The following is a 140099-nucleotide window of genomic DNA, read 5'->3' on the forward strand; positions in this document are numbered from 1 at the left end:
CCATGTTGTCAGTAATTTCGTCTAATTCATGTGTATTTTTGGGTACAAATAGCAGTTGAGATAGATCAGGCAGGTTATTTGCGAATCTGTCTTTGGTGGCTGGAACAATAGTTCTGCCCAGACGGTAACGCTGAGACATATAGTTAATATCAGTTATGCACGATACAAGGAAATGGTCTGTAATATCATCACTTTGAGGTACAATATCTATAGCAGTAAGATTGATTCCATGCGATATAATTAAATCTAGTGTATGATTAAAACGATGAGTGGGCCCGGTGACATTTTGCTTGACTCCAAAGGAGTTTATTAGGTCAGTAAACGCAAGTCCTAATGTATCATTTGCATTATCAACGTGAATATTAAAATCTCCCATGATTAGCGCCTTATCAACTGTAACTAGAAGGTCTGAGAGGAAATCTGCAAATTCTTTTAGGAATTCTGTATACGGCCCTGGTGGTCTATACACAGTAGCCAGAGCAAGAGATACATTAGATTTCTTTTGCATGTCTGACAGTGTAACATTTAGCAGAAGTATTTCAAAAGAGTTAAACCTGTATCCTGTTTTCTGGGTAACATTGAGAATATCACTATATATTGTTGCAACACCTCCGCCATGACCAGTCTGACGGGGCTCATGCTTATAACAATAGTTTGGTGGAGTAGACTCATTTAGAAGGTAGGGTTAGGTTTTGGGGTAGGGATTGGATTAAGTCTGTATTTTGGGACAGTAATGTTGATCCAGGATCAACAAAAGATGTTGATCCAGTAACATGTCTTACTTGGCAAAATCACAGCTACTTTGCAGCTCTGTTCCCCTAAATTCTCTCATCTCAACAGCGCCAACTGCCTCTGAAGCTACCTCAATCTTTGAAAACTCCCTCCAGCAGAGCTGCAAAGATTTTTGCCATGCTGAACTTGGAAAAGTCTAGGTAGTGAGAGGATTAAATAAAATAAAGTAGAAGTAAGGGATAAGCATTGTGGTTTTCAGAATCAGAAAGATTCATTACACTTTATGAGCAACCATTTTCAACTATGATAATGATAAGAAAGGTTTCTTGAGCATAGCTATCAGCATATGTAAATGATTTCTGAAGGATGTGACACTGAAGACTGGTGTAACAGCTACTGAAAATTCTGCTTATCACAGGAGTAATTAGATTTTAAAATATATTCTAGTGTGCCAAACCTCAGAGCTTTGCGCCGGACAGCCCTAACTTCAGATCCTTCTCTCCAACATCGCCCACTAGTCATCCTCAGGCTCAGATATCTCCCTGACCATTATCTTTGCCACTGGAGGCCATTAAACCAAGTAAAGCCAATAAATAAATGTGAATGCTGCTGGTAAAAGGTTCCTTTTGTTCTCATATTAGATAACTATATCAGTTATTCCAGGTTAATTACTTGCCTGTAAGGCTTAGTATTATGTTTTGTTAAATTTTATCTTTTCACAGGAAAGGAGTGTCAATTGACAGCCAATGATAAGGACGGCGTTTGCGTGTTTTTGCATTTTGCTACTGACCACCCGCCTGGTCACCCTGATGTTCTGGGGATGGTGTCAGTGCTGAATACAGGACCTCTGTTGGTGAAGAACATAGTGCTTCAGGCTGCTGTGCCAAAGGTGAGAGGAACATAATGTATTTTTTAATGTTCTGATGATTTTTAGATTTACATTTTCATACATTTACATGTATTATTGAAACGGATCCTAACAGTACACCGTTACTGTTCTGTAATAAACAACTATTTTCACTCTATTTATTTTGCAGTTCTGATTAGCTTTTGTTTTCACATGTTTGCAGTTGTTTTGATTCATTAATTTAATTATTTAAGATATTTTGGATGAAAACCTGGAGGCTTGAGACTGTCCCATAGACTGCCAAGTAAATAACAGTGTCAAGGTCCATAAAAGGTATGAAAAGTCGTCGTCAGAATACTCCATCTACACCAAGAATTGGTCTTTTTTTATTGCTTTTCTGATATAGCAAAGTTCAGTTTTAATGGCTTATTCATTTCTAACACTTATTATATTATCATACAGGGCCATACTTGCCAACCTTGAGACCTCAGAATTAGGGAGATATTAAAAAGGACCCGGGGGGAGGGGGGGGGGGGGTGTCGTCATATATATCACATACACAAATGATGTGTCGCCATATATAATATCACATAAACAAACGCAAAGAAAAATGTAATTCATTTATTTGACAAATTCAATTCCTTAAGGCCTCTCCTCAGGACGTTAGACCCTAATTTGTTAGCTACTGTAAATGAAGAGATATGAAATAGCTAGATCTTATCAATAAACATTTATCAATTCATAGCCTAATGCAACAATTACATAAGTAAACTCTCAAAACATTATAATTATGACATTTCATTTTTAAATTTTCATGTAACAGTCTAAAGCTAAATAAATAGCTGTTCTTGCCTTTCATTTCAGACGTCTGCTTCTAGGGGCCGTTCACATATCGCATCTTTTTCGCTCTCAAGTTCGTTATTTCAAGTTACCGTTATGCCGCGGTGAGCACGCTCATAATGGAAGCAACGTGGTGCGCTACTTTTTCCAGGCGGGTTTTTCCTTCTCATCTCCAGAAATATATCTAGTAGTAAAGCTAATGCGAGCCGAGGTGAGGCTAGAAATCAATTAATCCTTTGCTGATACTTCTTCGTCGTCATCATGGAGAGCGCAGTTTGGTTGCATAGCAACGACAGACGCCATGGGAGCGCAAGCGTTAGGTCTAAAACGGCGCCCAGTGACGGATGGTGTAGCAATATTGTTGTCCGGGTGGAAATCGGGAGAAAGGTCGGTCCGGGAGATTTTCGGGAGGGTCTTTGAAATTCGGGAGTCTCCCGGAAAATTAGGGAGGGTTGTGTACAGGGCTCCAGACTGCAACCAAATTGCAGTTTGATGTTTCTCATATGCAACAGAAATGTCAGCATGAATTTCCATTAATAATTTATATTATTAATTATATTTTTTTCTCTTCTGCCAACTTGTTAGACCTTACACTAATGTCTAACCTATAAGAAAACATAATGAATCAAATGAGGACAAGGGTTTTTAGAACTCAGCAATATTTGGCACGAGTTAGATGAACTTTTGCTTGTTATATATCAAGCAATTGCTTCTGTGCTTACGTGATACAATTTATATACTAAACTAAATGATTGTTAAATTGTCTAAAGTCACAGAGTCTGGAGACTGGAGGTCCGTCCAGTGGAAAGATTGGGTCATTTCTAGCTGTTTAAGCATTTTATACTCATAAAGACAAGTAAAAAACAGTGTGTACGTGCATGGAGTGTCACAAAGAGATTTTATTACCAGGACATTACCTTTGACATTCTGGGTGATAAATTTATGAATCTCAATCTCTGAGTAATACCCCAAATGTCTTGATGTATTGGTCTTGGTCATTAGGTATTGTCATTATTAGACAAGTTGCCTATAAGTGTTTGAGTCATAATTTAATTAATAGCCACCATTAAACTATTTAACTCGTACCTCACCCTGAATGCAGAGGAGGGTTAATGTGATAGCACTGGAAATCTTTTCTTTCAATCTATTTCCCATGATGTGATGCATCAGTTGTGTTTTTGTGCTTTATTAATTCTATGGATGTTCTTTCTGAGTTTTACATATTTATGCCATTACTATTTTACAGATTTGTGGTGTTTGACATGGCCTGCCTCAATGGTTTAAAGCCCAGTTTAATTTGTTTTACATCATATAACATTTACATTTATGCATTTAGTAGACACTTTTATCCAAAGTGACTTACAGTGCATTCAGACTGTAAATTCTTTTACCAGTATGTGTGTTCCCTGGGAATTGAACCCATGACCTTTTGTGCTGCTAATGCAATGATCTACAACAGGTTTCACTTTATTTCCTTTTTTACACATCTGGAGGGAGTGTTTTTTCTGTCTTTTTGTATACTATTGGATAGGAAGTTGTTTTGATGTTTTAAAAAGACAAACTTTGCATTTTGGGATTACTGAAGATGCAATTATTTATATTATAAACTGACTGTTAAAAGTTGTGTTTGCAGTGTGTTGTTATGGAAGGAATGAAAGCCTTTTTCTCTTTATTTTTTAATAAAGAGACTTTTTTTGTTTTGTTTTACGGCAGGCTGGATGTGTCTATTAGTGTGTTTTACTGAATGATTTTCTGTGTGCATGTGTGTTTGAGAGATGGGGGAAAATCATCTAAATAAAATAGACATTCTAAATTATTTAAAAGCATTTCAAAGAAGAGCTTTATAAATTTTCCAATGATTCCTGTTCTTGTTAGATTTTAAAGGGAAATCTACAATTAAATGCAACGTATACTGTTTTAAAGACAAATAAATATATTGTTTTGATCAAAATATGAATTTTACAGTGGCATAACGTGTAAGGTGTTTTTTTTTTTTTTTTTTTTTTTTAATTACGCACACTTAACTTAGCTGCTAAAATGCATCTGGTGACATTCCTCCCTGATTTAGTTTATCTATAAAGGCAACATTGAGGATAGGTGTCAGTAACATAGGTCTCCGGAAATGTACCCTTTTAAATGTCTTCACTTCCGGTGGCATTACGCGCGTCTCCTGTATTTGAGGCAGAGCAGAGGCAGTCATGGCAGACGAGAAATCAAAGGTGCGTGAAAAAGTGCATGCCATATTTAATGCACATCTTGTCAGTAAAGCTGGTTTTGTAATCCGTGTTAAATCAATATGACCTGCGCGCTTTCACATGGAGCAGCATTTACTACACAGAGCTGTTGTTCACTGACAAGTTGCAAAACCAAGATCATATTTTATCGCATTGGATTTATCGTGCAGTACTTGTTTATTATTTTATTTTATAAATGTTCGAATAAGCGCGATAATTTTTTTTGGTATTATTAAGCTACCATTTATAAGGATATTTTCCCCCTTTCATTTATTGTTAATTGTCTCTTATTTATTAAATATATTATCTTTCATAAAGCTGACGCTCTAATTATCTAGTTCACTAACGTGACTCGCACATCATACAAACGGCAAGTGATAATACAAAACTTACAGTGAATGAAGCACTGTGCCAACGGGGACCACTGCCCGATTGCTCACGCGCAGAACGCTTTCGGTGCATTGTAGTGATGGGTCGTTCTTAAATGGTTCGTTTATTTTGAACGAATCTTTAATATGACTCGGAACGAACGAGTCGTCTCGGGGAGTGATTCGTTCAGTCGCGCATGCGCAATATCCTATGGGTTCTGTTCTGAAATTAGTTCACCTCTTTTGAGTCTTTGGGTTTTTGGAGTCGTTCGTTCATCACGTGACAGCCCCTATAGCTTAACAAATGCAGTTTGAGTTGGAAAGAGATTTGAATAGTTCACTATCAGTATTCGGGGTTTTCAAGTCGTTTGTTCATCACCTGACAACCCTGTCTGGGCCGGAAAGAGACTTAATAATAATAACCAACTCTTTATTACGTTTGTCGCCACATTCAGTGTTATGGAAAAGAACCATCATGACAGAAATTCACACATTTATATACCGTAAGAAATATAAAGCTAAAATTTGATAATGATGATGATAATAATAATAACAATAACTATGCACCCATTTGTAAGATTTCTCTATCCAATGCTGTCACATCATGTGACAAAAGAACAACTTAAAAGATGAATAAATCAATTATCTTTCTGTCTCAGACGGTTTAGTTTATGGGTCTGTCACGTCATGAACGAACGACTGGAAAGGTGAACTAATCAGTTCTCTTTCCGGTGTTGTGCCCAATTTCGACCCCCTGCCGAATTATTACCCCCCTTGTTCAAGTCGCTACCTGATTGCCTAATCCTAACCCCACCCCTAATCCTAACCCCTCCCCCACCCCTAAACCTACCAATACTATGGGAGTAATAATCTGGCGGGGGTCAGAATTCGTCACTACACCGGCAGTTAGCATATGTATATGCTTTGTACAAATACCCACACTTTCAGTCTTTGCACTTGATCACTTGACTACTTAAATGACGTATTTCCTGTACTTACAACTTTTCATTACATGATCGGACACAAAGTGTTTTTAAGAGTTTTCATTTTATATTTTCAATAATTTGCATTTTTAAAATAAACTTTTAAATGTCTGTTCAGTAATCCCTATAACAGATGACACAATTACATTTCTGGTGCTTCTAATTAAGTGATCAAATGCAGTTCCAAATGATGCACATTATAAATATAGGCTACTCACTTTTGTACCATTAAAACGTGTAGTACTTTGTTTAACTATCAAATTATATGTAATATCTAATTAGGATTAATATTTAATTTACATTGGAAAAAGGTTTCCGTGATCTCTCTCGATCTTGGCAAGAAGTCTCGTGATTTATTTCAACAACATGCATTATGGGATACACTAAGCATTAAATACCGCTCCGGAGCGGTGTTCGAGATGGTGTGGATTTAGTGTGCATTAAGAGCACTGCGCTTGTGTGTTTTTAATATCTGGACAGTCTTGCGTATGCACTTCTTGTCATACGCATGTGCTCTCAAGTGGCCAAGACTGCAAGTGTGGGTATTTGGACAAGGCATTATTTTATGGGGCTGTCACATGATGAAGGAACGACTCAAACCCGAAGACTTGTCAGATAAGAGGTGTGGTGAGCTAATCATAGGCTAAAGACCCAGGTAAATAATGAATTCATCTTTTCTGTTTATTATAGCATTATAGTTTTGCATTTGTTTGTAGTGTGATCAACGTTTGTGTAAGTACTAGACGTGTTAGGGAAGTGACACGTAACGTTTTAATTCAATTAAATTTAAAGTTTATTTCTATAGCGCTTTTTACAATACAAATCATTACAAAGCAACTTTACAGAAAATTACGTTTCTACAATATTTAGTAGTAGCCTATAAGTGGTGGCTGTAAGTTTGTGCGCATATGACAGGATTTTTCAGAAAAATTAATACAAGACGTAGTCAACCAGACGATGAACATTATTGACATCAATTATTATATGATGCAGTCACACTTGTAGCAATATTTGTTAGTTCTGTTTATTGATTCAGGGTTAGCATCATCTGGGGTCCTCTGAGGGTCAGCATCATCTCTTCTCAGGTGTTCTGGATCCAGACTGGATCTTGTGTAAATCCTAGTTACCAATGGGATATAATCCCATGGCAAAACAGAGAAACAAAAAGAAATATAATTAGCATAGCTGCTGTTCCAACAAAGTAAAATTAATTAGTTTAACCCAAGCTAAAGAATAAGAAAGCGCATTTGATCAGATACAACTGCAGTCACAATTTAAGAGATGCATTAATCGAATGCTTGGTGAAAGAGATGCATTTTTAATCTAGATTTAAACAGAGAGAGTGTGTCTGAACTCCGAACATTATCAGGAAGGCTTTTCCAGAGTTTGGGAGCCAAATGTGAAAAAGCTCATCCTCCTTTAGTGGACTTTGCTCTCCTAGGAACTACCAAACGTCCAGCGTTTTGTGACCTTAGGGAGCGTGATGGGTTGTAATGTGGTGTAATGCTAGGTACGCAGGAGCTAAACCATTTAGGACCTTATAGGTAAGTAATGATAATTTATAACAGAACTTATTGGTAGCCAGTGCAGAGACGGTAAAATTTGTGTAATATGATCATATTTTCTTGACATGGTAAGGACTCAAGCTGCTGCATTTTGGACTACCTGTAGCTTGTTTATTGAAGAAGCAGGACAACCACCTAGAAGTGCATTACAATAGTCCAGTCTAGAGGTCATGAATGCACAAACTAACTTTTCTGCATCAGAAACGGGTAACATGTTTCGTAGCTTGGCAATGTTTCTAAGATGGAAGAATGCAGTGTTTTTTTATTTTTATTAAATGAATTAAATTAACAAAATGACAACAAAAAAGATTTGTTCATTTTGCTGAATGAGACTCAAAGGACAGAATCAGTAAAATGATCTGAACTTCCCATCACTAGTGCATCAATTAACTTTTTGTTTTGGAGTGTATGATAAGGTGTGTTCCGAGTTACATCGAGTTTCTTTGTGTTTTAACTGCATCATAGCCATTTTTATTTCATTTTATTTGTTTTGTTTTTAGACTTCAATATTTGAAAAAAGTCGTGTAGTAGAGTTGTGTAGCAAAAGAAGAGAGGGTCTGTATTACTTACTATTGGAGAGACGTCATTGAATTTCAGTCAGGGTTTTGTGACACTCAATCTCTGGTTATGGAGACCATAGGAATAAATGAAAAGTGCTGTAAGTTAAATCCCACCTGTCACAAGAAGTCAGTGAAAAAAAACAGTTTTTTCAGTGTAAACTCTATAAACAGTTCAGTCCAAAAGTATTGTAAAACATGTTGAAGATTAGTGGATTCATTAAATAAGTTGTTTCCTCATAAAAACGTAAAAATAAAAAGTTTATTCAGCGTAGTTAAAGCCTCTCCTCTGTTGACATCCATTAAAAAAAAAGCCCTCTTGGTCTCCTTTCCCACGTCCTGCCGAAGCGGTAGCATTTGCTCTTATGTTTATTTGGCTAAAGGTTGACGCATGCTAAAAGCTTCCTGGCAGGTGTGTTGAGGAAAGTTGGAGTTAAATTCAACAGGATTCGGGATCCTGCCAGGATCATGTTTGGACACCTCTGATTTAGACTTTGGAGGACCAATGTTATTTTAAGTGGGTGAAAGCACACTTGTTTTGCCACTTGTTCGCTTTATAAAAATGCTTTTATTGAACTAAACGTGTTTATGATTGTTTGGGTGCCTTTCTTTGAATCACATCTCTAATAGGGCTGAAACGATTAGTCGACATTATCGACAATAATACGATCAAATAATCGACAAATATTTTTGTTGTAGAGTAGTCGTTTGATTTTAATTTGACCTAATTTAGAGTGTAATAATGCGGTTTGACCAGTGTGGCGCCGAAGCGCAAGACTGTAATTCAGCCTTCCTCGATGCAATTCAAGAGAAGAAGAGACACCGCGCTCAGCACTGTTCAGAGAAACCATAGACAGTAAAAGAAATGGACACAGCGACCCCATTGGATTCAACGGAGACAAGTGAAGTCAATTAGAAGCACGCACTTCCTGGGGGTCGAGTGTACTGCGCAGACTCAAACTGAGCTTGATGACGTAAATGTCACGTGAGCAACCTGTAAGTCTTCTAATCGCTGTGCCAAGAGAAATCTGAATCACCCACCGAATCTTGCAGATCCTGTTGAATAATTTTGTCCCGTTGCTTGTATGGACCCTCTATGGGCTACTCCCTTGACTTTATGCCTCCACGTCCCCCCGATTGCCTCATAGACAGTAAAGGATTGCCTGCGAGCTTCTCCTCCTGTCCATACGGTAATTTCTCTACTGTGCGACAGGGAGTCGCAGGTTATGACGCAATCGTAAGCCTATTTTTTTTACAAAAACTGCTTCTACGGGGCCACAACATAAGATACAAGGTAATGGGGCTTTTTATACATTTTCGTGTTTCTTTAGAGATAATGAATGGATAAATTGAGTCTTTAAACGCCTCCAATGTAAAGTTATTCGCTGTCAAAGTGACGCCAAAATGAATGGGAGTCAATGGAATGCTAACAGCAGGTGGGGGTCCGCTAGCCAATGGCGGCGCCCAGGGATGCTTCAAAAAAATATGAAACCCTGCCCCCCTGAGAGAAACGCACCTGAGCCGAACTGAATGCCATTTGGATATGAAAATATATTACGCGCGCTGTCCTCTCAATAACGAAAAAAACAATCACAGCAGTGTGTAAGCAGCAGTTAAAAATGCATCTTATTACCGATGTGGATGTTTGCACGAGCTCAGTTAAGCATTCACGTCATGTCTATAGTATTTTATGCAATACTTAAATCAAGCAGCTTTACAGTATTAAACATTATTATTATTAAATATTTGATTAATGTGATAGTTTGGTTTGCAGAGATCAAAGCTTAATCTAGCTCAGGACTGTTTTGATGATCATAACCCAGTAAGGTATTTTAAGAGAGATTACCAGTCAAAAGTTTTTGAATGGTAACGTTAAGATTTTTAATGTTTTTTTAAGAAGTCTCTTCTGCTCACCAAGCCTGAATTTATTTGATTCAAAATACAGCAAAAGCAGTAATATTGTGCAATATTTTTACGATTTAAAATAACTGCTTTCTATTTGAATATATTTTCAAATGTAATTTATTCTTGTGATCAAAGCTGAATTTTCTCCAGTCTTCAGTGTCACATGATCTTCAGAAATTCTAATATGCTGATTTGCTGCTCAAAAAACATTTATTATTATTATTATCAATATTCAAAACAGTTGAGGACATTTTTTTCAGGATTCTTTGATGAATATAAAGATCCAGAGATCAGAATTTATCTGAAATAAAAAGCTTTTGTAACATTATATGCAATACCATTCAAAAGCTTGGAGTCAATATCATTTTTTTTTTTTTATTGGGGGGGGGTTATTGTAGAAATTAATACTTCTATTTAGCAAGGATGCTTTAATTTGACTAAGACATTTACAATGTTATAAAATATTTATATTTCAGATACATGCTGATCTTCTGAACTTTCTATTCATCAAAGACACCTGAAAAAATTATATTCAGCTGTTTCAGAAATAATAATGATAATGATAATAATTATGTATCAAATACATGCAGGCTTGATGAGCAGAAGATATTTCTTTTTCAAAACAATGTTACTTTTCAAAAATGTTTGACTGTTAGTGTATATTGTGAATAAAATGGTTTATCCAAAAATAAAACATCTAATCAATTACCTTTATTTTGTTTCTTATCCATATTATATATACTTACGAAAGGAGATGTTCAGTGTTGGGAAGGTTACTTTGGAAATGTAATAGGTTACAGATTACAAGTTACACTGTTTAAAATGTAATAGTAGTGTAACTTTTTCAATTACTTTATTAAAGTAATGTAACTAATTACTTTTGAGTACTTTTTGATTACTTTTCTAATTTTGTGAAAATTAAAGAATAATAAATAAAAGCATATACATCAACTTAAATACAGTTATCTAATAAGCATGTGATGTATTCTGTGTAATAAACTCCTGAAACATTGGTGTTTTTTTGAAACTGCTGTCTCTGTATATGATGATAGTTTTCTCAAAATAAGTAAAATGCACATGAAGTGACACAGAGCAGTTCTAGAAATTATGTTTATGTGCTCGTGTACTCCTATATTGAGGCAGCAGAGGTTGAAAACACTGCGAGCTTCAGTAGGCCTATGTGTAGTAAATGAAACCATGTCTTTGACATTAATTTACAGGAGGGGCGGACTGGGAAAAAAATTCAGACTGGAAAATTCAAACTCATACAAACAAATTCATGGACAAAACTATTTTTTGTATGGACCTGACATAAAAAAGGTTTAAATATTTAATTTGGGGACATGCAAAATAATTAAAAGTTCTCTCCTGAACTGCACCTTCACTTCCACAGTCTCTTTATTTTGCCCTGTTATCCATCTCTCTCATGACTTTAATACTCAAGATTGAACAAAACTATACTTTACAATACAATACTCTACAATACTACAATATCTTTATAGAAAAATCCTAATACTGTACACGAGTTATGTTTTTCCCTTACAAAAAATTACCATGCTTTTATTAGCCTATATAAAAGTAAAATAACCTTGTTTTGTTTTTGTTTTTTTGCAAATTGATTTGTATTTATTTTTAAATAAATACATTTGCAAAATAATTTTACATTTTTGGTTATCACAGTTAAACAATAGTAACCATTTTCTCTGGATTTATAGTTAAATATTAAAATGTTAATTTTCATAAGGGTTGCGTTGTTGTCTGTCGTAGCTCCCCCTAAACCTATAAAAAAAAAATCTGAATTTTTTTTCAGCTAAATTACTACTGTAAGATTACAACTGATAATAATGATGTCCTTTATATAGTATTTTGAGTGATGACTGATGAGCAACGTGCTGCTGCTTGATTAAATAAATAAAAAAACAAAGACATAAAAGCATCTTTACAGATGAAACTGACCTGAAACCCTGAACAGTAGTTCTGCTTCTCTGCTCCAGCTGTGCGCTTCCACAGTCCACTCTATCTCTCTCTGAGTCTGATCCAAACCGTTTGGCGGAGGCGCGGAGAGCGCGCGAGTCATGACTAACACTTCATGACTTATTAGAGATTCAATTATCAAATGGCGGATTCGCAAATGATCGCTTTAGTAGGCTACATTCGGCAGGCAATTATACAATAATGATATTAAATAGTGGGGCAAAATCGGCTGCCAGGCCACCGGGAATTGTCCCGGTTCTCCCGGTGTGCAGTCCGCGCCTGACCACAGACACGCAGAATGTGCAAGTCATATATTGCATTTTTGGGGCTTTATATTCACAGACACTAGTCGATGTCATGTTTTGATTCAAGTGTACTGACTTACTTTTGATTTAGTCATCCAAAATGTGGCATGTTCCGTCCGCGTTAGGCATTTCGTTTTTATGACTGGATTCTATGAACCAGACTGTATTTCCGCATCCCGGAAATTATTAGGGCGGTATTTCTCAGAATAGTCAGCGTAATTTGGGAAAGAAATCAGTTAAATCTGTATGTGGATGTGTGTTAATATTCAAATGTAATCCCCTTTGTAATCGTAAAAAATTTCATAAGTAACTGTAATTTAATTACTCATTTTTTCGTAGTAACTGTAACTAATTACAGTTACAACAATTTTGTAATTAAATTACGTAACGCCGTTACATGTAACTAGTTACTCCCCAACACTGGAGATGTTAGACAGAATGATGTGTCCTTCAGTTAATTTTCATATAGTAATTAAATGGTAAATAATAAGGTTTCTCTGTCTTTTTTTTTTGTCAAATATAATTATTTGTATAAATTAATTGTATAATAATTGTAATTACATAATATTATTTCCCAAAGCTGAAGTGATTAGACTCTTTTATTTATTTGTTATGTAAAACAGTATTTTAACTAATTGCTAGAGCTGAATAATCGATCAAATTCTATTGATTAATCAGTTAAATAATCGACGATTAGTCGATTAATCGTTCTAATAATTGTTAGACTAATCGACTATCAAAATAATCATTTGTTGCAGCCCTAAACTCTAATATGCTTTGATGCACTAAATCAATCAATAACTTTTTGTTTGTTCTGCTCTCTCTCTCTCTCTCTCTCTCTCTCTCTCTCTCTCTCTCTCTCTCTCTATATATATATATATATATATATATATATATATATATATATATATATATATATATATATATATATATATATATATATATATAATATAATATAATTTTTATTTTTTTCATTGGACAATAATTATTTTTGGTGGCTTTATTTCACATCTGTTTCAGGAGGGTGTGAAAACCGATAATGCCCACATAAATCTGAAAGTAACAGACCAGGATGGCTCAGTGATTCAATTCAAAATCAAGAGGCACACTCCCCTCAAAAAACTGATGAAAGTATATTGTGAGAGACAGGTAAGTACTTTATGCACCTGCAGCGTTTACCTTCCCCAAAATAATAATAATCCACACCTGTTAAAGCAGGCTCCAGTTGTGGCAGCATGAGAAAATGATTAAAAAATTATCTAAAAAGCTGTTGGTTTTTTGGATTGAAGTGTCATTAATGACTGTCATGTTATTCTAAAAATTTCCTCCACTCGTCACCTGTGAAATGGAGCAGAACAACATCATAATCAGTCCTCACTTTAATAGTCCCATCCACAGATGGCTTGTTTTGGCCACAGGAATGGCTGATTTTTCGTCTTGATAAATAAAAGCAGCACAGTATCCAACCTACGGTCCTGCAGATTTGAACCCCAATTAAACACACCAGAACAAGCTAATCAGTGTGTTCAGGGTTACTTCACTTAACTCTCAGGTCCACATTTGATCTGTTTTGAACAGGGGCTAACAATGCGGTATATTCGGTTCAAGTTAGATGGGGACACAATTAATGAGACTGACACACCAGCTCAGGTACAGTTCACTGATATGACCAATCTGCATGTCACAGTGCTTTTAGTATGCTATAAAGTCCGATTAATTGTTATTTATTTATTATTTCTAGTTGGAAATGGAGGATCAGGATTCAATTGAAGTATTTCAGGAACAGACAGCGGGCCTGATGTAAATAACAACTTAACAACCTTCCATCTCCACAATCCTCCCTGTTTGCCGGGTTTTATTTATTTATTTATTTATTTTTATTTTTTTTTTATAAATTTTGGTTGACCTCTCTTCACTTCATCAAAAACTTGTGTGAAATGCCCTGAGATGTTGTAAACCTATATTTATTTAATCAGATGTGGACCTAAGGGTGTTAAGTCTAAAATGCTTCTGATCAGTCAGTGATCAGATCTTTTTTTGGGAGGGTTGGTAGATAGAATTTCAGTGTCAGTATTGAAGTACTGTTTTGTTTGCTCTGAAGCCATTGGGCTTTTTATATGTTTAACATATGTTTATGTATTTCTCTTTTGTACTCAGATACTGAACTAGTTTTATTCGGTATCTTGTGTTGTGAATTTAAATGTTTAAGTTTTTGTTGGAATAAAACCGTTTTATAAAACCACTTGAGGCAGATCTTTTGTTGCTTTTGGGTCATTGTTTTTATAACTCGTTATATAATAATAATCACTAGTTAAATAGTGATTCAGTATTGCAATAGATAAATAAAATGTTTACATTTAGTCCCAAAAGTAATTGCTTGAAAAATATTTGCATGTTTTCTCAAGCAGTAATTTTGATTCGTTATATAGAATAAATGCAATTTACCTTGATCGTCGTGTTCATGAACATTCACTAATGTTTGCTTATTTTGTATAGATGTGTAAGTTGTGGACAGGCTTTATTCTACACTAAATTACGACCGCAGGTGTATTTTCCCAAAAACACTTTGCTGTCTGGCGCCGCTCTAGTGGCGAATCTGCGAAAGTGCAGCACTAATCGCGTCTAATGGGCGTGTACGACCAGGATTCAGCACCAAGAGACTGATGACCTGAGCAGGAGAGGCTCTTTGTGGCTTGATGAAAGTAGTCCGTAGAATATAGTTTAGGAAAAGCCGTGAACAGAAAACTTGGGTGTTCAAGATGACGACCACCACCATTTTTCAATGCATGGACCCGACCGGGAGGAGCAGCTCCAGGTGCTGATAGATGTCTGAAGGAATCTAACAATGCTCAGTCGCTTTAGGTTGCAGTAAACAACAAATTAGTTAATCGTTGTAATGTCCAAAGACGTTATTTGAGATGTAATATCACCGACAAAATTACTCTCCAGCTGAACGATAGCTACTAGTGTAAAATCGGGTGGAGATGCTAATGAGAAATAATGGGCACTATCATGAACAAATGCGTTTTGGAGATGAAATGACATGAGATTACATGTAAAGTTTATTGGATTTTTTTTAAATCCCCGTTTTATTTTACCAGTATGTGCATCCTCCGGCAGTGTCTGAAAATCTTGTCTGTCTGAAAAGCTGCTGATCTAGACGTCTTTTGGGGGATAAATCGCGTGCTGCATTTGAAGCACGGTCGCTTTTATTATAATGATGTCTAATCTCGCTAGGCTTTGTGACTCGGCCTTTGACTGCAGCGTTTCCAAAAGGACATAATTATTGAAATGATTGATGAGGAATTAATACAGCTTCTTTAATGCATTACATAAGTCGTTTTTTGAAACCGGTCCCTCTCCAGGCTTTCAGAGTACGGGAGGATGCTTGAGAGCATGACTATTTAAATTTGGGTGCGGTTCAGTTGGTGTAGTAGAGGTTTTCATTAAGCTCCCTGTTGTATCCGTCATATCTTTTCATTAACTTAATGCACTAATGACGTGCATATTAGTGAATTCGCCGTCGTTTCTTCAATAGACTGGTGGAGCGAGATCTATAGCATGCTGTTTCAGCTCAGTTCATTGAAGCTTTATTGGCACGAAGTATGATAATTATTTTGATTTACAGAATATGATTAAGCTAATTAAAACAAACAATACATGTACATTAGGATTTAGTATATATTTACATTACATATAGGCCTGTTTGTATCTATTGCTTAACCCCCTTACCCAAACTAATCTCATTTTCTCTCTACTAAAGCTATTTTTTTTTTTTTTTTAAGATGCACTAAGCAATTTTACTCAACATTCATAAGGGCCTTTAAGAATTATATGGTCATTAATTAAGGTAAAGTAATATGGTGCTCACAAGAGATGGAAACTCAAATTTATTTAAGAAAAAGCCGTGTCATTCTTTTTGATTGATATTGCCCAAAAAACAATGTGATATATCTCTATGGCTACGTTCACACTGCAAGGCTTAATGCTCAATTCCGATTTTTTGAAAAAAAATCGATTTTTTTTTTTGCAAGGCCGTTCACATTTCCAATTAAATGCGACCTTTTGTGATCTCCTTTGTGAACGTGAAATGACCCAGAAGTGACCCGCATGCGCAGAAGAGTACTCAACGCTCAACGACGTCACTCGTTTGCGGAAGTAGCTAACGTTAAACATGGATGTCAACAACAGTGTAGTCAACAGCGGAGCTCTTTTTGCAATATTAAAGTTATTTTCCCAACGGAGCCAGCACAATTACAATCTTCTCATTTTAAGAAGAAAATTAAAAAAGAACGAGGAGAGAGGTTTTTGGCCATGGTGTTTTGTGGAGCAGTGTTAGCAACGTCGGTACAGAGAAACGTGTGGGTGCGGAGTCGCAGCCAGGAGTGGTGGGATACTGATGTGAGTGGCTTCACTAATACAGAATTCATCAGTTTATCTTCTCGTTCCCGCCTACTTCAATGCAGAATTATGACGTTTGTAGCGTATCAATGACGTACGGGTCGGATACATGTGGCCTGGCCGTTCAGACGGAGGTCGCATTTCAAAAGATCGGATACGTATCGGATTCAGGACCACGTATCCAAGTGGCCTGGGTCGCATTTGAAAAGATCGGATCTGTGTCGTTCAGACTGTCATGAAAAGATCAGATACAGGTCGCATAGGGGCAAAAAAATCGGAATTGGGTCGTTTCAGCCTGCAGTGTGAACGTAGCCATATGTTAGGGAATGTGTGCTTTATATTCAAGTATTGGAGTACTGGCTTAAATTACACTACACTAAAAATGTGTATTTATTTAGTCCTTAGAAGCCAAACATAAAAGATTACAGGAAATGAACAGAGAACCATCCCCCAAAGCAATGAACTTTTAAAATAAAACTAAACAAGGTGTATATCTAAAAATTGTTTTAAAGTTTTACTACATATTTTGTTGTATCTTAAGGTGTCTTTGTTTACCACCACAGAGTGCTGCGTCCACCAGGTGGAGATTCAAACATCTGTTTTGGGACAGATGTAGAGAAACCTATAAAGAAAAACAAAATGGCATCTAGTATATTTGCCGAACCTGAGGACCCTCATGCCCATCGAAGGAACAATCCACCAGGTGCTGTTATGTAAATTTTGTTACATGGATTTACAGGCTGCAATGTGAGATAAGAAATGAAGGTCTTTTCATAAGCTTTTCTAAAAACACTTCCTGACAATAATGTTTGTTATTTGAAACTAAGTATAGCTGTCCTGTAATTTTTACCAAAGTGTAATAGTGTATTTTATGCTAAAATACAACTTATAGTCTGAACATTTGGGCTGTAGGTATTCACTATTGTCTATAACCTCAATACACAGGAACATTTATTTGTTTTTAAGGTGGGAAGCCTACAGGTGTGTTGTGTGGAGAGCCATCTGCCCCTCTCAGAAGATGTACTGCTCAACCCGCCAATCAAAGTAACACCACAGACGAAAATAATGTAGCTGTGGTATGGAGACATTTTCATTACTGAGTGAAAACAAACTTGACCTTGGATAGACTTTTTGTAAAAAATATTCCTGAGAATGTGCTTTATTTTTGCACAGAATGTTGAGGAAAACTCGATCACTGTTGGTGAGTGTTCTGACTCTATATATTTGCATCAAAGACAAGACACTTTTTGATTGGATCTGTTCATTTATTAAAAAATTATTTGAATGCACATCTAGAGTATGTTTATATTTCATTTCATATAATTTTTTGAGGGCATGAAGAAAAAAAATCATGTGGGTAAGATAACATGCATGCATGCAGACCCTCTTCTCTTAAAATATCCATTAATTTGATCTTTTTATGACAAAGCACGGTTAGTTCAGTTTTTTTTTTTATGTCACTCCCCAAGAATAATAATATGAATATAATAATATTATTTATAAATAAATATTTAATGATATATGCAAAAACACATTATATTCTAAAAAATATATAAAATGTAGGCCTATTATTGAAAATAATAATAAAGATGTGTACACATATGTATTCAACATGAATATAATGAGTACATACAGTTTGGGACATTGATTGCACAGATAGTATTTATACTGAACTGAGCTGGATGATGACATCACTGAATACAGTGATGAACTGCCTTTAACTGTCATTTTGCATTATTGACACACTGTTTTCCTAATTAATGTTGTTCAGTTACTTTGACACAATCTGTTTTGTTTAAAGCGCTATATAAATAAAGGTGACTTTACATGTGCTAGATGTTTCCAATACTTTTTTAGGCTGGAATATACTACACAACCTTTCCCCTGATTTTCCCCTATTTAGATTTTGGGTAAGAGCCTGTCTGCAGATTTGATCTTATAGAAAATCATGTAGTGTATGATGGTCACAGAATTATAATAATAATAAAAAAAATTCCGTTAGACTATGATTCCATCCAGTCGGAGGATATCAGTTTGATATTTTCAAACTTGAGACAAATGGATCATAGACAAACAGTAGTAGAAAAAAAATATTTTCATATATTTTAAATGAAATGTTATTAAATGATCTGATAATTAATTGATATTTCTTTTCATTTTTATGTTCACAGATAGCACAGAAGAACCTGAACCTGTTCAGGAGCAGGATGACACACCAGCTCCAGCTTGCCTCTCTGCAAGAGAGCAGCCTACAGCCGAGGTTCCTTCTGGTCATAGAAACCCACCAGGGGGTAAATCCTCTCTCATCTTAGGCTAAGGATTTGCCTCACTTAAGGATAAGATCTGGGCCTATGTGAGATGAGCATCTCAGAGTAAATGTGCTGTTCTGTGGTCAGTGCCCATCCTCTGCATAACTGTATTCATACAATGATATAAGCCACAAAGAACAGATTAAGATCAGGACAGTTTAGACCGAGAAGAGTGCCACAGATCTTTGAGCTGTGATTTGTTCAAAGAATGTCTTAGAAGGTGTTAAGTGTTGGTCTCTCAGTCTTGTCTTGACTAAGATCAGACCCTTAAGAGTGCACTGCTACTCTCAGATCCTGCAAATCATAGGCCAAAATATGCCAACAAAGTTCTCCCAGTCAGGGTTTTTTTTTTATATTCATGTAAACCTGTGAAATGTCTCCCTGACAATGTTTGTCTTTCTCTTTTTTGTGTTATATTTTTGTCAGCACTTTATGAACTGTGGTGCCGCAGGCTTGCTGGTTAAGACAGAAGGTTTGAATTATTCCATGTCACATCCATCATTAAATAAAATAAAAATCTGAAATGTTTGTAGATGTTAAGGAAATAGTATAAACCTTGACTTACAGATCGCTGAAAGGATATTTAGTACAAAAGAACAAAAAACAATACGATCAATAAATAAAATAAATTTATATAATTTATATAACTGCACACTCCTCATCTGCTTTCTCTTACATCTTAAAAAAAATAATAATAATAAATTATAAAACATGCACAAAAATAAATTCAACAGCCACAGTGTACAGTCATTGCATCTAATCTGTCATCAAGTAGTCCATGTTCAACAAAAAATTCTTATTGCCTTGTTACGTTTGACCTATGCCAAAACGGTGCTCTGTGTTACTCTTTGACTCCTTGGAGGAAGTGTGTAACAGAGTCTGTACATTTTTTTTTATGTATATGAGCTTTTCTCAAATAATAAAATAAATAAAAATTTCCAGTGTTTCTTCTGATTGTCCATATCTATAATATTGTATCATAAGCTATAGTTAGGTGTACTATGAAGAGGTGTGTTAGCTATTAAGTCAAAGTGAAAGCAGCTCTTAGTCACACTACTTTACACAAAGCCCTCACATCTACAGGTGGCAGCAGTGTCCTGTCATAGGTCATTTGATTGAAAGCAGTTTTGCTTTTGCTCAGTACATACTTTCACATTACAGTCTGTAAGTGTGAACAGTTTATGAAACAAATGGTCGTCTGTACTGTGGAAACTTAAACAGTTAACTTTTGCCTAACAATGTTTCTTTTAGTTCACATTAATATCAGTCTCTAGATGTGACTATTTGTTGTAGACTTGGCTGGTTATATTAGTCCATGTTTTTATAAATACATAGATCTGAGCTAGATAGAGATTATTTTGGCAGGTGTATGAAATGAATAAATAAAATATATGTTATTGGCTCTCTTGCATTGCAAATAGCTATCCCTTGTGAAAAAGGAGTATGCATGCCTTACAAAAAGAGCACTTATTATGCAAATAATACAAATAAATTTGAATGCAAATCTAATTTAATATTTTTGAACACAGTTATTTGCAATTAAATGAAAATGTATTATAGTTTAAATGGTAACACTTTAGATAAGGGAACACACATTCACTATTAACTTTTTAGTATTCCCTCAAACTCCTAATTAGCAGTTTATTAAAAGTTAGTAAGGCAGTTGTCACGTTTAGTTATGGGGTAGAATTAAGGGATCTAGAATGTGGTCATGTAAATCAAGGCATTAATATGTGCTATAAGTACTAATATGAAGTACTATAAGTAATTAATAAGTACTAATAGACAGCCAATGTGAATGCTCCTTAAAGTGTTACAGTTTACATTTATATTAAATGCACTTAGTGTTTTTTTTTTTTTTTGTTTTTTTTTTACATGCATCATTGTATGAATGGCATTTTATATTACAGTCCTGTTCCGCATGTATATACTATATACTTGTTATAGTAATTAGGACATACTGGGAGAACAGATCAGCTGAGAATACTATTTTCTTACTGTGCTTCACTTACTTCTGGAACACCTGGAGCACAAAAACACCAATGCAAGGCTGCTCTTCATTGACTTTAGTTAGGCTTTTAATTACAATCAGGCTGAACACACTCCTGCAGAAATTGCACAACCTTGGATTGAACAACTCGTTATGTAACTGGATACTTTTTAACAAACCGCTCTCAGTGTGTGAAAACAGGCAAGCACATTATACAACAACACCGGTGGCCCTCAGGATTGTGCGCACAGTCCACTATTCTACACACTTTACACACATGATTGTTCTACCTCCTTCCCTGCAAATCACATCGTTAAAATTACAGACGACACAAATGTGCTCGGCCTCTTAACAAACAATAATGAGATGGCATACAGGGAGGAGACTGAACTACTGGCAGGGTGGTGTAAAAAGCATAACCTGGTTCTCAACATCAGAAAGACAAAATAAATTATAGTGGACTTAAGTCAGTTAAACCATCCTGGACATTCTCTACAGTAACAGAGAGGCAGTAGAGAGGATAACCAGTTTTAAATTCCTGGGTCTCACTGTGTCGGAGGATCTGTCCTGGGGCAGTAACATCACCTTAGCTGTAGGGAAGGCCCAGCAGCATCTCTTTTTCCTGAGGAAGCTGAAAAGAGCCAAACTGCCCCATAAGTTCATGATAAACTTCTACAATTGTGCAGTTCATAGTGTGCTGACTTATGGACTGCTTGTGTGGTTCTCCAGCTGCACTGTACTGTAGCTGAACAGCAGATGATTCAGAGGGGGTGAAAACTGCTGGCATCAGAACTGTTCTCCTGGAAGTTTCTACGCGCAACTTCATAAAAGACCGGTTTCACCCAGCACACAGTTTGTTCCACCTGTTGCCCTCTGGTAGGGTGTACAGGTCCCTTCAGGCCAGGACCACCAGAATGGCCAACAGCCTCTATCCCCAGGCAGTCAGACTGCTGAATAAAAACACTGATCCCCTCTCCCCTCCCCGTTCACTTAATTTGTATTCATTATGCACTATTCTTCAACAAATTGCTTTAACTGTGAACTGGATTGCTGCAGCACACACAACAATACACATCTTTCTGGTTACTTCTGTTTCTTTACCCTATACACTGTATTCCTTACCAGTGTCGTATTGTCCTGTTTACATACTGTGCTCTGGCTGATAATGTTGGACCTTATTATGTCACTGTTATCAGTGTCAATGTCATTCCTATGCATTTGCACTTATGAAACTGCACTGTCGGTTGATGCTCTAATGTAATCTAGTTCTACAGCAATGAAAATAAATTATTATTATTATTAATAAATATGAACTTAATGTTAATAATGTATTAATATATAAAGAAATTAGCATTAACTAAGATTAATAAATACTTATAAGTATTTAGCATTCTTAATTCCTGTCAGCTAATGTAGATTTCTAATGTTAACAAATGAAACTTTATTTGAAAAATGTTACACATTGCATTAATACACTGTAGCCAAAATGGTCCCAGTTTGAATTTGGCGTTTGTTGCTGCTATGTACTTGTGTAAAAAGTACATAAATAAAGTATAGTATAGCTGTTCATGTTGTACTGCAAAACAATTTTATTGCTAATTTTATTTTATTGCTACTATAGAGATCCCCTGAGAAACAGTTCCATTCATTTTCTGCTAGGATGAGGAGAATTGTATAATCTTGTCAAATCATCAAAAACTTCAAACTTGTATGTTAGACCCTATTCCATCTAAGATAATAAAAGAGGTGCTTCCAGAATTCATAGATCCTCTTCTGAATATGATTAATTCATCAATGTCTTTAGGATATGTCCCTAAAACCATCAAATTGGCTTTTATTAAGCCTCTCATTAAAAAAATAAAAACACAACATCTGAGGAATTCCAGTCAGGATTTAGACCTTATAATAGTACAGGAACTGAGTGAGTTCATATCACAATGTACACAATAAGTACAATGTATCTACTGATAAATTTAAATGTAATTACATAGTAGTTAAAGACACTCAATATATAGTGGGTCCATTAAAATTAAAATTCTGTTAGTCACCACATAAAAAGTTTACTTTTTCAAAAGTGTGAGTGGTCATGTTTTATAGGCGTCTAAGTAGTTTGAGGAGTTTGAAGCTAACAAACTGAAATTTGAATATGTAAAGTTACAAATTTGAAAATAAATGCTTTTTCGATATTTTTCTGGCAAGAATTGCACCTTCTGATGTCATATAATGGGCAAAAAAAGAAAAATCAATTCCTTCACGAAAGCGCTATACTAGCTGGACACCTCATGGAAGAATGCTGCACAGAGTCGACCGACATGGAGAATATTAATCTTGAGACAGAAATCGGTGCCAATGAAGAGGTTCTTGCGAGGCCTATTTGCTCTACTCCATCGAAGAATCTTGTGAGTTCAAAAGGCATAAATTAAGTTGATGCGTTTCAGAAGCTAACTGCTAAAGTGGATGAAAAACACAACAAGGGGATCTCTATTGATAAAATAGTTGCAGTTTCTTGTGAAAAATTGATAAACTGTCTGAAAAATTATCTCATATGAGTGAAGAGGTCAAGACACACGCTGTCAAGATTGTTGAACTTGAAAAGGAGATTAGGGAACTAAGGGAGCACCTCGTAACATCATCATGCGTTTTATCATGCGAACCTAAAGATGCAGGCTGCAAAAGACTCGCTATGTAAAAGAAAACAATCTTCGGATCAAGGAGGCACTGATCAAACAAGATGTTGATGCTAGAGCCAAATTATGGCTGTTGGTTAAGAAGGCTCGTGAGGAGAGGAAGAAGTTTTAATGGAAGGGTCCCCCATGCTTTTGTCGCTGGGAAAAACCTGAACTTTGCCCTGAACTGTTAGTATTGTTAGTAGTATCTGTATATTTGCAGATTACGTCCATGGAGCAATTTATTCTGAATTTACAATTTAGTTGCACTTGATCAGTCTTCATTTTACATTTACAAACCACCTTCAAAGAGCATTTCAATTGAATGTTTAATTTGTGCTTGGGCAATTTCTTATTTTATTTTATAATAATTTCTTATTTACAGACTACCTTCATGGAGCATCTGCAGTCGAACTTGACTCCTGAATTGTGCATGGACAAACAATCTCTAATTGCAGCATGAAAGTTTTATACTCTGTTGTGGTTCCTTCATCAGAAGTAAGTCATGTCCTCCATACAGTTGCACTTTTTATAGGGTATGTGTTAGCTTCAACTACCTCTTTGTCAAAGTAGTTTTACAGCATAAGCCTTAAAACCTTTGTGTTCTTGTTAGTGTTCTTATTCAAATGACTCTCTCTTGTTATTTTTCTTTTCTTTTATTATGCAAATGCAAGACTTGGAGTTTAACTCTTTAAGTATTATATCATTAAACACTCGTGGCTTGAGAGATCTCACTAAAAGAAGAGCCTTATTGTAGAAGAATGACTGCTGACTTAAAACTGTTACAAGAAACTAATTCCTGTGAGAGTGATGTTCGTTTTTGATAATAACTTTTTTGATAAACTTGATAATGCGACTTTTATAATATGTAATATACACAGTATAAGCCACAACTTAAGATCTGCCAACAAGTCTCTTATTTTCTAATTACAGAGGAGGAACATTGAGGCTTTGAAAAATAAATATCAACAAGCTTTATTATTATTGCTGGAGATTTTAATTATGTATTAAATAATTCAGCTGACAGATTTTCTCAAGATGGGCCTTAATAATAATAATATTATCTATACTCTGTGTGATTATTTTCATATTGCAGATGCATGCCACTATTATCACCCTGATGTAAAGGAATATACTTGGAGTAATAATTTGTTGTCATTTTAAATCTAGAATAGACTTTTTTGATTTCTCAACAGTTACTGCAATAAGTGTTTGATGTCAGTCACCAATATGCTCCATTCTCAGACCACTTAGTAATTAAGCTAATTTTGCAGACTAAAAACAGGGAGAGTACTGTGTGTGGTTACTGGAAGCTCAATAATAATCTGCTAAAAGACAACATTTTTAATGATCAAATCAAGGGATTAGTTAAAGGATTTTTTTCAAAAAATGAATTTGAGTCTCATGGTGCTAAATGGGAATATTTTACATTTAAGCAAGATTACTAGCAATAAAAAGATCTAAAAGCTTCAAAGTGGTTAATGCTAATAGGGAAACCTACTTGCTAATTAAAATAAATACCATAATCAGAGGTATTTATGACAAAGGAATGGCCTTTCTGTTACAGAAATTAATCAGTTAAAAACTGCAATTGGAATTAGACCATATATATTTAGAAATAGTTTAAGATGCCTTTGTTAGATCCAGAGCGAGATGGATTGAGGAAGGAGAGAAAAATACGAGCTGCTTCTTCTCACTTGAGAAAAGGAATTTTAAAAGGAAAACAATCTCTGCATTACAAATGAACAATTCAGTTTCTAAACACCCTGAAGAAATTAAGAAATATGTTACTAATTTTTATAGGAACCTGTACTCCACTGATTTACAGGCAAACCAAAGTAAGTCATACCTGCAACAGATTAAGAACTATATGCCTCAAATAAGTGATGAATTTAAGGGTTGTGGGGCTCCTGCTTTCTTAAATTAAATTAGAGATGCAATGAAATCAATGAAAAAGGGGAAGTCACCTGGCTCTGATGGTCTTACTTTAGAATTCTTCATACAGTTTGGGGAGTTTTTAGAACAAGGGGTGATATCTCTCATTCCCAAACCAGACAAAAATGTAACTATAATTGATAACTTGGGTCCTATTACTCTTCTTAATTTTGATTATAAATTAATCGCTTCCATATCTGAACTAATCAGACAGAAGAAATCCATCTCCATAGGAAGCGTTAAATTAGGATTTTTGAAAGGATTTCCACATAGTATCTCACCAAGTTTAAAATTTTGATCTTGCTGGGTTGTTCGTCAAGCCGATAGACTGAAAGTGATCTGAGCGAGCACGGCTTCTCGCAATTGATACAACTATACATTATGCCCACAATTCATCGCCAAAGTTGTACTAATACTACTGCACCAACAACTTTACACAAGATCTGCTTCCAGGTCTGTAAGGTCATGAATAACCTGGAAATGCCATGCAATTTTAAAATAGCAATTTCCAGGCCTGAAAAAGTTTTGAAAAAGTTGTGAATTTTATTTTCTAATTGCTGTATAATAGAGTTATATTGAATCAGGTCCTAAATTTTGGTGGGGCACTGTGTGCAGCTATATTGCATGGTTTTAATTATTCTTGCAGCTTTCAAGTTTTAAAACTTCCTCTTCCAGACCGGAACGGTAATGGAGATAGCCCACGCACACCCTATGGCAGGACACCTAGGAGTTCAGAACACCGTCCAGCGCCTCCGTGACCGGTTCCACTGGCCGGGCCTAGAGGCCGAAGTCCGGCGGTTCTGCCAGGCCTGCCCAACCTGCCAGCGGACCTCACCACAGACCCCTCCCCCCAGCCCGCTGATACCGCTTCTCATCATTGAGGTGCCCTTCGAGCGGATTGGGATGGACCTAGTGGGGCCGCTGCCGAAGTCCGCCCGGGGGCACGAACACATCCTGGTCATCGTGGATTACACCACCCACTACCCTGAGGCCATTCCCCTCCGAAAGCCACTACCAAAGCCATCGCCCAGGAACTCTTCCTGCTGTGTAGTCGGGTCGTCATCCCATCCCAGATACTGACTGACCAGGGCACCCTGTGTAGCTGTTTTTATTTTATCAGCTCCGTGTAGCTGTTTTTATTTTATTTTTCTCTAGAATCTTTATCTTACTATCACTCTCTGTTTTTTAAAGTGGTAAAATATAACTTAATTCACACCATATTTCTGATATTATCGATCAATCTTATCAGATTAACTTTGATCGTTCACTTTTATTTTATATCCTTTTTCACAAGTTCATCAAAAAACCGCAGTAAGAATATTTCATCAAGCACGGTGAGTAATGGCTTCTCCCGTCATTGTTACTTGCACCTCTTGCCACATGTACAGTTTATCTATCTCTGTCGCTGATGAGGGATTCACATGTGATAAATGCAGGGAAATAGTTAGGCTGACAGAGAAGATTTCAGAATTAGAGACACGCATCCAAACTTTAATTGAGGACAGTAAGAATGTTAGGGCTCTAGATACGGCTTTGGATGCATCTAGCTCAGGGATTCCTGTACATTGTTCAGTTCCGGAAACAGAGCCCCAGCAGCAGGGCAACTGGGTGACGGTGAGGCAGCGTAGTCGTGGGTCAAAACACCGCTCTTCTGTTCCGATCAAAACATTAAACAGGTTCTCCCCACTCAGTGATGCACCCACTGAGAAACCTGATGAAAGTGCTCTAGTTATTGGTGATTCTATTGTACGGAACGTGAATATAGAGACACCAGCCACCATAGTCAAATGTTTACCGGGAGCCAGAGCGCCTGACATCTTGGCAAATTTAAAAGTGCTGGCTAATGCTAAACGTAAATACAGTAAGATTGTTATTCATGCCGGCGCTAATGATGTTCGACTTCGCCAGTTGGAGATCACTAAAAATAACATTAAAGAGGTGTGTGAACTTGCAAGCTCGATGTCAGACACTGTAATATGCTCTGGTCCCCTCCCTGCTTACCATGGTGATGAGATGCATAGCAGATTGTCATCACTCAATGGCTGGATGTCTAAGTGGTGCCCACAGAATAACATAGGTTTCATAGACAATTGGACGAGCTTTTGGGGCAGACCTGACCTGTTTAAAAGAGATGGTCTTCATCCCTCCTGGGGTGGCGCCACTCTTCTCTCTAATAGATCGCAAATAGTCTTAGTGTTTATACTTGACTAACTGGGGCCCAGGTCAGGAAGCAGACAGACTGGCTAAACCGACCGTCTGCTAGCTGCCTCCCGTCACAGAGGTCAGTTAATTCTCAGCACATAGAGACTTTTTCACCTAGATATCACACTATAGAGACTGTGTCTGTTCCCCGAACTAGAAAAAACAAAATACGTCCAAACCAAGTTAAGATTAACAATTTAATTGAGGTTCAACAAATAAAAAACAGAAGCAATATGGATAAACAAATGATAAAGCTTGGCTTATTGAATATCAGATCCCTTTCTACGAAAACACTTTTTGTAAATAATATGATCAATGATCATAATATAAATGTACTCTGTTTGACAGAAACCTGGCTAAAACCTGATGATTACATTATTTTAAATGAGTCCACCCCCCAAGATTACTGTTATAAACATGAGCCACGTCTAAAAGGCAAAGGTGGAGGTGTTGCTTCAATTTATAACAACGTTTTCAGGATTTCTCAGAGGGCAGGCTACAAGTATAACTCGTTTGAAGTAATGGTACTTCATATAACATTATCCAAAGAAACAAATGTTAATGATAAATCCCCTGTTATGTTTGTACTGGCTACTGTATACAGGCCACCAGGGCACCATACAGACTTTATTAAAGAGTTTGGTGATTTTACATCCGAGTTAGTTCTGGCTGCAGATAAAGTTTTAATAGTTGGTGATTTTAATATGATGATATCGCAGATCATTATTTAGTTCTTTGCAAAATTCATATAGCCAAAATTGTAAATTCTACTTCTTGTTACAAGTATGGAAGAACCATCACTTCTAACACAAAAGACTGCTTTTTAAGTTATCTTCCTGATGTATCCAAATTCCTTAGCATATCCAAAACCTCAGAACAACTTGATGATGTAACAGAAACTATGGACTCTCTCTTTTCTAGCACTTCAAATAAAGTTGCTCCTTTACGCTTAAGGAAGGTTAAGGAAAACAGTTTGACACCATGGTATAATGAGCATACCCGCACCCTAAAGAGAGCAGCCCGAAAAATGGAGCGCAGCTGGAGGAAAACAAAACTAGAGGTATTTCGTATTGCTTGGCGGGAAAGTAACCTATCCTACAGAAAAGCATTAAAAACTGCTAGATCCGATTACTTTTCTTCTCTTTTAGAAGAAAACAAACATAACCCCAGGTATTTATTCAATACAGTGGCTAAATTAACGAAAAATAAAGCCTCAACAAGTGTTGACATTTCCCAACACCACAGCAGTAATGACTTTATGAACTACTTTACTTCTAAAATCGATACTATTAGAGATAAAATTGCAACCATTCAGCCGTCAGCTACAGTATCACATCAGACAGTGCACTATAGACCCCCTGAGGAACAGTTCCACTCATTCTCTACCATAGGAGAGGAAGAATTGTATAAACTTGTTAAATCATCTAAACCAACAACATGTATGTTAGACCCTATACCATCTAAGCTCCTAAAAGAGGTGCTTCCAGAAGTCATAGATCCTCTTCTGACTATTATTAATTCCTCATTGTCATTAGGATATGTCCCCAAAACCTTCAAACTGGCTGTTATTAAGCCTCTCATCAAAAAACCACAACTTGACCCCAAAGAACTAGTTAATTATAGACCAATCTCGAATCTCCCTTTTCTGTCCAAGATACTAGAAAAGGTGGTATCCACACAATTATATTCCTTCTTAGAGAAAAATGGTATATGTGAGGATTTCCAGTCAGGATTTAGACCGTATCATAGTACTGAGACTGCTCTCCTTAGAGTTACAAATTATCTGCTCTTATCATCTGATCGTGGGTGTATCTCTCTATTAGTTTTATTGGATCTTAGTGCTGCGTTTGACACAATTGACCACAACATTCTTTTGCATAGACTTGAACACTTTGTTGGCGTCAGTGGAAGTGCATTAGCATTGTTTAAATCGTACTTATATGACCGCCATCAGTTCGTAGCAGTGAATGAAGATGTATCCTATCGATCACAAGTGCAGTATGGAGTACCTCAAGGCTCAGTACTAGGGCCGCTACTCTTCACGCTTTATATGTTACCTTTGGGAGATATCATCAGGAAACATGGTGTTAGCTTTCACTGTTATGCTGATGATACTCAGCTCTATATTTCTTCGCAGCCCGGTGAAACACACCAATTTGAAAAACTAATGGATTGCATAGTCGATATAAAAAACTGGATGACGAGTAATTTCTTACTGCTAAATTATGAAAAAACAGAGGTGTTAATTATAGGACCTAAAAACTCTGCTTGTAATAACCTAGAACACTGTCTAAGACTTGATGGTTGCTCTGTCAATTCTTCGTCATCAGTTAGGAACCTAGGTGTGCTATTTGATCGCAATCTTTCCTTAGAAAGCCACGTTTCTAGCATTTGTAAAACTGCATTTTTCCATCTCAAAAATATATCTAAATTACGGCCTATGCTCTCAATGTCAAATGCAGAAATGTTAATCCATGCATTTATGACCTCAAGGTTAGATTATTGTAATGCTTTATTGGGTGGTTGTTCTGCACGCTTAGTAAACAAACTACAGCTAGTCCAAAATGCAGCAGCAAGAGTTCTTACTAGAACCAGGAAGTATGACCATATTAGCCCGGTCCTGTCAACACGGCACTGGCTCCCTATCAAGCATCGCATAGATTTTAAAATATTGCTTATTACTTATAAAGCCCTGAATGGTTTAGCACCTCAGTATTTGAATGAGCTCCTTTTACATTATAATCCTCTACCTCCGCTACGTTCTCAAAACTCAATTTCAGGCAATCAGGCAATTTGATAATACCTAGAATATCAAAATCAACTGCAGGCGGCAGATCCTTTTCCTATTTGGCGCCCAAACTCTGGAATAACCTACCTAACATTGTTCGGGAGGCAGACACACTCTTGCAGTTTAAATCTAGATTAAAGACCCATCTCTTTAACCTGGCATACACATAACATACTAATATGCTTTTATTATCCAAATCCGTTAAAGGATTTTTAGGCTGCATTAATTAGGTAAACCGGAACCGGAAACACTTCCCATAACAACCTATGTACTTGCTACATCATTAGAAGAATGGCATCTACGCTAATATTTGTCTGTTTCTCTCTTGTTCCGAGGTCACCGTGGCCACCAGATCCAGTCTGTGTCCAGATCAGAGGGTCACTGCAGTCACCCGGATCCAGTACGTATCCAGACCAGATGCTGGATCAGCACCTAGAAAGGACCTCTACATCCCTGAAAGACAGCGGAGACCAGGACAACTAGAGCCCCAGATACAGATCCCCTGTAAAGACCTTGTCTCAGAGGAGCACCAGGACAAGACCACAGGAAACAGATGATTCTTCTGCACAATCTGACTTTGCTGCAGCCTGGAATTGAACTACTGGTTTCGTCTGGTCAGAGGAGAACTGGCCCCCCAACTGAGCCTGGTTTCTCCCAAGGTTTTTTTCTCCATTCTGTCACCGATGGAGTTTCGGTTCCTTGCCGCTGTCGCCTCTGGCTTGCTTAGTTGGGGACACTTCATCTACAGCGATATCGTTGACTTGATTGCAAATAAATGCACAGACACTATTTAACTGAACAGAGATGACATAACTGAATCCAATGATGAACTGCCTTTAACTATCATTTTTGCATTATTGACACTGTTTTCCTAATGAATGTTGTTCAGTTGCTTTGACGCAATGTATTTTGTTTAAAGCGCTATATATAAATAAAGGTGACATCTATAGTGGGACTGGCAGCGGCATATGGAGCATGTGAGGGCGGTCCTCAGGGCGCTGAGGGCTAACGCCAACCCGAAGAAGTGCACAGTTAGGCGGGTGGAGGTAAAGTATCTGGGCTTCCACTTGGGCCACGGGCAGGTGCATCCCCAAATCGATAAGACGGCAGCAATTGCGACCTGCCCCAGGCCCAAGACCAAAAAGGAGGTGAGGCAGTTCTTGGGGCTGGTGGGATATTACAGGAGGTTTATTCCTCGTTATTCGGACCTCACCAGCCCGTTGACTGACCTCACTAAAAAGGAGGTACCGGATACGGTCCAGTGGATGGAGCAGTGCCAACAGTCCTTTACCTGAGTTAAGGCTGCCCTTTGTGGTGGGCCCTTCCTGCACTCTCCTAATTTTTCTCTCCCCTTTTTCTTGCAGACTGACGCATCGGACAGGGGGCTGGGCGCGGTCCTGTCCCAGGAGGTGGAGGGGGAGGACCGCCCGGTGCTGTACATTAGTCGTAAGCTCTCGAAGAGAGAGACTAAGTACAGCACCATAGAGAAGGAATGTTTGGCCATCAGGTGGGCAGTTCTCACCCTTCGCTATTACCTCCTGGGACGGGAATTCACCGCATGAAGGATACCAACGCGTGTATCTGGCTTTACAGCCATTTAAGTTCAAGGTGATTCACAGGCCGGGGGTGCAGATGGCTGTGGCCGACTTCCTCTCCAGGAATGGCGGGGGGGAGGCGAAAAGAGCCGAGGCGAGCTGGAGAAACCTCGAAGCAGACAGCAGTAACTTAGCGTGAAGGACGTTTGAATGTGGGCGCATGTTGCGCGACTTTATTTTCTGTTTTACTTTGATCAATAAACACCCACGAGCCTCAGAACGCCAATCCCGGTCTCCTTCCTCTTTGATCATTTGAACCTTACCACAACATCCCACAGCCACATCTACATGATTACCACCGTTCCCTTTTAAAGACATTACTAAGTGTCTTAATTGTTTATGTATTTCCAAGCTAATGGTTCCGGGGGGTTAATGTTAAAGCTCTTGTATGTTCAATTAATTTTGGAGCAAAAACACCCAAAAGGAACAATACCGCCAAAGATAAATTGTGTTTCAATAAACTCAAGTTAATTCCCAAAGTGGTGCTGTCTGAACTCTCTTTATGTAAACTTAATGGCATTTTATTTATTATCTGCAAGCACTTTTTAATAGGCGCTACTTTTAATATGTGCATATTCACTATCCATAAGCCCACTTCTTCTTCACACGATAAATGCAAAAAAAAGAAAATAAAAAAAGTATGTAATAGTATGTTTTTTTTTATTTATAAAAAAAGAACAACATGCTTTTACAGTCTCATTAACTTATTTTAAACTACCTTCCTGGTATTGTTTTTTTTTGAGTATACTGTTGTTTTTAATCTCCATATAATTTGTCCAATTCTTGGCTGCTGTAAGGCCCATGATTGATTATAGCAGTCTGTGACGAGTGGGGCGGGGCCGAGGGATGTGGGAACACGAGTGAGGCCGGTGGAGTGATTGGGAAATCCGCTACACCTGCGACCCACCACCGGTCTTGAGTCCCACAGAGGAGATGGAAGGATATACAACTGGAGCGACGACAGTGAAGGACGAGAGAGGCCCAGACCTCACTCGTGTTCCCACATCCCCCGGCCCCGCCCCACTCGTCACACAGTCAAATCTGTTAACATCACAAATCAAATAAAAATTATCATTATTAATACTATACATATACTTATGTACATTTTTATTTAATACATTTCGGTATGAGGGGATAATGCTATTACACTAATTAACTTTTTCAAACTTAGAATTCTGGCCAGGTGACATTTTGAACTCAAGTCCAAGTTTCAAGATAGCTCCCTGTCTGGTTTATTAGCAGTTTCTTTGCCTTTTCTTCTTGCCTCATGTCAAGACTTGTCTCAGTGCAAGTCATGACATGAGGCAAAACATACTCTGTTACTGACATAACCTCTTGTTCCCTGAGATACGGGAATGACTACTGCGTCTTGCTAAGACGCTATGGGAAAAAGCCTTTCAGGTTACTTCAACTGAAGTGATGACTGAGTCGTACAGCTACATACCAAGACAAGCAACACAATACTCTTTCCCATATCTCAGGGAACCAAGGTTACGTTATTAACCAAGTATGTTCACTTTCAACACTGTGTCTTGTTAAGACGAAATAAGGACACAGTACAATCATGCTGTGCTAATGTAGTTGAATGACTAAAAGTATCAAACTTCCATAAGTAACCAATGCCCATAGAGAAGTTAACAACAACCCAAGGCTAAGACATGCTGAGCTTACTGAGGTCACACCCGGCCTGGCTAATTGTCCCAGAGAACTCATGTAACTTCGATACCCTGGGGTCGAGAGCTAACAGGTGAACTAATGCAAGAGAGCTTGAGCTTGATATGGCCAAGGGCTCTCTGCCAGATCTGTTTACACAGCACGAGTCTCTTCAAGCAGAAAGAACCCTGACCTGCTAGGCTGGGACTTCCAGGTTATAAAATGTGGATGACGAGGCCCAGCCGGCCGCCTCACAAATATCTGCAATAGACACACCACTGGACCATGCCACTAGACTCGAGTGGGCCCGTACTCCAATGGGGCATTGATCGCCTAAAGTATAATATGCTAGCAAGATGGAGTCTACTATCCATCTGGAGAGTCTTTGTTTCATGACCGGAAGCCCTTTGGTGCAGTTATTGAAGTTGACAAAGAGTGGTTCCTACCGCCTATAAGGGGCAAAACACTTAATGTAGATTCTCAGAGCTCTGACGGGGCAGAGCAGAGATAACACTCTTTCCTTTTCAGAGGGAGGAATCGTGGAGAGCCTAACGACCTGTTCTCTTAGCAGAGTGTAGAGCACCTTATGTATGTAACCGTGCCTTGGTTTCAGGATGACTTTAAAGTCATTGGGCCTGACTTCCAGGCAGACAGGGCTAATGGAGAGTGCCTGCAGGTCCTCTATTTGCTTTACTGATGCCAGTAACAGAAGCAGAGAAGTCTTCAGTGATAGCGACCAAATTTAATAAGAAATGACAATACATCTGTAAAATCAGAAGTATGAGGGTCTTTACCGAATTTTAGACACCAAGCGGAGAAAAAAGACCACTTAGGTGTAAAAGACCAAAGCGTAGAGGTGTCTCATAGATGGGGCTCTAGCCTCTGAAATTGTGTTTAAAACTAAGTCTGGGAGGCTATAAGACTCCCGTCAAGCGGTCAGAGGTGCAGGGCCCATAAGTCAGGCTGAGGATGCCATATTGTCTCGTTTGCTTGAGAGAGGAGATCCTGTCTCAGTGGAATTAACCAAGGTGCAACTACCAACATTTAGCTCTGATAGCCACAGCTGTTTCATCCAAAGGGAGGCCACCAGGAGAACCTTGTGTTTTTGTTCCCTTACTCACCTGATTACCTTTGGAATCAGGGTGCTCAGGGCAAAAGAATGAAGAAGGAGGTTGGGCCAATCGTGGGCCAATTGATCCCTGGCCTTTGATCAAAAAATTGGGCAGTGGGAAATGTCTTCTGAGATGAAGAGGTCCACCTCAGCCTTGCCGAAGATCTCCCAGATCCTATGAATCGTCTGCGGATGAATTGTCCATTGCCCTGGCTATGCATGAGATGGAACACGCCCAGCATCCTCTGAAATGAGAGGGCAAGTGGTACCAGTCTCAATGGAGGTTGCGAGCTTCCATATGGCCAGAGCACGTTCTAATATTTTCTTGACCTGGTAAGGACTCTAGCTGCTGCATTTTGGACTACCTGTAGCTGTTTATTGAAGAAGCAGGACAACCACCTAGAAGTGCATTACAATAGTCCAGTCTAGTGGTCATGAATACATGAACTAGCTTTTCTGCATCAGAAACAGATAACATGTTTCGTAGCTTGGCAATCTTTCTAAGATGGAACAATGCAGTTTTTGTAACATGGGAAATATGATTTTCAAAAGACAAGTTGCTGTCCAATATAACAACCAGATTTTTGACTGTAGAGGAAGTAACAGTTCATCCGTCTAGTTGCAAATTGTAATCTACAAGATTCTGTGTACTGTTTTTTGGTTCAATAATTAATATCTCTGTCTTAGCCAAATTTAATAGGAGAAAATTATTGGCAATCCAGTCTTTTAAATTTTTAACACACTCTGTTAGCTTAGATCATTTAGAAGTTGAATCTGGTCTCGTTGAGATATATAGCTGAGTATCATCATCATAACAGTGGAAGCTAATTCCGAATTTTCTAATAATATTACCAAGGGGCGACATGTATAGTGAAAATAGAAGGGTACCTAGGATGGATCCTTGTGGCACTCCATATCAGAAGAAATCTGAGAATCCTGTGGCCTTATATAGCCAGATGCCGCAGGTTTTGGCAGACTTTGGTAGACTTTTTCGCCATAGGCTTATGCAGCTCTGCTGCCAAGCCATTGCTTTGTTTTTAATACACATCACAAACCAATGGTCGTGCAGTTTCACTGCATGATTGAAAACAGGCTTCAGTTCAGGAAAATAAATTTCATGATAGCGTCTTTGCAAGACGCAGTACACATGTAGTGTCGAAAGGGAACTGGGAGAACAAGAAAAAATGTAAACACTATCAACAAAGACCTTTGTAATAATGAAACTATACTTTAAAATAAAAGTAACACATAACCTAGAGATGAAACATAACTATGACAAATGGAACATTATGCTGAACGTTCAATTAACTGTAGCTTTGATTGTATTTGTTTAATGTATTTCCGTTTTGCTGTTAAAATGAACAGCAACAGGCACCTTTATGTTTGCACTTAAATATACTGGGGAAAAAAAATTATTAATCTAAAAGCAGTTAAATAACTTAATTTGGTTTATTTAAAGCATATGTTCTGGCTTCACCAAAGAACAAAACTCCAGCTTTGAATGGTTGCTAGGCCTGTTCAACAAGCATTTGTAATCTTGAATGCTAACCTACAGTAAGAAACAATGATCGGTCATGTTATGTGTCTTACAAAAAACATCCTTACAACAACCTTATTTAAATAGTGTCAGATCACATGACAGTTAAACAGGAAAAGCTAGTTTAACACCCACTTAGAATACCATAGAAAATCTATGGGGTATTGTGAAGAGGAAGATGCGATATGACAGACCCAAGAATGCAGAAGAGCTGAAGGCCACTATCAGAGCAACCTGGGCTCTCATAACACCTGAGCAGTGCCACAGACTTATCAACTCCATGCCATGGCGCATTGCTGCAGTAATTCAGGCAAAAGGAGCCCCAACTCAGTATTGAGTGCTGTACATGCTCATACTTTTCAGCTTGCCAAGATTTCTAAAAATCTTTTCTTTGTATTGGTCTTAATATTCAAATTTTCTGAGATACTGAATTTGGGATTTTCCTTAGTTGTCAGTTACAATCATCAAAATTAAAAGAAATAAACATTTGAAATATATCACTCTGTGTGTAATGAATGAATAGAATATACAAGTTTCACTTTTTGAATGGAATTAGTGAAATAAACAAACTTTTTGATGCTATTCTAACTATATGACCAGCACCTGCAGTACTGTACAAGATTCAATCTCTGAAATAATATTTTTATAATATTATATTTTATACTTAAATAAATCATACTTTTTATATTTTCCATGTGACTGGAACACTTTGCAATTTTTTATTTCTTTTATTTATTTCTTTTTTTTACATTTCTTTTACTTGTATGTATGTATTTATTTAGTTATTTTCTCAACAAAGCCAAAATCCCTTAACAAAGTTACATATCAAGATCATGTACAGTAGTGTTTACCAAACTTTTAAGCCACGGCTCAATGTAAGAAATCCCACGGCACACCACTAAGTACGCCTATTGAAATTAGGCAAAATTAAACATACAATTGCTTCAGATTACTTATTAAAACTGGATATTATATTAAAAGTAACACTCACATTTACTGTGAAACTTGATTATAAGTCAGGTAGGAAGAATATGAGGTAGGAAGCTAGCTTTATATTGTTGGTGATGATTAAACAACAAATTATCATATCGTCACTGTCTGGTGGAAACAATGTATGTCCAAAAGCACTACCATGTTCAGGAAATAAATTTTTTATTTATTTATTTTTTTTTAGAAATTAAACAGCGTCATCAGAGTTGATATGGTGGCTTTATAGTATCAGACACAAGGTTTTTGACCAGCAAATTAAGAAAATATGTGTTTTGTCTGTCATTAGAACAGCCGCATTTGAGGCAGTGAGTGGATCACATTCTTATGGGTTATAATATTTATTGTAGCTAAATGGGCAATCAGTGTTTTTTTTATGCATTTTGCCAAAATGTCATGATATAAAAGATGAATGAAGTGCTATAGGCATAGGATATATAAAACAGTAGCTTTTCTCTGCTCTTCAAACACACCCACCAAATAAACAAAAAATAAAAAAAATAAAAAAATAAATAAAATAAACATTTACCTTTATAGACTGTGTTTCTTGAATGAAGAAAACACTGTACTTATTCAAACATCAGTTCTTTATTTACCCTGATCTGTCTCCTGACTGCGTGCGGTGCTTTATTCTGAATGGAGGAGGGTGCAGTTCGGGATCTATGGTGTTACGAGGTTTACTCACAGGCTCTTTAAAGTAATAATTAAAGCTAAATGTAATAAAGATAGAATGTTTTGATATATATATCCAAGGCACACCTGACAACCTTTCACATGCATTTCACATGCTGCACTACCCCCTATCATGTTGCAAGCAGCCAATTCCCCTGTGCGCCTCAGCACTAAAAAAGCATTTCCTAAAGAGCAAATTTCTCTAAAAGAGCTTCACGGGTTCGTCTTTGTAAAGACGACGGATCGTCCTTATAAGGATGCCGTTTCACCCGTGCGTTTCTGGGTGCGGTCGTTACCTTGCAACGGGTGATGGTCATGATTGCTGCCTCATGTGTCTGGGTGTCGAGCATGCTGAGGTGGCCTTCGTGGATGAGTCATGTAAGGGTATGGAGAGTCGCGGATGACCAAGCACCGGACCTCATTTATCCTCCTCCTTCGCTAGATGGCAGCAGTTGGCAGTTCGCGAGCATTAAGGAAGGCCCTACTCACGCACCCTCTGCCAACCTGTGGAACCAGGTGAGCCCTGCACCCCACGCTCACACCACACTCCGGCCTGCTCACAAGCCACCCGAGTTGGGTCCCTGGGTTCCACCTCGCTGCCCCACTGCTGGTACGGATTTGGTTCCGCTAGTCTTACTTGTACGGTTTCTAAGCGCCTGGTCAGTGCTACCCAGCCCCTCTCGCTGGCTTGTACGGACCATCAGCCTCAGCTATGCAATTCAGTTTGCCCCGTGTCCACCCAAGTTCAGCGGTATCCGCTTCACTACAGTGAAAGAAGCTGATGCCCCTGTTCTGTGGGCAGAGATCTCAGTCCTACTGGCGACAGACGAGATAGAGCTGGTCACTCCAGCCAATATGAGGACGGGGCTTTACAGCCCTTACTTCATTGTACCCAAGAAAGGTGGTGGGTTACAACCGATTTTGGATTTGCGAGTTTTGAATTAGGCCCTTCATCGGCTACCGTTCAAGATTTTGACACAGAAAAGCATATTCGGGTGCATCTGTCCCCAAGATTGGTTTGCAGTTATCGACATGAAGGATGAGTACTTTCATTTATCGATCCTTCCGTGCCACAGACCTTTTCTGCAGTTTGTGTTCGAAGGACAGGCATATAAGTACAAGGACATGCCCTTCAGGCTGTCCCTGTCTACCTGTGTCTTCACGAAAGTTGCGGAGGCGGCTCTTGTTCCCCTCAGAGAGCAGGGTGTTCGCATTTTCAACTATCTAGACGATTGGCTGATACTAGCACAATCTCGGGATCAGTTTTGCAAGCAAAGGGGCTTGGTGGTCTGGCACCTCAGCCTGTTGGACCTTCATCACCGATCACCGATCTTCCTTGTCCAGTTCTCTCTTCTCCAGGGTGTCAAGTGGCTTCCACCCTCGTCGACAGCCCTGAGCCTGATGTTGCTTCAATGATCCCACCTGATAATGTGGCATTCCAGGATGTGTTCAGCAAACAGGCAGCCACCCACTTACCACCTCACAGGCCATAGGACTGTGCCATCGACCAGCTGCCTGATCCTAAACTCCCTAAGGGTCGAGTATATCCACTGTCCATCCTGGAGCACAAGGCTATGGAGGAGTACATCAAGAAGGCCCTCAAGCAAGGATTCATCCAACCATCCAGCTCACCGGCTGCTTCCAGCTTCTTCTTCGTGGGCAAAAAGGATGGGGGCTTGAGGGCTTGCATTGATTATAGAGTCCTGAATTTGCAGACAGTCAAGATGCTGTATCCACTTCCCCTGGTCCCTGCCACCCTTGAGGAACTCCATGGGGCCCGCATCTTCTCCAAGCTGGACCTGCGGAGCGCTTATAACCTCGTTTGAATCCGCAAAGGGATGAATGGAAGACAGACTTCATCACCCCTTCTGGTCACTATGAGTACTGCGCTATGCCGTATGGACTCAGCAACGCCCCCTCTATCTTCCAAGGTTTCATGAACAAGGTGTTCCGGGAATTCCTCCACAAGTCAGTCATAGTTTACATCGATGACATCCTGATCTATTCCCAGAACCTGGCCGAACATCACCACCACATGACGCAGGTCTTCCAGAAGCTCAGACAACACCATCTCTTCCTGAAGCTGGAGAAGTTTGAGTTCCATTGCTCCACGGTACAGTACCTCGGGTACAACATTCCACAATATGTGAAGGAAGGTTCTTAGGATTTGCTAACTTCTATCGACACTTTATCCAAGACTTCAGTCTGCATACTGCACCATTAATCTCCTTAGAGGTAAGCCTAAGTCCCTGTCCTGAACTTCCACCGCCCACAAAGCATTCGAAGATCTGAAGAACGCCTTTAGCATGGCTCCCATCCTGGTAGAAGTGGACACCTACACCACCGGCATCGGAGCTGTGCTATCCCAGCAGTTGGGTGAGCCTCCACACCTCCAGCCTTGTGCTTACTATTCCAGGAAACTAGCCCCAGTGGAGCAAAATTACGACATTGGGAACAGGGAGCTGTTAGCAATCAAGCTCGCTCTAGAAGAATGGAGACATTGGATGGAGGGAGCTAACCAGAGGTGGGTAGTAACGAGTTACATTTATTTTGTTACATTTACTTGAGTAATTTTTGGGGGTAACTAATACTTTTTGGAGTATATTTAAAGATGGGTACTTTTACTCTTACTTGAGTAAATTTTTTGGGAAAAATCTATACTTTTACTTCGTTACTGAGGGTGAAGCTCCTCTCGTTACTTTATCTTAATGCAATAAATGTTATAAATGCTTCAGTTTATTCCAAACGCATTGTATACTTTTCTCTTGACAATGAGCGATGCCCATTTTTTTCAATATTGCAATATTTTTCGCGAATAATTCATTCTTTTGAGTCAATTCCGTTCAAAGGCTTGATCAAACCAATTGGCAAACGAGTGAATTGGTTCATGAATCAGTTTGAATTATTCGTTCAGTTCCCTGCGGCACGCGCTGAGCGTCTGAAGCGGTCCACTCAGAGTTGTAAAGTTTAAGAAGAGCTATGCCCTCAATGTCAAATGCAGAAACGTTAATTCATGCATTCATGACATCAAGGTTATATTATTGAAATTCTTTATTGGGTGGTTGTTCTGCAAGCTTAAAAAAACAAACTACAACTGTTCCAAAATGCAGCAGCTAGAGTTCTTACTAGAACCAGGAAGTATGAACATATTAGCCCAGTTCTGTCAACATTGAACTGGCTCCCTATTAAACATTGTATCGATTAAAAAATCTTGCTTATAACTTATAAAGCCCTGATTGGTTAAGCACTTCAGTATCTGATCAAGCACTTATTGCATTATAGTCCTCCTTGTCCACTGTGTTCTCAAGACTGTCAATTTGATAATACCTAGAATTTCAAAATCAACTGCAGGTGGTGGATCCTTTTCCTATTTAGCGCTAAAACTCTGGAATAACCAGTTTTGAATGTTAGCTGAGACCAGGATAGCTAGATGTGCCCCAGAAACAGACCCCTAGTAAAGACCTTGTCTCCTAGATGGCCACCAGGACAAGACCACAGGAACCAGATGAAAAAAATTAACTCGTTATTTCGAGATATTAAGTTATTTCAACATAATATCTCGTTATTTTGACATGAGTCGTTATCTCGACATAGGTCTCATTATGTAAAGGTTTGTATTAACTTCGATATGAGCCACTAGAGGGCAGAATAAAACATTGAATCAATTAAAAAGTGCATAACTTTCCTGTCGATACTTCACTCGGTAAAATACACTATGGGAAGAGCCTTTTTTTTCTCCGGAACTGAAGCCTTTTTTTAAATCACAAACAAACACCGCTGCCAAACCATTGGTTAATTTTTTAATGCACTGCACAAACAAATGGTTTGGCAGCGGTGCTGCATAAACCTATGGCGACAAAGCCCGCCATAATGGGCGGAGCCATCTGGCTATATAATCGGGCATTCACGACAGTATTCTCAGATTTCTTCTCCTTTAGCGACGACACTATGCTCAACGCTGATCCTGAAAGCATACTCATTGTTGACGTGCCTCACAGTTGGACTTGAGACCTCCTTGCTCAGCTGATCTGCATTCTTCTCGTCTCAGCATTGCAGCAGTTCCGATCCTTCTTCCTCAACACAGTCTCACTCCCTACTCGTCAAATGTCTGACGCATGGTCAAGGGATCTGGTGTCACTTTTTTGACGCACTGGGTATACCTTTGGCGTTATTTTTCAACGTGCAGGTTAGTCCGATAGACTTCTATAGAACTCAACAGCGTTTAAATTTGACGTCTTGGGTCAGCACACCGCAACTCGTTGACTGCCTTGTATGGGTCGAGACTATATAAATAAAAATAAAAAAGAATAGGCTACAAAAAATTATATATGACAGGGCGAGTCAAATGGCAGCCGCCAGACATTTTTATCTGGCCCTCCAACTTGTTTTTGAGGTTTAAAAATCCTCGCGATCTGATTTCAAAGTGCTCTCTGTGCAAAGGTTTAGTGCGTTCATCAGCGGTGAGTTTAAAAACACTCAACTGCAGGCAAAACAGCATTCAGCGGTGAGTTTGACCAAAGCAGTGCTCAACTGCAGGAAAAGTGGCATTAAAAGGTGAGTTTAACAACGCTCCAAGGCACGTGCAAGTAAGCAGTTTAACCGTTTTCTTACAACCCATTCTCACTTATCGCTTATTCATAGTTTATCACTATGAAATCACGTTCAAGAAGTCTCATTCAGCACACATCGTGATACTTGCCATCAGTTTACATGGTAGACGTAAATACGCTCTTTTAATGCCTGTTCTAAAATGTATTCTGCTTTATTAATCAGATTAGCGCCGTATTGTTTACTCGCTGTATTATATCAGTCATCCGAGACTGTCTTTGAGTTTCATTGCGTTTAACTTAATGAACACACCTGCTAACTAGTGTGATTGAACTCTATCGGTCACGTGACGTGCCATAGACTTTCAATATATTCATTTCAGGTTCAAAGATGTAAATTTGTAGTAAAATCATGGTAACCACGACACGTACAATAGTAACAAATTAAATTTGAAGTTAAAGCCCAGGAACGGGACATTTACCATGTTTTTACCACAGTAACTGTAGTTTTACTATGGTATATTAATAATCAATACAACAATACAATAATCATCAAACTAACTATGGTCGTACAACTGTAATGGTCGTTTTTTGATGTGCTTTTATATGACAGATATCACATTTACTGTACCATGCTTTTGATACCTTTTTATGTAAATCCAAAAAAAGTAAATAAATAAAAGGACACATTTTTCCCCTCTTGCAGTTCATTCATATCAGTTTATATTTGAAATATTTTGCTCACAACATTATTACAATTCTGTTTATAATTCTATTTTATTCTACACCCCCCCCCCCCCTTCTTATTTGTATTCATATATTTTTTTAGCTGAAAAGATGTAAAGGAGGCAGTCATCCCTGTGGTGTTTGTGGAGAGGTATTCCTTCAGAAATGGAGAAGACAGAAAGCTGTGGAGGCAGACATTTGCAGCAGTAAGTCTGTGTTAGTTTGACCTTTTTATCAAAGTGCTGTTATAAATTGCACAGCATTTGTTGTTTCTTAAACTTTTGCACTGTCCAAATTCCCACACTTGCCATCTTTGCACTTGACCACTTGATTATTTATTTGACGTATTTCCTGTGTTTAGCCCAAGTGAGCATGATGACCACAAGTGTGTGTCGAACTTTTCATGACTTGATGACAGTGGTTCCCAATCGTGATCCTGGAGAGCCCCAACACTGTATGGTTTTGGTGCCTCTCTTATCTCACAAACACACTTTTGAGGTCTTGGAGTCTACACTGATGAGCTGATGAGTTGAATCTGGTGTGTTTGAACAGGGAGACATATCAAATATGCAGTGTTGGGGTTCTCCAGGACCAGGATTGGGAGCCACTGCCGTATGGGACACACTTAAGTGTTTACAGAGATTTTTTTTATTATTATTATTCAACTTTGCATTTTAAAATAAATTCTAAATCTCTTTTCATTAGTCCCTATTACAGAGGACAATTTAATTTTTGGTGCTGCTAATTAAGTGAAAAAAAGCAGTTGCAAATGATGTACAAAATAAATATACTTTTCTGTACACCAAGAAAACGTGCAACACTTTGTTTTACTACCAAATTATTCTCAATGTCTAATTATTATTATTATTATTATTATTATTATTAACATTTCACATACATTGGGAAGGTTTCCGTGACCAGATCAATTACACTACTGATAACAGTCCTTTAAGCATGTAATATGTTTTAAAATAATTCATATGAATATAGCTTGCTATTATTGACTAGCTTTTAATAATAGATGCATTTAACATTTAATTATACAGCATCTTTACAGAGGCTGCTTTTATGGTCTAAAAAATGTTTGTAATATTTCCTTCCTTTCTGTCTTTCAGGATTGTTTGCAGATAATGCTGTTCTTCTCCATCATGCACAAGGACTAACCTCTTTAACTCTTTATCTCCCCACCACACACAGAAATGCTCCCTTGATCAGTGTTTAGACTTTGCAGTGGTTTGATTTTTGCAGAAAATGCAACTTTGTTTCAATTCTAAGCTTATAATGAATACATTGTGACCTTCCAGCAACCCATATACTGTATACAGAACCAGTGATCAAAACAATAGTTGAAAATACTATTTTCGTATTGATAAAGCATTGTGTTCTCTTTTTCAAGCTTCATACAGTAAACTTTACTTCTGGTGCTTTTATCATAAAAAAAAAAACATCAGTTCTCATCAGGAGTTTTCGTAAAGGACGTATTCATGTACAGCCATCCCCTAGTTCCAGTCATGAAGTGAATGATGTTATTGTCAATTTTATTTCTGCATTTTTATGTAGCATGTGTTTGTTTTCCTGAACACGTTATCTTTCTTCCGTTTTTCGGACAATCAGGGTTTATTTGATGCTGTGCTGATGGAGTTTTATAGATTATATTCCACACTTGACATGTATGTCTTCATGGTTTTTATTTTGAGTTTGAAACAGTGTGTTGTATCACTTTTTGGTCAATTAAATTCTCCGGTGTTCTCTGAAAGACTATCAGTATTTACTAGTTTTTGTTTTTATTAATAAAAGTATTTGCAAAGTATTTTTATTCTTCATAGTGGCAAAAACAAGATTATTGACAGAGGATGCAGTGCAGTTATATGGGCACTTTGTCTTTGAATTAGTTTTTTCTTTCTGTTTTTATTGCTAGAGTTCAAATGGTAGAGAATGGCAAATCACAGAAACACAAAAGTGAATAATTTTTATAACTTTAAAACACAACATAACATACAATGTAAATGTTAGAAGCTCATCATTTGATTAGAAAATGCACTTTGTCTTTGAAAAAAGGGATCGGTTAGATAGAACTGCGAATGCTGGCCATGTGCTTATCAATATTGCCCAATTTTTGTCAAGCTGAACAACAATAATTAGAGCATTTACATTATTGTTGGAGGAAGGTTTAGACGTTAATAAAACACAATCTAATAGGTAGCAAATGTTGTTGATTGTTAACCAATCTATCTCTTCAGCCGAAAAACGAAAGACATTGGTCATAAATGGATAAGGAAGCGTGACGCCGCTGCTCAGCTTTGATATCATTGGCTGTCAATTTGCCTTGTCACCCCAGGACAGTCTGTGGTTGGACTATCTTTTAACCCATATTAAACAGTGCATCGTGTTACAAAAGTACGTTTTGCTGCTATTAAAACATTAGAAATAGATTAAGTCAACAATTAAGGGTTGCTATGTTGAGAAAAATTACCTCTTTAGCGAGATCCTAACCCTAACCCTAAGCATAACTTCAATGAACTACAAAAAACAGCGCCTAGTTTTCCCTTTCCATAGATAGAACGACGGAGGCTTGTGGGTAATGTAGTTTAAATCGTTTTATTGACGAAATGAAATAATTTATTTAATGGAAAACTGGATATCTAAATATTTTCATTGTGTAAAACCTCTATGATATAACTGAAAGACAGAGTGAAATTTGGTATTTTAGAGTGACACATTTCCATTTATTTCTGAAAACTGTGCCTGACATTATTTTATCAGCATAGCATAAGTAATAATCCTTCCGGTTTACTCTTTGATTCGTTAATTGGACTCTGATTTACAGCCATTTGAAATGTACAGTTTTTGGCTCTTCCGTGGGGTGCTACTTGGCCCCTGGGGGTAGAAGGGCAGTAAAACCTACATATTTGTATTCTCCTCATCATGGACAACAAACTGAGTTGAGTCACATTTATATCTGACAGTTTTCACAGTCCACACTTTTCTATTCTTACACCATGGCTAGTAAAGCTTTTGACAGGACAGTGTGAGGCCATCTGATGAAACATGGAAAAATTAGAAAGAAATGATTTAATAATAAAAATAATAGATTATTTATTTTATTTTTGAAGTTAACAGTAATAAATATAATGGATAAACCTGCATCAACGTGCCATTATCTATTCCCCACTGTTAAGCAGTAATCAAGGACAATGCATACACATTGTGATACTTCACTTCTACATAAGGAAGAATTCATGGAGTACTAAGAATACTATATATAGTGTGGCGGGGTGAAGAAGGACACGACGAGTAGGTACAGGTGTGTTCCCTGAAGGGTGGATTTTATTGACAACGAGTGGGCCCGAAGGCGGTGGCGTGAGGTGGTTTGGTGCAGGGTGCTCGGCTTCCTCTTCGGTCTGTGTGCTGTGGCGGTGTGGGTCCGTTGTGCTCTCCCGTGTGCGGTGGGGCTGGTGGTCACACACTGCTCTCTGTAAGCAAGACAGATAGTTGGGATTAGCCGTGTCTCGTGGAGACATCTCTCACCTCTGTGTTCGTTTGCTGTGCTTAAGTAGGCAGCTCTTGATGGGGCGCAGGTGTGTCCGCTCAGCCCGTGACGAGCACGAGCAGGCGTAACTGCTCGGCTTCCAGAGCGATGCTGATGAGAGCTCGGGACACGTGTTACACCCCCCCCCCCAAGCGTCGTCCTAGTCCTGTGGAGAAGCGGGGAAACTGGGGGAGGGCGGGGAGTGGACCCTGACAGACCTGCGAAAGCTGCCCAAATCCGAGAGAGTCCATCGGCGTTGACGTTGGCTGTCCCCGCTCCATGTTGCACGGTGAAGTTGAAGTCCTGGAGCGCCAGGAACCACCGCGTCACTCTCGCGTTCGTCTCCTTGGCCCGGGCCATCCACTGCAGGGGGGCGTGATCTGTAATGAGAGTGAAGGGGCGGCCGAGGAGGTAATACCTGAGCTCCAGGACTGCCCACTTGACGGCCAGCGCCTCCCTCTCCACCGTAGCGTACCGTTGTTCCGCGGGGGTCAGCTTTCGGCTTATGTAGATCACCGGGCGTTCCTCGCCGTCGTGGTCCTGGGAAAGGACGGCTCCCACCCCGGTGTCGGATGCGTCCGTCTGCACCAGGAAGGGACGGTTGAAGTCGGGGGCTCGGAGTACCGGCTCTGTTGTGAAGGCTGCCTTTATCCGGTGGAACGCCGCCTCCGTCTCGGGGGTCTGCGGGACCTTCTCCGGTTGCCCCTTCCTGGTCAGATCTGTCAGGGTAGAGGCTAAGGAGGAGAAGTTAGGGATACAACAGCGGTAAAACCCTTCCAACCCCAAAAAGGCCCGTACCTGTGTTTTAGAGGTGGGCCGCGGCGCGGAGAGGATTGCTGCCACCTTCTTCTCTTGAGGTCTAATTAGGCCGCAAACCACCTGGTACCCCAGGTACTTAGCTTCAGAGAGGGCCAAGTGACATTTCCGGGGGTTGGCGGTCAGGCCAGTCCGGCGCAGTTCCGATAGCACCCTCCGCAGCCGCTCCAGGTGGTCCTCCCAAGTCTCCGAGTGTATGACGACGTCGTCGATGTAGGCCGCCACGTAGGCCTGGTGCGGCCGGAGGAGGACGTCCATCAGCCTCTGGAAGGTGGCCGGTGCTCCGTGGAGGCCAAAGGGAATGACCCGGTATTGCCAGTGTCCATTTGGGGTCGAGAAGGCCGTCTTCGGCTTGGCCTGTTCCAACAGAGGGACTTGACAGTAGCCCTTAGTGAGGTCGAGGGTTATATATAGATATAAACCGGGCCCTTCCCAGACGGTCCAACAACTCATCGACCCGGGGCATGGGGTAGCAGTCGAACTCGGAGACTTCGTTGAGGCGGCGGAAGTCGTTACAGAAGCGGAGGGTGCCGTCGGGCTTTGGGAACCATGTTGATGGGGTTGGACCATGGCCTGTGAGATGGTTCAATTACCCCTAACCTCAGCATCTCCTGTACCCCCTCCTCGATGGCGAGTCTCCGAGCCTCCGGGACACGGTAGGGCCGCAGCCGGACGATTGGTTCCGGGTGGCGTGCGGACGTCGTGTTCCAAGACGTGGGTCCGTCCAGGCTGGGGGGAGAACACATCCGGAAACTGACTAACCAGGTGCTGCAGCTCGGTCTTCTGGGCGGCGGAGAGTTGAGGGTCCATGTCCACAACCACGGGAGACGCCTTGGTGTAGGCCAAGAGCTGAGGCCCAGTTCCGACCCAGCGCTTCAGGAGGTTAATGTGATAGAGCTGGTCCTTCCTCCGTCTTCCGGGCTGCCGCACTCGGTACGTGTGGGCCGACCCTTTCGGTCACAGTGTATGGCCCCTGCCAGGTGGCCAAGAACTTGCAAGCGGCCGTAGGGACCAGAACCAGGACATGGTCTCCTCGCTGGAACTCCCGTGGTTGGGCCGCCCGATTATAATGTCGCTGCTGGGCCTGTTGTGCCTTGACGAGGTCATGGGCATCACTCGGTCGAACCGCTCCCGCATCTCCCGCACGTGTTCCACGGTGGTACGGTGTATGGCCGGTTGTTGTTCCCAGGCCTCTCGGTCAACGTCGAGCAGACCACAGGGCTGGCGGCCCGAAGAGCAACTCAAACGGTGTGAAGCCGGTGGAGGCCTGAGGGACTTCCCGAACACCGAAGAGGACGTATGGCAGCATCTTGTCCCAGTCTCTTTTATCTTCGGCCGTCACTCAGAGCAGCATCTGTTTCAGGGTCTGTTTGAATCGCTCGACGAGCCCGTCGGTCTGGGGGTGGTACACCATGGTATGGAGCTGCTGGACCTTCAGGAGTTTGCAGAGGTCTGCCATCATCCGGGACATGAACGGGGTGCCCTGGTCAGTCAGTATCTGGGATGGGATGCCGACCCGACTACCAAGCAGGAAGAGTTCCTGGGCGATGGCTTTGGTAGTGGCTTTTCGGAGGGGGATGGCCTCAGGATAGCGGGTGGCATAATCCACGATGACCAGGATGTGTTCGTGCCCCTGGGCAGACTTCGGCCCAGCAAGAAGCCCGGTTCCCGGACGAGTGATGGTGGCGAGCAACTGGTCGAATCCTGGCCAATCTCGCCCGAGGAGGACCGGGCGACGCAGCGATGGTAACCCGTCGTGCCAGCACATCCCTGGTGTTGCCGTGCACACAGGTGATGGAGAGCTTCGTTTTGGCTGTCCGTGCTGAGGCGTGAAAGAAAATGAGCTCGTGAGAATACAGGTGTATCTGTCTGAATGGTTTAAAGAGGGTCTTTCCCTTTCGCGCTCGTACAAAAAAAAAAAAAAAAGGGCGGCGGACGAGAGAGAGCCTCGGGAGGATGATGTTATATCTTTAACACGTTCTGATACTGAGGTTAGTACTCTGCTGGGATTTTACCCAGGAAAAGCAGGAGATATTTGAGGATGGTGAAGAAGCTGAGGCTAAGCCTTCTCAATTCTCCTGCCCTACGTATGTAGAGCCATTGGAGGTTATTGAGCGAAAAGCGGCTAGGAGGGAATGCCCCCTGTAGAAAGAGCTAAACATTTTATAAATATTTTATAAATAATTTTTATCTGTGAAATTTTTTTCTTTCTGCAGGGGAAACATCCTCTCTTAATCTCCCTTCTTGCCATCTAAGCCCCTTCAGAAAATAATTTCGCTTAAATGGCAAGGCATACGCAGTAGCAGGTCAGGCTGTGGCTTTATTACAGCACAATGCTGGTGCTTCAAGCATATCAGACTGATCTGCTAAGAGACCTGGATAGAGGCAGGGGCCTTTTTCTGATCAGGTAGCTGAGCTGCGCCGCACCACGGATCTCTCTCCGTGCTACCAAGCAGGCCGCCTCCGCCATGGGCAGGACTATGGCAGCCATGGTGGCAGCGGAGAGACATCTGTGGATGAACATGGCAGACATCGGGAGGAAAGAAAATACTTTCTGCTCGATGCTCAGGTTTCGCCTTCTGAACTTTTCGGTATTTCCGTTGAGACGGCAATTTGAGAAGTTCAGGGAGACGAAGGCGTGCTTTGCTGCTTTCAGATCCTTCGTTCCACGAAGGTCCAGGTCTGAGCCCGAACAACATAGGGGTCCTGGCCTGTCTCGATCTGAGGGTTAAGGATGGGCACAGAAGGCTAGTGTCGCAACTCGCGCTCCTCCCCCACCTGCGGGTAGGGGTTAGAGGAATCGTTGGTCACGAGGAGGTAAGCAGAACCTAAGGGGTATGATCTAGACGAGGCAGCGTTCTCGTCCGAATCGGAGTGATACCGAGGTAACTACTCGTTCCCTTTGGGGAGTTTTAACCCTCTGGAGTCTAAGAGGTTATCAGGAGAAAATAGCCTCATAACGCGTATATGCGTTAATCGACTTCAGAGGGTTAACTTCTGCTTTTATCCTCCCCTTCCTTATTCCCCTGTAACCACCAGCTCTCCACCTGATCGAGGTTAGGTGGAAACCTCTTGCATAACAGTCTCCTATGCTGGACCTATAATGTTTTTATGGTTCTATGTTCATAGCAACCACCTGACTGATGGTCCAGACTAAAAGGAGGCGCCCCTTGAGCGGGGCTCCGGCGCAGGAGGGTGGGTGAGTAAATGTAACCCTCTCTGTATATACTTATGTGTATTTAATTGCTGGTGGTTACGTGTCTACTAATAAACTCTGTGAGTTTCCTTTGCAGTGCTCAGTTACAGTGTTTACTTAAGATTCACCAGCAGTAGCCATCCAGCTTCATGTTCCGGTATTAGGCAGCTGAGACCACAGGTTTCTGAGGGAGCCTCCTTGATCATCAGGCCTGGCACAGCACTGCAGGGAATTTCATGGATGTCCGGCCAGGTCACCCCGAGGGGTCTCCTGGCCGCTTAGGGGTGCTGTCGCATCTACCAGGAAGTGGAGGTGGCAGTTACAGAAGTCTTCTTGTATATGCTGCCTTAGGTGATGCTCCCCTCGCCCGAGGTTTGTAAAATTGAGCTTGCCTCTCCCGTGAGATTCAGCACCTCTGCGATGCTTAGGAACCTTTAAGTACACACGCTAAGCTTTGTGTACTTTCTAAAAATCCACAAGTGGTAAGTTTGCACGCAAGACTCTGCAAACTTTCTGAAATCTTGTACGATAAGGGTTACGTGCTCCGCTTCATTCCCTTTCTTGAGATGATTAGACCTTGGTTATTTGGGCTCCATTCAGCCAGTGTGTATTTGTTTATACACCTCAAGCATCGCTTCCCTCAACATGAGGGGCTATTTGGGTGATTCTTGTGGTAATTTGGCAGCGCTCCCCTTTTTCCAAAAAAGGGTCGCCTATGAACGCGCTACTCTGAGCCCGGGGTTCTCCTCTTGTATGAGACTGAGTTCTCTGTTTTTTCCCAAGAACGCTCCAGTATTGTTTCCATAGATCGAGTTGATGACTCTCAATCATACTGTTTTGAGATACACTATTCCATCTATGAGCTGCTCTATCGGAGTGCCACGAGAACCCCTCCTTAGAACAGTATTTGAAAATCCATGCTATGGTAAGTGTGCACGTGAAGTCTTTGCACACTTTCTGAAATCCACACTGTGGTAAGTTCGCACGCTAGTATTCTGCGTTCTTTTAAAATCCTATATGGTGAGGGCTTGGCGCGGTTGCTTCATGCCCTTTCTTGAGTTGGTAAAAGCCCCGTTCATCTTGGGCGCCACTCCACCTATGTATCCTCGGATACCTATCTAAACAGGGTGTTGCTACTAGAGAACTGTTGAGACAGCTCTTTCAGCAAGCTTATGCGTAAGCTAGCGGTAGCCCCTGTGTGACAGGCAAGACTTGGTACAAATGCTAGGTTCTTAGCCGTATCCCTTTAAAGGAATCTTTCCTGATTCCAAGCCTTCAGCTCTACCCTGGGCCGAGGCCCTAACAATTAAGTTGGGTATGTAGCTTAGGCCTTTTGGCCGTAAGGGGTACGGTAAGTTGGTATTTTTTCAATGTATACTTCAGACACGGGTCACGGTGAGGTGTTCACCAAAGCGCCCCCTAGAGGACGCAGTGTCTCATTCCCTACTCAGGGAACTATGGTTACATACGTAACCTGAGACAGTTTTTCAAGTGTAGAATAAACACATATGAGCCTACCTAGTAAAATTATGAATTTACACACAATATTCACCATATTAATTTTATTGAAGCATAGACTATGAGGTTGATAAAGTAGCATCAAGACAAACACGATTCAAGGAAAATAATAATGGATCAAAAATTAATTAATATCATAAATTAATCAGTTCACACAGATGAGTGATGAAATGTCCTTAAAAGTAAAAAGATTCCATCCAGTCAACTGTGATTCAGATCATGTGATACGTATAAGACATTTGATACTGTTTCAGAAAATAATGATTCCTTATCGTCACATCTAAACTGGTTTCATCTCCCCATCGTGATCTTCTTCTCTCGTGTCTGGAAACAGTTTGTGGTTGATATCCAGTGTAGCCTTTTCTCATCCAGAGGATCTCTCAGTCCTAACATCCCATTTTCAGACAGTTCCCAGACCTGGTCAAAGTAAAACAAAAAACACAAACAATTCAGATGAAGTTGTTTAATGGACAGAGAGCTCAGCTTAAGTTCTGCGTGATTTTAGCAGTGTGAGCAACTATGACCCTTGTAGTACTGTACACATACCATTTTTCAAGCTGTTTTAAGACCTTTTGAGAAGCTTTTTCTCTGAAGACAATTTACCACATCCTCTTCTTTCACTCCTTTCAAGAGCATCACTTGGTCAAAACCCGTCATTTGGCTGAAGAGATCATCTGTACAAAGTAAAATTGTTTAAATACGGCAATAAACAATTTCATTATGCAAGAATTAAGAAAAAGTTAGAGGCAAAGGACTTGCTCACGAGACACCTCTTAGCATGTGACAGAAGTTTTTGCCTCTAGAATTAATCTATTGTTGCAGTAAATGTGTCTTTTTTTCCTCTAGAATCTTTCTCCAAAGTTCCTGACTTTTCTCACAAATGTGTTTTAGTCAAAGTCAAAAGTCAAAGTCACCTTTATTTATATAGCGCTTTAAACAAAATACATTGCGTCAAAGCAACTGAAAAACATTCATTTGGAAAACAGTGTCAATAATGAAAAAATGATAGTTAAAGGCAGTTCATTATTGAATTCAGTTATGTGATCTCTGTTCAATTAAATAGTGTATGTGCATTTATTTGCAATGAAGTCAACGATATTGCTGTAGATGAAGTGTCCCCAACTAAGCAAGCCAGAGGCGACAGCGGCAAGGAACCGAAACTCCATCGGTGACAGAATGGAGAAAAAAAACCTTGGGAGAAACCAGGCTCAGTTGGGGGGCCAGTTCTCCTCTGACCAGACGAAACCAGTAGTTCAATTCCAGGCTGCAGCAAAGTCAGATTGTGCAGAAGAATCATCTTTTTCCTGTGGTCTTGTCCTGGTGCTCCTTTGAGACAAGGTCTTTACAGGGGATCTGTATCTGGGGCTCTAGTTGTCCTGGTCTCCGCTGTCTTTCAGGGATGTAGAGGTCCTTTCTAGGTGCTGATCCAGCATCTGGTCTGGATACATACTGGATCCGGGTGACTGCAGTGACCCTCTGATCTGGACACAGACTGGATCTGAGACAAATATTAGCGTAGATGCCATTCTTCTAATGATGTAGCAAGTACATAGGGTGTTTCCGGTTCCGGTTTACCTAATCAATGCAGCCTAAAAATCCTTTAACGGATTTGGATAATAAAAGCATATTAGTATGTTATGTGTATGCCAGGTTAAAGAGATGGGTCTTTAATCTAGATTTAAACTGCAAGAGTGTGTCTGCCTCCCGAACAATGTTAGGTAGGTTATTCCAGAGTTTAGGCGCCAAATAGGAAAAGGATCTGCCGCCCGCAGTTGATTTTGATATTGTAGGTATTATCAAATTGCCTGAGTTTTGAGAACGTAGCGGACGTAGAGGATTATAATGTAAAAGGAGCTCATTCAAATACTGAGGTGCTAAACCATTCAGGGCTTTATAGGTAATAAGCAATATTTTAAAATCTATACGATGCTTGATAGGGAGCCAGTGCAGTGTTGACAGGACCGGGCTAATATGGTCATACTTGGTTCTAGTAGGAACTCTTGCTGCTGCATTTTGGACTAGCTGTAGTTTGTTTACTAAGCGTGCAGAACAACCACCCAATAAAGCATTACAATAATCTAACCTTGAGGTCATAAAAGCATGGATTAACATTTCTGCATTTGACATTGAGAGCATAGGCCGTAATTTAGATATATTTTTGAGATGGAAAAATGCAGTTTTACAAATGCTAGAAACGTGGCTTTCTAAGGAAAGATTGCGATCAAATAGCACACCTAGGTTCCTAACTGATGACGAAGAATTGACAGAGCAACCATCAAGTCTTAGACAGTGTTCTAGGTTATTACAAGCAGAGTTTTTAGGTCCTATAATTAACACCTCTGTTTTTTCAGAATTTAGCAGTAAGAAATTACTTGTCATCCAGTTTTTTATATCGACTAAGCAATCCATTAGTTTTTCAAATTGGTGTGTTTCACCGGGCTGCGAAGAAATATAGAGTTGAGTATCATCAGCATAACAGTGAAAGCTAACACCATGTTTCCTGATGATATCTCCCAAGGGTAACATATAGAGCGTGAAGAGTAGCGGCCCTAGTACTGAGCCTTGAGGTACTCCATACTGCACTTGTGATCGATAGGATACATCTTCATTCACTGCTACGAACTGATGGCGGTCATATAAGTACGATTTAAACCATGCTAATGCACTTCCACTGATGCCAACAAAGTGTTCAAGTCTATGCAAAAGAATTTTGTGGTCAATTGTGTCAAACGCAGCACTAAGATCCAATAAAACTAATAGAGAGATACACCCACGATCAGATGATAAGAGCAGATCATTTGTAACTCTAAGGAGAGCAGTCTCAGTACTATGATACGGTCTAAATCCTGACTGGAAATCCTCACATATACCATTTTTCTCTAAGAAGGAATATAATTGTGAGGATACCACCTTTTCTAGTATCTTGGACAGAAAAGGGAGATTCGAGATTGGTCTATAATTAACTAGTTCTTTGGGGTCAAGCTGTGGTTTTTTGATGAGAGGCTTAATAACAGCCAGTTTGAAGGTTTTGGGGACATATCCTAATGACAATGAGGAATTAATAATAGTCAGAAGAGGATCTATGATTTCTGGAAGCACCTCTATTAGGAGCTTAGATGGTATAGGATCTAACATACATGTTGTTGGTTTAGATGATTTAACAAGTTTATACAATTCTTCCTCTCCTATGGTAGAGAATGAGTGGAACTGTTCCTCAGGGGGTCTATAGTGCACTGTGTAACATGATACTGTATCTGACAGCTGAATGGTTGCAAATTTATCTCTAATAGTATCGATTTTAGAAGTAAAGTAGTTCATAAAGTCATTACTACTGTGATGTTGGGAAATGTCAACACTTGTTGAGGCTTTATTTTTTTTATTATTATTTTTTTTTTAGTCTGTGCAGTGTAAGGCCTTGCTTCAAACCAATCAACTTATCAATCCACAATTTATAACAAAACATTTATGAAACAATGAAATAATGTAAACCACTTTTATAAAACCTATATTATTTTATTTAAGACAAACAGGTGGTGTTTTTTTTTTTTTTTTTTTACTTAGGTTTAAAAATGTTCCAGTCACACTTTGCCAACTTGCTATAATTGTAATAGCTGTATCAAAAAAAAAACATATTAGAAAGAATAATTACGGCTGACATGAACAGTCCTGTGAGATAAAATCATAAAGTCCTGTAACACATAACACAGCATAGCTTTAATACACACATACCAGTGGACTTCTGTCTTTGTTTGGGCTCAAGATGGCCGTCTTCATTCCTCATCCTGAGCAAATAATTTCCTTGGTCTTCCTTCTCTTTTGTGAAACAAGATAATCTCTACTTACTCTGTGTGCAATTAATATTGCTCATTAAACATATAATTAGGTTAATTTAAAATAAGATTCAGACCAGAGCATTTGATGAGTAAATGTTGATTCAAAAATATTCTAAACAAATGTACGTGGGAAGAGCTGATCATGGCAAGATTCACTGAGACTCAGTTATAGCTCTTTTAGTTTTTAGGAAGGTTTGTGAGGGTTGGCTCACAAAAAACTTCTAAAAAAAGAACAGCATTATCTGCAAACAATCCTGTAAGACAGAAATAAAGGACATATTATTACATTACATGCAACTTATACATTACTGTGTGTGTGTGTGTGTGTGTAAAGATTCTGTATAATTAAATGTTAAATGCATCCATTAATAAAAGCAAGTCATTAATAACAAGCTATATTCATATGAATTATTTAAAAAATTATTACAAGCTGTAATAACAGGACTGTTAACAGTAGTGCGCAAGTCTTAATAATGCCAAAGCGCAGTGCCTTTAACACACACTAAACCCACACTATCTCCAATACCGCTCCGGAGCTCTATACCAGGCTTAGTGTATCCCATCATGCATCATGTTTTGGAATAAATTGTGAGACTTTTTGCCGAGATCTCACAAGGGGTCACGGAAACCTTTCCAATGTATGTGAAATATTAATAATAATATAATTAGATATTGAAAATAATTTTTTTCACTTAATTAGAAGCACCAAAAATTAAATTGTCCTCTGTAATAGGGACTAATGAAAATAGATTTATAATTTATTTTAAAATGCAAAGTTCAATAATAATAAAAAAAAAAAAAACTAAAAATCTCTGTAAACTCTGTGTCCCATAAGGCAGTGGCTCCCAATCCTGGTCCTGGAGAACCCCAACACTGCATATTTGATATGTCTCCCTGTTCGAACACACCAGATTCAACTCATCAGCTCATCAGTGTAGACTCCAAGACCTCAAAAGTGTGTTTGTAAGAGAGACACCAAAACCATGCAGTGTTGGGGCTCTCCAGGACCAGGATTGGGAACCACAGTCATCAGGTCATGAAAAGTTCGACACACACTTTTGTTCATCATGCTCACTCGAACACTTGGGCTAAACACAGGAAATATGTCAAATAAATAATCAAGTGGTCAAGTGCAAAGATGGCAAGTGTGGGTATTTGGACAGTGCAAAAGTTGAAGAAACAACAAATGCTGTGCAATTTATAACAGCAGTTTGATAAAAAAGGTCAAACTATCACAGACTTACTGCTGCAAATGTCTGCCTCCGCAGATTTCTGTCTTCTCCAATTCTGAAGGAATACCTCTCCACAAACACCACAGGGATGACGGCTTCCTTTACATCTTTTAGCTAAAAACAAAATAATATTAATAAAAACAAGAAAGGGGGGGGCAATAGAATTATAAACAGAATTTTAATAATGTTTTGTGAGCAAAATATTTAAAATATAAACTGATATGAATGAACTGCAAGAGGGGAAAAAAAGTGTCTTTTTATTTATTTACTTTTTTTGGATTTACATAAAAAGGTATCAAAAGCATGGTACAGTAAATGTGATATCTGTCATATAAAAGCACATCAAAAACGACCATTACAGTTAGTTTGATGATTATTGTATTTTTGTATTGATTATTAATATACCATAGTAAAACTACAGTTACTGTGGTAAAAACATGGTAAATGTCCCGTTACTGGGTTTTAACTTCAAATTTAATTTGTTACTATTGTACGTGTCGTGGTTACCATGATTTTTCTACAAATTTACATCTTTGAACCTGAAATGAATATAAAATGGACTGAAAGTCTATGCCACGTCACGTGACATAGTTTAATCACACTAGTTAGCAGGTGTGTTCATTTAGTTAAACACAATGAAACTCAAAGACAGCCTCAGATGACTGATATAATACAGCGAGTAAACAATACGGCGCTAATCTGATTAATAAAGAAGACAGAATACAATTTATAACAGGCATTAAAAGAGCGTATTTACGTCTACTCACCGAACCTGTGGCACATGTAAACTGATGGCAAGTATCGCGATGTGTGCTGAATGAGACTTCTTGAACGTGATTTCATAGCCATAAACTATGAATAAGCAATAAGCGAGACTGGGTTGTAAGAAAATGGTTAAACTGCTTACTTGCACGTGCCTTTGAGCGTTGTTAAACTCACCTTTTAATGCCGTTTTTCCTGCAGTTGAGCGTTGCTTTGGTCAAACTCACCGCTGAATGCTGTTTTACCTGGAATTGAGTGTTGTTAAACTCACCGCTGAATGCTGTTTTACCTGCAGTTGAGTGTTGTTAAACTCACCACTGATGAACACGCTAAACCTTTGCACAGAGGGCACTTTGATATCAGATTGCAAGGATTTGTAAACCTCAAAAACCAGTTGGAGGGACAGATAAAAATGATCTGGAGGCCGCCATTTAACTCGCCCTGTCATATGTAATTTTTTGTAGCCTATTATTTTTTATTTATTTATTTAGTGTCGACCCATACAAGGCAGTCAACGAGCGGTGTGCTGACCCGAGAGGTCAAATTTAAACGCTGTTGAGTTCTATAGAAGTCTATCGGACTAACCTGCACGTTGAAAAATTACGCCAAAGGTATACCCAGTGTGTCAAAAAAGTGACACCAGATCCCTTGACCATGCTTCAGACATTTGACGAGTAGGGAGTGAGACTGTGTTGTCTTCCTTTGCTGCCAACCGGTGATTCTGAAAGAGCTTATTTCTAGCAGGTAAGCCTTAAAAGGGCAAAATTCTAGCAACATTGTTGTATTTGTCGTGCTGAGAGTGTGGCCTGTGCAGGGAATCTTGCACGATACAGAAGGGCAGTGAGTGCGTCACCTGTCTGGTCAGCTCAAACAGAGACTACTCGCTCACTGAGATGGAATGTTCTCGTGGAGAGCATGAGTCTTGCTTTTCTCCGCTTCTTCACTGAAGGCAGCCTTGCTCTCCCGTTACTCTTCTCTCAGTTAGCCTCAGAGAGGGAAAAAGCAACTGGATCTGACCTATTTTATGCCCGCACTGTACTCACTGTCTCTCCCAGCTGCACTCAGATCTGCCACAGAAAGGCAGTGAGCTGTGCACTCACTGAGACGGGATGCGAATGCTCCTCTTCTCCACTCAGGGACTTTGCCTTCAACAGCGAGGCCGTGGGCTGATCAATCAGGCTTGAGCAATTTCATTTTGTGCTTAATCTACCAGTGTGTTATACGTGAGGATTGTTACATCCAGCGATTGTCTGTATTTCTCCTGTCCTGTATTTCCGTGTCTTGTTATCTTAGGTCAGTTCCTGTGCTTAATTGATGGGGTGTGCCGGCGCGCGAGGCGTGTCCCAGCTGATGGCATAAAGAGGGCTTGGTTGTGGCGCGTGGAGGAAGGAGAGAGCGGGAGAAAGCGGCTTTGTTTTGTGTTTGAATTGTTGCTTTAATTTGATCTTTGGTTATGTAAACTTTTGAGTTAACAAATAAATCCTTAGACATTTGTTTGGCGAACTTTCTCCTGCCTCTTTTGTTACTATTTGAGAGCCAGTAGTAACAAGTGGGGGCTCGTTTAAAAACAATTTTGCCTATAATCTATTGTAATCGGAGGCTGACATGGGACGCTCGCTCGTGTGTCTCCGGTATTAAATCTGGCGTTGTTTTTTTGTTTTGGGCGATTGCAAGTAACGTGAACGGAGGAAAAAGCTGTGCGATCAGACAGTAGGCTAAACCTAAACGTTATATTGTGCCTTGTGCGTTTCTGGGACTAATATGAATGTTTGTTGTCTTGTTGGAGTCAATTGTAATCAGAGGTTACACTGGAATGTTGGACATGGAGGGTAAGTTCAGCGATATGTATTTAATCAATTGACCATAACCTTTCTTTTTGTGCTTACATTGTAGGTTGCGTGTTTTGGGTCGTGTGGTTTTTTGTTTTTGAACAGGTCTGTGGCTAGAGCATTGGTCTCGGGGGCACTACCGAGGAATTGGGGAAATCGCCAGATTACTGGTTGTTTAGCCACTCCTGCGGGCTTGGTGTTTAATCCATCCCACCGCAGACCTGTTTGAAGATCCGCGTCTAAGTAAATTGTATGGGGTATCTTTGTAAGCTTAAGAGAAATGGTTATATAGTTTTTGAAAATGTCGCTGTCCTACCCGCCTCATGTTTAATTTTTGCAGATCGTACAGACTGTAATAATTTGAGTTCTTAATAATAGCGTTCTGCATTGTTTGAAGGATGGCGTCACCGGTAAAAACCTTTGTAGGGGATCCCTCGAAGTTCTTGTTAAATGCATTGACAAAAGAACAATTAATAGAACTTGCTGATCATTATAAAATAGAGCTTACAAGTAAGCGATATAAAAAAGAGATCAAAAGTATAGTGAATAAAGCCTTGTGCGCCAGGGGTTTACTGATAGCGTCTGCCGATGCATCTGAAGATGATGATGATGAAATAGTTTCTCCGACTTCAGGTCATGCTGAAAACTTAACCTTTGCTGAACAAAAAGAATTATTACTCTTACAATTAGAAAATCGTAAGTTAGAACATCAAATGCATATGGACGGTTTGCGTCTAAACGAACAAAATGAACGTGCAAAACGAGCACTAGAGCAGCAAAAGCTTGAACTGGAAGCTGAACGTTTGGATCTAATAAGACAAGGGAGAATATCTGGTTTAGGGGATTCTAAGTTCGATATCTCCACTAGTTTACGGCTTCTTCCCTCATTTAATGAGAAGGATGTCGACACTTTTTTTCTGTTATTTGAAAGGGTGGCAGACGCGCAGGGTTGGCCTGATATACATCGCGCTCTTATGTTGCAGTGCACTCTTACGGGGAAAGCACAGAGAGCGTTCTCCGCTCTCAGTGTGGATGATGCGAAGAACTACGAAATAATAAAGGCATCAGTGTTAAGATCATTTGAGTTAATTCCAGAAGCCTATCGGCAGCGATTCAGAGGAATGCGAAGACGTTTTGATCAAACCAATGTGGAGTTTGCGAGAGATTTGCGGTTACAATACCAACGCTGGTGCATCGCCTCTAATGTTCAAACAGTTGATAACATGACAGACTTAATAGTTTTAGAGCAATTTAAGAACACATTGCCGGAGCGTATTGCGATATATATTGCTGAAAAGCAGGCAACAAACGAGGCTGATGCTGCGGTGTTGGTGGATGAATAGGCTACGAACTAACGCATAAAGCTCATTCTGGCGAACGCGTGCGTTCAGTAAGTGGACAAAGAGACGCGTTTTTTTTTCGTAATAAAACTCCAAACGTTAATCCTCTACCAGTAGATCAGGATCGCTCAAGTGTAAAGTCTGATGCAGAGCAAATTTGCCGTTATTGCCAAGGGAAAGGTCATTGGAAAGGGAGCTGTCCAGTGCTGAAGTCAAAAGCTAAAGCTCGTTTTTCGTTTGTGAAACCAGCTGCTTTGGCTGTGTCGCCTGGTAATTCAGATGTTGTGCTAAGTAAACTGAAGCCTAATTATATTCCATTTATTTCAGATGGATTTGTTTCACTACTTGGCAATGAGGAGAAGTTTCCTGTAAAAATCTTGAGGGATACAGGAGTATCAGAGTCCTTTATTTTGGACTCTGTGTTGCCGTTTTCTTCTTCCTCCAGGTCCGGGAGGTCACTTTTGGTGAGAGGTATTGATCTTAGTACTTTAAAAGTCCCTTTACATAAGGTTGTGCTCTACTCTGAGTTGGTAGAGGGGGAAGTTGAGTTGGGAGTCCGCCCGGCCCTACCTGTTGATGGGGTGTCTGTTATATTAGGGAATAATCTGGCTGGCGGCCGTGTTTGGCAGACTAGTCCTATGCCTGTGGTGACTGATCCTCCTCAGCTGGGGAATGAATCTGATGACTGTTTTAAAGAATTTCCTCAGGTGTTTGCTGCTTGTGCGGTGACTCGTGCTGCTAGTCGTGCTGACGTGGAGGACCTGGAGGTTAAGGCTGCTGCAGGAAAGGTTAGCTTTGCTTTAACAGATTTTCCCTTGTCTATTTCTAAAGAAGAGCTAGTCAAGGAACAGCATGCAGATCAATCTCTGTCTTCGTTGTTTGAGCGAGCGGTTCCTGTTGACTGTTTTGAGAGTGTGGATCATGGTTATGGTGTTCTAGATGGCTTGCTAGTGAGGAAATGGACACCCGCAACAAACATTTCACTGGGGGAACCATGGTTTCAGGTTATTGTGCCTATCACCGTTAGACAGCTGGTGTTAAAGACTGCTCATGACATGTTGGGGCATTTGGGGGTGAGAAAGACGTATGATCGCATTATGCGTCATTTCTATTGGCCAAAATTAAAGAAAGAGGTTGCGGCCTACATTAAAACCTGCCACATTTGCCAGATGACTGGAAAGCCCAATCAGGTTATAAAGCCTGCACCTCTGCATCCAATACCTGTTTTAGCTGGTCCTTTTGAACATTTACAGTTGGACTGTGTAGGGCCATTAGTTGGTGCTAAATCTGGGTCTAGGTATTTGCTGACCGTAATGTGTCAGGTAACCCGTTATCCTGCTGCCTACCCACTACGCTCTATTACTACCAGGGCCATTGTAAGGGCTCTTACTCAGTTTTTTTCTATATTTGGTATACCAAAAGTTGTCCAGACTGACCAGGGCTCAAATTTTATGTCTCGTGTTCTTGCTCAGGTCTTACGCCAGCTTCATATTAAACACAACAAAGCCTCAGCTTACCATCCTCAGAGTCAAGGTGTGCTTGAACGTTTCCACCAGACACTGAAGTCCCTTCTCCGTGCATATTGTATGGAGCTGGGACGTGACTGGGAGGAAGGTTTGCCATGGCTGTTGCTTGCCTCTATGGAAGTCGTTCAAGAGAGTACAGGGTTCAGCCCTAATGATTTAGTGTTTGGCCATTCTGTACGTGGACCTTTGGCTGTCCTAAAAGATGGTTTGGACTTCAAAGAACCACCAAAAACCTTGGGTGATTATGTCAATGGTTTTAGGAGACGTCTTTATGAGGCGGGGAGGTTGGCCCGTGAGAAGTTAACAAACACTCAGTCTAAAATGAAGGAGCAGTATGATAAGCGAACAGAGCGTCGTGTTTTGGCAGTCGGTGATAAAGTGTTGGCTCTTTTGCCGGTTGTGTCATCTCCTTTCCAGGCAAAGTTTTCTGGACCGTATATGGTTGTCAAGAAGGTTTCAGATGTTAATTATGTAATTGCCACGCCGGACAGAAGGAAAAGTACTCAGTTGTGTCACCTTAACCTGCTTAAGCCATATCACAAACGTTCAGATGCATTTAAGAGTAAAACTGCTGCACAGCCTGTAGCTTTAAGTGATGCCAGTTTGTCTCCTGTTTTTTCTCTTGTTCCTCAGGTGGCAGCGCAGGAGCAAGAGGAGATCAGAACTCCTGATGATGGGGTTTTGCGTGCACGTTTGCACAATTCTGAGACAGTGAAGCAACTTCCACAGTTGCTGCAGCACTTGTCTGGGAACAAGTGTACTGAGATAATTAATTTAATTAATGATTTTCCAACTCTCTTCTCAGATACTCCGACTCAGACGCATCTCTTGAAACATGATATAGATGTTGGTGAGGCTTCTCCAATTAGGCAGCGGTTTTATCGTGCTTCCCAAGAGAAGCGGAAGTACATCGACACAGAGGTAGAGTACCTTCTCGACAGTGGGCTGGCTGAACCTTCTGCATCGGCCTGGGCATCACCATGCCTTCTGGTTAACAAGCCAGATGGTACTTTTAGGTTTTGCACTGACTATCGGAAACTTAATGCAGTCACAAAGCCAGATAGTTTTCCCTTACCTCGTATAGAGGATTGTGTAGACCAGATTGGTGCCGCGACATTTATTAGTAAATTCGATCTCCTTAAGGGCTACTGGCAGGTGCCCTTGACTGACCGTGCAAGAGAGGTGTCTACTTTTATCACTTCACAAGGGTTGTTTTCATATAAGGTAATGAGTTTTGGGTTACGAAACGCTCCTGCCACCTTCCGGCGACTGATGAACACCGTGGTCGCTGGTCTAGAGGGTTGTGCAGTGTACTTAGACGATGTGGTGGTCTTTAGTAACACTTGGGGTGATCACTTGAACTCTATTAGAGCTCTGTTCCAGCGCCTTGCCCAGGCTCGCTTAACTATCAACCTCGCAAAGTGTGAGTTTGCGAGGGCGACGGTAACCTACCTGGGAAAGGTGGTAGGCCAAGGGCAATTGTGTCCTATTCGTGCTAAGACTTTGGCTATAGATCAGTATTCGTCACCTACAAATAAAAAGGAGTTGATGAGGTTCTTAGGTATGGCGGGGTTTTATCGTTGTTTCTGCCCAAATTTCTCTACGGTTGTTGCTCCGCTAACTGACCTACTTAAGTCCGGTGTTAAGTATAGCTGGACACCTGTTTGCCAGTCTTCCTTTGAGACCGTTAAAGCTCTCTTAACCTCCTCTCCTGTCCTTGCAGCACCGCAGTTGAACCAGGCGTTCAAGCTGCAAGTTGACGCTAGTCAGGTAGGAGCTGGAGCTGTTTTGCTCCAAGAAGATGAACACGGTGTTGATCGTCCGGTTTCTTTTTTTTCTCGAAAGTTTCTTTCTTATCAGGCAACTATTCTGTCATTGAGAAAGAAGCTTTGGCGTTAATCTGGGCGCTTCAACATTTTGATGTATATGTAGCTGGTGCCTTTTCTCTGGTGGTCTTCTGTGACCATAATCCGTTAACTTTCTTGCACTCCCTTCAAAATCCAAATCAGCGCCTAATGAGATGGGCTCTTTTTCTGCAACCATACCACTTGGATATTCGTCACATTAAAGGCACAGATAATGTGATTGCAGATGCCTTATCTCGTGCTCCCGCTGGTTAATGTTTTGCTGTTTGTTACCCTATGTGTTTTTTTTTTCTGTCTCTTCTGTCTTCCAGGGCCCGGATTACAGAAGTTGGACAGTTGTGAGTTGCGTCTGAATAAATGGGTTACAACATTTCTATATAGAATGGTGTTTTTGTACATATCTTTTGAAGTGTTTTGCAATTTTTTTTGCACTAAATTTTCACTCTTAACGCTATGATATTAAGTTTCCTGTAGTGTTATTCACATTATGGTTGTGGTGTAGCAAAGCCTCCAAGACCCGTTTTTTTAAGGGGGGGGGGGGGGGTGTTACATCCAGCGATTGTCTGTATTTCTCCTGTCCTGTATTTCCGTGTCTTGTTATCTTAGGTCAGTTCCTGTGCTTAATTGATGGGTTGTGCCGGCGCGCGAGGCGTGTCCCAGCTGATGGCATAAAGAGGGCTTGGTTGTGGCGCGTGGAGGAAGGAGAGAGCGAGAGAAAGCGACTTTGTTTTGTGTTTGAATTGTTGCTTTAATTTGATCTTTGGTTATGTAAACTTTTGAGTTAACAAATAAATCCTTAGACATTTGTTTGCCGAACTTTCTCCTGCCTCTTTTGTTACTATTTGAGAGCCAGTAGTAACAGGATCCAGTGCCCCTTGTTACGCGAGGAGCTAAATCACCAATGATTATATATCGCTGACAGCTTTGTATTTGAATGCACCCCTCATCTGGGCCATGCCCAATCTCAGGCTGCGCATGCTGAGACAAACCACTCTTACTACGAGAGTTCATATCTTGCTCTGCTTTGTTCGCAGCTCCCTTCTTCAATGATGATGTCCCCACCCCTCCCCTCATCTCCTATGAGTGGATCTGAGAGATTGTGTGCAGATTTTTGATCTGCTGGAGAGTTAACACATAAAAATAATAAAAATAATCAAAACTCCTTTTCTGACAAGCGATTTGATATTTTTTGGCGGATTAAAAATCTGAATGCTGTCACTAATTATTATTATCCTGACAGCTTCAAATTGGATGTGTCTGGGCCATGCCCACGCTGCCCTTGGTCTCAGACACCTGAATCGATTATGCTGAAACAGATCCTCTCGCAAATATGCTAAGGGTCTGGTGCTTTTCTCTGGTGCATGGAAAAGGGTCTTTCCCAACCCTCTACATTGCGAGTAAATCACTCGCATATGCAACTAAATCTTCACTCTGGCAACTAAATGTCTAATATTAGCCAATGGTTAATAAATTCTCAGATTTTACTCACCAGTGTGTGAGTTGAAGGCTAAGTATAAGTTTAGCGCACATATATTTTCACTCGCCGAACTCTCTGACTAAGCGCTTCAGAGTTCTTTCTCGTCAGATCTGTGATATTTCTCAGTTCATCTCAATGGACGCGCAGTGCACCTGTGTTTGACATACCTTGAGCTCTAGTGTTAAGGCACACGACTCGCCATCGCTTTCTCTCACACACGCAAAGTGAGGGAGAGAGAGCGAGCGAGCCTTACATACATGCAGAATTGATGCGCTACATTTACGCGCTAAACAATATTCTTGTATTTAATAGTTGTATTTTTTGTGTAAAAATAACGTAGTTCCTTAGTAGTGGGCGGAACTAATACACAAATGGCAATCTCATTGGCTGGTGCTCACCTACTGAGCAAATCAGTTTGACCGAACGCAGACAACCTGATAAATATTTATGAATCCATTACTGTCCTTATTAGGAAATTCTTAGTATTTTTATTGTTGTTATCATCTTATCAGTATTATTGTTACTTTTTTCTTTTATTTTACAGAAACCTAGTCCAGTCCTAAATCCAGTTAAAATGTATATGGATTCATACATGGTTACCAAGTTTTAATTATAATTAGTAAAGTTCTATCATTAAATAATACTTGATTATCCAGATATCATATTATAATGCTTGACTGACAGTTAAGAGTGTACTTTCAGGTCTTTAAAAAGCTGTGCCATTTTAAAAACATATACAGTATATATATATATATATATATATATATATATATATACAGTTTCAATCAAAATTACTCAACCCCTCAGAGACTGCAGTACTGTCAGGGATCCGGCAAGCCCTGGCCCCACCAATTACCAACACTCTCAATCACCTGACTATTAACCAGCCACACCTGCCACGTATCACGGAACCAATCAAGAGCACTATAAATACACTCACCCGCACCTCAGTCCCCCGTCAAGCCTCTAACAGGAACGATCCTCGCAAAGTTGTCTCCCAGCGCCTCCAAGTCAGATGTAACGTATACTCACCTCAGTGTTATGCTAACCTGTGTTCTTGTTCTGCTGTTCCCAGTACTGTGAATCACCATGCAATGCCATGTGATTCTATGGTCGCAGTATTCTCCCACGATCATTCTGAGTGGATACTGTCTTTGATTTTTGAGAAGGAAGCGAAGATAAGTGAGCGATCTATAACTGTGGCTGTGACATCTGATATCCAAACTCTCGCACCTGTGTGATTTCCCCATTCCACAAGCAATACTGCCTGCACTGGAACAACGGAACTTCGCTGTGCAACAAGCACCTAAGAAACACCATTCTGAATTCACCTTTACCTCTGTGTCCCGAGTCCTACCTTACAAGTACTTTACAAATACAAGCTTTTCTGAAGATCCAGGATAAAATAAAAATTGCATATATAACAGTTCACTGGCATATTAAAAGTGATATTGTCAATATATAATGTAATATTTTTGAGTTATAAGATTTTTTAATAATACTGCTATGTGATAATTATTCAACTCCTATTCAACATTGCTGTTTTTAAATCCCTTATTTCCATGGTGGGGAATAAAACAGTCTCAAAACACAATTAAGCCTTTAGAAACTCTATTAAAAACAGAATTAGCTTGAGCTTTTACACATACAGTTAGCCCATGCATGTGTTGAAGTTTAATAGCAAACATTTCAACAGATATCTCACAAAAGCTAAAGAGAATAAATATTGTATTACTTTAGTAAGGCTATATGAAGATTTCCAAGACATTCAAAGTTCCTAGAGACACAGCTCTCACCATTATTCCTTAGCTTAAAGTGTGTTTTACCAGAAAACCTTTGAGGGTGTTGAAGAAAAAGCACAATATCATAAAATGTTTAATCAGAGCAACTAAGAAAAACCTGTAATGTACAGCCAAAGACTTGCAAGATGACCCGATGAAAGGAGGAAAACCATTTCAATGCAGCGTGTAAGAAGAACACTAGACAAGTATGGCCTTCATGTTGAGACATCTTGCAGAATACCACTCTTGATCAAGAAGAACAAAAGGCCAACTTGAACTTGATAAAATTCATTTGTGTACACCTGTGGAGCTCTGGAGGAATGGTGTATGGTTTATGGAATGGTAAACTTGGAGGTGGATCAGTCCTGTTATGCCTAGATGTTCAGGTCACACCATCAGAAGTCTATCCTATCAGTCATGCCCGTTGAAGTCACTCCTGTAATGTTCATAGAAAATGTTCCTGTCAAGTCCCCCAGAGATCACTCCTGTCTTGTTCACAGATGTTCCTGTCAGCCGTGTGTTCAAAGATCCCTCCTGGTTTCATGTCCAGTCCATGGAGGTTATACCAGATTCACCCAAATGGTCTCTGCCAGTCATGTTCTTGGAGACCATACCTGTCTGTTAAGTCACACCTTTAGAGGTTGTCCCTACCTACTTTTTCTGTCTGGCCATACAAACTGTTCCTGCCTGTCCTGTCACTCCTACAGAGGTCGTTCCTGCCAGTTGGGTCACGGCCATAGAAGGAATTCCTACCTGTCAAGCTATGGCTATATAAAATGTTCCTGTCTGTCCTGATTTGTCCTCGGAGGTAGTCCTTGTCAGTTGGGTCATGGCCATAGAGATTGTTATCTTGTTGAGTCCTCAAGTGTTGTTCTAACCGGTCACATCTTGTTCCTGCCTGACCTGTCAGGCCTACAGAGGTTGTTCCTGCCAGTTGGGTTATGGCCTTAGACTGTTTCTGCCTGTCAAGCAGAGGTGGGTAGTAACGAGTTACATTTACTTCGTTACATTTACTTGAGTAATTTTTTGGGGTAACTAATACTTTTCGGAGTATATTTAAAGATGGGTAATTTATACTCTTACTTGAGTAAATTTTTGGGGAAAAATCTGTACTTTTACTTCGTTACTGTGGGCGACGCTCCTCTTGTTACTTTATCTTAATGCAATAAATGTTATAAATGCTTCAGTTTATTCCAAACGCGCCGTCTACTTTTCTCTGGACAATGAGCGATGCCCATTCGCGAATGATTCATTCTTTTGAGTCAATTCTGTTCAAAGGCTTGATCAAACCAATTGGCAAACGAGTGAATTGGTTCATGAATCAGTTTGAATGAGTCGTTCAGTTCCCTGCCGCACGCGCTGAGCGTCTGAAGTGGTTCACTCGGAGTTGTAACGTTTAACAACAGAAAGAGCGTTGAAAACGTGGCTGGAACTGCACTGAATTGAAAGCAAATCTGCAAAGGCTATTATATGCTAGCGATGGAGATCCTTATTAGATGAACACCGCGTGTGCTGTGTACTGTTTAACAGGTAATAACTTGGGCTACATTTGATTACAGTACACGATACCACTGTGACATTAGTTTGTTGTACGTGTGTGGCTTATAACAGAGGGGAGTCAAGTTGAATGCAGCTTCCAAAAGACAAAAAATAGCCGATTAAGATTTTATTAATTTTAATACAATCACGCCTGTGCGAGTAGGCTACGTTCAGCAAGTCATATCATCAGCTGCTAAATTCAGATCTGTGATCACTTGCTGGCGCTGAGCCAGAGATATATGTGTTTTACAGCACTGCGCATTATAACAAATCACACATGATTCTTTTGAGCTTATTAAAGCATTGGCCAATCACAGGCGTTCAGATGAGTCATCGTTAAAATGCCGGTGCTTCCTTCACTCGCTCGCTGACTGGAGACCTCTTTCTGGCGAATTCTCTCATCAGAAACAACAAAGTGCAGATGTGTGTACGAATCTTTAATTAAGATATTGATTTCAGTGTTAACAGTTTCAGTGATTTTAATGGGAGTTTCTGAGAGTGATTGAAATCTAGACTGTCAGTGAAAATGATCTTTAATAATGTAATGTTTATAAATAATGTTTAAAGCGCTATATAAATAAAGGTGACTTGACTTGACTTGACCAGGAAGTTTTAGAGCACTTCATGCTTCCTGCTGCTTACCAACTTTATGGAGATGGAAGAGGAAGGTGCGATATGCCAGACCCAAGAATGCAGAAGAGTTGAAGGCCACTATCAGAGCAAACTGGGCTCTCATAACACCTGAGCAGTGCCACAGACTGATCGACTCCATGCCACGCTGCATTGCTGCAGTAATTCAGGCAAAAGAAGCCCCACCTAAGTATTGAGTGCTGTACATGCTCATACTTTTCATTTTCAAACGTTTTAGTTGGCCAAGATTTCTAAAAATCCTTTCTTTGTATTGGTCTTAAGCTATATTCCAATTTTCTGAGATACTGAATTTGGGATTTTCCTTAGTTGTCAATTATAATGATCAAAATTAAAAGGAATAAACATTTGAAATATATCAGTCTGTGTGTAATGAATGAATATAATATACAAGTTTCACTTTTTGAATGGAATTAGTGAAATAAATCAACATTTTGATGACATTCTAATTATATGACCAGCACCTGTACTAATGTGTGATTTCTAGACCTGGGAAAGTCAGGTAAAATAATTAAATCTTGAGCATTTTTTATACTATATTTTTATTCTATATTTTTACTTTTATAGTTATGCCAAGTTCTAATAGACTTTGTCAGGTACAAACTAATTAAAAGTATTTAAGTAAAACTACAAAAATAATTTTCCTCAGTACTTATCCAGTAAATCATGAACAACTGGAGAAGTCATGTGGCTTTGGAGTGAAAAAGACAAGAATCAAAATCTGTTGGGAATTACTTCCTGCCACAACTCCATCAGTGCCTTCAGGTTATCAGCCACATGAATCTCAGAAGTACTGGTGGGGCAGGGGTTACTAATGTCAGTGTAAACTTAAAGGGGTCATATGATGCGATTTATATTTTTCCTTTCTCTTTTGGAGAGCTCTTGGTGCATAAAGAAGATCTGCAAAGTTGCAAAGACTAAAGTCTCCAATCCAAAGAGATATTCTTTATAAAAGTTAAGAGTCAACCACACCTACCTGAACACAACATGCCACCACCATGTTGTGATGCTGTGTGTTTCATTGTGAAAGCAAAACGACTTTGTTTGGCCTTCCAAAATAGGACGATATGCCCTTTGTCATGCCTATAGCTGATCCTTGCTGGTTGCTGAGGAAATAAATCAACTTTGCGTTGTGGATCGCCAGATCGACTTTCACCGTGGATGAAGCAGAATCCAGCCTGGGGTCGTAACGTGATTGCTGAAAGCCCACCGGCCGCTCCTTCGACATATCCACTGTGCTCACTCAACACCACCAGCAGTCAAAGAGAGTCTGGCGCTTGTGACTCACAGCCTGTAAGCAAGTTTTTTTCATACTTAAAGAATTTGCCACTGATGCTTCAAATGCGAGTTTTGAGCAGTGTAGAATAGTGCTTGTTGTTTCTCCGATCACAATTGCAGACATGGTTCTGTTTATGTGGCTCGATACACAACGCAATGTGTAAAAAGTCATTAGAATCAGTAATTATTTCCCCACAGGATGCAACAAATGCCTCAGTTGTAATGGGCTTTATTGTTTTTGTCTCATCCATACAGCAATGACTGGTGAGTTTTCCTCAAGTCCACTATCACCTCCTTTGTTAGGTCTGTGTTTAGGGTAAGATTTCTGTCCTCACATCATGTCACAAAACTGGCCACCTCCCTCCACTTACAGTTTGTTTAGTAGTCCATGAATACAGATAATGCATCAATGTCAATTTTCATGATCACTTTAGCATAACTGATGTAGTCATGAAGATGTCAGGGATCTAGAAGGAGGACCCAATTGCAGTGTGAGATAACAAGGGTTTATTGACAAAACAGACTGGTACAAAAGGTTAATGATGTGCACAAGAGATACCACAACAGTAACACAGTAAACAGAAACAGCTAGGGAAGGCCACTAGGACAGCTTCAGAAAACAACTGGCAGAATACTTTGGCAACAGAGGGGGCGGCAAGACCAGGCTAATGGAGAAGACCACACAAGGCACCATAGAGCAGAGTTCAGACACTTGTAGACAGCTGACTCTGAAGTAGACAAAGTGCCAGGCAGGTAGAACCAGGGCAGGACACATGGGAACAGGTCAGGAACTCAAGACTAGACAGGACAAAGCTCCACACAAACACAAATTAAACCCAAGACAAGGGAAAATATAAACCAATAAACTAAAAAGTAAAGCAACAAAATAAGAAATAAACTATTACCAATTTAACCAACTTAGAATATCAAACAAAACCAAGAATCAGGACTAGAAAAAACTAAATTAACTATTACAAATAGGAGCAAAAATTTGAAGAATTTGGGGTGAAAAAAATGTGGGGTGAAAGTCAGCATCATAAGTGGTTAGCACTGGGCTTGGAGAGACTGTACAGGAACATCTTCAGTGGTCATGACAGGGAGAGTAGTACTCCACAGGTGAAACATGACTAGCTGGAACACACTCTGAGGGACTCGTTAGAAGCAGCAGATAGCTGGTCTGATATGATCTCAGTGAGTGCAATTTCTAGCAGGAACAACCTCCATGGCCTTAACAAGACAAACAGGAACAATCTTCAAGGACGGGACAAAACAGACAGGATAGCATCTTCAGGTGGCTAACAACTAGTAGGAACATCCTTAGTGGGACTCGTCAGAAGCAGCAGGTAGCTGAGCTGGTATTATCTCAGTGACTGTACCTTGACTAGCAGAACCAACCACCGTGGGCTTGACAAGACTAACAGGAACAATCTTCAAGGATAGAACAAAATGGACAGGATAGCCTCTTCAGGTGGCTTACAACTAGTAGGGACATCCTCTAAGGGACTCGTCAGAAGCAGCAGATAGCTGGTCTGGGATGATCTCAGTGGGCACAACTTCTAGCAGGAACAACCTCCGTGGGCTTAACAAGACAAACAGGAAAATATCTCTATGGCCATGACCCAAGTGGCAAGGACAACCTCAGAGGACATAACGACCTACAGGAACATTTTACATGACCATAACTTGACAGCAGAGGTGGGTAGAGTACCCAAAAACTGTACTCAAGTAAAAGTACTTCTAGAAATATTTACTCAAGTAAAAGTAAAAGTACTAGTCTTGAATAGTTACTTGAGTAAGAGTAAAAGAGTATCGGATAAAAAATCTACTCAAGTAGTTAGTTACTAGTTACTTTGGGTCATATATACTGAGCCTATTTTTATTCAGATATGTAGATAAAATGTATGTAATGTATGTGTGCGTGTATAAATGTATATATTTCATCAGTCTTTACTCCAATTTATGTAATTTATTATAAAACCCTGTCTGTTTACTTAAGTAACAGATATAGGTGTCATGCCATAACATATTTTTAATACGACTGACTTTATATTAAATGTGAATTTAACATTGAAAGTTAATGTGATATAAATATTGCTACTAATCTTTCATTGTTCAGAAAGAGAGCAAATAACATTTACATTATTAAAGATCATTTTCACTGACAGTCTAGATTTCAATCACTCTCAGAAACTCCCATTAAAATCACTGAAACTGTTAACACTGTGAAATCAATATCTTAATTAAAGATTCGTACACACATCTGCACTTTGTTGTTTCTGATGAGAGAATTCGCCAGAAAGAGGTCTCCAGTCAGTGAGCGAGTGAAGGAAGCACCACAACGCTTTAAACAAAATACATTGCGTCAAAGCAACTGAACAACATTCATTAGGAAAACAGTGTGTCAATAATGCAAAATGATAGTTAAAGGCAGTTCATCATTGAATTCAGTGATGTCATCTCTGTTCAGTTAAATAGTGTCTGTGCATTTATTTGCAATCAAGTCAACGATATCGCTGTAGATGAAGTGACTCAAACTAAGCAAGCCAGAGGTGACAGCGGCAAGGAACCGAAACTCCATCGGTGACAGAATGGAGAAAAAAACCTTGAGAGAAACCAGGCTCAGTTGGGGGGCCAGTTCTCCTCTGACCAGACGAAAACCGTAGTTCAATTCCAGGCTGCAGCAAAGTCAGATTGTGCAGAAGAATCATCTGTTTCCTGTGGTCTTGTCCTGGTGGTCCTCTGAGACAAGGTCTTTACAGGGGATCTGTATCTGGGGCTCTAGTTGTCCTGGTCTCGGCTGTCTTTCAGGGCAGTAGAGGTCCTTTCTAGGTGCTGATCCACCATCTGGTCTGGATACGTACTGGATCTGGGTGACTGCAGTAACCCTCTGATCTGGATACAGACTGGATCTGGTGGCTACGGTGACCTCGGAATAAGAGAGAAACATACAAATATTAGCGTAGATGCCATTCTTCTAATGATGTAGCAAGTACATAGGGTGTTATGGGAAGTGTTTCCGGTTCCGGTTAACCTAATTAATGCAGCCTAAAAATCGGATTTGGATATTAAAAGTATATTAGTATGTTATGTGTAAGCCAGGTTAAAGAGATGGGTCTTTAATCTAGATTTAAACTGCAAGAGTGTGTCTGCCTCCCGAACAATGTTAGGTAGGTTATTCCAGAGTTTAGGCGCCAAATAGGAAAAGGATCTGCCGCCCGCAGTGTATTTTGATATTGTAGGTATTATCAAATTGCCTGAGTTTTGAGAACGTAGCGGATGTAGAGGATTATAATGTAAAAGGAGCTCATTCAAATACTGAGGTGCAAAACCATTCAGGGCTTTATAAGTAATAAGCAATATTTTAAAATCTATACAATGTTTGATAGGGAGCCAGTCCAATGTTGACAGGACCGGGCTAATATGGTCATACTTCCTGGTTCTAGTAAGAACTCTTGCTGCTGCATTTTGGACTAGCTGTAGTTTGTTTACTAAGCGTGCAGAACAACCACCCAATACAGCATTACAATAATCTAACCTTGAGGTCATAAATGCATGGATTAACATTTCTGCATTTGACATTGAGAGCATAGGCCGTAATTTAGATATATTTTTTAGATGGAAAAATGCCGTTTTACAAATGCTAGAAACGTGGCTTTCTAAGGAAAGATTGCGATCAAATAGCACACCTTGGTTCCTAACTGATGACGAAGAATTGACAGAGCAACCATCAAGTCTTAGACAGTGTTCTAGGTTATTACAAGCAGAGTTTTTAGGTCCTATATTAGTACCTCTGCTTTTTCAGAATTTAGCAGTAAGAAATTACTTGTCATCCAGTTTTTTATATCGACTATGCATTTCAATTAGTTTTTCAAATTGGTGTGTTTCATCCGGCCTCGAAGAAATATAGAGCTGAGTATCATCAGCATAACAGTGAAAGCTAACACCATGTTTCCTGATGATATCTCCCAAGGGTAACATATAAAGCTTGAAGAGTAGCGGCCCTAGTACTGAGCCTTGAGGTACTCCATACTGCACTTGTGATTGATATGATACATCTTCATTCACTGCTACGAACTGATGGCGGTCATATAAGTACGATTTAAACCATGCTAATGCACTTCCATTGATGCCAACAAAGTGTTCAAGTCTATGCAAAAGAATGTAGTGGTCAATTGTGTCAAACCCAGCACTAAGATCCAATAAAACTAATAGAGAGATACACCCATGATCAGATGATAAGGGCAGATCATTTGTAACTCTAAGGAGAGAAGTCTCAGTACTATGATACGGTCTAAATCCTGACTGGAAATCCTCACATATACAATTTTTCTCTTTTGGTATACAGCTGTGTTGACCTTGGACCTCAGAAAACACAGTGGACCAACACCAACAGATGACATGGCACCGCAAACCATCACTGAATGTGGAAACTTAACACAGGACCTCAAGCAACGTGGATTGTGTGCCTTTCCTCTCTCCCTCCAGATTCTGGGACCCTGATATCCAAAGTAAATGCTAAATTTACTTTCATCAGAGAACATAACTTTGGAACACTCAGCAGCAGTCCAGTCCTTTGCTGTCTGTTGTTCAAGAGTGGCTTGACACAAGGAGTGTGACAGCTGAAACCCATGTCTTGCATATGTCTGTGCAAAGTGGCAAAGTGGTCCAGCTGCAGTCCACTCTTTGTGAATCTTCCCCACATTTTTGTATGGATTTTGTTTCACAATCCTCTCCAGGGTGCGGTTATCCCTATTGCTTGTTCACTTTTTTCTACCACATCTTTTCCTTCCCTTCGCCTCTCTATTAATGTGCTTGGACACATAACTCTGTGAACAGCCAGCCTCTTTTGCAATGACCTTTTGTGTCTTGCCCTCCTTGTGCAAGGTGTCAATGGTCGTCTTTTGGACAACTGTCAAATCAGCAGTCTTCCCTATGATTGTGTAGCCTACAGAACTAGACAGAGAGACAATTTAAAGGCTTTGCCGATGTTTTGAGTTAATTAGCTGATTAGAGTGTGGCACCAGGTGTCTTCAATATTGGACCTTTTCACAATATTCAAATTTTCTTAGATTCTGAATTTTGGATTTTCCTTAGTTGTCAGTTATAAATATCAAAATTAAAAGAAATAAACATTTGAAATATATCAGTCTTTGTGTAATGAATGAATGAATGAATATAATATAATATACACGTTTCACTTTTTGAATGGAATTGGTGAAATAAATCAACTTGATGATGATATTCTAATTATATGACAAGCACTTGTAATTAGGACTTCTTCATATTCAAATGGCACCCCCAACCTGGTTCTTCAAAGAAAAGAGAACAAAACAAAACAAAACAAAACAAAACAAAACAGCTGTTGTTTGAGAATCTGGTAAAGAACTACTGATTTAAAGTATATTTTATACAGCACATATTAAAACACTTTACCTCTCTATTTTCTCTCAAGAATAAAGACATTTGGCAAAAATAATGCAAACGCCTTATGAAAAATCAGGGGACTGTTGGAATGCTGATCCTGCTGTGTTTATTTAGTTGATCTAGTCTTTTGACGCTAAGATGTCAGACACAAGTTGTTATGATGAAACCAGCTGCTGGACATACAAAATACAATGAAACAACATGGAAAATAAAAACAAGAGCATAGGGATCAACACCAGAGAGGGCTAACAAGAGCACTCAACGTAGAAGGCTGAAGGTAGATGGAAGTGATTAGAAGCCCAGGGGAGTAAGAGAGAAAACTGATGAGGCACAACACTATTTAGTAAAAAGATAATTACTCCGTGGGTTTCTGTATAGAAGTTTACAATTCCCAAATGTCAAACCCCTGAAGATTTGTCATAATTTGCCTTCAAAATTCTTGCCATGAATGAATTCTTTACTAAATCCAAAGCCCAAATGTAACTTTGCAGCTGTGAGAGTACATTCTCATGACCTTGTGCAGGAAATGAAAAAACAAAACAAAAACTAAAACAAATAGAGGCCATAAACCATCAGTCTCCTGTGTTAATTTGAAGTGCCCTATAAAAAAATGCTTTATTTACTGAACATTAATCACAAAGATATTTAGCAAGAAAAACACACATTATTTATTTTATATTATTATTTATTTTAACCTGATTTAGCATGTCACCAAACGGCTTTAGTTATGTCTGGGTTCCTTTCAGTAGATCCTTTTGTGCATCCCTGCTTTGAGACTCAATTTTACATTTTGCTTTTGTAAATGCTGTTGATTGAAGAAAATTATAAACATACCTTTATATTTGTATTTATATCAAGATAAAGAGATCAAGATCAAAGTAACTTTAACAAAAGAAAAAGCTGAAAAAAAAGAAAAAGCTTTTAAACGTTATAGATCACACATTATGAGATTCATGTGTAGATTCTGAATACATGGCAAATAATCCTCCACTGCAAATATATGACATCACTCTCAAGTTTTTTCATAGCTTGCTTATTATTGGTGGTGCTCTTAACCCCTACAAAGTCTGTTAAATATGTCATACGGATTGTCTTTTTGAGGGGAAACATATACACATATAGAAAGTACTCCTGATTAAAATTCTAATGTCTGGCTAGACATGTTTCAGTTTTGCTATGAACAAAACTGGATTTGGTGCTTCAACAGTCTAATCTGATTTGATACAGTTTGGTGCATTTGTTTGTTGTATAATTTAATTATTTTCAGCCCAAACAGACATCCTTTAGATTGGCCTTTTTCACAAAAGCAAACATTCACAATGCCACTAAACTGTAGGCATCATTCATTCTTAATGAATTATCACTTTTATTTATGTTAACAGTAAAACAATTTGTCATTTTTAATCTATTTATGTTTCAGTTTTATACAACATTCACAAATGTCAGTTGTTTAAGACTTTCAGTTTTGCTTTCAAAATGAGACTGCCTAGCCATTACAAAGCCATGGCATGAAAACATACAGTAACGGATTGATCCTGTCATGATGCATGGTACCTTCTCACTTTCCCCTGCTGTCTGTGTTGTCCTGTCATGTTTGCTAAATGATGTTCTGCGCAATCATCGCTGATATCGTGGCGGGGGTGTGCAGATCACAAGCTGATTCTCCCCCACCTGTCACTCCTTCCCCAACTCCCTTATACGTCTCTGCCTTTCTGTCCATCATCGTGAGTAGTTCGTTTTGTCCTTGCTTGTGTTTTGTGTATTTATGCAAGCATCAGCGTCTGACCCTCTGTTCTCCTGTGCTTAAGGACTCATAGTAAGGAGATCCGCCTGCTCGAGTAGAGTATGCTGGCTAGCTCTGGTATCTCTGCTCACCTGAGAAGCATGTAACTATTGTTTGTTAATTTGAGTTTTGATGGCGAGACTAAAGACTCTCCTTTTCCACTACTCTGCATCTGAGTCTTCTATCTATCCTAGACCCTGACAGACCTGTACAGTGCTGCTGAACCATACACTGACTGAACAATCAATTTTTTTATGCTGTTAGCTCAGTCATTAAAAAAGCTAAAGATCTTGTATAGCTATAAGATAATCTAAGAAAATGCATGGCTTTGTTTGTATGACATCCAATTATATTGACTCTAGTATGACACAATTTATAAGCATTGTCCTAATATAAATTAAGTTTAGTTTCTTTCCACCACAGTGCACTGCAGACACACAAAAAAGAAGTTAAGCCTGTATTACAGGCCAAAATAGGCAACACGGTTATGAAATAATGTGCAATACAGTTAATCTGCGTCACAGGTTACAATCATCTGTCATTTTTAAAACCAGAAAATCTTGATCTGTGTGCTAAGGATATTTTGGGCACAATGCACTTTTAGTACACAATGCTATGAAGAAATCAGTCAAAAGGTAAAATAAGTTAGGTCTTCTGAGATAAGATGGAGTTTGTAGTTTACATCAATTGGTGAAGTAAGGAGAAAAGGATAATATAGCAACTGTTATACAAGTTAAAGTCCTGTTATAGCTATGTAAATATTTTATTTCAACAGTATAAACTTTTCTTATTTTTAAGTGTATATTTAACCTCAGAACGATCTCAAATAAAAAGACCTGTTAAAGTCTTTTGTGGTGGCTGCACTTTACAATTAAATTAGGCCTATTAAAATCTTAATTCAAGTGATGAAGGACTTTGAAAGTCTGAAAGTAATCAGTGTTGAGTAATACTGTAAGGTTAACCCAACCTGGTTTAAATATTTCAAAATGATTAACAGATGAAAACATTTGTTAGAAGTTTAGAAATGTAGGCTAATCAAAAAGTAATCAAATGTAATCAGCTGCATTACTTTAATAAAGTAATTGAAATAGTTACACTATTTATTACGTTGTAAATAGGGAAACGTGTAATCTGAAACCTATTACACTTGTATAGTAACCTTCCCAACACTGCCTAACTAGGGGGTCGGGATTCGGCACAACACCAGTGGCAGGTTTCCAGACGGCTTCTGTTTGCACACTTCAGGTGTAAGCAGCAGATCCTCAAGTACCGCATCTGCATTGAGCTTTATTTATTTATAGCCAGTTAGCTAGCTAGTCTAATTACATACCTATACATTTCATTTCAATTTTGTGCATACAGTGGAAAATTAACCTACTTAAACTTAATTAGCCTATTTCAATTTTTGGTGAGTAAACATAAAGCACTAATGTAACTGAAATTAAAACAACATCACAAAAGCTTACATTTATTTTAAAGAAAATAAAGTAAAATTTAAATAAGCAGTTTCCTCAAGCAAAAATGTTCCCTGATGTCAGTGTTGCCAGTTAAGATGTTCTAAAAAGGTTATTTAAAAATATTGCATAAATTTCACAGGCTAATCCATAATCATCGTTTAGTCATATATAGCTCGTTTTTTCTACTCCTCTTCTTTGTGTCGCTTCCTGCCTTGTGCCCCTGATTTCTTTTTAGAAACAGGCCCGGAGTGCCCATTTTCAGCCCTGGAGTTCCATGCCTTAGACCGCACCTTTTTTTTTTTTTTTTGTACTGGCCTATTCAGTACCACCTTTGTGCTTTCTATTATCCATTTTCTTTGATCTGTTATTTTTTGTTCGCATCTCTCCAACAACTGAGTTTTTTGTTGTTGTTGTTATTTTATTTTTGTTGTCAGGTGAGTCAAAAGATAATCACATCGTCATTAGGGTTGCCAATTAAATCCAGAAATGGAAAATAAGGAACAATTGTGATTCTTTATTCTTTTATTCTTTAAGAAAATAGTGTTTATTCTTGTATTCTTCAAAAAAATAAGGGACAGACTAAAGGAAGCTCCAAATATTTGTACTGTATCCTAATGAAGCCTGTCTGCATGCAGGTAAAAAGTTCTCAGACATAATCACAATTGTCTTGCTTAACCTATGTATGTACAGCTATTCTAAAAATAACTTTAATGTCATACAAAAAAAAAAAAAAGAAAAAAAAAAAAGGTCATCGGTCTTATATTTTAAGAGCACATAAATGTCAAAACTATTTTAACTGCGTGGGCCATGCATAGTTAATACGTTATGACGCAGAAAGTGTTTAAATTGGTATAACATTATGCTACATGATGTCAAATCTTATGAGTTTTCGTTTATGTCTCTTTTATTTTATTCTAACATTATATTAATCAGCTCGATGATCGATCAGTACTAAAATCATGATAACTGTCAGAAATTATTTGCTTAGGAGCTCCCCCCCACCCCCCCACCCCCCCAATTCATTTTGCGCCCTGGCAATTGCCTATGTCGCCTTTGCCACGGGCCGGCCTGTTTAGTTTTATAGACAGTATGGGCTATATGTTGTGTTTTTGAGGAAACAGCGCCAGTTTTTTAATTAAAACACGTCAGCACCAATGGGTGTGGCTAAAAAAAAAATTCCCCTTTAGAGTGAAAGTGAAAGGAGCCTGTCCTTCATAATTCGTTCGGTTGTGTTCCCGTCGGATTGTCCATTTGAAGAACGTTGACAAAGTAAGTTTTCTCTGCTGTTTTGGTCTGAATCTGATTGTGTCATAATTTAATATTTGTTAGCGTGAACTATCTAGAGTTTGTTTAAACTAATATAAACATACCGCTTAGAATAAAAGACAGTGGCATTAAGATTTTGGCATATTAATGGGACGTGTAACATTATCTCTCTCTTATGCTTATTTGTCGTGAGCAATGGCTTTTAACTTATGTGATATAGGCTAGATTCTATTAATGCGTTTCATACACGGAACTATTCACACATAAAACCTTTCTGGGCGCATGCGTTGTCATGAGAACAATAATTCTAACGCTAAAATATAGATGGTTTCATCGGGCGCACGCGCCTGGACCTAAGTTAACTTCCGGTCTGTGTTGTGTATATCGGTCTGCCTAGCGGTGCCGTCTACAAACGCAGTTAAAGTCAAGGTGATGAGTAGACTGAAGTTGGGCTCAGGTGGTTGTGCCGCGGGATGTGTTCCGTACATTTATATGTTTAAATATCAAAACGAGGCACAGGTGTTTTTATATCGCTGTATTTCTGAAGGAAGACTTGCGTGTTATATGCCTGATAAAGCAGTGTGTGAGCGTACCAGCTCTGCTTTGTTTACAGCTGTTACTGGGGAAACCTCTATTTCTCGCGCTTTATGTCTATGCTTTAAAACATCTCCTGCTGGCAAAGAATGAATTAGCATTTTCATTAAGTCCTCCTGATCCACGCAGCAAACATATTTTGTTTGTTATCAAAAAATATCTACTCTAGAGGGACTTGGCTGTTGTTATTGATTCTATTTGGAAGTCTGCTGGAAGTTAAGTTAGGTCCGCAAAAGCGCGCATGCGCAGTAACATTTGTTTATGTTGTTACCGTTGAAACAGTCTATATCAAGTTGGGTTAACACGGCCTCTGGAGGTTTTTCTTTTTTTCATTTAGTGGTATACAATTAATACTTTGTTAAACAGCAAATTTAAGATATTAGAAAATGGAACAAAATGTTAATAGTTATATTATATTATAGTTTATGGGGAATGACCAATTCTTTTGATGGGTTGTCTTAATTTAATGTCGATATAGTTGTAAATTCACAAAGAAACATGTATAGATACTTGATGATTTAGCAAAAACTATTGCAATGTCACATTTTCTTTACTTCCTGAAATTACTATCAGCATTAAGAATATAGCCTATCTTTCTGTTTATCTTTAAACTCTTTCAGATGTAATCGATTACTTATGCTTATCAGTGGCCATGGTTACTTGCACATAGTTTTCTGATTAAGAACCATAATTACCTTTTTTATTTTTATTTTTTATGAAATATCATTGTACACATTGCTTATTGAAACCCAGTCCAAACGTTTACAATACAGTAGGAATGAACAGATGGGTTCGATCTCAACATGCACCATCATTTTCTTTTCCTTTTTTTTTTCTTTTTTTTTTAATTGTCAAGTCTCTTTTTGACTTCTCCTTTCAGAGTAAACATGTATTCAGTGAAGATTATGTTTGTGGTTTCTCTCTTCATCCCTGCTGTGAGGTCCAGCAAAGGTACACTGTTTACTACACAGATTAATTGCATTTGCTGTTTTTCAGTGATAAAATTAATTTTAGGGTTTATGGAATGTATCCACATTACTAGAGATTATCACTATTTGATGTGCTTAAAGCAGTTTATGTTCCAGGGTCAGTACAATAAGTTAATTATTTTCTGTGGTTAATCAACAGCATGCCACATTCTGTCAGCAGAAATTTACTTGTATAAAGCCATGACCATTCCTTTAGTTATAGATATGTTAACCACATTAAATTTGTTCTGCTTCCTCTGAAGTACCACAATCCAAATTTTATGTTTGTAATCCTGTGTTCTTTAGATTTGTGGAAACTGGAATGCCTGCCTACAGTTGGAATTCTTGCTGAGACCACAGTTATCAGATGCTATTTCAAAGACATAAAAGATATTGAGATAGTTGCAGTCTATTTAACAAAAGTTGGAGAGGATAAGCCATTATTTAGCCAAGAAGAATCAAAAAGATCGGGAGATAAACGCTTTAAACTTCTTGAAAACTCAACAATGCGTCCATCTCTGCAAATCTCTGAAACAATGTTTTCTGATGAGGGTGAATATCACTACCATGTTACAACGGACAGTGGTTTTAAAGACATTAAACTTTCCATCAGTGTCACAGGTGAGTTTTAAATTTCTTTAGTCTTATTACTAAAAATACACACAAGCACACTGCCCTGCTTACAAGAGTCTTAGTACTTATCATTGTTTTGCTCTTTCTCAATAAAGCGAGGTACAAGAATCCTGTCACAAGCACATGGCCTGAAAAGGTAATGGATAGAGGACCTGTCAGCCTTTACTGCAATGCTACCGACGGCTACCCAGCAGGCACCATTAATTGGTTTGACCGATCTGGAACCAATTGGACCTCGAATTCAGTGCTGACAAAAGACCCCAAAGTCATCAGCGGTGTAAAATCTGTGGCTTTGTCTAGCAAACTGACTCTCAAGTCTATCGCCTTGGACCTAGCACCATTTAAATGCATCGTCTTTAATAGTAAATATGTACAAGATGGATTAAAAACATTGGATATCACACCTGTTTTAGGTAATTAAGTTTAATTTTCTTATCTATGAGTGCTTATTCAACCTTCTACATTGCGAGTAAATCACTCGCATATGCAACTAAATCTTCACTCTGTCGACTAAATTATGTCTAATATTAGCCAATGGCTAATAAATTCTCAGACTTTACTCGCCAGTGTGTGAGTTGGAGGCTAAGTATAACTTTAGCACTCGCAGAACACTCTCTAACTGAGCGCATCAACTGACCTGTGATATTTTTCAGTTCATCTGAATGGATGCAAAAGCGCACCTATTTGACTTACCGTAAACTCTAGTGTGGAGGCACATACCCTGCCGTCACTTTCTCTCACACACACGCAGAGAGAGAGAGAGACAGAGACAGAGAGAGAATTGACGCGCTACATGTAAACGATATTCTTTGTTGTATTTTCTTATCAAAATAACAGCGTTCCTTTGGAATTCCTCAGCGTGTAAGAACTGCCGGGTTTTCCGCTAGTGGGTGGAGCTACTGCTCAATAGACAATCTCATTGGCTGGTGCTCACCTATTGTCGTCCCTGTTTTGATTTCAGCAAATCAGTTCGAGCGAACGCACACAACCTGATTCATATTCATGAATCCACCAGCTCATTAATCCTTAGTGGTTATTATACTGTTCTTATTAGTATAATTCGTATCATTATTATCTTATAAGTTTTTTCCCAATTTTTTTCCCAATATATATATCTCAGTCTGGCGAGTAAACTAAAAAATGTACTAGCCAATGGCGATTCAATTGCCAAGGTGTCCATAGAGGGTTGTTATTTTACATAGCAAGCAGGTTGTGCAACAGAGATGGTTTGCTGAACAAATCTGCTAATATGTATAGACATATGTCAACTTAAAGAGTTGACAGTAGCACCATTTAAGGAGTGTTTATATAATCATATTTCACTGCGTGAAAATATGCATTCTCAAAAAGAAAGTTTTGAGACAAAGAACAATTGAGATTTGAAAAATATTATATTGTTTTGCTGGTATCATTAGAGTCTATATTTTTCTTAGCAATACAATTTACAGGAGTGCAATAATGTACTGCCACTGCTACACGATAGTCTACTAGATATATTTCAGTGGGTCAGCAGATTTCTAAAAAGGCTTATTGTATTGAATATAATCTTTTAGTTCATTATATATTTTTAGAACACTGTCATGGAGAATCTGTGCTCATGTGAATTGAATGCATTTTGTTTCTCCAGATGAAACAAACATGGTTTCTTCAGGATCTAAGACAAAAAGCATTGTCGCTGGTGTGATAGTCATTGGATCGCTTACTGTTGGCCTGCTGTTTGCTCTGTTGTTTTTCAGAAAAAGAAATCATACTCGTGAGTATGCCTTTAATACTCATTCTAAGGGTAACAAATTAACTTCTGTTTGCTCTTATTTTATGTTACATATACATTTGAGTATTTATGTCTTCAGCTGGGATTTCTGTGAAACACAGGCTTTTCACTTATTTGTTTTCAAAGGGGAAATGTGGCAATGCTTAAAGTTAGAAAGAACATGCCTCAGCAGATCTTGTATCAGGAAGTTCATGTATTACTGAAAAACAGATAGCATAGACTTAGTTCCTTATCATGATCTGCTAAATCTACTTAGACATAACATGACTGTCCCGACTTGCTTCTTTTTCTATAACTGAAACTGCAGTGAGCTAGCTTTTGTGAAGTGTTGCTTTCACTTCTCTTTAGTTCTTAAAGACTATTTAACAGTATAGGTTTTACAGCAGTAATATCATGTAACTTTGCACTGAATTTATTTACAGATAGACGACCTTCTGCTAATCCTATTCTAAGTATGTTAAATTTGTGTAATTATTTCTTAACCCTGGGTTTAGTTAAACATCTTCTATATAAGACCTCTTTGTTTCTGTTTCAACTAGGCCTTTTAGTTGCACATTGGAATAGTTCCTCCATAGTGATCATCTGTTTCACTTTCCCACTTTTCTTTTTTTAATCTGAGTTAAAAATCTATGTAGATATATCTGAAAGCAGATTTGGTGGAAAAGTACAGAAAATGGCTCATTCTAATACACAGCGCTCTCACTCTCTGTCGGCTGCTCCCATGAGGGAATATCACAGTGTAATATCTGCATGGTTTGTTTGGCACAGGTTTTAATTCTTCTTTCTGGTGCAACCCTCTCATTTTTGGTGGTTAGTGGGATAAGCTTCTGCAGTCCCAGTGACTGCAATCAGATACTACTGTTTATACTGCACTAATATATTTATAAGTTCTTATTAGTGAGTAATGCATGAAATGTTATTTTTAAATAGGTTATGAACAAGGAAACGATGATGATCCGGAAAAATAGTAATATCAGGTAGGAGATCATTTTTGCATTTTGGCAAAGATCAAAACAATACGACACATGGTTTTTTACTTAATGGTTAACAGTTTGTTTATTTGTTTTAGCCTGTAAGTTTAGTTATATGATTGAAATTTGCACTTTATATATATATATATTTTTTTTTTTTGTATTTTTTATTTTTTTTAGTCCTGAGAATTGAAGCTTCTAATATCAGGAGAGGAAATTGAAACAATAAAGCCTGATTTTCATACTGAGGTCAGCGCAGCCGCCATTTGACTGAAACAAAAGTGAAGGCATAAGGAAAATGGCAGCTGTTTGTTATATGTGGGCAAGTAATGACTGTAAGATTACAAACAAGACTTAACAATCTGTAAACTTCTCTATACATTTAAAATTAATTGTGGCTTTAGAGATCATATACACTAATACTTGTCAAATTAATGACTACATCAATATAAACAAGAGTTTTAAAAAGGTTTTTGGAGGTTTTCTGAACATTTGAGGAATTATTTTGCAAATGCTTTCTTAAGCCTGGTCAGAAATCATTATTCATGATTATTTTACAAATTTCATAAAATGACAGTTGTAGTTTTAAGAAATAGTTTACAATATCGAAATATAAATATAGTTTTGTAAAAAGTGTTTTATATCTTTCTAGGGTTTTTTTCCATCACTACTGACACTTTTGGGTTTTACTGTCACAATTCACTGAGGGTTTTGTGGTAATATTGTTCTGTAATGCATCTTAGTAACAATATTCAGGCTTATTAGGTAAGTGTTTTACAAATGAACATGAATTAAATTAAAAACATTTATTCTCAGTTTTATGAATCAAACATTAATGTAAAAAATGTTATACACTTTTTTTTGTAATTGTGTTTATACTGCTACCATTGTATCACTGGTCACTTACACTTCACCTCAATGATAGTAACTTTCAAATAAGTCTCACATTTAGCATTAATTTTCAGATTCTGATCATTTAAAAGTGAAGTGAATGATGCTTGACTTGTAATGTGGTGATTTTTCAGTGAGTACAGCAACTGTAGAGAGATGTTTAATCTAAGCACTATGTATACAAATGTATTTTGCTTTTAACCATACTGCAATAAAAGAAAAAATACATTTAGTCTTCTTGCTCTCTTTAAATTGTCACTTTACAGCCGATGGGTATCTGGTATCTTTTTCAATAACCTTTATAAATAATAATAATAATAATAATAATAATAATAATAATAAAAACAGTGATAAAGTGGGGTATCTTCCATGAGACCATTTTTGATGTTCTAGTCTTACAGTTACTAACTGACCTAGTTTCTTTTTAGACTTAGAGTTTTTGTAACAGTTATTTGGTAACACTTTACAATAAGGCCTCATTTGTTAACCATAATTAATGCATTATCTAACATGAACTAACAATAAGAAATGCACGTTTACATTCTTAAATGTATTTATTAATTTTTTTTTTCATTTTTTTTATTTATTGTGCATTTACTTCATTTATAGAGCTGGGTAGATTACTTGAAAAATTCACAAGTTTAATGAAAAGGTAGTAATTATGTCATAAATTAAAATAAATAATTTAAAATAACAACAAAATAAAATACTTAAATTAAAAAATGTATTAAAAAATAAATAATATGTTTACCCTGCATGTCATGTGATGTGACCATTAACTGTGCAACATGCAAATTTGATTTAATTATTTAAGGGGTGGTTGATTGTGATTTCACTTTTTTAACGTTAGTTAGTGTGTAATGTTACTGTTTGAGCATGAACATTATCTGCAAAGGTGCGGCTCTGAATGTTCAATGAAATCTTTTAAAATTCTGGCAGTTTAATGCCTACAAAAATGGCTGGTACGGGACTACAACAAGCTTCTTCCCAGGTTCGTTATGTCATGAATCCAGATAAACCCCGCCCCCAGGAACACGCAACAAAGGGGGTGGGGCCATGTTGTGCTGATTTAGAAAAGGGGAAGATAAAACTAGGTGTGTACGTAAAAATCTGTTCATATATGAATCGCAATTCTGTCTTCAAACGGATTCACAAGTTTCAAAACCAGAATTCTAAAGCAGCGTTCTCAATTTTGTTCCTCATGTCACCCTTCTCTGCATCTCTCTCTCTCTCTCAAAGCCACACCTCCTATTTTTCTAATTACATCAAATGAACTAATTAGTGATGGACATTCGGTGAGTACAGAAATATGTTCCCAATAAAAGGACGGCTGTGACTGGGATGCGGGAGAGGGCGATTTAATTGTCTTAAAGAAGTGAATTCACATGGGATGATGTTTGTTTATTTAAATGAGTTAATTTTTTGATTGGCTGACTTCTTTTAAAAATATAGTTTTTACTTAATACATTTGAGATCTATGTGCAGATTTTGATGGTGTGTTTAAACTCTATGCTGGCAGTATATTCTCCATCTTCCAGCATTGTAATTTTCTGGGGAACTGAGTTTAATGGTCGCCAGTGGTAACGCAGATGCCCAACAGGGACTGAATTGAATGTGAACTGCCTATATAAGTCTTAAGAAAAGTTATGACATGTTTAAAGACCAATTTGAAATGGTTTTGAAAAGTCAACCCTGCAGTTGCTTACACAAACTATTGACATTAATCACTCCCCAAACCCTTCCCCACCTTGTTTTCCCATTGTTTTTTCCTGTAGCCTCCTTTCAAGAAGAAATAAAATATGCAGATCTTGTTGATGGACAACAGAAAGACATCACTTGTGCTTCAGTTTAATAAGTAACATACATTTTGCTTACGTACATGTTGTTTACTATCAAGTAGCATGGCTGTTTATATAGTGTATCTTGTTTCTGAATATACTGTTGTGCACTATATTGCAAATAAATACATGTAGGGTGAATACTGGTAAAGTTGTACAATGGGTAAAGTGGGACAGTTAAGCTTAATAATTTATATCTTTACATGGATATGTTTTTTTTTTTACTAAAAATCAACACTGAGCTCATCAGTAGCAAGTATGTGATAAAAAAAAAAATCTGTGGCTATGACATCACTTCCGGGGTGTGGCACATCATATTTAACAACCTTGCAGTGAACTGTGATGGTAAGTAAAATGACATAGCATTCTGAGGTAAATAATGTTAAGGTTATAAAATTAAACAACTCATGGATCATTTGTAATTGTTACATATTTTGTTATAGGATGTAATGGTCAATCAGAATTTTTAAAAATCACATTCATATTAATCTTCTTGGGGCTTTAATGCGATTTTGACACCGTCCCGGACAGCCATTCAAGTCATTCTAATGGAGGAATTGAGTTACCTTTTTATATGTCCCTCATACATTTAGTTAGTTAGCTAGATATTTCAACAAAGACTGACTTAAACTACGCCAGCTCTCATGCATTCACCGTGAGACACATGCAATTAACACTTTTCACACGCTCTCACGCCACACATCCATTTTCTCACGCACAGAAAAATCGCGAAGCAAAGAGGACACGGAGACCGACAGACTAGACAGAGCGGGTTACTTATGATATAAAAAAAATCTCAAACCTCTCAGATTCTGTCACTTTTATTACGAAATTGAGGATGGGAAGGAGCTTCATGCGGCTAACAGGAGGGAGAAAGCTCCTTAAGGGGGAGTTTTTTTCCTTGTTTGGGAGGGCATGGAGGAGGGCAAGCACAGTCAAGTCTGCCCAAGCTGGCTTCAGGGGGACTGGGATGTATGCCACTGGAGAATGCCACTAACACAAGCCAAGAAGAGGTGTTAGAGGGAGTGTCTTTTGCCACACTAATCCCAAATCCAAAGAGAGAGAGAGGCAAGATGAGAAAGAGGTCCAAACCACCCTCTTACCACCTAACCAGTGATGAACATTTTTCATACATTGCCTCAAAAAAACAAAGCCTACCAAAAAAAACAAAAAAAACAAGAGAGATGGAGGGTACAAGCTCGGATGGCCAGGACATTTGCAATATTTGTAAAGCCAAATTTGGTGATGCAAATGATCCAAAGAAGACAGAGGACTGGATCATGTGCATTGTTTGTGAGGACTGGTTCCATGAGACGTTTGGCGAGGAGAATGGCCTCATTGAAGACGGGGAGGCGTTCACTTGCACTGGCTGTATTGACGTGTAGATTAACCTACCATACAGAAATTAAATTAAGCCTGTGTGCAATCAATTAATTCCTACAAGAAGAGATGTTAATGAAGGTTTTTTTTATTTTTTTTATTAAATTTGTATGAAATAAATTTAACCCGATATACAATTTTATGGGCAGGCGAGGGAGGGGGTGGGTTGAATTTGCTGTACCTGCACCCCTTCTTAAAAAAAGTGATGTTTATATTATTGTTGTTGTTGTTTATATTGTTGTTTATATTGTTATTGGGTATTTAATTTATAAGGCCTACACTTGAATAACAACTGAATGTGTTTTAAGTGTCCCAGTTTTCCAATAAAGGTGTCCCAGTTTGAGTAGCGCCTTGAAAAATGTGGTTCGGGGTCATTGTGTGTTTGAGGAAGAGTCATCCATCCTGTGTTTAATGTTTCTTTCTTTTTTATTGTCTATAGTATAGTAGAGCTCCTAAGCTATTTAGAATAGTATCATATGAGCGGCTAATACATTTGGATCATAATAAAAAAGTATGCAGAATATAAATTATCAGAAAGTGTCCCACTTTACCAGTATTCACCCTACATGAATGTTTATTTGCTGTATAAATGCAGACCAGTTAGAGCAGTGGTCTCAAACTCAAATCCTGGAGGGCCACAGCTCTGCAGTTTTGCTCCAACCCTAATCAAACACACCTGATCCAGCTAATCAAGGTCTTCAGGATTACTAGAAACATCCAAGCAGGTGTGAGTTGAAGTTGGGGAGCACGCGGTCAACGCAAGGTCCGGGTTGCGTGGGGTGAATGCTCGGATCGCAAGATGCTTGGATGCCAAAGCAGTTGGCAACAATTGGGACATTGTATTTAACGTGATAAGAAAACATTGTAAGTTACTAATTACAACACTTTCAGTGTCAGTGGTGGCTCATGGATTTTAAAATAGAGGAAGAAGCACACTAATTGTATTGGTCTGGGGATCCCCACCCGATTATTATTATTATTATTATTATTAGCTTAAATTTGCTTTATGGTATCAAATCAACACAATAAGTCAGACTAATCGAAATAAGTCTGGCTTATTTGGTAAACTTGTTATATTAAACAGGCCTCTGGTCTGACAAAAACCTTGGTTGAGCGTGAATATCAGATGGAAAGCGGAAGATGAACAGGAATAGTCTTAAGACCACAGCACCACTGTGTGGGGGCTATTTATTGCTGATTAGTCATGCATGAGCAGCGTGGGTAAAAGAATAGACCTAATTTAAATACAGTTTCTGTAGCACTGTAAGTCTCTATCACAGACTTATAGTATCACAACTTTTTTTCATGGCCAAATTTGTAAACTTTTAGAATGAAAAATTTTCACAATGTTGCAGTGCTTTTGCATTCAGCATTTTGTAATTTTATATAAATCTTAAGAATATTAAAGAGAATCAATTTAAAGAGATTCAATAGCTGATTTGTACGGAAGTTCTAAGCGGCCATGCATTATAATTTTTTCCTTTTTGTTTTCTTGTTATAACGACTTAATTTTCTCATTCTCTCGACATAACGAAAGTTGTTTTCTCTTTATAACTTTTTTAATTTTTCTCGTTATTTCGACATAACGAAAGTCGTTTTCTCGTTACAACGACTTAATTTTCTCTAAGAAATTACAAAACTGCACCAGCAGGTGGCACTAGACCTGAATATAACTGATGGGGTGTTGTACACTGTTCACTTTACTGTACGCGGACCTTCCTCGTGATCGCTATAATTTGTGCAGTCTTGTTCATTACTGACATTTAATTAATTCATAAATTTTAAATGCTTGAATCAATATGATTATTCTGTATATTAAATTCTTGCTATATGCTTGAGTTTCACCAACGCGTTCTGTGTCATAAAATAACTGCTTATCAAAACCAAGGTTGACGTCACTGTATTCTGTTTGCAGCTATATCTTTATTTGTGCTTCTTTGAGGCACATGATTGTTAGTTAATAAGCGGAAATGTTCTGTTTATCTACAGTAGGACGGGATTTTACGATGTAGGCTATTTGTGATGTGCTTCTTTTCCTTATTATTAATCTTTATTGTTAACCATATTGATGAGAAATGTGATGTATATGTAAAATGCATAGGCTAATTTAATTCAGTTTTGTATAATGTTGTAATTGTTTTTTTTTACACATACACTACACGTACACGAGCGCTCTTTACAAACAGAAGCTTGTAACGCACATGATATCTGCCACAGCATATAATGACTACTAAAAATTACAAATTATATATAATTTTATTTCAAATAAAGGGAAAATTAAAAGTGAGTTTAATCCAAGCAGCTCAAAAAAAATCTTAGAATAGTTCTGCATCCTTCTGAAGTGTTCGCGGTGTTGCCATTTAAACATGTTAATTACAAAAACAAAATGTTTAGTGTACTGTCTCTGGAAAAATCTAAAGTGATTGATCAGCCTTTTTTATGTATTGTAGATTACATTATTACATTACACTATTACCTAGGCGAAGCAAAATTTGCTGAAATATAGGCTACAGTGAGAGCGCCTGCATGGCTGTCCATCAGGTGCCTATCAAAGTTAAGTTCGTTACTATAGCAACAGTAAAACTGTCATGTCATTATAACGAGAAAACAAACTTTCGTTATGTCGAGATAACAAGAAAATTAAGTCGTTATAACGAGAAAATTACTTTTGTTATGTTGAGATAATGAGAAAATTAAGTCGTTATAATGAGAAAACAGGAAGGAAAAAAATTATAATGCATGCTTCCGTAGATTTGTACCAATTGCTGTATTAAAATTTGTGTTTATGTGGTAACACTTTACCATAAGGTTCCATTTGTTAACATAAGCAAATTTTATGCTGTTTTTTATGCTACATTAGTTAACATAAACTAATGGCCAAAGTTAGGTATCCAGTGCTGGACAAAGGTCTCCTGCGTGTTCGGTCTTTTCAGCGTGCAAAGTTATTAAATTTATGTTAAACTCAATTCTGACTCCATTTTATTATTTAAACTGACTCCATTTTATTATTTAAACTGACTCCATTTTATTATAACCTCATATCTAGGTTGAAATGCAAATTGGTTGTATGTCTGTTTCTAATTAGTATTTTTCTGACATTTGATTATTACATTTAAAATTAAATAAAATTTATGCATTTAGCAGACGCTTTTATCCAAAGCAACTTACAGTGCATTCAGGCTATACATTTTAGCTATCATGTGTTCCCGGGGAATCGAATCCCCAGCCTTGCTTGATAGCGCAATGCTCTACCAATTGAGCTACAGGAACACTAGTTCACTAGTGATTATTCTAGTTAATCTATTTATTTTAGATTTACTCTTTCATTTGGGTGCTCATGTCGCTAACAAGGATACAACGCAATCTACTAGAGTCAATAATTACAGAATAAAACAGTGTAAAATCAAATTTAACAATTTATTATCAGTCAGGTAAATATGTATTCTGCCAATTACATATCCAATTCAAACATATCAAATCATATCAATACAAAACATCAAATTCTCAAAGATGAATCTAAAAGTAAAATATGAATACCTTACCTTACAAAAATACATAGTATGAAGTGAAGAGACACACACCACACTACAGGCTTTCTGGCTACAGAATCACCACAACCCTTTTGCTGTAATCCTTTGAATACGAATCCAAGATAAAACATCCCCCAAATGGAGGCATGTACAAACAATTTGAATTTGTATTAACTCAGGTCCCAGACCAGGGTAGTTTACACCTAAATGGAAACAGAAGGTAGTGTGTGTCTGTGTGTGTGTGTTGTTTCATCTCATAAATAATCATAACAACAATTATAATACGCTATAAAACTTACTTATTTGTGGTTATAACTTTTATGAGTATGATTATCTATGCTATACATTTTAGAAACATTTTATAATGGATTATAAATCTCATGTCTTGACATTATTTATTTAAGATCTGTACAGTATCTTACGATCTTATTGATATTACAAAAAATATATAGTTAAAATCAAATGTGCCATATTTAACATTCATCTAATCAGATCTGATCATATGGCTAAGAAAATATATATATATATATATATATATATATATATATATATATTTTTTTTTTTTTTTTTTTTTTTTATTGTTGTCATTGTTGTTGTTATTTAAAAGAGCTTTGTCTGTCTTTTTGTCTGCCCTTTTCTTGTCTTTAAGAAAAGTAACAAGTTAACAATGGGAAGATATGAGACTTATAATATATTATAACTTTAGGAAATTGTCATTCTCTGTTCCATGTCTTGTGTTGTGTTTTCTTCCCCCATGCACAATGTTTATTATTGCCCTTATTTGGTTTCCTGTTCCTGTCCTGATGTAACCCTATTTAAGCCCTGTGTTTCCAGAGTCCTGTGTACTGTCATATATGTCTAACCCAGGGGTCTCCATCCCTGCTCCTGGAGAGCTACTGTCCTGCAGATTTCAGCTCTAACTCAATCAAACACACCTGAAGCAGCTAATCAAAGTGTTCAGGGCTACTTGATAATTACAGACAAGTGTGTTGTAGCAGGGTTGGAACTGAAGTCTGCAGGACGGTAGCTCTCCAGGAGCAGGGTTGGAGATCCCTGGGGGGTATTGCACAAAAGCAAGATAAGGGATTAAACTGGGATTTTCCAGTTATCCTGGCTGAATTTAGCCCTGACTCGGTTGCATGAAGGCAGGCTAAATTAATCTACATTAAGTTACTATGGAGATTTACACTTTGCAGCTAGCCTGCTCCGGAGATTGGGACAATGCTGCCATATTCCCAGATAACAGAAATGGTAGACTTGTTAGAGAACAATACATTGCAAATTATTTCAGTTAATTTTTATTTAAGTTTTGATTTAGCCCAACCCTTAATAAAGGATACTGTAGGCTATAATAACTTTCATGTGTACCTGCATTTTATTTGGCATTGGTAGCACACACTGTGGTTATCTTCCCAAATTCTAGTTCCACTTCACTGGATCAATAACTATATTGTACTTGACATTAATAAAACAAGTTACAAGACCACAATGGTTTTGGAATATTTTTATTTTATTTTGCTGTTATAAGCTTGGAGCTTTGGAGAGAAAAATATTATGATGATTAATACATTGTGTTGAGTCATGGTTCCAGTATGAACTGAAGTCACTTACTTCTCTTTCTAGTTTCTGGATTTCCAGTTCCAGTTTCCTCAGTGTCTTGCGTTTAATTTGCATCTCAAGGTCCATGTCCTGCAGCTTTCTTTTGTGAACACCTTTTAGTTATCATAGCAGAATTTTTTCAATAATGTAAATTTACTTTAGTCAATACTCACTATGTTATCAGGCTGCCCAGTGTCAGGATCCTGTAACAAATATTTTCTATTAGTACCACTTCCCTGACTTCTTATCTATTATGAACTTAAATGTGTCTATTTCCACAAAATTGACATGATACCTCGAGCCTTCTGGAGTCCAGCGACATGGTCTCATCATTGGCAGAAGTGTACTCTATTGGTGTAGATGTGGCTTCCCTTTGCCATATTCAATACTAGTATTAATATTTTTGACAGGACATGCAAAGCCTATGATTTAATAAAGAGTATTCACCTACGAATTATAGTCTGGTGGCTCCAAAAGTGTAAGGGTATTACAGCCACTGCAAGGTAAGGCAAAGTCACACAGTCCACATAACATAACCTTGTATGAGGAGGCCAGTATACCTTGCTGGGCCAGAGTCAGTGGCTGTCCCTCTCTGGATCCCTTCAATCACTGGCTTCCCTTTAGTTAAGTCCAGGGCCAACTCCTCTGCTGTGGTGAAGTCTTGGGTTGGAGGGCCACTCCCCGTACCAGATATATGACTTTTTTTATTGTTAAAATCAGCACAGACAATAAAATGTCATCAAACATGTCACCTATGTTCTCCGCAAACAAGTCACTTACCAGCCTGCAAAATATTCTTGTATTTAATCTTGACTTGCTGCCAAGTCCTTTTTTGGCCAGACATGTTTGTTCTTTAAGAGGAATAGATAGATACAAATGATAAAATAGATTAAATGGATAAAATAGAGCAAATTATCTGATTATAGATTATCAATTAGAAACAAAACCTACATACAAATACATAAGAGTAAAAAGTTTAAACAGACTATAGAAGAAACTAAATAGATCAAATAGATTCACATAGTGGGTAAAGTGTTTGCAATTATTCTTCATGTTAAATGCATGTCCACTGGTCACATTTAAAGCAAAGTATACAATTATTTTTGAAAATGATAAGAAACTCCTTGGATTGTAATTATGAGGGTTTCAGTGGAGCACTGGTTATTTGGTCTACTTGCGCATTCAATCGGTCCACCATTGTTTGCCAGGCATTCTCTCTTTGCTTTATTACAGCAGCTGTATTGCCTTTTTTTACATATTATATGTTTCACTTCTTCATACTTTTCCATAAGAAGCTGTTGCTCATTAGGCGAAAAGTATGCCACACGGGTTTTGTCCATTTTGCATCGGTGATTCTGTGATCGATTTCGTGATCTTTATAAGAATGCCATGAACGTGCATTTATCCAAACTGTATAAAGCTGGCTTGACATATCCGCACGTTCTCATCCTGGCTCAGCAAACGTGCAACGGATTAAGCCAGGATGCACTGATTAAACTAGGTCAAGCCGCGACTGTTCTTTTTATCCTGGATTTCTTAATTCTACTTTTGTGCAATGGGCCCCTGGTCTAACCCAAATGCTAGTCAGTGTATTCCATAGACTGTATGAAAACATGGACGTAGTGTCTGTGACATCACCCGTAGAGCCCTTAAGCCTGTTTTTGAAGCTCAAAGTGTGCAGAGCATAGACAGTAAAAGAAATGGACACAGCGATCCCATTGGATTCAATGGAGACAAGTGAAGTCAATTAGAAGCACGCACTTCCTGGGAGTCGGGTGTACTGCACAGACTCAAACTGAGCTTGATGACGTAGATGTCATGTGAGCAACCTGTAAGTCTTCTAATCGCTGTGCCAAGTGAAATCTGAATCACCCACCGAATCTTCCAGAGAAGGCGATCATGAACAGGAGCAAATTTTGGTAAGTATTCTGATTAATTATCTCCCTTGACTTTATGCCTCCATGTCCCCCTGATAGCCTCATAGACAGTAAAAGATTGCCTGCGAGCTTCTCCTCCTGTCCATAAGGTAATTTTTCTACTGTGCGACAGAGAGTCGCAGGTTATGACGCAACCGTTAGCCTATTTTTTACAAAAACTGCTTCTACGGGACCGTACCGTAAGATACAAGGTAATTATACATTTTTGTGTTTCTTTAGAAATAATTAATGGACAAATTGAGTCTTTAAATGCCTCAGATGTAAAGTTATTCGCTGTCAAAGTGACGCCAAAATAAATGGGAGTCAATGGAATGGTAACAGCAGGTGGGGTTTCAATAAAATATGAAACCCTGCCCCCCCCTGGTGCAGAGCGAGCCATCGCCATCTTGGCAGTCCATCACAGAGCGACTCTCCCGGTCGATCGAAAATGGGCAAAAAGGCGGGAGCTGGTTGCTGAAGCCACGCCCACCTAGCGCGGCGGCAGTGTCAGCAGCGGCAAACCACCTGTCACTCACGTGGTCACGCCCTTAATTATGCAGAACTTTAAGTCTTAATATAATTTGAACGGATGGGTTATAAAAAAAAATGAAGGGCAAAATTAGCTATTTAGGCCAAAATCATTTTTTGTACATAATTAATACATAAAAATTGCTGGGACATTCCAGGAGAATACTCTTATAATATATTATAAATATGGGCTTCATAGAAAGTGTTACAAATATATTTTCTTTTTATGCAGAGTAAAATAATAATAATAAAAAAATTGTACAGCATGATTCAGAGCAATTGACAGCAAAGTGCTTTGCATTGTCATTCTGAGAATTATTGAATGAATTTGCTGGAAATAGACTGTATTTGTGTGAAAGAAACGCTCCCAAAGTGGATTAAAATAATTGTGATTATTGAATCTCATATTTTGTTGCATTTTACTTTTCAATTTTTTTTTTTTTTGCACAATACAGAAACAAGATACACTAAAAATAATACATGCAAACATTACACTAAATATAATGCTTGTAAACATTTCATAAAAATAACATACATTTAAAAGGTAACCAAGCTGGGTGATGAGTAAAACAACATGCATGTTACTTTGATATATTTAATATATTTCTCCTATATGCCCCACCTTTCTGAAACGCGTCGATTTTTAAAAACTCATCATTCTGAAAAGCGATGTGTGCTCTGATAGGCCAGCTATCCAGTGCACTGTGAATGGCCCAATACCTCAAGCGTTTGAAGGAAATGTCACGCCTCTTAACATACTGTGATGCCATGTCCTGGCACGATGAGACAAAAACAATAAAACCCGTTACAAACAAGGCAATTGTTGCATCCAGTGGGGACATAATTACTGTTTATAATGACTTATATGACTGTCTTATAACGTGTTGCATTGCGTCACGCTGTGTAAACATGTCTGCAATCTACATTTGTATTCGAAAAAATGACAAGTTGCACTACTCTACACTGCTCAAAACTAGCTTTTGAATACTCTTTGACAAATCCTTTAAATATGAAAATGTAGCCTACTTACAGGCTGTGAGTCAGCATTATTTGTCAGAACATCGGCATTGTAGGCTACTCTCTCAGGAAACAGTTCTCGTCCTCCGTAAAATGCGTTGCACACATCTGAATATTTGGGTTGTTCTGGAACAGTGTTGTAAATACAACTCAACCACTGATTTCTACACTAAAGCAACAATACTAAAGCGATAATAAAAGTTATGCCTTCTTTCTTTTGCATGAACATTTGGGCTGTGTTATCCAAATCTTCCCACACAGTGACGTAGACGTTTTAGGAGTGCGTGGATGAGTCTTAACTTTTATAAAGAATATCTCTTTTTGTTTGAGACTTTAATCTCTGCAACTTTAGGGATTTTATCTATTCATGAACAGCCTGTAACACTTAATAGAGAAAGCAAAATTTGAAATTGCATCATATGACCCCTTAATAAAATAACGGGGTCGAAAATCAATATCTGGTGTGACCACCATTTGCCTCATGCAGTGCAACACATCTCTTTCACATAGAGTTGGTCAGGCCACAATTAACAGCACCCTTTTATTCAATACTTTTTGAAACCTTAATTTGACAGTTTAACAGATCTTCTCCTAAAATGCCTGATGAGGTTAGAGAACACCTGACTAGAGATCAGAGACCATTCATCCAGAATCACTCCAATGACAACACTCCATGTTGATGCTTCTCCTTTTCAGTTCACCCCACTCATTTTCTGTAGGGTTCAGCTCATAACTGGAATGGCCATAGCAGAAGCTTGGTTTTGTGCCCAGTGACCCATTTTTGTGTTCTTTTTGAGGTTTGTGATTGGATTATTGTAAGGCTGGAAGATCTAAGCATGGCCCATTATAAGATTTCTAACAGAGTCAGTCATAGCTGTAGCCAGGCTTTGAAAATTAATGAGGTCCAGGGTTTTTTGTAATAATAGCCCCCTTATTAGAATTGTGCTATAATAACCCCTATAAATACAACTAATGATATACACTATTAACACTTTAAAAGAGACAGAAATGTACAGTAGATGTTTGTGAAAGATGTTCTCTCTGTTTTGGAGGGATGCTCATTTTTTAATCATACTCTATTTATTGCATCAAAGTTTGTTAATACTTTATTATATTTATGGGGTGGATAATTTTATCAGTTTATTATTCATGCAACCATACATGTTGCTGTTATAGTTTTTATTTATAACCATTATATTGCTGATAATTTTGTCTAGTGCTCTTATGAATGTTTATAGCATGATTTGTGAAAGTTTAACTACTATACTGAATGACTTAGCAAAGATTTCATTTCATTCTGTACCCTACTTGTTCTATAGATCTCTGTGTTAAATGCTACAGGTTTTGACAGCGTTGATAACGTTTCTGACAGGTAATATTTGCCCCTTTACCAAATGTCATGTCTTGTCAGCAATAACCTGTCCGTGGACTTTTTCGTTTAAGTGCCAGCTTTGCAATGTTGCCAGATATTGCTTTTAAAATAAACAAAATCCTATAAATAAAATAAACCAAAATTATTTCAAATCTTTTGGAAATTAGATAAAATAAATATATCGCTGACCCTAAACTGCAACTTTATACTTTTTGTTACAAATTGTTAACAGAGTACACTAAATAACAGATGAGAAGATACGTTTTTACCAACCAAGTCGCTCTGACTGGCACATTTTTATTAAAACAGAAAAATACACGTGCATTCATTCAGTCACTGATTAGATCACATGACATCTCACAGTGTTACTGGATTGCCTGTACCAAATAGAAAACAAAAATAAAAATAGAAATGAGAGCATACTATTTATACATGTCACCTTTATTTATATAGCGCTTTAAAAAAAAAGATTGCGTCAAAGCAACTGAACAACATTAACTAGAAAAACAGTGTGTCAATAATGCAAAATGACAATTCAAGGCAATTCATCATTGAATTCAGTGATGTCATCATTTCAGTTCAGTTTAAATAGTATCTGTGCAAACATTTGCAATCAAGTAAATGATATCGCTGTAAATGAAGTGTACCCAACTATGCAAGTCAGAGGCAACAGCGGCAAGGAACCAAAACTCCATCTGTGACAGAATGGAGAAAAAACCTTGGGAGAAACCAGGCTAAGTCGGGGAGTCAGTTCTCCTCTGACCAGACAAAACCAGCAGTTCAATTCCAGGCTGCAACAAAGTCAGATTGTGCAAAAGAATCATCAGTTTCCTGTGGTCTTGTCCAGGTGGTCGTCTGAGACAAGGTCTTTACAGGGGATCTGTATCTGTGGCTCTAGTTGTCCTAGTCTCCGCTGTCTTTCAGGGCTGTAGAGGTCCTCTCTAGGTGCTGATCCACCATCTGGTCTGGATACGTACTGGATCCGGGTGACTGCAGTGACCCTCTGATCTGGATAAAGACTGGATCTGGTGACTACGGTGACCTCAGAATAAGAGAGAAACAGACTAGCATTAGCGTAGATGCCATCCTTCTAATGATGCAGCAATTACATTGGGTGTTATGGGAAGTGTTCCTGGTTCCAGTTTACCTAATTAATGCAGCCTAAAAATCCTTTAATGGATTTGGATATTAGAATTATATTAGTGTGTTATGTGTAGCCAGGTTAAAGAGATGGGTCTTTAATCTAGATTTAAACTGCAAGAGTTTGTCTGCCTCCCGAACAATGTTAGGTAGGTTATTCCAGAGTTTGGACGCTAAATAGGAAAAGGATCTGCCGCCTGCAGTTGATTTTGATATTCTAGGTAATATCAAATTACCTGAGTTTTGAGAGCACAGCGAACATGGAGGATTATAATGTAACAACAGCTTATTCAAATACTGAGGTGCTAAACCATTCAGGGCTTTATAAGTGATAAGCAATGTTTTAAAATCTATACAATGTTTGATAGGGAGCCAGTGCAGTGTTGACAGAACCAGGCTAATATGGTCATACTTCTTGGTTCTAGTCAGAACTCTAGCTGCTGCATTTTGGACTAACTGGAGTTTGTTTACTAAGAGTGCAGAACAACCACCCAATAAAGCATTACAATAATCTAACCTTGAAGTCATAAATGCATGGATTAACATTTCTGCATTTGACATTGAGAGCATAGGCCATAATTTTGATATATTTGTGAGATGGAAAAATTCAGTTTTACAAATGCTAGAAATGTGGCTTTCTAAGGAAAGATTGCTATCAAATAGCACATCTGTGTTCCTAACTGATGACGAAGAATTGACAGAGCAGCCATCAAGTCTTAAACAGCGTTCCATGTTATTACATGCAGAGTTTTAAGGGTCCTATAATTAACACCTCTGTTTTTTCCAAATTTAGCAGTAAGAAATAACTTGTCATCCAGTTTTTTTATATCGATTATACATTCTGTTAGTTTTTCAAATTGGTATGTTTCGCCTGGCCATGAAGAAATATAGAGCTGAGTATCATCAGCATAACAGTGAAAGCTAACACCGTGTTTCCTGATGATATCTCCCAAGGGTAACATGTAAAGCTTGAAGAGTAACGGCCCTAGTACTGAGCCTTGAGGTACTACATACTGCATTTGTGATCGATATGATACCTCTTCATTCACTGCTACGAATTGATGGCGGTCATAAAAGTACGATTTAAACAATGCTAATGCACTTCCATTAATGCCAACAAAGTGTTCTAGTCTATGCAAAAAAATGTTGTGGTCAATAGTGTCAAACGCAGCACTAAGATCCAATAGCACTAATAGAGAGATACAACCACGATCAGATGAAAAGAGCAGGTAATTTGTAACTCTAAGGAGAGCAGTCTCTGTACTATGATACGGTCTAAATCCTGACTGAGGTGAAGAAATGTGATGTCCGCAACACTGCTAACTCCCATAATTTATTAAGAAACAAGCAACGTTTCGACCCTCAGGTCTTCATCAGGCTTAATATCAATGTGAAGTGAAATCACCTTTAAATAGACACAGGTGATCACCTTAATTAGACACACACAAATACAAGTCATGTGACAATTACAAGTCATAATAACCCCACTCATTACTCAATTAAGGGAACAGTTGTATGGAGAAAACAATCAACATACATAGCCTACATGCAGAAACACAAATGCGCTCATTGTAAGCATGGCTCGAACACAAATGTACTCATAAGAATGGCTTTATGTCAAAATCTTCATTAAGACCATAAGGAGATAATGTGTTTAAATAGTAAATCCAAAAAGTTTCCCGTTGGAGAAGCTTTTTACCATGATCACCTCCTCTAAACGGTTTGTTGACCCGCTCCACCCCAATATATCTAAGGGCGCTGACATTATGCCCAGCTAATTTAAAATGAGCAGCAACAGGACTACGTTCATCTCCTGTTCTGATGGTGCTTCTGTGCTCACTGATCCTAGTCCGTAGCGCTCTCATTGTTTTACCGACATATGATAAGCCACATGGGCAACTGATTAAATAAATAACATGTTTGGTACTACATGTAATGGTGCCGCGAATAGATAGTGTCTTACCAGTGTGTGGATGATTAACATTTTTTCATTTATGCGTATACGAGCACTGGGCACAACTTCTACATCTATAATTACCCTCTGGCATGTTAAAAAAAGGAGTTGTAAGTTGTGGACGTATATCATTCTTAACTAGATGGTCTTTTAAGTTAGAAGCACGCTTAAAAATAAGCTTAGGTTTTTCTGGGAAGACTCTGATTAGTTTGGGGTCCGAATCAATAATGTGCCAATGTTTTGATTTTCTAAATGATTTTCTAAATTCTGATACAAGTGGAGAGTATTTTACACAGCATAAAGGAGACTTATTTGGGGGTTTTGTGCATTTATTTGATCGAAGGCACTCATCTTGCGTTGTCTGATCAAAACGTTCTTTTGCCGAATCCACCCAATCTTGTTTGTACCCTCTATTGAGGAATCTTTTTGTCAAGTCCGCAGCCTGCTTTGAGTAAGATGTGTTATCGCTGCATATTCTGCGTACACGATTAAACTGACTTATTGGGAGATTTTTGACCAACGGCCTGGAATGAAAACTATCCCCATGCAATATAGTGTTGCGATCTGTAGGCTTGCGAAAAAGATCAGTTTTTAAGACCGTACCATCTTTATATATCTGGATATCCAGAAAACTGATGCGTTGTTTATCATATTCCAGAGTAAATTTTAAATGTTCATTACAAGAGTTCAAATACTCCTGAAAGTCATTTAATACATCCACTGTGCAATCAATAATCAGAAAAATATCATCAATAAACCTCTTGTAAAATAAGATCTTAGAGTAAAATGGATTTCTCTGATGCAGCACAAATTGATTCTCAAAAAGACCCATAAATAAACAAGCATAATTAGGGGCCATTTTGCTTCCCATGGCAGTGCCTTTCTTTTGTATATAAAACTCATCTTGGAAGCGAAAGAAGTTATTGGTAAGAACTATGTTCGCCAAGTCTAATATGCACTCAGTGCTAGGTTTTGACTCCGCCTTATTTAAAGATAGAAAATACTGAAGTGCTTCTAGGCCACCATCATGTGGAATATTTGTGTACAAACTCTGAACATCAAAAGTGGCCAACAAACAATTATCAGAAATATGATCAAAGGTCTTTAGTGAATTGATAAAATCGATAGTCACGTGTATAAGAAGGAAGGGTAACCACTTCTGATTTAATAAAATAATCAACGAAGGCAGAAATATTTTCCGTTAGGCTACCAATCCCACTGACAATAGGTCTTCCCTTTAGAGGGGTATCTAAGCCCTTGTGGATTTTAGGGAGTGTATAAATTACAGGGATCACTGGATGTTCAATCTTAATAAACTCAAAGGCATTTTTGTCAAATTCACCATTATTAAAGTGATGTTCTAATTGAGAATATACAGACCGTTCTCATCCCAAGGCGTCATGTACTGACCCTTTTGACATTTCGTCAACATCCTACGCACATGGCACCCTCTAGCGTCAATATTAGAAGCAGATAAAAATGGGCCAGAAGGCGCCTCCTAGCGGTCTAACCCTAACCCTCACCCTAACCCTAACCTTAACCCATAATCTGTGTCTCATATTGACGCTAGAGGGTGCCATATGCGTAGGATGTTGACGAAATGTCAAGAGGGTCAGTATATGACGCCTTGGGATGAGAATGCGTTAGAATATACCCCGTTCTTCAACCTATTAGTGGGATCAGATGATAATCTCTCATAGAATGTACAATCACTTAATTGTCTTTTAACTTCATTTTCATAATCCACAACATTTTGCAAAACAACAGCTCCCCCCTTATCAGCAGGCCGTACCACATTTCTATTGTCCTTACTCAGATCCATTACAGCTATTCTTTCCTCTTTAGTCAGGTTATTGTACACTTTATATTCTTTTTTATTTTTTAGTAGACCCTTTACATCATTCTCAACCAAACGACAGTATGTATCCAAAGAGGCATTACGGTGCTTAGGAGGAATAAAAGTTGATCTTTTCTTAAAGCGACTATGGGACAAGTCACTAGGGGCAGAGGAAACAGGCGACAGGACTTGATCCAGAGAGGGAACACTCGTGGTTAAACTGTCCTTCACATCAGAATGGAAGAACTCCCTCAATCTAAGATTACGAAAGAACTTCTGGAAATCAATAATAGTCTCAAAGTCATTAGTATGAGTAGTTGGGACAAAACTCAGTCCTTTACTCAAGGCTGACGTACAAGCCTCAGACAAAGTTTTTTCAGAAAGATTAATTACCGTACTCTCCTGCTGGTCTGATTACGGGGCTTTCTGCGAATCGACAAGGGAAGATTTCAAGCAAACAGAAATCAAATTGAAAGTGTTGTCTGACAAGAAAAGACTTGGGGAGATCAAGAAGGAGCTTGAACGCCATCGTATCGACTGCACCAGCGAAGTCAGGAGTGTCAAGAGGACCAAGTTTGCACGGGATGCTGAGGATTACAAGCAGAGCAAAGTCTACTTTTGGAGGGATGGTAAACCAGAATCTCTAACCAAATTGCAGCACTACCAGGGACAACAAGTACGACCTGTACGCCAATGACAACAAGGAAACAGAAAACCATGGTTGTCATCCTCATCGTATGATTCAGGCTCAGATGTGAGTGGCCAATCAGAGCGCGGAGTGTCTTTTTTAGGATACGGCCTGAGAAAACCTCAAAATTCACAACGATGGCGGAGAGCAGACCCGTTTCCAGGAAAAAATGATGCCGAAGAAGTCAGCGAAAGAGGTCACAGACAGCCCCGTATTCAGACCAGCAGGAGAGTACGGTAATTAATCTTTCTGAAAAAACTTTGTCTGAGGCTTGTACGTCAGCCTTGAGTAAAGGACTGAGTTTTATCCCAACTACTCATACTAATGACTTTGAGACTATTATTGATTTCCAGAAGTTCTTTCGTAATCTTAGATTGAGGGAGTTCTTCCATTCTGATGTGAAGGACAGTTTAACCACGAGTGTTCCCTCTCTGGATCAAGTCCTGTCGCCTGTTTCCTCTGCCCCTAGTGACTTGTCCCATAGTCGCTTTAAGAAAAGATCAACTTTTATTCCTCCTAAGCACCGTAATGCCTTTTTGGATGCATACTGTCGTTTGGTTGAGAATGATGTAAAGGGTCTACTAAAAAATAAAAAAGAATATAAAGTGTACAATAACCTGACTAAAGAGGAAAGAATAGCTGTAATGGATCTGAGTAAGGACAATAGAATTGTGGTACGGCCTGCTGATAAGGGGGGAGCTGTTGTTTTGCAAAATGTTGTGGATTATGAAAATGAAGTTAAAAGACAATTAAGTGATTGTACATTCTATGAGAGATTATCATCTGATCCCACTAATAGGTTGAAGAACGGGGTATATTCTCAATCAGAACATCACTTTAATAATGGTGAATTTGACAAAAATGCCTTTGAGTTTCTTAAGATTGAACATCCAGTGATCCCTGTAATTTATACACTCCCTAAAATCCACAAGGGCTTAGATACCCCTCTAAAGGGAAGACCTATTGTCAGTGGGATTGGTAGCCTAACGGAAAATATTTCTGCCTTCGTTGATTATTTTATTAAATCAGAAGTGGTTACCCTTCCTTCTTATATACGTGACTCTATCGATTTTATCAATTCACTAAAGACATTTGATCATATTTCTGATAATTGTTTGTTGGCCACTTTTGATGTTCAGAGTTTGTACACAAATATTCCACATGATGGTGGCCTAGAAGAACTTCAGTATTTTCTATCTTTAAATAAGGCGGAGTCAAAACCTAGCACTGAGTGCATATTAGACTTGGCGAACATAGTTCTTACCAATAACTTCTTTCGCTTCCAAGATGAGTTTTATATACAAAAGAAAGGCACTGCCATGGGAAGCAAAATGGCCCCTAATTATGCTTGTTTATTTATGGGTCTTTTTGAGAATCAATTTGTACTGCATCAGAGAAATCCATTTTACTCTAAGATCTTATTTTACAAGAGGTTTATTGACGATATTTTTCTGATTATTGATTGCACAGTGGATGTATTAAATGACTTTCAGGAGTATTTGAACTCTTGTAATGAACATTTAAAATTTACTCTGGAATATGATAAACAACGCATCAGTTTTCTGGATATCCAGATATATAAAGATGGTACGGTCTTAAAAACTGATCTTTTTCGCAAGCCTACAGATCGCAACACTATATTGCATGGGGATAGTTTTCATCCCAGGCCGTTGGTCAAAAGTCTCCCAATAAGTCAGTTTAATCGTGTACGCAGAATATGCAGCGATAACACATCTTACTCAAAGCAGGCTGCGGACTTGACAAAAAGATTCCTCAATAGAGGGTACAAACAAGATTGGGTGGATTCGGCAAAAGAACGTTTTGATCAGACAAGGCAAGATGAGTGCCTTCGATCAAATAAATGCACAAAACCCCCAAATAAGTCTCCTTTATGCTGTGTAAAATACTCTCCACTTGAATCAGAATTTAGAAAATCTGTTTACAAACATTGGCCCATTATTGATTCGGACCCCAAACTAATCAGAGTCTTCCCAGAAAAACCTAAGCTTATTTTTAAGCGTGCTTCTAACTTAAAAGACCATCTAGTTAAGAATGATATACGTCCACAACTTACAACTCCTTTTTTTAACATGCCAGAGGGTAATTATAGATGTGGAAGTTGTGCCCAGTGCTCGTATACGCATAAATGAAAAAATTTTAATCATCCACACACTGGTAAGACACTATCTATTCTCGGCACCATTACATGTAGTACCACACATGTTATTTATTTAATCAGTTGCCCATGTGGCTTATCATATGTCGGTAAAACAACGAGAGCGCTACGGACTAGGATCAGTGAGCACAGAAGCACCATCAGAACAGGAGATGAACGTAGGCCTGTTGCTGCTCATTTTAAATTAGCTGGGCATAATGTCAGCGCCCTTAGATATATTGGGGTGGAGCGGGTCAACAAACTGTTTAGAGGAGGTGATCATGGTAAAAAGCTTCTCCAACGGGAAACTTTTTGGATTTACTATTTAAACACATTATCTCCTTATGGTCTTAATGAAGATTTTGACATAAAGCCATTCTTATGAGTACATTTGTGTTCGAGCCATGCTTACAATGAGCACATTTGTGTTTCTGCATGTAGGCTATGTATGTTGATTGTTTTCTCCATACAACTGTTCCCTTAATTGAGTAATGAGTGGGGTTATTATGACTTGTAATTGTCACATGACTTGTATTTGTGTGTGTCTAATTAAGGTGATCACCTGTGTCTATTTAAAGGTGATTTCACTTCACATTGATATTAAGCCTGATGAAGACCAGAGGGTGGAAACGTTGCTTGTTTCTTAATAAATTATGGGAGTTAGCAGTGTTGCGGACATCACATTTCTTCACCTCAGTAGTCCTTCTTTGTCCAGCACCTGCCAGAAGGTGGGATGTGCACACAATAACTCTTTTTAACTAAATCCTGACTGGACATCCTCACAGATACCATTTTTCTCTAAGAAGGAATATAATTGTGAGGATACTACCTTTTCTAGTATCTTGGACAGAAAAGGGAGATTTGAGATTGGTCTATAATTAACTAGTTCTTTGGGGTCAGGTTGTGGTTTTTTGATGAGAGGCTTAATAACAGCCAGTTTGAAGGTTTGGGGGACATATCCTAATGACAATGAGGAATTAATAATAGTGAGAAGAGGATCTATGACATCTGGAAGCACCTCTTTTAGGAGCTTAGATGGAAAAAGGTCTAACATGTTGTTGGTTTAGATTACAAGTTTAAACAATTCTTCCTCTCCTATAGTAGAGAAAGAGAGGAACTGTTCCTCAGGGGATCTATAGAGCACTGTCTGATGTGAAACTGTAGCTGACAGCTGCATGGTTACAATTTTATCTCTAATAGTATCAATTTTAGAAGTAAAGTGGTTCATAAAGTCATTACTGTCGTGATGTTGGGAAATGTTGACGCTTTATTTTTTTGTTAATTTAGCCACTGTATTGAATAAATACCTGGATTTATGTTTGTTTTCTTCTAGAAGAGATTAAAAGTAATCAGATCTAGCAGTTTTTAATGCTTTTCTGTAGGATAGGTTACTTTCCTGCCAAGCAATACAAAATACCTCTAGTTTTGTTTTCCTCCAGCTGTGCTCCTTTTCCGGGCTGCTCTCTTCAGGGTGCAAGTGTGCTCATTATACGATGGTGTCAGACTGTTTTCCTTAACCTTCCTTAAGCGTAAAGGAGCAACTGTATTTAAAATGCTAAAAAGTCCATAGTTTCTGTTGCATCATCAAGTTGTTCTGAGGTTTTGGATATGCTAAGGAATTCGGATATATCAGGACATGTCAACACCCCCACTTGCTCTCACATTGTTATTTCATCATTCTACAGCTAATATATACAAAGTTCATAAACCGAACATAAACAAATTAAATTTAATCAAGTCAAGCTTTCATGTTGGTTTAGTTAGTACATCTGCAAAAATATCTTCAGTTGGACAGTACTCCAGACTAATTCTGCCTTCATTAATTACTGACCTCACAAAATGGTATTTAATGTCAACATGTTAATATCTTTGTCTATACACAGGATTTTTCACTTAAGCTATATCACACTGTCTTCATAGACTATAGACTCATACATTATACCATCAATGTTTTGAAACAATTTCTGCAAGTATAAACACTCCTATATAGTTGCAGCTAATGCCATATACTCAGCTTCACATGTGGAAAGTGCAACAGTAGGCTGCCTTTTGTCTTCCATGAGACCAATGGACTATTTCTGTTTAGGCTAATGCAGTAACCTGTAGTACTCCGTCTATCATTAACATCTGCTGCCCAATTTGCATCGCTGTATGCATGTACGTTGTCATTTGCACCTTTCCTGTAACACAGTTCTTTGTCATTGGTGCAAATATCTCAAAACACGCTTTACAGTATTCCACTGTTCTATAGTTGGCTTATTAAAATATTGTGCCAGTTTACTAACTACAAAACTTAGGTCTGGCCTTGTTCATGTTGCCAGGTAAATTAAGCTACCTACTGTTTCCCTGTATTTCTTGACATCACCCATTACATCAACATTCTCAGTGTAATTTAGTTTCTGCTCACAAGGGACAGCTCTGGATTTACACTTTTGCATGTAAAAGTTTTCAAGTAGTTTCTCAACATACCCGTGTTGTGACATTTTGACAAAATCAACACCTTGGTCAAAGTTAATGCCAAGAAAATTTGTCCATTTTCCTAAATCCTTCATTCTAAACTTTAACATGAGCATCTCTTTCATATTTTTAAGCACACTCAGATCACTGGCAGCAATAATCAACTCATCAACCCAAATAATTATGAAAACTTTCTCAGTTTTTATATCTTTTGTGTAATCACAATGATCAGCTGGGTTTTGAACAAACTTGTTTTCACATAGGTATTCATGTAACATTTTGTTCCAGTTTCTGCCAGACTGTTTAAGTCTGTATAGTGATTTTTCTAGTTTACAGACCAATTTTTCATTGCCTTGAGATTTTACCTTGTAACCCTCTGGCTGTTCTATATAAATCTCACATTCTATTGGAGAATGTAAATATGCTGTTTTTACATCCATCTGATGAACAATCAAATTTTCTTCTACTGCTTTTTGCATCAACACTCTGATACTAGTCATGCTAGCAGTTAGAGAAAAAGTCTCATAATAGTTTACACCTTTCTCTTGACTGTACCCTTTAGCAACATATCATGCTTTGTACTTATGTGATCCATTACAATTTTTCTTAATTGCATAGACCCATTTACCCCCCACTACTTTTTTACCATCAGGCAGGTTAGTCAGGGTAAATGTAACATTTTCTCTCAATGAGTGCATTTCCTCATCCATAGCTTTAACCCATTAATTTGCATTTACTGATGTTACAGCTTCTTTGTAGGTTCTGGGTATATTACACACAAGTCTGTAACAGTAATCAGTATTAGCCACATCACCTTTAATACCAAAAACATAGTCACTCAAATAAGTTGGCTTTTTCCTGTCTCTTGCAGGGTTTCCCCTTTCAGGTTTATCTTCTTCCTGTTGTGTTTGGTTACTATACACTAATGGTTTTTGAGTACTTTGTTAATTAAAATCTGATTCTGATTTCAACCATCATCTATCAGTATAGGCTCAGTACTTTTGGATACAAACTCCACTAGTCTGCATTTCTGCATAGTACCTTCTTGCTGTTAGGATAGTAGATCATGTTTGCCGGACTATTCTTGTCTTATCCAACAAAAATACCCTTCTCACATCTTGAATCCAACTTTCCTAACTTCCCTCTGTCATGAATGTAAGCATAGCATGCTACTCAGAATTTCTGCATCCTTGAAATGTTAGGCTGTCTACCTGTCAACATAAAGTAAGCTGTCTGTTTAGTGTGATTATTGAAACATTTGTTTCTCACTACAGCAGCTGTCTGGACTCCATACATCCACAATGTTCTTGGTGACCTACTTTCTATTAACATGCATCTAGCCATGTCAAATAAGGTTCTCCAGTTCCGCTCAGCCCTGCCATTTTGGTGTGGAGAGTACGGCGCTGAGGTCTCATGTCTAATACAGTTTCTGCTTAATAATGCCTGGTACTCCCTTCCTGTAAATTCTGTACCATTGTCAGACCTTATGGATTTTACGTTTCCATATGGAGCCATATCGGCAAGGAATTTTTACTCTGGCATCACTCTTGTTTTTCAAAAAGTAAACAAACACTGCACTGGAGTAATCATCTGTGAAAGTGCATACTTATGACCTTCTCTAGATGCTGGGTCTATAGGCCCTGTTAAATCTGTATGTATAATTTCTAGGGCTGCTTTGCCTCTTGCATCTGACCCTCTGTATCTAGTTTGAATAAACTTTACTTTTGTGCAAATTTCACAGCATGGGATAGGTTTATCCATTCCCTTAATTTGCATACCGACAACAACTTAATTGAATTATGTCCCCATGATTGCAGTGACCTAATATTTCATGCCATGTCTGCAAATCATAACACTTCTTACAATGATCAACACATTCATTACATTTATTCATTTAGCTGATGCTTTTATCCAAAGCGACTTACAATTGCTATACAGTCGTGGCCAAAAGTTTTGAGAATTACATAAATATTAGTTTTCAAAAAGTTTGCTGCTAAACTGCTTTTAGATCTTTGTTTCAGTTGTTTCTGTGATGTACTGAAATATAATTACAAGCACTTCATACATTTCAAAGGCTTTTATCGACAATTACATGACATTTATGCAGAGTCAGTATTTGCAGTGTTGGCCCTTCTTTTTCAGGACCTCTGCAATTCGACTGGGCATGCTCTCAATCAACTTCTGGGCCAAATCCTGACTGATAGCAACCCATTCTTTCATAATCACTTCTTGGAGTTTGTCAGAATTAGTGGGTTTTTGTTTGTCCACCCGCCTCTTGAGGATTGACCACAAGTTCTCAATGGGATTAAGATCTGGGGAGTTTCCAGGCCATGGACCCAAAATTTCAACATTCTGGTCCCCGAGCCACTTAGTTATCACTTTTGCCTTATGGCACGGTGCTCCATCGTGCTGGAAAATGCATTGTTCTTCACCAAACTGTTGTTGGATTGTTGGAAGAAGTTGCTGTTGGAGGGTGTTTTGGTACCATTCTTTATTTATGGCGGTGTTTTTGAGCAGAATTGTGAGTGAGCCCACTCCCTTGGATGAGAAGCAACCCCACACATGAATGGTGTCAGGATGCTTTACTGTTGGCATGACACAGGACTGATGGTAGCGCTCACCTTTTCTTCTCCGGACAAGTCTTTTTCCAGATGCCCCAAAAATCGGAAAGGGGCTTCATCGGAGAATATGACTTTTCCCCAGTCCTCAGCAGTCCATTCACTATACTTTCTGCAGAAGATCAATCTGTCCCTGATGTTTTTTTGGAGAGAAGTGGCTTCTTTGCTGCCCTTCTTGACACCAGGCCATCTTCCAAAAGTCTTCGCCTCACCTCACGTGCAGATGCGCTCACACCTGCCTGCTGCCATTCCTGAGCAAGCTCTGCACTGGTGGCACTCCGATCCCGCAGCTGAATCCTCTTTAGGAGACGATCCTGGTGCTTGCTGGACTTTCTTGGACACCCTGAAGTCTTCTTTACAAGAATTGAACCTCTTTCCTTGAAGTTCTTGATGATCCTATAAATTGTTGTTTTATGTGCAATCTTAGTAGCCACAATATCCTTGCCTGTGAAGCCATTTTTATGCAACGCCATGATGGCTGCACGCGTTTCTTTGCAGGTCACCATGGTTAACAATGGAAGAACAATGATTTCAAGCATCACCCTCCTTTTAACATGTCAAGTCTGCCATTCTAACCCAATCAGCCTGACATAATCTCCAGCCTTGTGCTCGTCAACATTCTCACCTGAGTTAACAAGACGATTACTGAAATGATCTCAGCAGGTCCTTTAATGACAGCAATGAAATGCAGTGGAAAGGTTTTTTGGGATTAAGTTAATTTTCATGGCAAAGAAGGACTATGCAATTCATCTGATCACTCTTCATAACATTCTGGAGTATATGCAAATTGCTATTATAAAAACTTAAGCAGCAACTTTTCCAATTTCCAATACTTATGTAATTCTCAAAACTTTTGGCCACGACTGTACATATATGTGTTCTCCTCATTATGGACAACAAACTGAGCTGAGTCACATTTATATCTGACAGTTGACAGTCCACACTTTTCTATTTTTACATCATGACAAGGATAGCTTTTGACAGGACATGGTGAGGATATCTGATGAAACATGGAAAAATTAGAAAGAAATTAGAACCCGAATTCCGGAAAAGTTGGGACGTTTTTTTAATTTTAATAAAATGAAAACTAAAAGACTTTCAAATCACATGAGCCAATATTTTACTCTCAATAGAACATAGATAACATAGCAAATGTTTAAACTGAGAAAGTTTACAATTTTATGCACAAAATGAGCTCATTTCAATTTTGATTTCTGCTACAGGCCTCAAAATAGTTGGGACGGGGCATGTTTACCATGGTGTAGCATCTCCTTTTCTTTTCAAAACAGTTTGAAGACGTCTGGGCATTGAGGCTATGAGTTGCTGGAGTTTTGCTGTTGGAATTTGGTCCCATTCTTGCCTTATATAGATTTCCAGCTGCTGAAGAGTTCGTGGTCGTCTTTGACGTATTTTTCGTTTAATGATGCGCCAAATGTTCTCTATAGGTGAAAGATCTGGACTGCAGGCAGGCCAGGTTAGCACCCGGACTCTTCTACGACGAAGCCATGCTGTTGTTATAGCTGCAGTATGTGGTTTTGCATTGTCCTGCTGAAATAAACAAGGCCTTCCCTGAAATAGACGTTATTTGGAGGGAAGCATATGTTGCTCTAAAACCTTTATATACCTTTCAGCATTCACAGAGCCTTCCAAAACATGCAAGCTGCCCATACCGTATGCACTTATGCACCCCCATACCATCAGAGATGCTGGCTTTTGAACTGAACGCTGATAACATGCTGGAAGGTCTCCCTCCTCTTTAGCCCGGAGGACACGGCGTCTGTGATTTCCAACAAGAATGTCAAATTTGGACTCGTCTGACCATAAAACACTATTCCACTTTGAAACAGTCCATTTTAAATGAGCCTTGGCCCACAGGACACGACGGCGCTTCTGGACCATGTTCACATATGGCTTCCTTTTTGCATGATAGAGCTTTAGTTGGCATCTGCTGATGGCACGGCGGATTGTGTTTACCGACAGTGGTTTCTGAAAGTATTCCTGGACCCATTTAGTAATGTCATTGACACAATCATGCCGATGAGTGATGCAGTGTCGTCTGAGAGCTCGAAGACCACGGGCATCCAATAAAGGTCTCCGGCCTTGTCCCTTAAGCAGAGATTTCTCCAGTTTCTCTGAATCTTTTGATGATGTTATGCACTGTAGATGATGAGATTTGCAAAGCCTTTGCAATTTGACGTTGAGGAACATTGTTTTTAAAGTTTTCCACAATTTTTTTACGCAGTCTTTCACAGATTGGAGAGCCTCTGCCCATCTTTACTTCTGAGAGACTCTGCTTCTCTAAGACAAAGCTTTTATAGCTAATCATGTTACAGACCTGATATCAATTAACTTAATTAATCACTAGATGTTCTCCCAGCTGAATCTTTTCAAAACTGCTTGCATTTTTAGCCATTTGTTGCCCCCGTGCCAACTTTTTTGAGACCTGTAGCAGGCATAAAATTTTAAATGAGCTAATTAAGTGGATAAAAGTGTAAAATTTCTCAGTTTAAACATTTGCTACGTTATCTATGTTCTATTGTGAATAAAATATTGGCTCATGTGATTTGAAATTCCTTTAGTTTTCATTTTATTAAAATTTAAAAAACGTCCCAACTTTTCCGGAATTCGGGTTGTATTTAATAATAAAAATAATAGATTATTTCTTTTATTTTTGAAGTTAACCGTTATAAATATAATGGATAAACTTGCAACAACTTGCCATTATCTATTCCCCACTGTTAAGCAGTAATCAAGGATAATGCATACACATTGTGATACTTCACTATCACACAAGGAAGAATTCATGGAGTATTAAGAATACTATATATATAAACTAATTAGCAACAATCAGTGTAAAAATGTCCTCCTCACCCCCGTGTCTTGCTCCTCAGGTACTGGACATTAGTAATGTGCATGCTCTTGGTTTTAATGCAGTACAAGATCCACGTTGATCATTCCTGCTACATTCTCAGTTATCCCTCAAGTGTTTGTAACAATAAAGCAAATGGCTTTTCAAAATAATTCATCTAGTAACTCCCTTTACATATATATATATATATATATATATATATATATATATATATATATATATATATATATATATATATATATATAAAGGCATATTTGTGATTAAATATATACAATACTAACTTTCTGGTGTATTGTTGTTCCAGATGTCATTAATCTGATAAAAAAAATGTATGTTTTAAGTAAAAAATAATCCTGGTAATTAATAATATGTAGTTTTTCAAGTGTAGAATAAACACATATGAGCCTACCTAGTAAAATTATGAATTTACCAAGAATTTTCAACACAATATTCACCATATTCATTTTATTGAAGCATAGACTATAAAGATGATAAAGTAGTGTGACGAGTGGGGCAGGGCCGAGAGACGTGGGAACAGGAGCGAGGCCGGTGGAGTGATTGGAGATGAACGACACCTGTTCGACCCACCGGTCTCGAGTCCCACTGAGGAGATGGAAGGATATAAAACAGGAGCGATGACAGTGAAGGACGAGAGAGGACCAGGCCTGGGTTTTAGTTTGTGTTTTGATTTTTATTTGTGCGCGTCAGTCGTCTGTGAGGGGCTGACGCGCTGTTTTGTGTTTATTTTTGATCATTAAAATATCATTTGATTGTCCGCCGGTTCCCGCCTCCTTCTTCCCGATGATTAGGAAGGTTTTATTCGTTAAAAGTAGCATCAAGACAAACATGATTCAAGGAAAATAATAATGGATCAAAAATTCATTAATATCATAAATTAATCAGTTCACACAGATGAGTGATGAAATGTCCTTAAAAGTCACACAGTCCCATCCAGTCAACTGTGATACAGATCATGTGATACTGTTTCAGAAAATAATGATTCCTTATCATCACATCTAAACTTGTTTCATCTCATCATCATAATCTTCTTCTCTCGTGTCTGGAAACAGTTTGTGGTTGATATCCAGTGTAGCCTTTTCTCAGCCAGAGGATCTCTCAGTCCTAACATCCCATTTTCAGACAGTTCCCAGACCTGGTCAAAGTAAAACAAAAAACACAAACAATTCAGATGAAGTTGTATAATGGACAGAGCTCAGCTTATGTTCTGCGTGATTTTAGCAGGGTGAGCAACTATGACCCTTGTAGTATTGTACACTTACCATTTTTCAAGCTGTTTTGAGACCTTTTGAGAATCTTTTTCTCTGAAGACAATTTACCACATCCTCTTCTTTCACTCCTTTCAGGAGCATCACTTGGTAAAAAACCCCTCATTTGGCTGATGAGATCATCTGTACAAATTAAAATCCTGCAATAAAAATTTCATTCTGCAAGAATTAAGAAAAAGTTAGAGGCAAAGGACTTGCTCACGAGACACCTCTTAGCATGTGACAGAAATTTTTGCCACTAGAATTCATCTATTGTTGCAGTAAATATGTCTTTTTCCTCTAGAATCTTTCTCCAAAGTTCATGACTTCTCTCACAAATGTGTTTTAGTCTGTGCAGTGTAAGGCCTGGCTTCAAACCAATCAACTATCAATCCACAATTTATAACACAACATTTACAAAACAATGAAATAATGTAAACCACTTTTATAAAACTTCTATTCTTTTATTTAAGACAAACAGGTGGTGTTTCTTTTTTAAACTTAGATTTAAAAATGTTCCAGTCACAATTTGCCAACATACTGTAATTGTAATAGCTCTATCAAAAAAAAAAACATATTAGAAAGAATAATTACGGCTGACATGAACAGTCCTGTGAGATAAAATCATAAAGTGTTGTAACACATAACACAGCATTGCTTCAACACACATACCAGTGGACTTCCGTTCGTTTGAGCACAATATGGACGTCTTCATTCCTCATCCTGAGCAAATAATTTCCTTGGTCTTCCTTATCTTCTGTGAAACAAGATAATCTCTACTTACTCTGTGTGCAATTAATATTGCTCATTAAACATATAATTAAGTTAATTTAAAATAAGATTCAGACCAGAGCATTTGATGAGCAAATGCTGATTAAAAAAAACTCTAAACAAATGTACCTGGTAAGAGCTGATCATGGCAAGATTCGCTGAGACTCAGTAATAGCTCTTTTAGTTTTTAGGAAGGTTTGTGAGGGTTGGCTCTTAAAAAACTTCTGAAAAAGAAGAACAGCATTATCTGCAAACAATCCTGAATCAACTTACTGTGTGTATGTGGTGGGGGGGTGGGGGGGGGGGGGGGGGTTGGACCATAAAAGCAGCCTCTGTAAAGATGCTGTATAATTACATGTTAAATGCATGCATTAATAAAAGCAAGTCATTAATAACAAGCTATATTCATATGAATTATTTAAAAAATTATTACAAGCTAACAGGACTGTTATCAGTAGTGCGCAAGTCTTAATAATACCAAAGCGCAGTGCCTTTAACACACACTTAACCCACACTATCTTCAATACCACTCCAGAGCTCTATACCAGGCTTAGTGTATCTCATCATGCATCATGTTTTGGAATAAATTGTGAGACTTTTTGCCGAGATCTCACAAGGGGTCACGGAAACCTTTCCAATGTATGTGAAATATTAATAATAATAATAATTAGATATTGAAAATAATTTTTTCACTTAATTAGAAGCACCAAAAATTAAATTGTCCTCTGTAATAGGGACTAATGAAAATAGATTTAGAATTTATTTTAAAATGCACAGTTGAATAATAAAAAAGAAATCTCTGTAAACACTTAAGTGTGTCCCATAAGGCAGTGGTTCCCAATCCTGGTCCTGGAGAACCCCAACACTGCACATTTGAGATGTCTCCCTGATCAAACACACCTGATTCAACTCATCAGCTCATCAGTGTAGACTCCAAGACCTCAAAAGTGTGTTTGTCAGATAAGAGAGACACCAAAACCGTGCAGTGTTGGGGCTCTCCAGGACCAGGATTGGGAAACACAGTCATCAGGTCATGAAAAGTTCGACACACACTTTTGGTCACCATGCTCATTCGAACATTTGGGCTAAACACAGGAAATACATCAACTAAGTAATCAAGTGGTAAGGTGCAAAGATGGCAAGTGTGGGTATTTGGACAGTGCAAAAGTTTAAGAAACAACAAATGCTGTGCAATTTATAACAGCAGTTTGATAAAAAGGTAAAACTATCACAGACTTACTGCTGCAAATGTCTGCCTCTGCAGCTTTCTGTCTTCTCCATTTCTGAAGGAATACCTCTCCAGAAACACCACAGGGATGACTGCTTCCTTTACATCTTTTCAGCAATATATATATATATATATATATATATATATATATATATATATTAATAAAAATAAGAAGGGGGGGGGGGTAGATTAAAATAGAATTATAAACAGAATTTTAATAATGTTTTGTGAGCAAAATATTTAAAATATTAACTGATATGATTGAACTGCAATAGGGGAAAAATGTGTCCTTTTATTTATTTACTTTTTTTGGATTTACATAAAAAGGTATCAAAAGCATGGTACAGTAAATGTGTGATATCTGTCATATAAAAGCACATCAAAAAACGACCATTACAGTTGTACAACCATAGTTAGTTTGATGATTATTGTATTGTTGTATTAATTATTAATATACCATAGTAAAACTACAGTTACTTTGGTAAAAACATGGCAAATGTCCCGTTCCTGGGTTTTAACTTCAAATTTAATTTGTTACTATTGTACGTGTCATGGTTACCATGATTTTACTACAAATTTACATCTTTGAACCTGAAATGAATATATTGAAAGTCTATGGCATGTCACGTGACCGATAGAGTTTAATCACACTAGTTAGCAGGCATGTTCATTTAGTAAAACGCAATGAAACTCAAAGACAGCCTCGGATTAAGGAGAATTTAGTTGAGAGGTTATAGTATAGGAAGTGTCAATGGTCCATTTCAAGATAGGTGGCAGTAATGCACATATTTGTCTGCGATCCACCATAAAAAAAGCAAGAAGAAGAAGAAGACAGCCTCGGATGACTCATATAATTATATGTATTAATACAGCGAGTAAACAATACGGCGCTAATCTGATTAATAAAGAAGACAGAATACATTTTATAAAAGGCATTAAAAGAGCATACGTCTACTTACCGAACCTGTGGCACATGTAAACTGATGGAAAGTATCGCGATGTGTGCTGAATGAGACTTCTTGAACGTGATTTCATAGTGATAAACTACGAATAAGCGATCAGCGAGAATGGGTTGTAAGAAAACGGTTAAACTGCACGTGCCTTGGAGCGTTGTTAAACTCACCTTTTAATGCCGTTTTTCCTGCAGTTGAGCGTTGCTTTGGTCAAACTCACCGCTGAATGCTGTTTTACCTGGAGTTGAGTGTTGTTAAACTCACCGCTGAATGCTGTTTTACCTGCAGTTGAGTGTTGTTAAACTCACCGCTGAATGCTGTTTTACCTGCAGTTGAGTGTTGTTAAACTCACTACTGATGAACGCGCTAAACCTTTGCACAGAGAGCACTTTGATATCAGATTGCGAGGATTTTTAAACATCAAAAACCAGTTGGAGGGACAGATAAAAATGATCTGGAGGCCGCCATTTGACTCGCCCTGTCATATATAATTTTTTGTAGCCTATTCTTTTTTTTATTATTATTTATTTAGTCTCGACCCATACAAGGCAGTCAACGAGTTGCGGTGTGCTGACCCAAGACGTCAAATTTAAATGCTGTTGAGTTCTATAGAAGTCTATCGGACTAACCTGCACTTTGAAAAATAACGCCAAAGGTTTACCAAGTGCGTCAAAAAAGTGACGCCAGATCCCTTGACCATGCGTCAGACATTTGACGAGTAGGGAGTGAGACTGTGTTGGCAATGCAGAGCAATAGCAATGTAATGCTAAATTTCTTTAAATCTGAAGATACAAAGAAGAAACACATCTCCACATCTTGGATGGACTAGGAGCGAGTATAATTTATTTCATACGTGCCATCTTGAATCTAAATGGACATAGTTCAGTTAATTTTACATTGTAACTTTAAGTCTTGTAATGCATAGAACTATCTACTGGACTTAGGAAAAATATTGCAATTCACATTCTACATCAAATGCAGTGATTTAAGTTTCCTGTCACTTTCTTTCATAGTGAGGGCACCAGGCTGTTTACGTATAGCCATATGGCTTATTTTAAAGACAAAATAAAGCTTCAGTATCAAAAGAGGTCAAAAGAATGATGAAAGAAGATCGAATAAAGCCATATGATCAGAACATGTCAGTGAAGTTCCATTGGATACATTTGTCAATGACACACCTTGAGCAATTTTAAGATCAGTATCGGGGAATAAAAAAAGAAAAAAAAAGAAGGGGAAAAACAAGGAGAACAAAGTGACTGAACAGAGAGGTGGGGGGTCTGTAGAGAGAGAGAGTGATTAAACTCGGAAAAAGCAAAATGGGAAGTCTGCAAATAAAGGGAGAGGAGAATAAATGCTACAAACCACATGTGGCTGTTTGGAGCCATAAGCCAGCTATGCAGCGAGACAGAATCGCTGGTAAGTAAATCTTTTAGTTTAAAAGACAGCTGAGAATGATAACGTTAATAAATCATTTGATAAATTGTCCATTTTTCAATTGTTGCTATTGTAGAAAGTATTGTGTATGTTATTTCCACTTTCTGCAGCTAGGTCAGGTGGCGATCAGGCACAGTTAGGTGTGACACTCAGTACTCAGTTCCTGTGTTTTGATGTCTGTTGAGTTTGGATCAAAACACTTTTTTCGAAGTATGTACAGTACAGTAGTTGGTCTGAATAAACGGTATTTATGTCTGTCTTATCTGGACTGTGCTTTTCATTTTTAAGGAAGACACATGACCAAGGGTGTGATTATATCAGTGAGGAAGTGGAAGCTCTCTTTGGTTTCTGGTTTCTAACTCTCTCAACCTCCATTTCAAGGTTTTTTTTTTTTCATTTATATATAGTTAAAAACATTTCCCTGGGGAAACAAGATAGAAATATACTTTCTGAATGTGGACAACTCCCTGTAGTGAATTTATTAAGTTAATAGAGTATGTGTGTATGAGTGAGAATGAGAAGATTTACCTTACACAGCAGAATCTCCCATAAGGATTGTGTTTGTATCACACAGCAGAACAGCTGTACAAGGAGGGGTTTGCTGTGTGGCATGACTCAAAACTTTGGAGCCCCTGTAACATCAGCTGTTTTGGTTGGCAATGCCACATGCCTTACATACACCCTGATAGTATATATTGTTTTTAATTTATTCATCCATTCGTTTTGCAGACCATATTGCTTAGTCTTTGTAATGTTGATCAGAATGTCATAATGTGCTTTACATGTCACATCATGGACTGATATTGTAGAACTGTATTGAATTTGAGTTGCTATGCAGTTTAACAGGTGACCACTGAGGGGCATTGGAGCTTTTCTGCATCAGAATATTTTACATACTGTAGATTCAAATATTAAACTTCTGTTTGTGGTGAAAATTATTTTAAAGGACTGATTTGAGTCTGTGAAAGTGTCAGGGCATTCGTCTTTGTGTTGAAAGCTGTTTGTATTTGTATAAAGCTGACTGTATTGTGTTGAAGTGTGTGTGTCTGTTAGGGCTAGGAAAAGATTTTCGAACTGTAAATTCAGCTTCATTGAGGAAGTTGTGGGCAGAGCTACTTCCTAGTTATCCGTGTTCATTGGTTTGCACATGTTTCCATGGTGATTAACACACCAGATTGTTTCAAAAGTGTAATGGCGGAGAATCCTAATCCTAAACCTAAAGCCCTTCTGTCTCATCTCCGAGCTCAAACTCAACATTATGTCAACACATTAGCATAGGTAAGATAACAAGCACAAAGAGAGAAACAATGATCACGTGTTACATGAAGCTTACACCCAGGATTCTATTGTGGAAGCAGAGAGGGTTATTTGGAGATTTTAAATTATATTAAAATGCAGTTTTCTGAAAGTAGTGCACTTTTTCTTGAACCACTTGAAAAGGACTTAAATACATAGGTAATATTGAATAACACAGTTTTTCAGCGTACTTAACAGTTTACTTACTATATTTATTTACTTAAAAGTGTTGTAACAGTGTACTTAACAGAAACATATTTATGAATGTACACTCTAAGTACACTTAAGCGGCCTTTTGTTTTATTTATATAATATTATCTGCAAAGTACAGTTTTTACTTACATTTTAACATACTTTTAAGATCTGAAATACACTAAAAGTGCACATTCAATACAATTAAGCACACTTGTTTTTTTTACAAGGATCTGTATGAACATAGGTGAATTTTTGTGTGTTTTTCAGTCTGGCCTAGTTACAATGATTGAGATATATATATATATATATATATATATATATATATATATATATATAGTCCCTGAAAAGAATGCTGGCTTTTCTTTATAAACATAAGCCAAAAGAAGCTCTTGGGCTATACTCACCCAGTCAAACAGCTGGAGATACAGCACCAAATATAACTTTTAAAAGCAAATAATTTAAGTACACAAACTAAGCAGGTTTCTGATGAAGTTTTATTTGGAAGCATGTGGGCTAACCTCAATAAAATTGGGTAATAGTTATTTTAAATAACATTATTGTGTAAATGGGTGTTATTTAGGTAAGGACACTTTTGACCCCATGAACTTTTAAAAATAAACTCCCTTAAAACACCCTTCGCATATTTTCACTAGTTTATTTTCATTTTATTAGTTTACCTTCCTGATTCGGGCAGTGTACGACGTCCTGCCTAGCCCAGCAAACCTCTGTACGTGGGGAAAAGCAGACACACCAACTTGCCAATTGTGCCCAGCTCGGGGAACACTGGAGCACATTCTGAGTTTCTGCCCAACAGCGCTCGGCTAGGGTCGATACACCTGGCGTCACAACCGACAGACACCATCAGCAAAGAGATCAGCAAAGGCGGCCGAGGGAGCAACACCAATTGCTCAATCGCATTTGTTAGGGCAGGAGAACAGCCACAAGCAGGGAGGAAGGCACCAGCAGGGATCCTGGCATCAGCCAAGGACTGGAAACTCTCTGTGGATTTGGAGAAGCAGCTGAAATTTCCCCAGCACATTGTCAGCACAACTATGAGGCCAGATATCATTCTAGTGTCAGAGAGCACCAAGAGCATAATCATCATTGAGCTGACTGTGCCATGGGAGGACCGCTTGGGAGAAGCCCACGAAAGAAAGATGACCAAATATGAACATCTGGTCACAGACTGCCGAGCACAGGGCTGGAAGGCGAGATGCATGCCTATCGAGGTTGGCTGCAGAGGATTTGTGGGGCGCTCCCTTCACAAAGCCTTTACTGCACTGGGCATTACAGGAACAACAAGGAGCAGGGTCATTAAGAACATCACCGACGCAGCCGAGAAAGCCTCGAGATGGCTCTGGATCCGCAGAGGAGCACCATGGGGACAAGCGAGTGCTACCTGAACACAAGTCGGGATCTGATCAGCCGCGGCTGGGTCGCCTGGGCAAGGGTGTCTGATGTTGAAAGACCCGAAACACCGGAGGACCTCAGGTAACATCACTGATGATGTGTCCAGGTGCATCTGAAGATGTGTTTCAAGAATAATTTGTCAAAGCACAGTTATTTTTCTGAACCCACATGTACAAATGTAATTTGGACTAACTTGTAAAATGACTTATTCAGTAGCATTAGATGTATTATAAATACAAAGTTAAATTCTATTTTCTTGGGATGCCACTTTTTCTATTACTCGCCCGATTCCGACACTTTTACTTTTGGTACTTGCTGATACCCAGTACCTATACCAATATTTTTTTTATTGCATTTGTCAGTTTTTTTTTAATATTGGGTACAGAAACCAAAAGAGTATGTATAATGTTAGTTGGTTAATTTAATTTATCAAATAGATACAGTCAAACCAAAATGTATACACTTCACATATTCACTTTACATTTTGACTCCCTGAATGCGGGTGTCGCTGTTGGATATTGTTTTCTCTGCTGCTGGCCTTGCTGCAGCTGATCGTAGCTCCGGTTAGCTGTTTTTTTCTCTAGAATCTTTATCTTACTATCACTCTCTGTTGTTTAACGTGATAAAATATAACTTAATTCCCACCATATTTCTGATATTATCAAACAATCTTATCAGATTAATTTTGATCGTTCACTTTTATTTTAAATCTTCTCCTGCTATTGATATAAGCACTTCTTGCCAAGTGTACAGTTTATCTATCTCTGTCGCTGATGAGGGATTCACATGTGATAAATGCAGGGAAATAGTTAGGTTGACAGAGAAGATTTCAGAATTAGAGACACGTATCCAAACTTTAATTGAGGACAGTAAGAATGTTAGGGCTCTAGACACGGCTTTGGATGTGCCTAGCTCAGGAATTCCTGTACATTGTTCGGTTCCGGCAACAGAGCCCCTGCAGCAGGGCAACTGGGTGACAGTGAGGCAGCATAGTCATGGGTCAAAACACTGCTCTTCTGTTCCGATCAAAACATTAAACAGGTTCTCCCCACTCAGTGATGCACCCACTGAGAAATCTGATGAAAGTGCTCTAGTTATTGGTGATTCTATTTTACGGAACGTGAATATAGAGACACCAGCCACCATATACCGGGAGCCAGAGTGCCTGACATCTTGGCAAATTTAAAAGTGCTGGCTAATGCTAAACGTAAATACAGTAAGATTGTTATTCATGCCGGCGCTAATGATGTTTGACTTCGCCAGTAGGAGATCAGTAAAAATAACATTAAAGAGGTGTGTGAACTTGCAAGAACAATGTCAGACATTGTAATATGCTCTGGTCCCCTCCCTCCTTACCATGGTGATGAGATGCATAGAGATTGTCATCACTCAATGGCTGGATGTCTAAGTGGTGCCCACAGAATAACATAGGTTTCATAGATAATTGGATGTGCTTTTGGGGCAGACCTGATCTGTTGAAAAAAGATGGTCTTCATCCCTCCTGGGGTGGTGCCGCTCTTCTCTCTAGAAATATGGCACATAGTCTGAGAGTTTATACTTGACTAACTGGGGCCCAGGTCAGGAAGCAGACAAGCTGGCTAAACCGACCGTCTGCTAGCTGCCTCACGTCACAGATGTCAGTTAATTCTCAGCACATAGAGACTCTTTCACCTAGATATCACACTACAGAGACTGTGTCTGTTCCCCGAACTAGATTTAAGAGGAACAATTTAATTGAGGTTCAACAAACAGATGCAATAAGGATAAACAAATGATAATGCTTGACTTATTGAATATCAGATCTCTTGCTACGAAAACACTTTTTGTAAATAATATGATCACTGATCATAATCTTGATGTGCTCTGTTTATCAGAAACCTGGTTAAAACCTGATGATTACATTATATTAAATGAGTCCACCACCCAAGATTACTGTTATAAACATGAGGCGCGTCCAAAAGGCAAAGGGAGAGGTGTTGCTTCAATTTACAACACTGTGTTCAGGATTTCTCAGATGGCAGGCTTCAAGTATAACTCGTTTGAAGCAATGGTGCTTTATATAACATTATCCAGAGAAACAAATGTTAATAATATATCTCCTGTGATGTTTGTACTGGCTACTGTATACAGGCCAGCAGGGCACCATACAGACTTTATTAAAGAGTTTGATGATTTTACATCCGAGTTACTTCTGGCTGCAAATTTTAATAGTTACATGGAATACTGACACATGGAATTGATGTTGATGGTGTTGAAATTATGCAGCCAAGTGATGATATCTCAGATCATGATTTAGCTTTGTGCAAACTTCATATAGCCAAAATTGTAAATTCTACTTTTTCTGTTTATCCTACTTCTACCACAAAAGACTGCTTTTTTGACTGCCTTACATTTTTTTTTCCAAGACTCAATCTTAAACATTTTTGGTCCCACATTTGTATCAGTTGTAATGGTAGTCCACTGTATGAAGAATTTCTGGGTATTCTTTGCCACATTTTACTTTAAACCCACCCACCCACTATTAAAAAAAGATCAAAAATTATATCTGGTCTCAGAATAATTTTTGGTTTGAATGTTTATCCTTTGGTTATTTTCACACTAATTATGCCCATTTAAATGTATTTGACACGTTTTTTGTTACTTTCACTGTTATTTTTTTTGCTCTATTGTACATCATATTTAATTTAATTCCATTAGTGCTGCTCCATTGCAGCAGTTTAGTAATTACGTGCTTTGCTGTAATAATGCTGCAGTATATATAAAAACCATGGGTGCAATGATATTACGCAGCACCTGAAAAGAGTCCTATGGAATGATATTCCGGACATTATTCAAAAGAAATTGCAAATTGTATTTGCAATTGCGTTTTCAATTTGTGGAAGCATAAAATGTGACATATTCCAAACGCAAATGCAAATTGCGCATTACCCTTTGCATTTTCGTGTAAGCGAACGCACAGTGTCTGCCAAATTTAAAATTGAAATGCCAAGTCCATTTGCAATTGTGTTTCCCATATCTCACGAGCTATGAGCCTGTCATATTTAAATAGCAATATTAATTACCACATTTGCCTTTTCACTCTCTCTGCACTGTGCATGTAAACTGCCAAAACTCAAATGGAATCGCAATTACTTTTGCATTTGAATTTCTAACGTCTACACAGAAACCTGTCAATAAAGTGACAGGGGTGGGGCCATTTTATTGGGCGTGTTTGCATTGGGAAGTGATGTTACTCACGGTCAAAGGTAATAAATAATTATTAATTAATTAGTGTGGACTTTGTCATCTAAATACTTAATAACCAATAAGGTTAAGGATGTGTCTTAAAAATTACTTCATCTTTTCTATCCTGTGAAGCTTTACTTAAAAAAGATGTTTCCTGATATTGACACTTTATGTTCTTTTTGTGGTGCTGAACACGAATCCATTTCTCATCTCTTCTGGGAATGCACATAAGTCTGTTCTGGAAGAATTTTTGTATCTTCGATCATACTAAAATGTACCATGTTTTACTATGGTAAATGAGTTATCGATAGTGTTTATAATTAAACCACAGTAGCCACAAATGTACAGTTGTCTGAGACGTTATGAAATGTATCCAGTGGTCTGCTATGGTTTATTTTCATAATAGGTAAACACAGGTCACAAGTTAACACGGTCACATTTCCTTGATTCAGCAGCTGCATGATGTGCCGCCGAGAGTCCTGTCTTCAATCGAGAGATCTGGAGTTGATTGGGTGTAGATCGATAGCTGGGTGGTTAGTAACTCTCGTCTCGCCGCGTGCCATCTTTTAGCGCATGTTCGAAACCCGGGCCAACACAGACGTTCTTTATTTTTTTGTTTATCCTACTTACTTCAGCCGCGAAACGGGCGATCATACTAATAACTTGTGTAGCAACAATCACTTTCTGGGGAATAATTAACTCAAATGAAGTGAATATTCATAAGTCTATGAATATAATGTGCTTATTGTTTACAAATATTAAATTACCCAAAGAGGTAATATTTAATCATTTGAAGGTAACCTTTACTAGAATTAATTTAAGTTAATCTAGACAATCTGTTCGTCCCGCGAACTGGAAGCTAGACGTCCTTATCAAAATTCAATAAAAATACCCTTCTTACAAACTCCAAGAAATATTAATCTTCTGATCAGGAAAAAACTGTATTTTCTGTGTCTGTACTACTTAGATTACTGAAATTAATCCATAGAAAGCAAAGCTTGTAGCTTAGATCACACGATTCAGGGACTTCGATCTTGATGAGCAATAAAACAGTTCAATTCAAGCAAATTATGGTAATTAATAAAAACAGACTAAAGAGTACATAACTACACTTCACACGGAGTAAATATGAGTATATAGCAAAACGAACAGTACAATTTAAACAAGATAAACGAACAAGAATAGTAATGAGAAATGAGAGAGAAAGTGAAGAGAAAGAGAGCGAGAGAGAGAAGACAAATCTCAGCATGACAATATTCAAACAGTTAACTTTTCAAGAGAGCCCAAGTCATTGAATAATTTCACAAACATGGAATAGCCTAGACAACCTTAAACAGCAATTTTAAGTTGCGATATAAGAAAGTACTTGCTTTGATCTGGCTCTTGTGTGTAGCTGAGTTCAAATTGTCCGTCGGTGCGACTTCAGCGTTGTTCTTTCCAGAGCAGATGATGCGTGAGCTCGATGATTAACGCGAATGTAAACTTTGCCAAAAGATGATTAGACTTAAGTTCGTTTGGCTCGTGAAGACAATTGAACGAAGTCAAATATCAGAAGACAACAAAGAAAAACTAAAATGAAACGAAAAGTAAAGAAGAACAAACGGAGAAACTTCTTGAAGTCCGGTTGCGAAGCTGAGAACCCCCTCTTTCTCTGGCGGAATGCCAAAAACACCGGCTTCCCTTTGTTTTTATGTAAAAGTAGGTTTACACCTATCTTTCCGTATAAACCAATGAAGTGTAAGAAACTGAGGCGGGAAAAATCTTCTTTGTTTGCTGATTTCCGCCCACTGGTCTAATTTATGGCGATGACAAAATTAAACATTTTTCCTAAGCAAGATTGTTCCTCTGAAACAATGCATCTTTTTGTAATTTGCTGTCAAGATTCGTTACAGTCGTGTTTTTACGATTATACAGACACCAAAAACTATAATTTTGCAAAGAGTTTTTCCTAACTACATGCATATTAAGTTTGATTAAACACACAGTAACATTTATATATTCCACTATGCCACATACATACATTTGAGCACATAAAGGGAGACATTAAAATACATTTAGAGGTAGTTTTATGGAAACATGTCCATGGGCTAGCCAAAAATGCTTGTGCCTGTTACTGAATGTGTGTGTGTCTGTTCTGTGGAAGTTGTTCACTAGATAGCACGGTAACCAGTTAAACCGTAACACCGGGAAGATTAGGCAAATAGACTGGTGACGTAGGTCTGCGCGCGTTTCTCAATACAAAGTACGCTGATTTCGGACTTGCATCCTCGGTAGTTCAGACTTTGTGCATTCGATTCGGGAGTGTGATGTCTGCGAGGATGCAGGTCCGGTAATTCTGCAAACATCAGCGTACTTGATAACTTCAGTCAGCTCGCCTTGACTACTGCAATTTTCTTCACTGTATATTTATAATAAAACAAAAAAGGATATGAAATACCACTGCCTCCTTAGTTCAGGTGTATATATACAGTCATTACAAATGAAACTAAATATAATATAAATTGCCTCTTTTATTACCGTCAACTGTGAGTGACGTCACTTCCCAATGCAAACACGCCTAATAAAATGGCCCCACCCCTGTCACTTGATTGACAGGTTTCCGTGTAGACGTTGGAAATTCAAATGCAAAAGGAATTGCGATTTCATTTGAGTTTTGGCAGTTTACATACACAGTGCAGAGAGACTGAAAAGGCAAATGTGGTAATTAATATTGCTATTTAAATATGACAGGCTCACAGCTCGTAAGATATGGGAAACACAATTGCAAACGGACTTTGCATTTCCATTTTAAATTTGGCAGACACTGTGCGTTCGTTTAAACGAAAATGCAAATGGTAATGCACGATTTGCATTTGCGTTTGGATTGTCACATTTTATGCTTCCACAAATTGAAAACGCAATTGAAAATACAATTTGCAATTTCTTTTGAATAATGTCCAGAATATAATTCCATAGAGTCACATACGGTGGCCAGGAAGTGCAAAACAACATTACAAAGGGTGAAACACTTTTACAAAGCTCGAGACAAGTTTAAATTTTGGAAAACATTTTTACCAATCATAAAACACAATTACATGGGGAAAACACTTTTACCAAGGACGTAACAAATTTACATTTTAGAAAAAAAATTTACAAGACGCAAATACCTTTACCAGTCCCGAAACAAATTTACAATGACAGATTCTTCACTGAAAGGGAATGTACCACACACCGGAAGTGACGCGGTGAAAGGTGTTGTTGTTGTTAGTGAGCGCGGTAAATTCGTTTTGTGGAGTAAATGGTTTAAAGTTTATGGTGATCGAGCATGGACTGCGACCGAGGGATGTTTTGCCCGTTTTGTGGCAAACACATGAGCTTAACGCAGTTTTGCTTTGCGTGTGGTCGGTGTTTGGAGTTCCTAAAGGACACGGACCAGACGGAAACATCAGACATACTTGCATCAATGTGTTCAATATTTTAACTAGGGCCACTCGTACACTGTAATCGTGGACATGATGTCAAGTCTACACGGTGTAAACATCAGCTTGAGGACTCTTAAAAGTAAACTGAACGAAGCCGGGTTGTACCGCAGAAAGTCCTATTCCTCTCTAAACTCCGTGAGTAACGCCATCAGATTGGAACTTCGTGGACCTGGACAACTATTTGGCTACCGCACGATGTGGCAGGTACTTAAACAAAAGTACAATTTTCGAGTGAAGAGGGATGATGTGATGAATATGCTCCGGGAGCTTAATCCTCGAGGGTGTGAGAGCAAAACACGCAGAAGGTTTACAAGAAGAACTTACCACTCAATGGGACCTAACTATATGTGGCACGCAGATGGTTATGATAAACTTAAGCCATTCGGTTTGGCCATATCGGGATGCATAGATGGATTTTCACGTAAAGTACTGTGGCTTGAATGTGGACCAACAAACAATAACCCAACAGTGATTGCTCACTTTTTCATGTCGTGTGCGAAACCTCTGTGTCATCCCCATGAGACTGAGGACTGATTGCGGCACTGAGAACGGCATGATGGCTGCAATTCAATGTACGCTACGCCACCATCACAGTGACTACTACTCTGGCGCGTCCAGCCACATGTACGGCTCATCTATAAATAACCAGCGTATTGAGTCCTGCTGGTCTATATTTAGAAAGGGAAGGTGAGTGGTCTTCATAAAGGGTCATTGCATCTTTTGGTCATTCGAACGGGTAATGAAAAAAAAAAATCGAATGACCAAAAGATGCAGACCATAAATTTTATTACGACTAATCTTTGATTTTATTATTCAAACATATGTGTATATGGTTACAAGAATAACTACAATTTGTATCAATTTCAATAGGTCTCAGTTCTGGATGGAGTTATTTGCAGACCTTAGAGAAGCCGGATACTTCAACTGGAGTCATTATCATCAGTGCCTATTGAGATATTGCTTTGGTGATGTTATACAGAGGGACTTGGATGAGTGTGTGAGACTGTGGAACAGTCACAGGATTCGCCCTTCCAGAACAGCAGCATGTCCAGGAGGAGTGCCCAATGAACTCTACCACTTACCACACAGGTGATACATTGATTATAAACAGATTAAAGTATTATTCTAACGTTTTAGTTTACATGAAAAGAAATGCTTATGTTTTCTATTTAACATAGGTTTGGCTCCAGAGACTGCGGATTTCAAATCGAAAAGGCTGAACTGGATGCCCTTCCTGAGGCTAGCCTGTCAATGACTCCTTGTGGGGACCCTAACATGCAGGAGTACTTGGACTTTGCCATGGAACACAATCAGTTACAGAAGCCAGAGAACATGGAGTCTGCATCAGAACTATACATGAAACTAAAAGAAATGGCTCAGCTATGAAATTATCAAAAAGGGAGTTTTTTTGTAGTGGTGTAATACTGCTGTCTGTCTGAACAGAATGTTTATGAATCTTTCACCCACAGCTTAATTGTTTTTAAGTGTGATGTAAATTAATCAAAAATAATAAGTATTTATTAAATTTTTGTAGGATAGAAAACAAAACTTCTTGAACTACTTGTTTCTTTATCTAAAACAGTGATTCACAAAGGGATCCCAGTTTGAGAGTCACAAATCTAAAACATTTTGAAAATGTTAACGGTTAGAGAAAAAAAAAACATGCTCACATACCGTTACATTATAAAAACAATTATGACAACTGCACTTTAAAGTGAACCTTTCACAACAACGTTTACAGAGTCTTAACTCAAGGGGTCATCTATTTAGCTTAAAAACAGCCAAATCCTGGACTATTTTGAATTCCAAAGTCCATTTGTGACTTAAATGTCATCCAGGACCCTCCAGAGTCCAGTCAGGTTCCGGTTGACCTTCCAGAGTCGAGGCAGGTGCCCGTGGACTTTCCAGAGTCAAGTCAGGGTTTCGTGTACCCTTCAGTGTCAGGGCTAGTCACCGATGACCCTCCAGAGTCAGGGCTAGTCACCGATGACCCTCCAGAGTCAGGGCTAGTCACCGATGACCCTCCAGAGTCAGGGCTAGTCACCGATGACCCTCCAGAGTCAGGGCTAGTCACCAATGACCCTCCAGACTCAGGGCTAGTCACCAATGACCCTCCAGAGCCAGCGCCAGTCACTGATGACCCTCCAGAGCCAGGGCCAGTCACCGATGACCTTCCAGAGTCAGGGCCAGTCACTGCTGACCTTCCAGATTCAGGGATAATCACTGATGACCTTCCAGAGCCAGGGCTAGTTACCATGGACTTCCCAGAGACAAGGCTAGTCATCGTGGACCTTTCAAAGTTGGGTCAGGTCACTGGTGATCTTCAAGGACTGAGTCAAGTCACCGGGGACCTTCATGAACAGATGCAAGTCACCAATAATCTTCATGAGCAGAGCCAGGTCAGCACCGATCTTCTGGAGTCCAGTAGAGACACCATGTAATTACCAGAGTTTCGTCCTCCCGTTGATCCGGCCGCATGGAAGTGGTGGTCTTCTGATCCGCCCTGGGGGCTTTGTGCATTGACCAAAAGGATGTGGTGGTCTTCTGCTCCGCCCTGGAGGGCTTCCGCCTTGACCACAGGGGTGTGGTGGTCTTCTGCTTCGCCCTGGGGGCCTTCTGCCCTGACCACACGGTGGTGGTGGTCTTCTGCTCCGCCCTGGGGAACTCCAGCCTCGACCACAAGGATGTGGTGGTCTTCTGCTCCGCCCTGGAGGGCTTCCGCCCTGACCACACGGTTGTGGTGGTCTTCCGCTCCGCCCTGGAGGGCTTCCGCCCCGACCACACGGTTGTGGTGGTCTTCTGCCCCGCCCTGGGGGGCTTAATGTTATTTTTTGCTTTTTGTTTTTGTGTTCACTCCTGTTCCTGTTCCTCTCTGTTAGCCTGGCCCTCCGTCCCTCCCCCTGAACCTCCTACGGTCCACCTCCCTACTGGTCTCCCTGGTTTAGGTTTACACTTCTGGTGTCTGTTCCCTGTGTTTTTTTCCCTGCAGCCCCTTCCCCCCCCCATTTCTGGAGAGGAAGTCGGCCACCGCTATCTGAACACCCGGCCTGTGGATCACCTTGAACTTAAAAGGCTGAAGAGCTAGATACCAATGAGTGATCCGCGCGTTGGTATACTTCATGCGGTGGAGCCACTGCAGCGGAGCGTGGTCCGAACAGAGGGTGAACTCCCGTCCCAGGAGATAATAGCAGAGGGTGAGGACAGCCCATCTGATGGCAAGGCACTCTTTTCTATGGTGCTGTACTTAGCCTCTCTCTTCGAGAGCTTCCGGCTAATGTACAGCACCGGCCGTTCCTCCCCCTCTATCTCCTGGGACAGGACTGCCCCCAGCCCCCTGTCCAACGCGTCTGTCTGCAACAGAAAAGGGAGAGAAAAATCAGGAGAGTGTAACAACGGCCCGCCACACAGAGTAGCCTTGACCTGGGTAAAGGCCTGCTGACACGGCTCCGTCCACTGGACCATATCTGGCACCTCCTTTTTAGTAAGGTCAGTCAAAGGGCTGGTGAGGTCCGAATAATTAGGAATAAACCGTCTATAATATCCCACCAGCCCCAAGAACAGCCTTACCTCCTTTTTGGTCTTGGGACGTGGGCAGGTCGCAATAGCGGCTGTCTTATCAATTTGGGGACGCACCTGTCCATGCCCCAAGTGGAAGCCCAGATACCTTACTTCCACACGCCCAATCGCACACTTCTTTGGGTTGGCCGTGAGCCCCGCTCCCCTCAGCGACCTCAGGACAGCCCTCAGATGCTGCATATGCCGCTGCCAATCATTACTAAATATAATGATATCATCCAGGTAGGCAGCCGCATATGCAGCATGGGGCCGTAGAATCTTATCCATGAGGCGCTGAAAGGTAGCTGGTGCCCCGAACAAGCCAAACGGAAGGGTAACAAACTGGTGTAATCCAAACGGCGTTGTGAAAGCTGTCTTTTCTCTGGATAATGGAGACAAGGGGATCTGCCAATAGCCCTTTGTTAAGTCCAATGTCGAATAAAAACGAGCCGTGCCTAGCCGATAGAGCAACTCGTCAACCCGCGGCATTGGATACGCGTCGAATTTTGACACGGCATTCACCTTGCGGTAATCCACACAGAACCGGACTGAGCCGTCCGTTTTCGGAACTAAAACTATCGGGCTCGCCCAGTTACTATTGGATTCTTCTATTACCCCCATGTCAAGCATAGCGCCTAATTCAGCCTGAACTACTTTTTTCTTGTGCTCAGGTAAGCGATACGGCCGGCTGCGAACTACCACTCCCGGCTCGGTCTCGATATGGTGCAGAATCAGGTTAGTACGGCCTGGTAGGGGTGAGAAGACATCGGCAAACTCTGCCTGTAATTTCGTTAAATCAGTGAGTTGGGACGGCAAGAGGTGATCTCTACCTGGAGCCAGGGCGAGGGATTGTGGTTTGATGTTCGCCTCTGGTCCGAGATCATCCTCCCCCCCAATCACCGTTGCCAACATCACTGATTCCGCCTCATTCCATTTTTTTAGGAGGTTGAGGTGATAGATCTGATGGGACCCGTTCCTATCGGACCGTATTACCTCATAATCGAGATCTCCGACTTGTCGTGCGACCTCAAACGGTCCCTGCCACTTAGCCATTAACTTAGAGCTCGACGTTGGGAGTAATACAAGTACTTTCTCTCCCGGTGCAAATTTGCGTAATCTTGTTCCCCTGTTATACAGCTGGCTATGGCGGTCCTGGGCTTGTAACAAATTCTCCATTGATAGCCGCCCCAATGTATGGAGTTTTGTTCTCAAGTCCAGCACATACTGAATTTCATTTTTGCCTGAAGCAGAACCCAGCGGTCCTGGCTCAGTTTCTCCCACCTGTATCCGCGCGGTCTCCTTCCGTGCCTTATTTCCCCAAGAGGCATCCGTACATAACGACCCCAATAAAACCGTAAACGCGGGCCAATTCGTTCCCAAAATTATCGGATGCTGGAGGTAGGCAGGTCGTCGAAGACCAGGAGGTTCGCCACCGGAAGTTGTTGCGCGGCCACCTGGGCTTTGCCGGAGAGCAGGGGAATGAGGCGCACCGGCCACTGCTCACGGGGCCACCCGCACGCCTCCGCCGACTTCTGGAAGAGCTCCAGGAAGGCCTCTAGATCGTCCTGGGGCCCCATCTTGTGTAATGGCAGGTGCATGGGCGCGGCGCTCCTGCTGGGCCTGGACGATGGCTTGGAAGCACCTCTCCTGATCGATCCTCAAGTCCAGCAGGGCCTGGTGTTGTTCGCGGTGCAGGACCGCGAGGGAGGCGATGATGTCCGCAAGCGGCGTGGAGGAAGGGTTTTGCATGGCATATTTATTAACTTAAGATAACTGAAACTTCACAAACACCAAATGGTGACTTTTACTCTGACACGTTCGCACAACACTTTCGGTTTACTCCTTTCGGTTTCCATTTCCGGTTCGGGTCAGCAGTCCGTCTCTCTCTCTCGCCTGCTTCGGTCTCTTCTGGCGTTTTATACTCTCTCCGCGCCAATTACTGAAACAAGAAACAGGTGTTGATAGTTTTTGCCCAAACCACTCACTTATCGCTCGTCTCCTGATTCTCCCGCTACAGACGTCTCTAAACCGCGCCCCCCTGCCACATTATCATTTCCATGTTAAAACATCTTACAAACAAAAATGTCCTCCCCGTGAAATCAGTTAAATAAAGTTAAATTATGTCATTTCTTTATGATTTTTGTTTTTATTATTTACCTGTAGCAAGACGTTTTTTCTGGAATTTTTTCAGGTGGATCCAGATCCTCAGCATCAGATATAACTATCTAAAAAAAAAGATTAAAATATCTGTAACAACAACAACAACAACACTGAAAGCAATACATTTCATGGTGCCAGTCTGCCTTATTACCTGTCCTGGCTGATTTGTTGATGGATGTTCTGGTGCATCTCTGAAATATGATAAAGCATACAAATTATTAGCTCCATGATAAAGGCTATAATATAGTTTTGAGTAAAAGGTAGTATTATAGGGAACAAAAAGATTTATAAAAAAAAAAAAGTTATTATTTTTTTAAATTACATTACACATACAGTATTTCCTGTTTGAAGTTCATCAAAGCGAATTCTCTGATCACATCAACAACTTAAAGATCGATAATTTAAAAGGACTCTGAAATTTGGTATCTAGCCTTCGTCAGCGAGTCAAATGGATGAAATGAGAGACAATGGGTCTTTTCTAGTGGCCAATGTGTTCTGGGCTAGAGTGGGTGTTTTAGACATTTTAAAACCAGCAGGTGTCCTTCGGGCCTACAGTCAAATCATGTACACATAATGTATACACCAAGATTCATATTGGTTGATTACCACTAGAAAAAAAAAAAAAAAAATTATTTATATGTCTCACATTACATCTCTCCCACTTCATTCTCATGTTTTTTTTTTTTAAGGTTTGGTTAATTTGTCGTTTGTGTTTATTCACCTGCAAGAGCTTATTGTTATGTTTTTAGGACACACCAATAAGCTCTTGCAGGTGAATTAAGTAAAGCTCACACAAGCAGCTGTGGGTCCTTTAGTTAGGGAGTGAGGAGGAACCTCCAGTCAGTTACAGAAACAGCCTGTAGCAACGTTGAGCTTATGTGTGATCTTGCTTTATTTCCAGGTGAACAAAAGTGATAAAACATTTCCAAAACAGCAATATAAATGTATAATGTGTATGTGTATAAGGAGTGAAATATCTGCTTGTAGTTTTATCACAATTTTGAGAGTTAAATGAATTTTTTTTTTCAATTTGCCCTTTACCTGGTAGTAAAAGCACTGTAGCCCAATAAGATATGAGTTATTACTATTATTTCCAGTCAAGAAGTAAATAAATAATTTCAACCCATGCACGCCTGAAATTTCCTTTGTGTACAAGTGTGCAACACCTACCTTTCATCTTCCAGCTTGAGTTTGGGAGTACTTCGATTTTGTGGTTCAAAAACCTGAGATGAAACAGATAAAATTATCAACAATTTTCAACAGCTTCCATTATTGTTCCATTACCACGTACATCAATGCTGAATGGTTTCCTGTGTTACTGTATAATAGTTACTGCAAAATAATCAAAACAAACCATTTTCCACTAAATTATTGACCAGGACAAAGATTGTATGCGTAAAATCCAATGCACATCTAATAAATAAATACAAACATACATAACTATAAAAAAAATTTGAAATAACTGATGTACCAAAGTGTCAGCTCAATTGAATTCAGTCGTGCTCCTTGTTGTGATGACAATTTCAGAATCAGAGTCTGAGGTATCATCCACTGAAAAAAAATAAACCAAACAAACATTATCTATCGTCCAGCAGAGTATCAAAATATGTAAAAATATTGAATCATGAGATCCACTAACCTCTTTTATAGTATTTTTCTAGGCAAATGAAAAAAGTGATCCTGGAATATGCCTTTCCTATTTCCTTTTTATATTCTGCCAATTTGAATGGCCTTTCTGACCCAGGCACATGGACCACCTCTGAGCAGTCTGGATACAAACGGACGTAAGGTCCTTCGTGCATGTCCTTGTTAAATATTCTCATTTTCTGTACAGCTTGTTTCAGTAGTTCAGGTGCTGCTACCTCCAGGTCTGTAAATAACTGGAGTGTTTTTCCTCTTAGAGGTTTTAAATCGGTTCCATCAGTTTCATGTGGCACCATCAATCCTACATTTATCTAGTAAAATAACAAAGATATATAATTAATGTATACGTTGTACATAGGTAAAATAAAAATACACATAAACACAAATACATATAGAACATTGCAAAATTGTATAGGACAGTCAGTACAATTTACCTGGACGTGTTTTCTTTCTTTAGGCTTAAATCTTCCTTTTGGCCCATAGTTAAAAGACTGCCGTTCTTTTGACTTCGAGCTTCTGTACTCCATGAACTGTCTATATGATGGGCATGGTTGTTCTGCTGAAATTGTCAGAGTTCCGTTTCAAAACAGAAAATTATAAGCTGCTCAAAAAAATCATTATTAGCATTACTATAGCTAGCATTTTGCTACACTAAAAAAAAAATAACAAATAACAACTTACTTTGCTTAGCACTGTCCGGCTGTCGAGACGTCCCCGGTATTCCGTCTGGTCCGCGTCCTTTAGGAACTCCAAACACCGACCACACGCAAAGCAAAACCGCGTTAAGCTGCTCATGTGTTTGCCCCAAAACGGGCAAAACATCCCTCGGTCGCAGTCCATGCTCGATCACCATAAACTTTAAGCCATTTACTCAACACAAATTTACCGGGCTCACTAACAACAACAACACCTTTCACCGCGTCACTTCCGGTGTGTGGTACATTCCCTTTCCGTGAAGAATCTGTCATTGTAAATTTGTTTCGGGACTGGTAAAAGTGTTTTGCGTCTTTTAGATTTTTTTTCTAAAATGTAAATTTGTTTCGTCCTTGGTAAAAGTGTTTTCCCCATGTAATTGTGTTTTATGATTGGTAAAAATGTTTTCCAAAATGTAAATTTGTCTCGAGTTTTGTAAAAGTGTTTCACACTTTGTAATGTTGTTTTGCACTTCCTGGCCACGGTAGTCCCAGCTAGGTAACTGTCAATAAGCCTATTTTCAGACATTGCATGGTAACATTTCGCCTAATGCAA

General features: G+C 38.9%; 4 protein-coding genes and 2 long non-coding RNA genes across 8 annotated transcripts; 4 read left to right on the plus strand and 2 right to left on the minus strand.

Annotated features, from left to right (window-relative positions):
* The first annotated feature begins 4518 nt into the window (after positions 1 to 4518).
* On the plus strand, positions 4519 to 14183 carry LOC132151315 (small ubiquitin-related modifier 3-like). Its single transcript, XM_059559423.1, has 4 exons — positions 4519 to 4638; positions 13331 to 13459; positions 13889 to 13960; positions 14052 to 14183. The coding sequence occupies exons 1-4, from the start codon at positions 4618 to 4620 to the stop codon at positions 14112 to 14114; spliced, it is 285 nt and encodes a 94-aa protein (XP_059415406.1). The 5' UTR covers positions 4519 to 4617; the 3' UTR covers positions 14115 to 14183.
* Positions 14184 to 14938: 755 nt separating this feature from the next.
* On the plus strand, positions 14939 to 19544 carry LOC132151941 (jupiter microtubule associated homolog 1-like). The gene is made up of 5 exons (XM_059560504.1): positions 14939 to 15125; positions 17275 to 17414; positions 17678 to 17787; positions 17885 to 17912; positions 18883 to 19544. Exons 1-5 carry the CDS (start codon positions 15070 to 15072, stop codon positions 19026 to 19028), a joined length of 480 nt encoding a protein of 159 aa, XP_059416487.1. The 5' UTR covers positions 14939 to 15069; the 3' UTR covers positions 19029 to 19544.
* Positions 19545 to 42805: 23261 nt separating this feature from the next.
* Positions 42806 to 44662, plus strand: LOC132151316 (uncharacterized). Its single transcript, XR_009436374.1, has 3 exons — positions 42806 to 42875; positions 43533 to 43635; positions 44545 to 44662. It is a non-coding gene; the product is annotated as an uncharacterized LOC132151316 (long non-coding RNA).
* Positions 44663 to 53035: 8373 nt separating this feature from the next.
* On the minus strand, positions 53036 to 119634 carry LOC132151317 (uncharacterized). Its single transcript, XR_009436375.1, has 4 exons — positions 119531 to 119634; positions 118420 to 118549; positions 56218 to 56301; positions 53036 to 53162 (listed from the first exon to the last, which is right to left on the minus strand). It is a non-coding gene; the product is annotated as an uncharacterized LOC132151317 (long non-coding RNA).
* Positions 81432 to 87539, plus strand: LOC132151942 (uncharacterized). Of its 2 annotated transcripts, XM_059560505.1 has the most exons (8): positions 81432 to 81531; positions 83003 to 83073; positions 83397 to 83711; positions 83819 to 84136; positions 85351 to 85476; positions 85917 to 85946; positions 86425 to 86471; positions 86646 to 87539. In XM_059560505.1, the coding sequence occupies exons 2-7, from the start codon at positions 83010 to 83012 to the stop codon at positions 86460 to 86462; spliced, it is 891 nt and encodes a 296-aa protein (XP_059416488.1). In that variant the 5' UTR covers positions 81432 to 81531; positions 83003 to 83009; the 3' UTR covers positions 86463 to 86471; positions 86646 to 87539. The 2 variants fall into 2 exon arrangements, with proteins under 2 accessions (XP_059416488.1, XP_059416489.1); XM_059560506.1 differs by lacking the exon at positions 85917 to 85946.
* An 18740-nt stretch (positions 119635 to 138374) lies between the features above and the next one.
* LOC132151318 (uncharacterized) lies at positions 138375 to 140027 on the minus strand. 2 transcript variants are annotated; one of them, XM_059559425.1, is made up of 5 exons: positions 139533 to 140027; positions 139286 to 139407; positions 138847 to 139162; positions 138679 to 138758; positions 138375 to 138430 (listed from the first exon to the last, which is right to left on the minus strand). In XM_059559425.1, exons 1-4 carry the CDS (start codon positions 139702 to 139704, stop codon positions 138691 to 138693), a joined length of 678 nt encoding a protein of 225 aa, XP_059415408.1. In that variant the 5' UTR covers positions 139705 to 140027; the 3' UTR covers positions 138375 to 138430; positions 138679 to 138690. The 2 variants fall into 2 exon arrangements, with proteins under 2 accessions (XP_059415408.1, XP_059415407.1); XM_059559424.1 differs by having other exon boundaries at positions 139286 to 139410.
* Between the last annotated feature and the right edge of the window lie 72 nt (positions 140028 to 140099).

The sequence above is a fragment of the Carassius carassius genome, chromosome 10 (assembly GCF_963082965.1).
Source record: "Carassius carassius chromosome 10, fCarCar2.1, whole genome shotgun sequence".
Classification (NCBI taxonomy): Eukaryota; Metazoa; Chordata; class Actinopteri; order Cypriniformes; family Cyprinidae; genus Carassius; species Carassius carassius.

What these genes read in the sequence shown, in the direction of transcription:
- LOC132151315 (XM_059559423.1), top strand. Translation starts at nt 4,618, where the DNA reads ATGGCAGACGAGAAATCAAAG. An exon ending in TGGCAGACGAGAAATCAAAG is followed by an intron (nt 4,639 to 13,330) that starts GTGCGTGAAAAA and finishes CATCTGTTTCAG; the next exon opens with GAGGGTGTGAAAACCGATAA. An exon ending in AAGTATATTGTGAGAGACAG is followed by an intron (nt 13,460 to 13,888) that starts GTAAGTACTTTA and finishes TGTTTTGAACAG; the next exon opens with GGGCTAACAATGCGGTATAT.
- LOC132151941 (XM_059560504.1), top strand. Translation starts at nt 15,070, where the DNA reads ATGACGACCACCACCATTTTTCAATGCATGGACCCGACCGGGAGGAGC. An exon ending in TCGAAGGAACAATCCACCAG is followed by an intron (nt 17,415 to 17,677) that starts GTGCTGTTATGT and finishes TTTGTTTTTAAG; the next exon opens with GTGGGAAGCCTACAGGTGTG. An exon ending in GGAAAACTCGATCACTGTTG is followed by an intron (nt 17,913 to 18,882) that starts GTGAGTGTTCTG and finishes TTATGTTCACAG; the next exon opens with ATAGCACAGAAGAACCTGAA.
- LOC132151942 (XM_059560505.1), top strand. Translation starts at nt 83,010, where the DNA reads ATGTATTCAGTGAAGATTATGTTTGTGGTTTCTCTCTTCATCCCTGCT. An exon ending in TGCTGTGAGGTCCAGCAAAG is followed by an intron (nt 83,074 to 83,396) that starts GTACACTGTTTA and finishes TGTGTTCTTTAG; the next exon opens with ATTTGTGGAAACTGGAATGC. An exon ending in TTCTGCTAATCCTATTCTAA is followed by an intron (nt 85,947 to 86,424) that starts GTATGTTAAATT and finishes ATTTTTAAATAG; the next exon opens with GTTATGAACAAGGAAACGAT.
- LOC132151318 (XM_059559424.1), bottom strand. Translation starts at nt 139,704, where the DNA reads ATGGTGATCGAGCATGGACTGCGACCGAGGGATGTTTTGCCCGTTTTG. An exon ending in AAGAAAGAAAACACGTCCAG is followed by an intron (nt 139,163 to 139,285) that starts GTAAATTGTACT and finishes TTATTTTACTAG; the next exon opens with ATAAATGTAGGATTGATGGT. An exon ending in AGAAAAATACTATAAAAGAG is followed by an intron (nt 138,759 to 138,846) that starts GTTAGTGGATCT and finishes ATTTTTTTTCAG; the next exon opens with TGGATGATACCTCAGACTCT.